The sequence below is a fragment of the Homo sapiens genome, chromosome 3, assembly GCF_000001405.40.
Source record: "Homo sapiens chromosome 3, GRCh38.p14 Primary Assembly".
Classification (NCBI taxonomy): domain Eukaryota; kingdom Metazoa; phylum Chordata; class Mammalia; order Primates; family Hominidae; genus Homo; species Homo sapiens.
The window spans coordinates 21,167,788-21,311,966 of record NC_000003.12 but is presented as its reverse complement, the minus strand read 5'-3'; the positions used below and the strand labels follow the sequence as shown (position 1 = coordinate 21,311,966).

The 144,179-nt window shown below is 37.4% G+C and overlaps 1 long non-coding RNA gene across 1 annotated transcript, besides 1 other annotated feature; it reads right to left on the bottom strand.

Moving 5' to 3' along the window:
- Nucleotides 1–90,402: 90,402 nt before the first annotated feature.
- On the bottom strand, nucleotides 90,403–142,889 carry LOC105376988 (uncharacterized). The gene is made up of 4 exons (XR_940646.3): nucleotides 142,465–142,889; nucleotides 140,348–140,466; nucleotides 100,916–100,969; nucleotides 90,403–90,733 (listed from the first exon to the last, which is right to left on the bottom strand). It is a non-coding gene; the product is annotated as an uncharacterized LOC105376988 (long non-coding RNA).
- Nucleotides 107,510–107,700: a silencer, noted in NCBI's record as "fragment chr3:21245759-21245949 (GRCh37/hg19 assembly coordinates)". NCBI's record gives its function as "represses an EF-1alpha promoter that drives an FKBP-Casp9 reporter gene in an ReSE screen in phorbol 12-myristate 13-acetate-treated (for megakaryocytic differentiation) K562 erythroleukemia cells {active_cell/tissue: K562(+PMA)}" and the evidence as "EXISTENCE:reporter gene assay evidence [ECO:0000049][PMID:32094911]".
- Nucleotides 142,890–144,179: the final 1,290 nt, after the last annotated feature.

Genomic DNA, 144,179 nt, shown 5'->3' with positions numbered 1-144,179 from the left:
ATGAATGGATTAATGAAATATGGTATATACATACAATGGAATATTTTTTGGCCATAAAAATAAATACAAATACAGTCTAGATTATGGATGAATCTTGAAAACATTATGCTGTGTGAAATCCAGTTATAAAAGACCATAGATTGTCTTTTATATGAAATGTTTTTACATGAAATGTTTAGGCAATCTATAACGAAAAAAAAATTAGTGTTTGTCTAGGGATGGAGGTGGGGAAGTGAATGAGGAGTGAATACTAACGGGCTTGGGGTTTTGTTTAAGGGGTACAAAGTATTCAAAATTTAGATGTGGTGAGAGTTGTACAACTCTGTGACTATACAAAAAATCATTGAACTGTCCACTTTGAGGAATGAAATGTATACTATGTATATTATATATCAATAAAAGCTGTCTAATAATTATATATTAAGTAGGTCTATGTTATTCTAACAGAGGACATTATTTTGAATACAATCACACCTAAAGAATCTTGATTTATAGTCTACCCCATTAAATAAGTCAATATATATTTTATCTACGTTTAAGAAATCTTAACATTGGAATAGGAAGTGTCGCATCCTAATCAAATTCACTTATAAATGTATTTTTTCATATTTCATTTCCTTTTTTTAAAAAAAAGCTTTTAGGTATAATTTATTTAAAGTAATATGTACTCATCTTAAGTGTATGGTTTGGTAAAGTTTGACTAATATATACACATGAATAATTTCCACTACAGTTGAGATGTTGAACATTTCCATCAACTCAAACAGATTCCTCATGTCGCTTTGGATTCAAACTCTCATCACCAGCCCCCAAGTAACTGCCAGTCTTCTTTCTGTAACCATAGATTGGAAGAAACATGAGTCATCAATAAACATCTGAAGAGATGCTCAATCAACATAATTAATCATCATGGAAAGACAAATTAAAGCCACAGTAAGATACCCCATAGACAACCATTATAAAGCTAGTACACACAGACACACACACACACACACACACACACACACACAGAGACACACACACTATCCCAATTGTTGACTAAATGAATATGAAACAACTGGACATACATGCTGTTGATGGGAATCAAAAATAGTACACTTTAGAAAACATTTTGGCAGTTTCTAGTTGAGTTAAACATATAATTACCATGTGAACTAGTAACTCTGTTTATAAGGATTTTATACAACAGAAGTGAAAACATATGTCTGCAAAAAGAATTAAACATGAATTTGTTTTATGTCTATTTTTATGCTAGTGCCACAGAGCTTTAATTATTTCAGTTTTGAAATATATTTTAAATATTAATAGGAAAGGCCTGTTTATCTTAATATTATTTTTTCTTCACCAAAATTTTCCACTATTAATTTAAGAACTACCATATATGTAATATTGAATCCTAATAAAAGCCAAGAAAAACCTTTCCATTTATTTGAATATTTTTTAATGTTCCTAAGTTAGGTTTTCGTAACTTTTATGCATGCTTTTTGATAATTGGTTTAAAAATAGTAGTAAGACGCAGGAATTCTTAGAGGAAATGAGTAAAAATATAAGTTAGGCAGATGAGTAAACAATATGAGTATTAGTATGAGTAATGGAGTGGGAAAAATGAAGAAGAAAACTGGCTTTTGTAGTGTATTCTACATGTGGATTTTGTCCTGTAGCCATATTATTATACATACTTAAATAGTGGATGTATCTGTACACATTGAAAGTATATTTTGGGGAGATATCTGTTGAGACAATAATGTGGTATAAAAATACTGACTCAGGAGTCAGAAACTCAGTATTATAGTTTGGCTCCACAAAGAAGTGTATTTCTCTGGGCAAGCCCTTTGCTCTCTCTGGATCTCACTCATCTCAGTCATATAAAATAAGGTTGGATTCAATAATTTCTAATTTTTCTACTAGCTGTAATATCATGTGATCCAGCCAATGGTTAATTCTAAATGATTGCCTTCTCTAAATTTCTGGGTTTTTTTTTTTTTTTGGCTAAATATTCAATTTATATGTCTCTGTTTTATGTTATTTTTATTTATATTTAAGTAAAAATAAAGTTGTATATTTTATGATGTACAATGTGATGTTGGAAAATGTATACGCTGTAAAATTATTGAATCAAGCTATCTATCTGTCACCTCACATACTTATTTTTTTGTGATAAGAACATTTAAAATCTACTCTCAGTAATTTTCAGGTATATAAAACATTATTATTTACTGTAATCACCATGCTGTCCCGTAGGTCTCTGGAACTTATTTTTCCTAACTGAAACTTGTATCCTTTGACTAATATATTCCCATGCTCTCAACACCCTTCTACCCCTGCCTCCCAGCCCCCAGGAACCACCATTCTACTCTGCTTCTATGAGTTCAACTTTTTTAGATTCCACATGTAAATAACATTGTGTAGCATTTGTTTTTCTGTGCCTGGCTTGTTACACTCAGCATAATGTCCTTCAGGTTTATTCTTGTTATTACAAATGATATAATTTTCTTTTTTTAATATATAAGGCTGAATAGTACTCCATTTTGTGTTAACATATGTGTCTATCACATTTCTTTATGTATTCATCCATCGATGGATGCTTAGGTTGATTCCATATCTTGACTATTGTGAGTGAAGCCGCAATAAACATGAGAGTGCAAATACCTCTCTGACATACTGATTTCCTTTCCTTTGGATACATATCCAGAGGTGAAATGACTGTATAAAATGGTAGTTCTATTTTTAATTTTTTGAGGAACAGCTGTACTGCTTCCATAATGTATTGAAATGCTACTAATTTTTGTACATTGTTTTTGTATCCTGAAACTTCACTTGATTATCAACTTCAGTTGATTATTAGTTCCAGGAGCCTTTTGATGACGTCTTCAGGATTTTCTAGGTATAAAATCATATTGTTCATGAAGAGAGATAGTTTGATTTCTTCTTTTCTTATTTGGGTGCCTTTTATTTCTTTCTCTTGCCTGATTGCTCCGGCCAGGACTTCTAGTAATATTTGAATAGGAGTGGTAAGAATGGGCATCCTTGTCTTTTTCTAGTTCTTAAGGAAAAATGCTTCCAATTTTTGCCCATTCAGTATGACGTTGGCCATGAATTTGCCATAGAGGGCTTTTATTATTTTGAGATGTGTTCTTTTGGTGCCTAGTTTCTTGAGGATTTTTATCACAAAGGGATATTGGATTTTTTTTTTTTAAGGGATTCTCGCTCTGTTGCCTAGCCTGGAGTTCAGTGGTGTGATCTTAGCTCACTGCAATCTCCACCTACCGAGTTCAAGTGATTCTTTTGCTTCAGCCTCCCGAGTAGCTGGGACTACAGGCACACGCCACCGCGCCTGGCTAATTTTTGTATTTTCAGTAGAGACAGGGTTTCACCATGTTGGCCAGGCTGGTCTTGAACTCCTGACCTCGTGATCTGCCTGCCTCGGCCTCCCAGAGTGCTGGGATTTCAGGCATGAGCCACCGCGCCTGGCTGGGAGGTTGGATTTTATTGAAAGCTTTTCCTTTGCCTATTGAGATGATCATATGCTTTTTGTTTTTAATTTTGTTTATGTGGAGAATCACATTTATTTATTTGTGTATGTTAACCAAGTTTTCATTCCAAGAATGAAGCCTACTTGATCATGGTGAATTACCTTTTTGATGTGTTGCTGGATTCATATTGCTAGGTTTTTTTTTCCAATAATTTTTGGGGAACCAGTGGTGTTTGGTTACATGGATAATTTCTTTGGTGGTGATTTCTGAGATTTTGGTGCACCCATCACCCAAGAAGGGTACACTGTACCCAATGTGTATTCTTTTATCCCTCACCTCACTCCCACCCTTTCCCCCAAGTCCCCAAAATCCATTGGATCATTCTTATGCCTTTGCATCCTCATAGTTTAGCTCCCACTAATAAATGAGAACATAAGATGTTTGGTTTTTCATTCCTGAGTTGCTTCACTCAGGAATGTGTGTGTGTGTGTGTGTGTGTGTGTGTGTGTGTATGCATAGGTGTATATACATAAATGTGTCTATATATAAATGTTACATATATAAATGTTATATATAAATGTTACATATATATAAATGTTTTATATATATATATATGTAACATTTTCTTAATCCACTTGTTGATTGATGGGCGTTTGGGCTGGTTCCATATTTTTGCAATTGTGAATCGTGCCCTATAAACATGCGTGTGCAAGTGTCTTTTTCATATAATAACTTATTTTCCTCTGGGTAGATACCCAGTAGTGGGATTGCTAGATCAAATGGTAGATCTGCTTTTAGTTCTTTAAGGAATCTCCACATTGTTTTCCATAGTTGTACTAGTTAAATTCCCACCAGCAGTGTAAAAGTGTTAAGTGTTCCCTTTTCACCACACTCACACAAATATCTGTTATTTTTTTATTTTTTTAATTATGACCATTCTTGCAGGAGTAAGGTGGTATCACACTATGTTTTGATTTGCATTTCTCTGATAATTAGTGGTGTTGAGCATTTTTTCATGTTTGTTGGCCATTTGTATCTTCTTTTGAGAATTGTCTATTCATGTCCTTAGCCCACTTTTTGATGGGATTGTTTGTTTTTTCTTCCTGATTTGTTTGAGTTCCGTGTAGATTCTGGATATTAGTCCTTTATCGGATGCATAGTTTGCAAAAAATTTTCTCCCACTATATGGGTAGTCTGTTTACTCTGCTGATTATTTCTTTAGCTGGGCAGAAGCTTTTTAGTTTAATTAGGTCCCATATATTTATTTATTTTTGTTGCATTTGCATTTGGGTTGTTAGTCATGAAGTCTCTGCCTAAGCCAATGTCCAGAAGAGTTTTTCCAATATTATCTTCTAGTTTTTTTTTTTTTTTTTTGAGATGAAGTTTCGCTGTTGTACCCCAGACTGGAGTGCAATGGCGCCATCTTGGCTCACTGCAACCTCCGCCTCCCAGGTTCAAGCAATTCTCCTGCCTCAGCCTCCCGAGTAGCTGGGATTATAGGCACCTGCCACCATGCCCGGCTAATTTTTGTATTTTTAGTAGAGACAGAGTTTCACCATGTTGGCCAGGCTGGTCTCAAACTCCTGACCTCAGGTGATCTGCCCGCTTTGGCCTCCCAAAGTGCTGGGATTACAGGCATGAGCCACTGCGCCCGGCCTATCTTCTAGAATTTTTACGGTTTTGTCATTTAGATTTAGGTTTCGATTCATTTTGAGTAGATTTTTGTATAAGGTGAGAGATGAGGATCCAGTTTTATTCTACATGTGGCATGCCAATTATTCCAACGCTATTTGTTGAATGGTGTCCTTTCCTCACTTTATGTTTTTGTTTACTTTGTCAAAGATCAGTTGGTTGTAAGTATTTGGGTTTATTTCTGGGTTCTCTATTTTGTTCCGTTGGTCTATGTGCCTATTTTTATACCAGTACAATGTCATTTTGGTGACTATAGCCTTGTAGTGTAGTTTGAAGTCAGGTAATGTGATGCCTCCAGATTTGTTCTTTTTGTTTAGTTATGTGAGCTCTTTTATGGTTCCATGCAAATTTTGGATTGTTTTTTCTAGTTATGTGAAGAAAGATGATGGTATTTTGGTGAGAATTGCATTGAATTTGTAGAGTGCATTTGGCAGTATGGTCATTTTCACAATATTGATTGTACCCATCCATGAGCATGGGATGTGGTTCCATTTGTTTGTGTTGTCTATGATTTCTTTTAGCAGTGTTTTGTGGTTTTCCTTGTAGAGTTCTTTCATTTTTTGGTTAGATGTATTCCTAAGTATTTTATTTTATTTTATTTTGTGCAGCTATTATAAAAGGTATGGAGTTCTTGATTTGATTCTCACCTTGGTCACTGTTGGTGTATAGCAGTGTTACTGACTTGTATACATTAATTTTGTATTCTAAAACATTACCGAATTCATTTATCAGATCTAGAAACTTTTATGATGAGTCTTTAGAGTTTTCTAGATACATGATTATATCATTGGGGAACAGAGACAGTTTGACTTCGTCTTTACTGATTTGGATACCCTTCATTTCTTTCTCTTATCTGATGGCTCTGGCTAGGACTTCCAGTATTATGTTGAATAGGAGTGGTGAAAGAGGGCATCCTTCTCTTGTTCCAGTTCTTAGAGGGAATGCTTTCAACTTTTCCCCATTCAGTATAATGTTGGCTGTAGGTTTGACATAGATGGCTTTTATTACCTTATGATATGTCTTTTTTATGCCAATTTTGCTGAGGGTTTTAATCATAAAGCGATGCTAGATTCTGTCAAATGCTTTTTCTGCATCTATTGATATGATCATATGATTTTTGTTTTTAATTTTATGTGATGTATCACATTTATTGACTTGCTTATGTTAAACTATCCCTGCATCCCTGCATACACTTGATCATGATAGATTATCTTTTCAAAATACTGTTAGATTCGGTTAGCTAATATTTTGTTGAGGATTTTTGCATGTATCTTCATGAGGAATATTGGTCTGTAGTTTTTTGTTGTTGTTGTTATGTCCTTCTTGGTTTTGGTAATGGGGTGATACTGGCTTCATAGAATGATTTTGGGAGGATTTCCTCTTTCTCTGTATTTTTGACTATTTTCAGTAGGATTGGTACCAATTCTTCTTTAAATGTCTGATAGAATTCAGATGTGAATCTATCTGGTACTGGACATGAATTTTGTTGGCAATTTTTTTTATTACCCTTTCAATCTTGCTGCTTGTTATTGATCTGTTCAGAGTTTCTATTTCTCTCCGGTTTAATCTATGTGCATAGTTGTATATATCCAGTAATTTATCTATCTCCTCAGCTTTTTCAGTTTGTGCATAAAGTTGTTCATAGTAGCCTTGAATGATCTTTCATATTTCTATGGTATCAGTTGTAATAATTCCCATTTCATTTTTAATTAAGTTTATTTGGATCTTCTTTCTTCATTTCTTTGTTAATCTCACTAATGATCTATCAACTTCATTTCATTTCATTTCAAAGAACTAGCCTTTTGTTTTATTTATCTTTTGTAATTTTTGTTCCAATTTTGTTTAGTTCTGCTCTGATCTTTGGTATTTCTTTTCTTCTGCTGGGTTTGAGTTTGGTTTGTTCTTGTTTCTCTAGTTCCTTGAGATGTGACCTTAGGTTGTTTATCTGTGCTCTTTCAGACTTTTTGATGTAGGCATTTAATGCTATGAACTTTCCTCTTAGCACCACTTTGGCTGTATCCCAGAGCTTTTGATAACTTATGTCACTATTATTGTTCAGTTCAGAGAATTTTTAAATTTCCATCTTGATTTCATTGTGGACCCAAAGATCATTCAGGAGTAGGAGATTATTTAATTTCCATATATTTGTATGGTTTTGAGAATTTCTTTTGGAGTTGGTTTCCAATTTTATTCCATGGTGGGCTGAGAGAGTACTTGCTATAATTTCAATTTTCTTAAATTTGTTGACATTTGTTTTGTGGACTATTATATGATCTATCTTGGAGAATGCTGCATGTGCTGATGAATAGAACGTAGATTCTGCAATTGTTGAGTAGAATGTTCTGTAAATATCTGTTAAATGCATTTGTTCTAGGGTATAGATTAAGCCCATTGTTTCTTTGTTGACTTTCTGTCTTGATGACCTCTCTAGTGATGTCAGTGGAGTATTGAAGTCCCCCTCTAGGATTGTGCTGCTGTCTTTCTCATTTCTTAGGTCTAGCAGTAATTCTTTTATAAATTTGGGAGCTTCAGTGTTAGGTGCATTTATATTTAAGATTATTATATCTTTCTGCTGGACTAGTTCTTTCATCATTATATAATGTCTCTCTTTGTCTTTTTTAACTGTTGTTGCTTTCAAGTCTGTTTTTTTTTTTTTCACTTTTGGTGTCGATTTGCATAAATTTCTTTTCCACCCCTTTAGCTTAAGTTTATATGACTCCTTATGTGTTAGGTGAGTCACTTGAAGATGGAAGACAATTGGTTGGTAAATTCTTTTCCATTCTGCCATTCTGTATCTTTTATGTGGAGCATTTAGGCCATTTACATTCAACATTAGTATTGAGATGTGAGGTGCTATTCTATTCATCATGCTATTTGTTGTCTGAATACCTTGTTGTTGTTGTTGCTGTTTTTCATTGTGTTATTGTTTTATAGGACCTGTGAGATTTATGCTTTAAGGAGGTTCTATTTTGGTTTACTTCAAGATTTTGTTTCAAGATTGAGAGTTCCTTTTAGCAGTTCTTGTAGTGCCCGCTTGGGATTGGAAAATTCTCACAGCATTTGTTTTTCTAAAAAATACTTTCTCTTTCCTTCATTTATGAATCTTAGTTTTGATGAATACAAAATTCTTGGCTGATAATTATTTTGTTTAAGGATGCTAAAGATAGGACCCCCATCTCTTCTACCTTGTAGAGTTTCTGCTGAGAAATCCGCTGTTAATCTGGTAGGTTTTTGTTTTTAGATTACCTGATGCTTTTGAGAGACAGGACTAACTGGATTTCCTAGGCCGACTAAGAATCCTTAAGCCTAGCTGGGAAGGTGACCACTTCCACCTTTAAACACAGGGCTTGCAACTTAGCTCACATCCAACCAATCAGATAGTAGAGAGAGATTACTAAAATGCTAATTAGGCAAAAACAGGAGGTAAAGAAATAGCCATTCATCTATTGCCTGAGAGCACAGCAGGAGGGACAATGATTGGGATATAAACCCAGGCATTCAAGCAGGCAACGGCTACCTCTTTGGGTCCCCTCCCTTTGTATGGGAGCTCTGTTTTCAGTCTATTAAATCTTGCAACTGCACTCTCTTCTGGTCCATGTTTGTTACGGCTCAAACTGAGCTTCGCTCACCATCCACTTTCCTCGCCATCCACCACTGCTGTTTTCCGCCGTCGCGGACCCGCCGCTGACTTCCATCCCTCCAGATCCGGCAGGGTGTCCACTGTGCTCCTGATCCAGCAAGGCGCCCATTGCTGCTCCTGATGGGGCTAAAGGCTCGCCATTGTTCCTGCATGGCTAAGTGCCTGGGTTTGTCCTAATCAAGCTGAACACTAGTCACTGGGTTCCACGGTTCTCTTCCATGACCCATGGCTTCTAATAGAGCTATAACACTCACTGCATGGCCCAAGATTCCATTCCTTGGAAACTGTGAGGCCAACAACCCCAGGTCAGAGAACACGAGGCTTGCCACCATCTTGGAAGTGGCCCGCCGCCATCTTGGGAGCTCTGGGAGCAAGGAACCCCTGGTAACACTTTTGCCTCACAGCTCTTAAGATTCATTCCTTCATCTTAACTTTAGAGGACCTGATGACTATGTGCCTAGGTGATGATATTTTTGCAATGAATTTCCTGGGTGTTCTTTGAGCTTCTTGTATTTAGATGTCCAGATCTCTAGCATGGCCATGGAAGTTTTCCTCAATTATTTCCTAAATAAGTTTTTCAACCTTTTAGATTTCTCTTCTTCCTCAGGAAGACCAATTATTCCTAGGTTTGGTCATTTAACATAATCCCAAACTTCATGGAGGCTTTGTTCATTTTTTAAAATTCTATTTTCTTTGTCTTTGTCAAATTTTGTTAATATGAAAGCCTTTTCTTTGAGCTCCGGAGTTCTTTCTTCTACTTGTTCGATTCTATTGTTGAAACTTTTCAGTGTATTTTGTATTTCTCTAAGTGTGTCTGTCATTTCCAGAAGTTTCAGTTTTTTTATCTATTACTCTGGAGATATTTTTGTCCATATACTGTATTTTTATTATTATTTTAAGTTATTTTTCACCTTTCTCTGGTGCCTCCTTGAGTAACTTAATAATCAACCTTCTGAATTCTTTTTTTTTTTTTTTTTTTTTTTTTTTTGGCAATTCAGAGATTCCTTCTTGGTTTGGATTCATTGCTGGTGAGCTAGTGTGATCTTTCAGGCTGTTATAGAACCTTGTTTTGTCATATTACCAGAATTATTTATCTGGTTCCTTCTCATTTGGGTAGACTGTGTCAGAGGAAAGATCTGGAACTCAAAGGCTGGTATTTAGGTTTTTTTGGTCCCATGGAGTGATCCCTTGATGTGGTGTTCTCTCCCTTTCCCTAGGGATGGGGCTTCCTGAGATCTGGACTGCAGTGATTGTTATTGCTTTTCTGGGTCTAGTCACCTGCCTGAGCTACTAGGCTCTGGGCTGGTACTAGGGAGTGTCTGCAGAGTCCTATGATTTGATCAGTCTTCAGGTCTCTCAGCCATGGATACCAGCACCTGCTTGAGTGGAATTAGCAGTGGAGTGAAGTGGATTCTGTGAGAGTCCTTGGTTGTAGTTTTGTTCAGTGCACTGGTTTTCTTGCATGCTGGTTATGCTACTAGTGAAGCTGTCATGTGGACAGACTCAGGATCACTGGTTAAACAGGATGTTAAAGGCAGTGGAATGAGCTGTTGTTTTCTCTTCTCTTAGAGCAGGGTTGTTCTGTTATGAGTTGCTGAAATGGCTTGAGTTTGTTGGCCTTCAACCAAGAGGTGATGCTTTCAAGAGAGCATCGGCTGTGGTAGTATAGGGGGCATACAAGCTTGCACTAAGGTCACCTGGGTAGGTATTTGGGTTTCTCAGGTGATGAGAGTGGCCATAGAGCTCCCACAGATTAGTCTTTTGTCTTTGGCTACCCATACGGGTACAGAAAGACCATCAGGTGAGGGCAGTGTTAGGAATGTCTGAGTTCAGACTCTTCTTGAGTAGGGCCTGCTGCAGCCACTGTGGGGATAGGTGGGTGGTTCTCAGGACAATGGAATTGTGTTACAAAGAGGATTATGGCTGCCTTCCCAGGTCACCAGGGAAGTGGGGGAAAGCCAGCAGTGACAGGTCTCACCCAGCTCCTACACAGCCAGCAAGGCCAGTCTCACTCTTGCTGTGCTCCCCCAACAGCCAACAGAGCTGAATTTATATCCAGGCCTCCAGTGCAAAGAGCTGAGATCTTGCCCCAGAATACAATCCTCCCCTACTCAGAAAGTAAGCAGGGCTTTTGGGCCTCTTCTCTACCTGCCTGCTGTGGCTTCTGTACTCATACCTGCACTTCCTGTTCACACCCACTCCCACCCTATAGATTCTGCCCAGAAAAAAAATATGCTCAGTTGAAATTATTACACAATTCAGCTGGAAGTCTCCTTCTCCCTATAGCCCTTCCCCAATTCTACTGGCTGCTCTCCCCAAGGACCTCTGTGAGACAAAGTCATAAATGGCTTACCTGGGCTTCCTTGGGGACTGGGAGTGCCTACAGGGCTCTTCCTGCTGCTTCTTTTACTTTTATATTTTGCTCAGCTCTCTAAATTTTTTTCAGCTCTAGGTAAGGTTAAATACTTCTCCCATGATCTGGATTTTCAGGTTCCCCAGTGAGGATGTGTGTTTGGAGGAGATATTTCTCCCTCTCACACTTTGGGCACTCACAGTTTTCACCTTTCTCATGGAGTATGCAGCGGCAAGCTGCTGCTTTCAAAGGGTCTGTGAATTTTTTTTGGTTTTCCTAGAATGTTTCTGAGGTGGTTCTTGGAGCAGAAGTTCACAATGTGGCCTCCACATGCTGTTCTGTCCATCTGAGTGGAAGTTTCAAGTTAGTCCTGCCTCCTGTTTTCCATTTTTTTCTCTCAAGGTTTGCTAGTATTTTGTTGAGGATTTTTGCACCTATGTTCCTCAGAAGTATTGGCCTGTAGTTTTATTTTTCATTTTGTCTTTTCCAGGTTTCAGTTATCAGAGAGGTACTGGCTTTATAGGCTGAGTTAGGAAGGAATCTGTCCCCTTCAATGTTTTGGAATAGTTTCAGCAGAATTGGCACTGGCTCCTCTTTTGCGTGTCTGGTTTAATTTGTCTGTCAATGCATCTAGTCTGGGACTTTTATTGGTTGGTAGATTTTTTTAAATTATGGATTCAATTTTGGAATTTGTTTTTGTTCTGTTCAGGGTTTTAAGTTATTTCTGATTCAATCTTGGGAGGTTGTATGTTTCTAGGAATTTACTAATTTCCTCTAGATTTTCCAATTTGTGTGCATAAAGGTGCTCATAACAGTCTCTGAGAATCTTTTATGTTTCTGTGAGATGGGTTGTAATGTCACCTTTGTTGTTCCTGATGGTTCTTATTTTCATCTTTTCTCTTTTTTTTCCTTTGTTAACCTTTTTATCACTTCAAATAACCAGTTTTTGGTTTCATTGATCCTATCAATTTTTGTGTCTCGATTTCATTTAGTTCTGCTCTGATTATAGTTATTTCTTTTCCTCTGATAGCTTTGGGGTTAGTTTGTTCTTTGTTTTCTAGTTCCTGTAGGTGTGATGTTACATTGTTCATTTGAGATCTTTCTAACTTTTTGAGGCAGATGTATATCACTATAAACCTCCTTTTTAATACTATTTTTGCTGCATTCTAAAGATTTTGATATGTTATATCTCTTCATTTGTTTTAAATATTTTTTAAATTTCTGTCTTAATATAATCATTTACCCAAATGTCTTCAGGAGCAAGATGTTTAATTTCCATGTAATTGTGTGATTTTTAGAGATGCTCTTGGTATTGATTTTTATTTTTATTTCATTAGGATCTGAGAGTATGGTGGGTATGATTTCAATTTTTTTGAGTTTAATGGGACTTGCTTTATGATTGAGCATGTGGTTGGTCTTAGAGTATGTTTCATGTGCAGGTGAGAAGAATGTATATGCTGTGGGTGATGAGTGGGGTATTCTGTCTGGTCTATTGGATGCAATAGACATCTTGGACTTGGGTCCCAAGACAGCCTTGATGATCTGTCCAATGCTGTCAGTGAAGTGTTGAAGTCCTCCACTATTATTGTGTGGATTTCTAAGTCTTTTTTTGTAGCTCTAAAAGTACTTGTTTTATGAATCTTGGTGCGCCAGTGTTGGGTTCATATATTTTTAGCATAGTTAAATCTTCTTATTCAATTAAACTCATTATAATACCCTTTTTTGTCTTTGTTTACTCTTGTGGGCTGAAAGTCTATTTTATCTTACATAAGATTAATGACCTGTGGTCTTTTTTGTTTTCCATTTGTATGAGAGATCTTTCTTCATGCCTTATGGGGTTGGAGCCCATGGATGTTGTTACATGTGAGATAGGTCTCTTGAAAACAGCAAACAGATGAGCCTTGTTTTTTTTTTTTGTTTTAATTCAGCTATGCCTTTTAAGTGGGGGCATTTAGACTATTTACATTCAAGGTTAATATTGACATGTAAAGTTTTGATCCTATTTTGAAGTTAGCTGGTTGTTTTGTAGTTTCTATTGTGTGCTTGCTTTATAGGGTTTATGGGCTATGTACTTAAGTGTGTTTTTGTGGTAGCATGAATTGTTCTTTTATTCCCAAGTTTAGTACTTTCTTAAGGATTTCTTGTAAGGCTGATTCAATGGTAACAAATTCCCTTATTGCTTGTTTGTCTGGAAACTATTTTATTTCTTCTTTGCTTAAGAAGCTTAGTTTGGCAAGACATGAAATTCTTGGTTGGAATTTCTTTTCTTAAACAATGATGAAAATAGGCCCCCGATTTCTCCTGACTTCTTAGGTTTCTGTTGAGAAGTCCATTTTCAGCCTGATGGGATTCCCTTTGTATATGATATAAACTTTTTCTCTAGCTGCCTTTAAAATTTATTTCTATATTTGACCTTGGACAATCTGGTGACTATATTCCCTGGTGTTGTTTATTTTGTATAGTTTTTCACAGATGTGGTCTAGATTTCTCATACCTGGATGTTTATCTCTCTGGCAAGATTAGGGAAATTTTTTTGAATTATTCTCTCAAATATATGTTCCAGATTGTTCACTTTTTCTCCTTCTTTCTTAGGAATGCCAATAATTTGTAGGTTTGGTCACTTTATCTAATCTCATATTTTTCAAAGACTGTTTATTTTCTTAAATTCTTTTTTTTCTTTATTTTTGTATGACAAGGTTACTTTGAAAGACTGGTCTTCATACTCTGAAATTCTTTCTTCAGCTTGGTTGAGTCTATTGAAAAATATTTCAATTGTATTTTCATATTCCTAAAGGAGTTTCTTAATTCCAAAAGCTCTGATTGGTTTCTTTTTAAGATGTTTTCTCTTTCTTTATATCCTAGATTGCTTTAGAAGTTTCTTTGTGTTGATTTTAAATCTTGTCTTTGATCTTGTTGAACTTTCTGTCAATCCATGCTTTGAATTCTTTGTTTGACATTTCTGAGCCTTCATTTTGGTTAGGGACCAATCCTGAAGAGTTAGTGTGAACCACTGGTATTGCCACTACACTTAGATTTTTCATAGGCCAGAATTCTTGTGCTGTTTCTTTCTCATCTGGAGATGCTGGCACTTCTAATTTTTATAATTATTTTTTGTATGGGTGGGATTTCTTTTTCTTTTCTTTCTTTTCATATAATATTATTGGTTTTTTTCCTTTACCTTTCCCCCATTCCCTAGGGGGTGTGACTAGAGAATGCTGGGTAGGGAGTTTTGGCTTTACTTCTGTAGCCTCAAGAACTTCTATAGACAGGCTTATATTGGCTGTGCAGTTTGACCTACAAGCCAGTGGATGGCGCTATGGGCAATAACTAGATGAGGCCAGCTTGGCTGTATACTTGATTTTTATTTACTGGGAGGAGCTCTCTGTTGCCTCAAAAAATGGAGTGATTTGTGGCATGCAGTGAGCTCCCTGCTTAGACCTGGGGTGTCTGGGGGGCAGTATGTGCCAAGTTGAACCAGATGAGCCCACCTACATGTCCCCTGTTGGCAGGTACAAGCACCAGTGCCAAGGGAGAATCCAGCGGGTGGCCCCCGCCACCAGGTGCCCAGAGGTGTGCCCAGGCATGGAGTTTGGAAACCTTCTTGGCCTTGGTTCCTTGTGTGGGGATGGGGGACAGCCTAAATTCCTGATCCAGGAAAGTGTGTGTTCCAGATTCCTAGAGATCTGCTTATGCATGTGATGTAGAGGGCCCTGCTGCACCACAATGTTTAACAGGGAGTGTGGGGCAGTTTGGGTTGCTAATGCATGTGAATGGGTACTCCAGATGCCTGGAGATATACCTGGGCATGTAGCAGAGAGGAACCGTACACAGAAGGGGCTAGGGGGCTCAGCCTGGTTCTGGGAAAGTAGTTGCTCTGAATGCCTGAAAATCTGCCTGGGTGTGGAGTGGAGGGGGCCCCCTGCACCAGAATTTATGCACAGGAAGGGTGGGGTGGCTTAGACTACTGTTCCAGGTGAGCAGGTACTTTGAATGTCTGGAGATCTTCCTGGGCATGGAGTTGAGTGGGCTCCACCACACCATAATCTATGCACAGTAAGTGTGGGACAGTTCAGGGTGCTAGAACAATGTGAATTTCTACTAAATTCACCAAACACAAGTTCAGTTCATACTAACATTTTCCAAAACATATTTCCATTATTTTAAATTCTTTCCATCATAGAAATAAATTCTCCAAAACATGTGATCATGTTTCTTGGCCTGAAAAGGTTTCTCTCAGTCGCTCAAAATATTGGCTTCCATTTTAATAGATGGAAATATTGAATATAAATATGGTGGTCAATGTGGGAAGCACAAAGTGTAGATTGATGGATTTGCCATTTGCACTAAGTCACTTTTAAAGTGTTGTGGAGTTTTTCCTTTTCCATTAATGATGGTACTATTTTGGGTCAAGAACTTTTATCACTTATCTATACGTGTGTATTAGCCTTCTAACTGGATCTCAAGCTGCTGTCACATTCTCCTCTAAATCATTTGATCGAATCAGTGTTCCTCCAAGCCCAAGTCATTTGTTATTATTCCTTAGTGAACTACAATAGCTACCAGATAAAGTCAAACATTTTATCTTATGTTTTCAAGCTCATTGCTCATGTAGCTTTATCATAGCTATTCACCTGTATCTTAGAGTACCCTCTATTTCTCATACTGTGTCCTTATGTATAATGTTCCTTCTTCAGTAAAGTGTATCCTACTTTTTATTTAAAATGTGTTTAATTTTTTATTAAAAACTTTCTATACTTGCTCCAGGGCATAACTGATTTCTCCTCCTGGCTACATATTCTCTATCTTTTCTCACTTTATATATATATGTACATATATATATGTACATATATATATACACACATATATATGTACATATGTATATATACACACATATATATATGTATATGCATATATATGATGTTTCTCTTGGCTTCTGTTTTTCTCTCTTTCTGTTCATACACACACACACACACACACACTATATTGATTCATAAGATTATTTATGAATGTATCTCTTTACAGATATAACTTAATTTTTTTACAAGAATGATTTTTGGATGATATTCATTAATTCAACAAATATTTACTGATAGTAAACTATACACTGAGAATATAATGGTGAAGGCCGGGCACAGTGGCTCATGTCTGTAATCCCAACTATTTGGGGGGCCAAGGCGGGTGGATCACCTGAGGTCAGGAGTTTGAGATCAGCCTGGCCAACATGGTGAAACCCTGTCTCTACTAAAAAAAAAAAAAATACAAAAATTAGCCAGGCCTGTTGGCAGGTACCTGTAATTCCAGCTACTCAGGAGGCTGAGGCAGGAGAATTGCTTGAACCCAGGAGGTGGAGGTTGCAGTGAGCCGAGATCACGCCATTGCACTACAGCCTGGGCAACAAGAGTGAAATGCCATCTCAAAATAATAATAATAATAATGGTGAAGAAAGCAGATGTGATCTCTACTCTAAAAGCATATAGACTAGTAGAACTTGAAAACAATTCTCTATCTTATAGAATGACCTCTTTATGACTCCTGTTATGAGTTTGTCACCCTGTGTCTGGCCCCATAACACTTCAATTTGTCCTAAATAGCTCTTCAAAAATAAAATTTATAAGGCACATTTCTGCATATCTAATTTCCTTCATTAACAATCTTCAGTAGCTTCTTATATCTTGATGATTTAAGAATAATCCTAACTTTTTCCTAACTGTTCTAGGCATATCTTAGTGGATAATGAGTTTTCAGCATATCTCATTCTACTGCAAGCACTTTGAGGATAAGAATTATATCACACCCTCATTCCTTTTTTTTCATAATACTTGACTGGTGACTAACTGCTTTCTATTTCTCTATATACTCTGATTCATAATCTAATAATGCTTCTTCTGATTGGAATGCCTTCTTTAGGAACTTAAAGTGTCAAGTCCTGTTTTAAATGCCATCTCCTCTAAACAATATGTGCTAATCCTACCTCCAACTAAAAGCAATATTTCTCTCATTTAAGGCCCCATAATAGTTCTGTATATTGTCTTTATGGAATTTGTCCTACTGTACTTTAATAGATTCTTTAAAAAATCTTATTGGATTACTTTCTTTAAAGTCTTTTTTAGAACATAAAATAGGCATTTTAGGTTAAAACGGCACATATTGGCAACTTCATATAATTCAGTCTAACAGTACAGAGAATGAGGACATTCATCTCTGATCTTCAGTTTCAGGTTCAAAGCTTTATACTCTGAGCATCTATAGACTAATTGGTCACAAAGAATAGCATAATAGTCCAAAGCTAATAAATATAATATTATTAGACAGAAATTGGCTAAAACAAACTCTATAAATGCTTTCTTATATGCTTGATAAAAATATTATTTTCCTGATCTTTGTAGCTATCTACAATTGAAACAGAACAAAAAATTATTGGTGATTCTGGGATAATTTGAGCCTAATTCTGAGGTGCATTATCAGGTCAAATTCTCCGTAGGTAATGTGACAGATTAGTATGAGTAAGAGCTTCAGAATCACTCTTATTAAAATGATTTATCAGAAAATGCTATGTAGGAATATTCCTCTATAGTGGCCCAAAAAAGGGCATTGTTGTAAATATGTCATAAATTATCTACATTAGAGGTTCCACTGGAGAGGCGAAAGAAAGCACATTCATTCACTTATTTATTTTTTCATTCACCATTAGCGTTAGTCCTTGTAAAGGAAGGTGAGGAAAATATAATCCTCAAGAACATCACAGCCCAGTAAAAACAACAAAGAGCTATGTTATGGAAAATTTTCATAATTCCTTTTGAAAGCATTTCCATACCTCGCCCCATGATTTATAATCCACAACCTATGCCATTTCAGCACTCCTAAAGAGCCCCATATGATAAACTTTTCAAACAGAATTATGATATGTTTATATGTATGTCACGCTTTCTAATACGTAATCTGTTTTCATGTCTTTATTCTTAGTATTTAGAACAAAGTTGGTCCTGATAAATGAAAAATGTTTTTGAATGTGTAAATAAATTGACAAAGGAGCAAAGAATAAAGATATATAGTTCAAGAAAATGAACAGAGAAGGAATTCACAGTAGTCTTGAGGGGGAAGGAGAACATCCCACGAAGGAGGATAATATCTTTTCAAAACCTCACAGAGAGTTCTCTTATAGTAGACCCTCCAAGCAGAAACAGAACCTTGGGAAAAGGATCAAATGACATGAGCTCCTTTTTAACGAAAAATTTTAACTTACAAATAAATCAAAGGGCATAAGTTCTAAATCTAGTCTTACCACCATGTTATAGGACTATCAGCTAAAAATCACTGACTATGAATATGCTATGCATATTCCTCCAGAGTTTGCATCTAGTTTATAAAGCGGAATTATTTTGTATATGTTTATAAAGCTAAAGTTATAAAGCAAATTCCTCCAGAGTTTGCATATAGTTTATAAAGCTAAATATGATTACAAAGAAAACATACTTGGAGAACAAAATTACTGTTGGAATGAATGAATTTATGAAATGCTCCAAGTCACACTGTGTCTTAAAATGTTTGGCTGTGGATAAAATGGGGGCCTGCATTTATACACATCGAAGGTAATAGCTTACTGGGCTAAAGAAATTCACTGCGAGTCTGAACTAGCTGGGTGAATTATTTCTTCCCTTGGCATCTATTATACACCTGGCTTTGAGTCATAGTTAAATACAGTTCCTCAAATAATTGAAATCTAACTGACCCTGAACTAAATCTCCTTCCCAAACTGAAGGTATTTTAGGACACATTATAAAGGACAAGAGATCTGTTATTTTTAAAATGCAGAAACAGGACATATTTTGAAGCAGTCATTACATCTTGAAGGAGGAAAATATTATCTTATCATTTAATTAAGAGCTCAGAGATGATTTTTCCCTTGGTCGTTCTTAAATAAACACTACCACTTCCATTATACACTTACCTCAGAATAACTGTCTCAAACAAAGTTAGCAAATTGATATAAAGAACTTTGTAAAAGAAGTTCTGTTTCACTTTGTGGTTTTTTTGTGTTTTTAATTTTCAGATAATTTTAGAATTGTAGAAGAATTGTAAAAATAGTACAGTGTTCCAGTATTCCCTTCCCCCAGGCTCTCCTAATATTAACACCTTGCATAATCATAGTACAATTATCAAACCTAAGAAATTTACATTGTTGCAGTGCTATTATTAACTAAACTATAGATGTTTTTTATATTTCACCAGTTTTTTCACTACTGCTTTTTTTCTGTTCCAGGATCTAATATAGAATCTAATATTGCGTTTAGTTATCACGTCTCCCTACTCTCCTCCAATCAGTGATAATTCCTGTCTTTCCTTGCCTTTCATAACTGCGAGACTCTTGAAAGGCACTAATGTAGAATGTCCTTTGTGGGCTTGTCTGATGTTTTCTTATGACTAGATTTTTGGTGTACATTATTGGTAAAAATACCACAGAGGTGATATGCCTTTCTCAGTGTATTGTGAAGTCAAACGTCTTATTACTGGTAATATTAACTTTTCTCCTGACAGAGTTTCTCCATTGTAAAGTATTATTTTTCCTTTTGCAATTAATAAATACTTAGAGTAGATGATTTGAAACTACACAAATATCTTCTTTCCTTAAATTTACATCCACCAGTTTTATCATCTACCAATGGTTCATGCTGGTAGTAACTGCTACCGTTGTGTTCTAACGATACCTTTCTATTTTCCTCATTGCCTCTACATTTATTCATTTATTTATACAAGCATGAATTCAAGGATATTTATTTTATTCTTAGGGTTATAACCCAATACTATCATTACTTATTTTCTTGCTCAAATTGTTTTAGCTATGATCATTAGTTGTCGATGTGGTTTTGCTCTGTGTCCCCACCTAAATCTCATCCCAAAATGTAATCCCCATGTGTTGGAGGAGGGACCTGGTGGGAGGTGATTATATCATGGAGTTGGATTTCCCCCAGACTGTTCTCATGATAATGAGTTCTCATGAGATTTGATGGTTTAAAAGCGTGGCACTTCGCTCTCTTCCTCTCTCCTGCTCCTGCCACCATTTAAGAAGTGTCTTGCTTTCCCTTCACCTTCCACCATGATTGTAAGTGTGCTGAGGCCTCCCCAGCCATGCAGAACTGTGAGTCAATTAAATCTCCCTTGTTTATAAATTACCCAGTCTCAGATAGTTCTTCATAGCAGACTAATATAGCTGTTTTTATTATTTTAAATAATTTTTTTTCTAGACTAGTTTTAAGATATACAGAAAAATTAAGAAAATAGTACATGGAATTCTTGTACACTCCCAGTTTCCTCTATAACTAACATCTTACATTACTATAATACATTTACTAATTTTGTTATAAATATCAAATTAATATTAATACATTATTATTAACAAATGTCCATAGTTTATTCAGCTGTCTTTAGTTTTTACCAGAGGTCCTTTTTCCATTCCAAGTTTCCCACTCAGGATAACACATTACATTTATTTGTCTTGTCTTCTTAGGATCCTCTTGCCTGTGACAGTTTCTCAGACTTTCTTTGGTTTTGATGAACTTGATATTTTTGAGGAGTACTTCTCAGGTACTTTGTAAGATTCTCTCTTATTGGTATTTACTTGATATGTTTCTCATATTGAGAGTATAGTTAAAAGATTTGGGGGCAGGTAAAGAGTACCTATCATCAACATAATTTATCAGTGTTGACGTTAATCTCAACTACCTGGATGAGGTAGTATTTGTCAGATTTCTCCATGGCAAATCTACTTATTTTTTCTTTCGTCCCATACTACAGTCTTTGGAAGGAAGTCACTATGTGCAACCCATGCTTAAGGAGTGGGAAGTTATTCTCCTTCTCTTTGAGGGCAGAGTAACTACATAAATTATTTGGAAGTCTTCTGTGTTGCACATTGATCTGTTTTATTCCCATTTATTTCTTCAAGTATTTATTAATATCATAATATAATTATGAATGTTTATTTTATATTTTGAGTTACATTACAATATGATATTATTCTGCGTTCAGGTTGTTCCATCTCTGGCCACTGGGGGCACTGAAAAATCAGAAACTGAAGGTTGGCACACATGTATGTCCCTTTCATATATTCCCTCATTGTGATTTTTTTTAATTTAGAAATTTGTTATTTTTTTGGCAATATAAGATACTCTACAATTATGTATTTTCAGCCCTAGTCCTAGAATTAGCCATTTTTCTAAAGAGCAGCTGGGGTTCTATTTATTAAAAACTATAATCTGGGTTAGGTGTGCTCATTACTACCAGGGAGTCATTGCTTTTAAGCTTTTTCATCTAATCGAGCAAAAAATACATCTGTGTATTAAGTTGTATATATGCCCATATCTATACATATTTTATACATGGCTATAATAGATATTTTAAGCTAAATATAAATTCATACTGCTGTCCCCAACTGTATTTTATTACTACATGGATTACTGTAGCCTCCTCCACTTGCTTATTGGTAACCTCACACTCTAATAGGAAGAAACCTGGCCCCAATAATCCTCCATCTATTTACTTAACTGTTCAATTCCAGAAAACATTAGAGTTGTTAACTTATATCCCTACTAAAAACAATGGTTTCAATTAGAGTTCAGTGTTTATGTACAGTTCTTTTTATTTTTATTGGCTCTAGGTTTATTGTAGATGCTCTCTACAAAATTGAGGACGTTCCCATTCAGGTGCTTTGAAAAATGAGCTCAGTATCATTCCTGAAAATAAACAACTATAGGAAGTTTCTCAGAAGAATATTAGTAGAAAGTTTCTCCATTCTTATGAAAAGAGAAAAAAGAGAAAAACCATTTCCAAGAAATATTTCTTTTTGAAATCTTAGCCCTCTACCCTCTTTCTTCATAAAAACTCTTTCTGAAACCATGAGCTGACTGGCTAATAGCTCCCCGTTTCTATCAGGTTGCATCTCAATTATATTCATTATAGGCAAATTTGGTCTTCACTTTTCTGGTAGCTCCATGAAAGAGGCTTTCTTTTTGCTTCTTTGTTCTCCCTACAGATGTCAATACCTTTATATAAAGTTGTGTAGGCCCAGTCCTATTTTATCCCCATGCTCCTTAAATATGCCTTACTTCCCTCCTTTTCTCCTGAGACTCTGGGTTCTGAAACTTTGTGAAAAATATTGGCTTAAAAAACTTGTTATAACACCTACCAGCTATGCAACTGGAACTATTTATTCTTTCTTATCTCTAGTTACCTAGGGGATAATAATTTTCTTTTTACCTTTTGGTAGTTTTGCATAGTAGAGATAAAACTAATATAAAATATCTAATACACAGTAGATTTTCACAAATGTTAGTTTTTTACCTTCTATTTTTAAGAATTTTAATATGCCTAAATGTAATCAACCAGAAGTGTCACGATGATAATGACAGATTTTGTGGCAACTTGGTGGAAGTAGTTATTTTTAAGATATCTCACCTATCATTGACAAATTTGCTTGAACAGAACTAGTATCTGTTATGCAAAAATATGATATTTATACTAAAATTGAGGGCATATGCTTGCTCTGAAAATATATACAGAAGCCACTACAATAGTTTGATAAATATATACTAGCGCAATGAGGCCAGTGAAGGTGGCAGGGAAGTTTTCATAGAAAGACAGAAAAAAAGAAAAATAGAACTGTCCTCTTTGAACTTTAAAATATGCATGTTGTAGATTAATGCATATGTCTGGAAAATCATCTTAAAGAGATTGGCTCCTGTGTCAGTGACACTAAACTGCAACGTGAGTGAAGGTGCAAAGATGTCTGAAGAGAGAACACATTGGCCAGCTATGAAAGTGAAGGGCATGAAAGCTCAGAGACGATGTTGGCAGAGCCCTGAGAACTCTGCCCATGGAGAGGATGTTAAACATCAGGATTTCCCCTGTGACTTTCTATTGTGAAGAAGGATAAATATGACTGAGCTGACATGGTGACAGTAAACTCATGAATGTCCTAATATGCTGTTTTAATCTCACACTACCTAAACTACCTTCTGATTATAAACTGACTCCCAAGGAATTCTGCCTATAGGAATAAAAATATGCTAATTTGGATAACTAACTTAGATGTTTCCTTCAAAGGAAAATAAAAAGATATAAAATTGGCATTCAAAGTTTATTCATTATCTCATGAGTTGTTTAATATGAAAATGTTAAAGAGATGGAGATGGGGCCAGGAGCAGTGGCTCACACCTGTAATCCAAACAATTTGGGAGGCTGAGGCAGGTGGATCACTCAAGGTCAGGAGTTCAAGACTAGCCTGGCCAACATGGCAAAACCCCTGTCTCTACTAATAATACAAAAATAAGCCAGGCGTGGTGGGATGCACCTGTTGTCCCAGCTACCTGGGAGGCTGAGGCAGGAAAATCGCTTGAATCAGGGAGGCGGAGGTCACACTGAGCCAAGATTTCACCACTACACTCCAGCCTGGGTGACAGAACTACGTTCCATCTCAGGAAACAAAAACAAAACAAAACAAAAACAAAACACCCAGATGGAGGTGGTCTTTGCATATCAATAAATGACAATTCTAGGCTCTCAAAGACTAATAAATTTTTATAAAAATTTATTAAGGCAAAATTATTCTTTGAGATCTTTTGGTTATTGTCTTGAAGAGGCAGATCAGGAGGAAATGGTTTTCATATAGAAGGAGGTAATGAGCATGATGAGATGTTCAGGGAGTGTTTGCATGACTGGGAAAGGAGTGTGAGAATTTAAGTGTACTGAGGTGGGATAAGAAAGGAGAAGTGAGGGGATGAAATATTGAAAGAAAATAAAGCTGGAAAGGTTAGTTGGGCCAGAGAATAAATGAACTTTCCTGTCAGGCAACGGACTATGGACAATATGAAGCTCTTCTAGTACAGCTAATAGTGAAGAATTATCCTACCAATACTTCAGTAGTTATCTATTTTGAGATGACATACAACATTGAGATTTGTTGGATTTAAACAACAATCATACATGCCTGGAGATGTGGTTTATTGGGAAAGTCTAGCATTATGATATATCTTCTGGTTTGGGAAGAAATGTGGTGGCAGAATGAAGAATGGACTAATGACTGATGAGAGAGAGACCTGAGAATTAGATACTAATTCTTTGGAGACCAAGACATGCATGCATAGGCAGGAATCTGCATAAAAATTCTAAATCTATGAATTAGTCATTTTCATGCTGCTGATAAAGACATACTCAAGACTGGGCAATTTACAAAAGAAAGAGGTTTAATGGACTTACAGTTCCATGTGGCTGGGGAGGCCTCACAATCATGGTGGAATGTAAAGAGGAGCAAGTCATGTCTTACATGGATGGCAGCAGGCAGAGAGAGTGCTTGTACAAATGAAACTCCCATTTTTAAAACCATCAGATCTCATAAGACTTATTTCACTATTACAAGAACAGCATGGGAAAGACTTGCCCCCATGTCAGTTATCTCCCACCCATCCCTCCCATAACACATGGGAATTATGGGAGCTACAGGTTGAGATTTGGGTGGGGACACTGCCAAACCATATAATTCCACCCCTTGCCCCTTCCAAATTTCATGTCCTCACATTGCAAAAACAATCATACCTTCCCAACAGTACCATAAAGTCATAACTCATTTCAGCATTAACTCAAAAAGTCCACAGTCCAAAGTCTCATTTGAGACAGGGCAAGTCCTTTTTGTCTAAGAGCCTGGAAAATCAAAAGCAAGTTAGTTACTGCCTAGATACACTGGGGATACACGCATTGGGTAAATACAGCCATTCCAAATGGAAGAAATTGGCCAAAACAAAGGGGCTATAGGCCTCATGGAAGTCCAAAATCCAGCAAGACAGTCAAATATTACAACTCCAAAATGATCTCCTTAGACTCATGTCTCACATCCAGGTCACGCTGATGCAATAGGTGGGTTCCCATGGTCATGGGCAGCTCTGCCTCTGTGGCTTTGCAGGACACAGCCTCCCTCCTGGCTGCCATCACAGGATGGTGTTGAGTGTCTGTGACTTTTCCAGGCACACAGTACAAGCTGTCAGTGGATCTACCATTCTGGGTTCTGGAGGATGGTGGCCTTCTTCTCACAGCTCCACTAGGCAGTGCCCAATAGGGACTCTGTGTGGTGGCTCCAACCCCACATTTCCTTTCTGCACTGACCTAACAGATGTTCTCCATGAGAGCCATGCCCCTGCAGTAAACTTCTGCTTGGATATCCAGGCATTTCTATACATCCTCTGAAATCCAGGCAGAGGTTCCCAAACCTCAGTTCTTGACTTCTGTGCACCTGCAGGGTCAACACCATGTGGAAGCTGCAAAGACTTGGGCTTGCACCCTCTGAAGCCATGGCCCGAGCTGTATCTTGGCCCCTTTTAGTTGCAGTTGGAGTGGCTGGGACACAGGGCACCAAGTCCCTAGGCTGCACACAGCATGGGTACCCTGGGCCCAGCCCATGAAACCATTTTCTCTTCCTAGGCCTCTGGGCCTATGATGGGAGAGGCTGCTGGGAAGACCTCTGACATGCCCCAGAGACATTTTTCCCGTTGTCTTGGGAATTAACATTTGGCTCCTCGTTACTTATGCAAATTTCCACAGCAGACTTGACTTTCTTCTCAGAAAATTGAATTTTCATTTCTATCACTTTGTCAGGTTGCAAATCTTCCAAACTTTTGTGCTCTGTTTCCCTTTTAAATCTGAATGCTTTTAACAGCAGCCAGGTCACATCTTGAATGCTTTGCTGTTTAGAAATTTCTTCTTCCAGATACTGTAAATCATCTCTCTGAAGTTCAAAGTTCCACAAATCTCTAGAGAAGAGGCAAAATGCCACCAATCCCTTTACTATAAGAAAACAAGAATCACCACTTTGTTCCAGTGCCCAACAAGTTCTTCATCTCCATCTGAGACCACTTCAGCCTGGATGTCATTGTCTGTATCATTATCAGCATTTCGGTCAAAGCCATTCAACAAGTCTATAAGGAGTTCCACACTTTCCCATATTTTCCTGTTCTCTTCTGAGCCCTCCACACTGTTTCAACCTCTACCTGTTACCTGGCTCCAAAGTTGCTTCCGCATTTTAGGGTATCTCTTCAGCAGCACCCCACTCTACTGGTACCAATTTGCTGTATTAGTCAATTTTCACAATGCTGATAAAGACATACCTGAGACTGGGCAGTTTACAAAAAGAAGAGATTTAATGGAATTACAGTTCCACATTGCTGGGGAGGCCTCACAATCATGGTGGGAGGAGCAAGTCATGTCTTAGATGGATGGCAGCAGGCAGAGAGAGCTTGTACAGGGAAACTCCCATTTTTAAAACCATCAGATCTCACAAGACTTATTCACTATCAAAAGAACAGCACAGGAGCTCTCTAGATTCCTATTCTCTGGGCAAGGATCCCTGAAAGAAAGGCAGCAGGCCCAGTCAGGGGCTCAGAGATAAAACTCCCATCTCTCTGGGACAGAGCACCTTGGGGAAGGGGCGGCTGTGGGCGCAACTTCAACAGACTTAAACGTTCCTGCCTGCCAGCTTTGAAGAGAGCAGTAGATCTCCCAGCACAGGGCTCGAGCTCTACTAAGGGAAAGACTGCCTCCTCAAGTGGGTCCCTGAACCCTGTGCCTCCTGACTGGGAGATACCTCCCAGCAGGGGCCGACAGACACCTCATGTAAGAGAGCTCCAGCTGGCGTCTGGCAGGTGACCCTCTGGGACAAAGCTTCCAGAGGAAGGAACAGGCAGCAATCCTTGCTGTTATGCAGCCTTCACTGGTGATACCCAGGCAAAGAGGGTATGGAGTGGACCTCTAGAAACTCCAGCAGACCTGCAGCAGAGGGGCCAGACTGTTGGGAGGAAAACTAGCAAACAGAAAGGAATACCATCAACATCAACAAAAAGGATGTCCACACAAAAACCCCATCCGAAGGTCACCAGTATTAAAGACCAAAGGTAGATCAATCCAGGAAGATGAGGAAAAACCAGCAGAAAAAGACTGAAAATTCCAAAAGCCAGAACACCTCTTCTCCAAAGGAGCACAACTCACCAGCAAGGGAACAAAACTAAACAGAGAATGAGTGTGATGAATGGACAGAAGTAGGCTTCAGAGGTGGGTAATAACAAACACTTCTGGGCTAAAGGAGCATGTTCTAACCCAATGCAAAGAAGCTAAGAACCTTGAAAAAAGGTTAGAGGAATTGCTAACTAAAATAACCAGTTTAGAGAAGAACAAAAATGACCTGATGGAGCTGAAAAACATAGCATGAGAAGTTTGGGAAGCATACACAAGTATCAATAGCTGAATTGATCAAGCAGAAGAAAGGATATCAGATATTGAAGATCAACTTCATGAAATAAAGCATGAAGACAAGATTACAGCAAAAAGAATGAAAAGGAATGAACAAATCCTCCAAGAAATATGGGACTATGTGAAAAGACAAAATCTACATAGATTGGTTTACCTGAAAGTGATGGGGAGAAGAGAACCAAGTTGGAAAACATTGTTTAGGATATTATCCAGGAGAACTTCCCCAACCTAGTAAGACAGGTCAACATTCAAATTCAGGAAATACAGAGAACATCACAAACATACCCCTTGAGAAGAACAATTCCAAGACATATAATCATCAGATTAACCAAGGTTGAAATGAAGGAAAAACTGTTAAGGGCAGCCAGAGAGAAAGGTCAGGTTACGCAAAAAGGGAAGCCCATCCAGACTAACAGCAGATCTCTCTGTAGAAACCCTACAAGCCAGAAGAGAGTGGGGGCCAATATTCAACAATCTTAAGGAAAAGAATTTTCCATCCAGAATTTCATATCCAGCCAAACTAAGCTTCATAAGCGAAGGAGAAATAAAATCCTTTACAGACAAGCAAATGCTGAGAGATGTTGTCACCACCAGGCCTGCCTTACAAGAGCTCCTGAAGGAAGCACTAAATATGAAAAGGAAAAACTGGTACTAGCCACTGCAAAAACATACCAAATTGTAAAGACCATCAACACTGTGAGGAAACTGCATTAACTAATGGGTGAAATAACCAGCTAGTATCATAATGACAAGATCAAATTCACACATAACAATATTAACCTTAAAGATAAATGGGCTAAATGCCCCCGTTAAAAGACACAGACTGGCAAATTGGACGGAGTCAAGACCCATCAGTGTACTGTATTCAGGAGACCCATCTCATGTGCAAACACACACATAGGCTCAAAATAAAGGGATGGAGGAATATTTACCAAGCAAATGGAAAGCAAAAAAAAAAGCAGGGGTTGCAATTCTAGTCTCTTGTAAAACAGACTTTAAACTAACAAAGATCAAAAAACACAAAGATGGGTATTACATAATGGTAAAGGGATCAATGCAACAAGAAGAGCTAACTATCCTAAATATATATGCACCCAATACAGGAGAACCCAGATTCACAAAGAAAGTTCTTAAAGACCTACAAAGAAACTTAGACTTCCACACAATAATAGTGGGAGACTTTAACACCCCACTGTCAATATTAGATAGATCAACAAGACAGAAAATTAACAAGGATATTCAGGACTTCAACTCAGCTCTGGACCAAGCAGACATAATAGACATGTACAGAACTCTCCACCCCAAATCAACAGAATATACATTCTTCTCAGCACCACATCGCACTTATTCTAAAATTGACCAAATAATTGGAAGTAAAACACTCCTCAGCTAATGCAAAAGAACGGAAATCATAACAAACAGTCTCTCAGACCACAGTGCAATCAAATTAGAACTCAGGATTAAGAAACTCACTCAAAACCATACAACTACATGGAAACTGAACAACCTGCTTCTGAATGACTACTGGATAAATAACAAAATTAAGGCAGAAATAAAGAAGTTCTTTGAAACCAATGAGAACAAAGACATAGTGTACCACAATCTCTGGAACACAGCTAAAGCAGCATTTAGAGAGAAATTTATAGCACTAAATGCCCACAGGAGAAAGTGGGAAAGATCTAAAATCAACACCCTAACATCACAATTCAAAGAACCAGAGAAGCAATAGCAAACAAATTCAAAAGCTAACAGAAGACAAGAAATAACTAAGATGAGAGCAAAACTGAAGGAAATAGAGACAAGAAAAACCCTTCAAAAAATCAGTGAATCCAGGAGCTGATTTTTTTGAAAAGATTAACAAATTAGATAGACCGCTAGCCAGACTAATAAAGAAGAAAAAAGAGAAGAATCAAATAGACGTGATAAAAAATGACAAATGGGATATCACCAGTGATCCCACCGAAATAGAAACTACCATCAGAGAATACAATAAACACCTCTATGCAGATAAACTAGAAAATCTAGAAGAGATGGATAAATTCCTGGACACATACACCATCCCAAGACTAAACCAGGAAGAAGTCAAATCACTGAATAGATCAATAACAAGTTCAGAAATTGAGGCAGTAATTAATAGCCCACCAACCAAAAAAAGCCCAGGATCAGGCGGATTCACAGCCAAATTCTGCCAGAGGCACAAAGAGGAGCTAGTACCATTCCTTCTGAAACTATTCCAAACAATAGAAAAAAAGGGACTCCTCCCTAACTCATTTTATGAGGCCAGCACCATTCTGATACCAAAACCTCACAGAGACACAAAGAGAAAAGAAAATTTCAGGCCAATACCCCTGATGAACATCGTGTGAAAATGTTCAAATATTGGCAAAACGAATCCAGCAGCACATCGAAAAGCTTATCCACCACAATCAAGTTGGTTTCATCTCTAGGTTGCAAGGCTGGTTCAACATATGCAAATCAATAAATGTAATCCATCACATAAACAGTACCAATGACAAAAACCACATGAGTATCTCAATAGATGCAGAAAAGGCCTTCGATAGAATTTAACACCTCTTCATGCTAAAAACTCAATAAACTTTGTATTGATGGAACGTATCTCAAAATAATAAGAGCTACTTATGACAAACCCACAGCCAATATCATACTGAATGGGCAAAAGCTGGAAATATTTTCTTTGCAATCCATCACGAGACAAGGATGCCCTCTGTCATTACTCCTATTCAGCAGAGTATTGGAAGTTCTGGCCAGGGCAATCAGGCAAGAGAAAGAAATAAAGTGTGTTCAAATAGGAAGAGAGGAAGTGAAATTGTCTCTGCTTGCAGATAATATGATTGTATTTAGAAAACCCCATCGTCTCAACCCAAAATCTCCTTAAACTGATGAGCAACTTTAGCAAAGTCTCAGGATACAAAATCAATGTGCAAAAATCACAAGCATTCCTATACACCAATAATAGAAAAACAGAGATCTAAATCAAGAGTGAACTCCTATTCACAATTGCTACAAAGAGAATAAAATACCTAAGAATACAACTTACAAGGGATATGAAGGATCTCTTCAAGGAGAACTACAAACCACTGCTTAAAGAAATAAGAGAGAACACAAACAAATGGAAAATCATTCCATGCTCACGGATAGGAAGAATCAATATTGTGAAAATGGCAATACTGCCCAAAGTAATTTATAGATTCAATGGTATCCCCATCAAGCTACCATTGACTTTCTTCACAGACTTAGAAAAAGCTACTTTAAATTTCATGTGGAACAAAAAAAGAGCCTGTATAGCTAAGACAGTCCTAAGAAAAAAGAACAAAGCTGGAGGCATTTTGCTACCTGACTTCAAACTACACTACAAGTCTACAGTAACAAAAACAGCATGATACTGGTACCAAAATAGATATATAGACCAATGGAACAGAACAGAGGCCTCAGAAATAATGCCACATATCTCCAACCATCTGATCTTTGACAAACCTCACAAAAACAAGCAATGGGGAATGGATTCCCTATTCAATAAATGGTGCTGGGAAAACTGGCTAGCCATATGCAGACAACTGAAACTGGACTCCTTCCTTACACCTTATACAAAAATTAACTCACGATGGATTAAAGACTGAAATGTAAGACCTAAAACCATAAAAACCCCAGAATAAAACCTAGGCAATACCATTCAGGACATAGGCATGGGCAAAGTCTTCATGACTAAAACAGCAAAAGCCATTGCAACAAAAGCCAAAGTTGACAAATGGGATCCAATTAAACTAAAGAGCTTCTGCACAGCAAAAGAAACTATCATCAGAATGAACAGGCAACCTACAGAATGGGAGAAAATTTTTGCAATCTATCCATCTGACAAAGGGCTAATATCCAGAATCTACGAGGAACTTAAACAAATTTGCAAGAAAAAAATCAAACAACCCCATCAAAAAGTGGGCAAAGGATATGAACAGACACTTCTCAAAAGAAGACACTTATGCAGCCAACAAAGATATGAAAAAAAAAGCTCATCATCACTGGTCATTAGAGAAATGCAAATCAAAACCACAATGAGATACCATCTCATACCAGTTAGAATGGTGATCATTAAAAAGTCAGGAAGCAACAGATGCTGGAGAGAGGGTGTGGAGAATTAGGAACACTTTTATATTGTTGGTGGGAGCATAAATTTGTTCAACCATTGTGGAAGACACTGTGGCAATTCCTCAAGGATCTAGAAGCAGAAATACCGTTTGACCCAGCAATCCCTTTACTCGGTATATACCCAAAGGATTATAATCATTCTACTATAAAGACCTATAAAGATACATGCACACGTATGTTTATTGCGGCACTATTCACATTAGCAAAGACTTGGAACCAACCCAAATGCCCTTCAATGATAGACTGGATAAAGAAAATGTGACACATATATACCATGGAATACTATGTAGCCATAAAAAAGGATGAGTTCCTGTCATTTACAGGGACATGGATAAAGCTGGAAACCATCAATCTCAGCAAACTAACATGGGAACAGATGACCAAACACTGCATGTTCTCACTCATAAGTGAGAGTTGAACAATGAAAACACATGGACACAGGGAGGGGAACATCACACACCGGCACCTGTCAGGGGTGGGGATCTAGGGGAGTGATAGCTTTAGGAGAAATTCCTAATGTAAATGTCGGGTTGATGGGTGCAGCAAACCACCATGGCACGTTTATACCTATGTAACAAACGGCATGTTCTGCACACGTATCTCAGGACTTAAAGTATAAGTTTTAAAAAGTTTTTAAAAAAACCAGCATGGGAAAGACCTGCCCCCATGTGATTCAATTATCTCCCACCAGGTACCTCCCATAACAGATGGGAATTACGGGAGCTACAGGATGAGATTTGGTTTGGGACACAGAGACAAAACATATCAACCTAGATTGACAGCTATAGTCCTAAGACAATCCTATAAGGACAGCAATAATAGGAGTGTATTTATTTTGCCCCATAGTAACCAAGTCATCTCCCCTTTTCTATACCTTAAAAGTACAGGAAATCAGGATTGCAAAGATAACTGAATAAAACTGGAAAACATATTTTACATATTAAATCTTAAAATTTTTCCAAAATATCATTGGCTTTATTTGTTGTTTGATAGCTTTTTACTTTGCTTGACCTTTGCTGCATTTTTGTTCCTCTCCCTTGTCTCACCCACTAGGTTGCCCCTTCTCACTCCTTCCGGAGCCAAGGAAGTATATATTTATTTCTGGTCTGAGAAACTTTTTAAATGTAGACAGGTCATTTGAAGAATAATCACAATGGTATTTTCTTTAATACTTTGACAGCCAGTGTAATCTGTGAATTTTCCTAAGTAATCAATCACTAGCTTAGGTTAAAAGGAATTTATAAAGCTTTACATAAAAGTTCTCCTAAGCCATGAGAGTGAGCATAAAGTGCTCAGGATTGAACAAATTCAAATTCAATTCTGCTAATAAGTATCATGGTGATTTGTGGCCAGTTACATAACCTGTCTGGCTAAATCATTGCTTTCTTCTTCTACAGAATGAATGGATTGGACTTGATATTTAAAACCTCTTCCAGGTTTTATATTATATCTTGTATAAGCATTGGCCCTCCTTGGAAACTTAAGTAATGTCTTTCCCATGTGTTCATTTCAGGTATTTTGATTCACTTCCTTTCTAAAATAAGGTACTTGTTTTGTTGGTATTAGAATAAATAAAATCCAGATTTCACAGGTTAATGGGGCCAGAAACCAGAAATCAGGAAGAATAAAAAATCTCAGATGATGCTCAGATTAATGTCAAAGATGCTGTGGTTACCCACAGTCATGGAAGGCTTTGGATGAACACCCAAAGGGCCAGTACTTACAGGATTTGGAATTCCTGCTATTATTCCAAATACGTTTTCCATAATAAATTTGTTATGTCAGGGAATGATTATACTTCACATTTGTATTACATGTAGCACTTTACAAATGTTACTTGTTTTAGAAGTTTAAAATTCATGTCCTTCGCCCACTTTTTGATGGGGTTGTTTGTTTTTTCCTTGTAAATTTGTTTGAGTTCATTGTAGATTCTGGATATTAGCCCTTTGTCAGATGAGTAGGTTGCGAAAATTTTCTCCCATTTTGTGGGTTGCCTGTTCACTCTGATGGTAGTTTCTTTTGCTGTGCAGAAGCTCTTTAGTTTAATTAGATCCCATTTGTCAATTTTGGCTTTTGTTGCCATTGCTTTTGGTGTTTTAGACATGAAGTCCTTGCCCGTGCCTATGTCCTGAATGGTAATGCCTAGGTTTTCTTCTAGGGTTTTTATGGTTTTAGGTCTAACGTTTAAGTCTTTAATCCATCTTGAATTAATTTTTGTATAAGGTATAAGGAAGGGATCCAGTTTCAGCTTTCTACATATGGCTAGCCAGTTTTCCCAGCACCATTGATTAAATAGGGAATCCTTTCCCCATTGCTTGTTTTTTTCAGGTTTGTCAAAGATCAGATAGTTGTAGATATGCGGCATTATTTCTGAGGGCTCTGTTCCGTTCCATTGACCTATATCTCTGTTTTGGTACCAGTACCATGCTGTTTTGGTTACTGTAGCCTTGTAGTATAGTTTGAAGTCAGGTAGTGTGATGCCTCCAGCTTTGTTCTTTTGGCTTAGGATTGACTTGGCAATGCGGGCTCTTTTTTGGTTCCATATGAACTTTAAAGTAGTTTTTTCCAATTCTGTGAAGAAAGGCATTGGTAGCTTGATGGGGATGGCATTGAATCTATAAATTACCTTGGGCAGTATGGCCATTTTCACAATATTGATTCTTCCTACCCATAAGCATGGAATGTTCTTCCATTTGTTTATATTCTCTTTTATTTCATTGAGCAGTGGTTTGTAGTTCTCCTTGAAGAGGTCCTTCACGTCCCTTGTAAGTTCGGTTCCTAGCTATTTTATTCTCTTTGAAGCAATTGTGAATGGGAGTTCACTCATGATTTGGCTCTCTGTTTGTCTGTTATTGGTGTATAAGAATGCTTGTGATTTTTGTACATTGATTTTGTATCCTGAGACTTTGCTGAAGTTGCTTATCAGCTTAAGGAGATTTTGGGCTGAGACAATGGGGTTTTCTAGATATACAATCATGTCGTCTGCAAACAGGGACAATTTGGCTTCCTCTTTTCCTAATTGAATACCCTTTATTTCCTTCTCCTGCCTAATTGCCCTGGCCAGAACTTCCAACACTATGTTGAATAGGAGTGGTGAGAGAGGGGATCCCTGTCTTGTGCCAGTTTTCAAAGGGAATGCTTCCAGTTTTTGCCCATTCAGTATGATATTGGCTGTGGGTTTGTCATAGATAGCTCTTATTATTTTCAGATACGTCCCATCAATACCTAATTAACAGACACTTCTCAAAAGAAGACATTTATGCAGCCAAAAAACACATGAAAAAATGCTCACCATCACTGGCCATCAGAGAAATGCAAATCAAAACCACAATGAGATACCATCTCACACCAGTTAGAATGGCAATCATTAAAAAGTCAGGAAACAACAGGTGCTGGAGAGGATGTGGAGAAATAGGAACACTTTTACACTGTTGGTGGGACTGTAAACTAGTTCAACCATTGTGGAAGTCAGTGTGGCGATTCCTCAGGGATCTAAAACTAGAAATACCATTTGACCCAGCCATCCCATTACTGGGTGTATACCCAAAAGACTATAAATCATGCTGCTGTAAAGACACATGCATACGTATGTTTATTGCGGCACTATTCACAATAGCAAACAAAGACTGGGAACCAACCCAAATGTCCAACAATGATAGACTGGATTAAGAAAATGTGGCACATATACACCATGGAATACTATGCAGCCATAAAAAATGATGAGTTCATGTCCTTTGTAGGGACATGGATGAAGTTGGAAATCATCATTCTCAGTAAACTATCTCAAGAACAAAAAACCAAACACCGCATATTCTCACTCATAGGTGGGAATTGAACAATGAGAACACATGGACACAGGAAGGGGAACATCACACTCTGGGGACTGTTGTGGGGTGGGGGGAGGGGGGAGGGATAGCATTGGGAGATATACCTAATGCTAGATGACGAGTTAGTGGGTGCAGCGCACCAGCATGTCACATGTATACGTACGTAACTAACCTGCACATTGTGCACATGTACCCTAAAACTTAAAGTATAATAATAATAATTAAAAAAAGAAGTTTAAAATTTATTTATATTTATATATGCTGGGAAAGACAATCATAAGGAGTCTCAATATAGGTGTAGATAAAATCAAAGTTTAATATGAATCAAATATAATGCATGTGATAAAGAATTTGCATATTCATATATTTATTCATTTATGCACCACATTTCTTGTATGTTTCTATGTGCCAAGCAGTGTGCTAACTGTTATACAGAGAAAAATAACTGAGTTCCTGCCTCGAAGTAATAGTCTAAGAGTGGATATAGCAATTACAAAATAATAATGGCATAAGTATGACAGAAACTAAGGTGCACCTAGAGGTAACACCTAATTGGGACCTGGAATGTTAAGAGAGCTGTCAGGAGAAGCTAGATCTTGGCTGGGGCAAATTGGTGGGTAATAGAGTGTTCCAGGCAGAGAAGAGGTCATACAAAAGGTCAGAGACCCAGGAGGTGATGTTAGGAAACACGAAAGATTTCAGCCGAAGCTGAATATAGAGTACAATGTTGGGAATGATGTAGGGTAGAAGATGTCAACAAGGAAGACCAAGAAAGATATGGTTAGCTACAAGAAGGATTTTTAATTCCATTCCAAAGGCACTGAAAGGCCATTGGATTTATTTGTGTGGTCACTGACATGATTTAAAATGTTTACTGTGTTTGAAGCGTAGAGTATTGAATAGAAATAGGACAATACTTGAAAGGTCACAGGTGACATACTAAAAAGGGAAGGAAGTCGAGGTGGTTCTATATAAGGTTCTGACAAGTGGCATTCAAGAGAAGTGGAAAAATCTGAACACTCAAATCAACAGGTCTTGGTGATGGATTTGATGTGGAGGATAAGAGAATGTTATTAGGTTTGATGCCTAGTTTTCTATCTTAAGCATCTGGATTGGTGGTGATGTTTCTCGTTAAGCTATGGGTTCTACAAGAAAGAGCATCCTGGTAGATGAGAACAGGAGTTCACTTTTAGAAGTATTACTTTCTTGGAATTTGCATGATCTCTGAGTGGAAATGTGAGGTAGAGAGTTAGATGTGGTAGCTATAGGATTGAAGAGTAAAGTTTGAGCTGAAGGAATAGATTGGTGAGGCATCGACATAAAGGCAGTAATCATAAGGACACCAAATGCTTATTGAGAACTTACTATATTCTAGTTATTTTTCTAAGTGCTTTACACTATCACTCCATAAATCCTCATAATAATTCTTTGATGTAGATTAAATTTTTCTATTTTGTAAATAAGTAAACAAAGGCACAAAGAGCTTAGTAAGTGGCAGAGCTAGGATTGAACCCAGGCACCCTTAGTCCAGAGTCCATGCTCTTAACCATCAAGGTAATTTACGTTATAGAATAAATAATATGTGACAAAAAGAGAATACCGGCAATGACGATAAACGTAGCCATGCAACACCATTATTTCAGATATTGGAAGAAAAAGAAAAACAGACAAAAGAAGAAGAGGATGAAGCGGCCCAAGGAAAAGGATGTCTGTGTTGTCTGAATACAAACAGGAAGCATTTTCTAAGTCAGAAGTAGTCAGTCCTATCAAATTCTGTTCAGAAGTCATTGAAGATCAGTCCTAATATGTGCTCAGTGGGCTTGAAATGTATAATGAGCCCAACTGTGAAAAGTTTTATACGTCACGCTGAAGGGTTTGACTCTTGTTCTATGACCCAGTGATTGTCTGCCTGAGTTCTGCACATCAGAATCCTCTGGATGAGTTTTGGATAGGCAGATGTGTGTATCCTCAACCCAGACCCAATGACCTAGAAACTCTTGGGATGGAGAGGAGCATATACACACTTTAACAGCTCTGCAGAAGGTTTTGACGCTCATCCAACATTCATAATCAGCACTTTTAGTTGCTAGGGTGTCACTGATCACATCCGGCAGCAACACTGTCACAGCCATGTTTAAGACCAATGTCTCTGATGGTTGTATACCAGCATGAGGGGGAAATAGAGGCCAAAAAACAGCTAAAAGATTAAGAGAGTTCAATATTGAATACCTAAATTTGGACTGAGAGTTATACCTATGCTTTAATTTTGCATATTTTTCACTTTCTTGAGAAAGATTGTTCCTTGAATTCCTAGTCCCTGAGTCACTGTTGTATTTGCAACATGAAAAAAGCTTTTCATTGTGGCTTTATAAAATGACTTAGTTTGGCAGTTATGAAGTTCAATAAGAAATTGTAGCAAGTCTGGGATACAGTTGAAAATAAAGAACTTCCTTACACTATTTGTTTAGTTGGAAATGAGCTTTCTTTCCTAGTGCTTAGAAATGATATTTTAATACATCTATAATTCCAAAAGCACTGAGGGAGGTGTTCCAATTGAAAGTGTTGGGTTTATTTATTTATTTATTTATTACAAAGAATTACAAAGAACAGAGGGGAAAATACATTGTTTTCTTTCTTTTCTGCTGTTTTTCAAAAGGCCTTAATTGAGCACAGCTGTGATATGGCACAGACCTAAAACAGGAAATGAGTGTTTCGATAATGCTACATTTCCAAAGCACTTAAACATCATGGTGAAAATACCAACAATACCTTTTGAGATTAACTGTGAAGGGTTGGGTTTAATTCACTAAATTATTTCAGGAGATCCTATTTTCAGGAAAATGCTGAAAAAGATCCTTTGTCTCAAACCTGTCAGGATACAGCAAAAATAAAAATTTAAGTAAAAAGTGAGAGAAAAGGAGAAAAAAAATGAGTGTACAAAATATAGGGAAAGGCTGCTGCTCCAAGCAGAATTTTTCTTTCCTGTGCTGCAGCTGCCAAGCACACGTTCACATTTTTTTATTTAAGAGCAATCTTTTCGGGATCACTTCTTCAGCGGGAGTGTAGCCAGTGATGAAGTGCCTGGGCTCTTGGACAAGGTTCTTAAACACTTTGCAATGCTTCAGTTTGGGGAAAGAATTTTTTTCTAAGACTTCCAGTGTCAACAAATGTTAAAGCTAATAGCAGCCCTATGTCACATACACTCCTTCCCACCACCACCCCTAGTTCATCTCAGGATTTTTTCACATTACTGACAGATAATTCTGACCCAGACACCTTGTTCCTTGCAACATAAGAAAACCACTGCTTTAGATCATTTGACTATAATGTTCTTGATCACAGACTTCTGGGTTTGGGTGAGCTGAAAAGTGTGCTCAAAATAGTAATGTCTGTGTTTCCTATTTTTCAAACAGCCTCTATTGAAGAGAACAAAAAATATATGTATCAGGACTATTTTAACCCTATGTTATTTCTTAGAAAATTGATCAGTCATTTAGTTCAGTTTGAAAGCTTTATTAAGCACATAAAGAGTTCCAAGCACCGTGCTATATGTTGACAAAACAAAGGTCTACCCCAAATAAATAATAGTTTAGTGCAGGAGTCTGCAAACTTTTTCTGTATAGGCACCAGATATAAATATTTTAGGCTTAGTGGGTCACAAAATATCTCTGCCGCATTTTTCTCTTATCATTTTACAAATATCTGAGGTGTAAAAACCATTCTTGGTGTATGGGTCGTATCAAAGCAGACTCGTGGTTTAATATAAAAATAAATTACTTATAAAAAGCAATTTTATTTGTAAATGGTAAAACAATAGTTTCAGCTATATGAAATTGCCAATAGTTGATCAATTTTATGGTAATTTCATATGATCCAACCTATGTAGTAAGTCCTAACTAAAACAAATTATGCACAATTGCATACTCACTATAATGCTAGATATAAATGCATGAGTGAAGAAATTAATCAATGATACTTAGGAGTATCTCATCAGAAGGATTTTGGTAAGTAGATTGAGAAGAGTGGGAAGAAGATGGAGAGAATCTAACTGAGTAAAACACTGAGAGTTGTGGCACCAAATCTCCAAAGTGGGGCTGAAACCAGGATGTGTATGAAAGACATTATGCATAGAGTTGAGCAGAGTCTTGTACAACTTGCTAAAGAGTTTAGATTATATTCTACAAACGACATAACAGGTAGAAAACTTAACCAGAAAAACTCAGAGTCAATCTATATTCTAGAAATCCAACTTTATTTAGGCCCAGCCACCCTATGTGGCACCTATGAGCAAATTAGTAAGTGATATTTCTTTCTAAAGTCATTTTCCCTCCTTACATTGAAAAAAATTGTATTAATATACTAGTGAGAGGTGACAACATGCTAGCAGCCCTCGCTCGCTCTCAGCACCTCCTCAGCCTCGGCGTCCACTCTGGCTGCACTTGAGCCCTTCAGACTGCCACTGCACTGTGGGAGCCCCTCTCTGGGCTGGCCAAGGCCAGAGCCAGCTGCCTTTGTTTGCGGGAAGATGTGGAGGGAGAGGCACGGGCAGGAACCAGGGCTGCATGCAGTGCTCATAAGCCAGTGCAAGTTCTGGGTGGGCGTGGTCTCGGTGGCCCCGCACTCGGAGCAGCTGGCCGGCGCCACTGGCCCCGGGCAGTGAGGGGCTTAGCACCTGGGCCAGCAGCTGTGGAGGGTGTGCTGGGTCCCCCAGCACTGCTGGCCCACCCGCAGCACGCTCGAATTCTTGCCAGGCTTCAGTTGCCTCCCCGCGGGGCAGGGCGTGGGACCTGCAGCCCACCATGCCTGAGCCCCCTGCCCCAACCGGTGGGCTCCCGCACAGCCCAAGCCTCTCCAACGGGCACTGCCCCCTGCTCCGCGGCACCTGGTCCCAGCTACCAGTGTGGAGTGTGGACATTTGGCATGGGACTGGAGGGCAGCTCCGCCCGCAGCCCTGGCGTGAGATCCCTTAGATGGAGCCAGCTGGGCTCCTCAGTCAGGTGGGGACTTGGAGAAATTTTATGTCTAGCTAAAGGACTGTAAATGCACCAATCAGCACTGTGTCTAGCTCAAGGTTTGTAAATGCACCAATCAGCACCCTGTCAAAATGGACCAATCACCTCTCTGTTAAATGGGCCAATCAGCTCTCTGTAAAATGGATCAGTCAGCAGGATGTGGGTGGGGTCAGATAAGGGAATAAAAGCAGGCTGCCGGAGCCAGTAGCAGCAACCCGCTGGGGTCCCCTTCCACACTGTGGAAGCTTTGTTCTTTTGCTCTTTGCAATAAATCTTGCTGCTCACTCTTTGGGTCTACACTGCCTTTTTGAGCTATAACACTCACAGCAAAGGTCCACAGCTTCACTCCTGAAGCCAGCGAGACCATGAACCTACTGGGAGGAATGAACAACTCCAGATGTGCCGCCTTTATGAGCTGTAACACTCACCGCGAAGGTCTGCAACTTCACTCCTGAAGGCAGTGAGACCAGGAAACCACCAGAAGGAAGAAACTCCGGACATGTCCAAACATCAGAAGGCACAAACTCCGGACACACCATCTTTAAGAACTGTAACACTCACCGTGAGGGTCCACGGCTTCATTCTTGAAGTCAGCGAGACCAGGAACCCACCAATTCCAGACACACTAGTTTTGTTAGGATAAAGGACCATACTGTCATCTGCTGAAAATTTGCCATAATAAAATATAAAAATCTGTAATGTCTGCCATATGAATGGTGCTTGTGAGATGTGGCATCTTTTGTACTAATTATATATATGGAAACAATATAAGGTTAATAGCAATCTGGAAACAATATAAGGTTAATAGCAATGAAGAGGATAGTAACATGGAACTAAATTAGGAAGCTTTTAAAATAATTCTGGGTCTAGGCAAAGAGAAGTTGGAGCCCGGGGAAGTAAAAGTGATGGATGTTACAAACATATATGCTCTAGGAGACATAGAATGTTAAGACTAAGGGGGAGAAGTAGGATTGATACACAACTCTTAAGAATTGTATCTGCAATAATTGTGTGGAGATTATTGCCTTTAGCTGAGAGAAGAGGCATGAGGAATGGCAGATTTAGAAAGAATTTGGAGAATTTTGGAAATTTGAAGTAAATGTGAAACATATAAGACAACTGTCAGTAGAAAACAAGAGTGGGATCAATGGCATTCATGTGCTTGCTCAGAGTATAAAAATAGCAGAAACTTTGAAAGCCAAGGAGAAAATGTAGAAAGGAAATATAAACAAGCAGTGAACAAAATATACAAAGTTTGAGTAAAAATTCTGGAGAAAAACCAGGTGGCAGTGATATTATAGATTCAAACAGGAACAGAAACATTCCAGGAGGAGTAAATATAAACATAGTATTCACCCTTTCCAGGGTATATCTGATATCCAAGGAGTTACAAGGTCAGTGGTTAGCTTTGCAAGAGTATTTTCAAGGGTGTGGTCAAGACAGAATTCAGATTTCTAGATGCTGAGGAGAGATGACAAATGAGGATTAGAAGGGATTAGAAATAAGTATAAAATACTTTATACTTCAGTCTGACTGCAGAGTAAAGGAGACATAAATAACAGTGTGAAAGGAAAGTTTTGCTTTGTGTTGTTTTGGGTAAAGATTAGAAAGAAATGACAAAAAGAAGATTGAATTTGCAATAAATAATCACGTGCATGCATAATTATGAAAGATTAGTAAATAATAAAGAAAAAACACAGTAAACTAACTTTAAAGGTTTAAAGATCAACAGAAGAATGTGTGAAGTTACATAGCAGTTCATGACTAATTGCCAAATGATTAGCCTGGATGAGAAGTGTTATGAAGTTAGGTATTATTAGAACTTGCCACTGCTTCTCCACCTGAGAATCTCTTGCTCCTTTACCAGGCTGTAGGAATTTGGAAAGACAGAGGAAAGGAATATGAGATAACATGTTCCATAGGGCTTGGCGATAATTGAAGGAGATTGAACCAATAGCCTGCTACAATTTGATCTGTCTGAAGCTACCTCCATAAGAAAAGAAAAAATACCTCTGCTTCCTTTCAACTACCTTATTTTGAGTCTTACAATTTAAACACCTAAAAATAAAAGCATTCGTCTAACATGTAAAAGTTATTTCTCCACACATGAATTCTGGACCTCAAAGCGGTGTGTTAAAGTTTAATGTCTTGAAAATTATTGTTGGTTCTTTTCCTCTCCCCCTCTCCACTTTCCTTATTAACACTTAAGCATGGGGATTAATTCAGTATGTTTGAATTTTCCAAGGCAGTGGATTTGTTCTAAGGACAGGGTGGTGTGTAAGCACATTTCTCTTCTGTGATTAAGTGGAACCAGCACTCCTTCTGACGCCCAAGAACACAAGCTTTCCACTTCTAAGATGGATCGATAGGAATAATCTTATGTATTGAGTGTCACTCCTGGCACCTCCTCATTTGTGCACAGACAACAATCTCCCTCTGAATCTCAAAGTGGATAACGCCATACATTATTTCCAGCAAATAGAGAAAGCAGAATCATTTTGAGCTCATCTGGGCTGTGATTAAACACAATGATACATTCGGAAGGAACACACCAGAGACTAGATGGCATCTATCATCCTAGGCCTATTGAGTACACCTTTAATACTAAATGATGTACTCTCTGAATCTTACTAGACCATTGACATATTCTTTGTCCTTTTCTGTTGGTAAAAAACCTGGCAGAAATATACAAGAACTCAACATATTTAGAGTAGAAAATTGTGAAATTTAATCAGACAGGCAGGACAAAAAAAAGTGCAAGTGTTGTTTTATTTTAGGGATAAGACATGAAAGCTTGAAACTATAGCTTGAAATTTCCAAAATCCATTTACCTGGTAGAAGTTTGGAGAGGGGTTTTCCTGGAATTTATCAATAGATATATGGTCTATAGATCATGAACAGGAGAGTCAGGAAATGCCTCAATGCATAATTATAATGTGACCTCAAAAAGAAAGACTCTGAACATCAAGAATGAGTAGTTTTGGGAAGTAAACTGTAACATGCTCTAGATGTTTGAAGGAACAAAGATGATGAACTTGTAGATTTCAGTCAATGTGTTTTTGTCTTAGAAATTCTTAACCACTTTCTTAAAACTGCAAATTTCTCACAAAGCTAAATGTTTTGTGACTTTTTCACTCCCAGCACGGTGGGTGTATCTGATATTGTGAAAATGTACTTGCATGGCTCTCTAGTTAGAAGGGATTGAGGATGTCATGTTCAGAGTCTGGAATAGTTGCTCATGCTATTGAGAAAAAGTTTGTGAAATGTGAATTAGTATAAAATCTCTGCTCTTATATTTTTTAACCCATTGCAAATACTTCTATCTTTTAGAAACAAATTAACAACCGAATGTTTTAAATGTACTGCAGGCTCAGATTGCCTATATATGCTGACAAGTCTTCCTCCTACACCTGATTTATATTTTACCTATGTGTCCTCAAGTACTGAAGTGTCTGTGGATGTGTGGAAGGGCCTATGGTTTTCATGCTTTGACATTTCAAATTTTTAGAGAGCAATTCTTCTGTCTGGGGCTTCCCAGGCTGCCTCAAGCCCCTCCTCCTTTCTGCTTTAGCTTCAGTTAAAAAATGGGTGCTCAATTGTATTCTTGTAAGAAGTGCAAGAGAAAGAAAAATAAAATCAAGCTCTCCTTACGCCACATGACATCACATCTGGAACAAAGTATAGAATTTGGAAATGTTCCATCAAGCTGAGTGCCAAAGTTTATGTTTGAATTTCATCTTGTATCATGTGAAATGATGATTGTCTTATTGAGTTGTCTGTCTTATTGAGGTCTGTCTTATTGACGATTGTCTGTCTCATTGAGTCGTCTGTCTTATCAAGATAAAAGAGATATACTTGAACAAGGTCCTTTATAGTCCCGAAAGGACAGGTAAGTGGCCTTACTTTATGGATGGATATGATTCAAATTAAGACTGCCAACTGAAAAACCATGTGATCCAGTTGCTAATAAGATGACTGTGAAAAAAGAAAGATGAAAAGTAAATGTGTCAAGAATTGTGATTTTTGACCTGCAAGATTTACTGATGGATTTTGAGGGGTAGCAATACAGATAAAGACAAAAATGTATTTTAGAAAGTGGCTTAAATGATTTGAGAGGTCATTCTCTGAAGCAAGGTTTCAAAATAGTATCATTTAAAAAAAATCAAAATGGGAGAAAAAATTGAATAATGAAACTACAGAAAAGATGCCGTTTTGGCAATGAACATTAATATCCTCCAGCTGACTTCAATTTGATTGTGCCAAATCAGTAATGCTTGTGAATTAATGTAAATTATTTATTGGAATTCTCATGCCATGCCTTCAGCCATCCCTTCTCAGAGAAGAATGGATCTGTCTAGAACTCTACCCTGAGCTTTCTGTTAGGAACATTTTAAATGACTCACATAATGATGCTTATACATCTCATAGTAGGAACAACTGGAGCCTCAAAAGCCCCACAGTGAATAAATGCCACGTGTTCATCTCTTCCTCCGATAGGCACTCCCTCTGATTGATTAATGGACCGTTACCCAGGAAAGCAGAGAGAAAGCCACTTGGGATTGAAAGTATATATTTCTTGCTGTTTAAATGTACAACAGGCTCAGATCACCTATATATGCTAACAAGTCTTCCTACTACACCTAATTTCTATTTTACCTATGCCTCCTCAAGCATTGAGCTTATTAATTTTCCTTTCACTCTCATTCTCTCTCTCACTCTTGCTATTGCCCTCAAATTAGAGTTTTATGTCAGAGGTGAACATCGTGACTAACTGATTTTCTCAATGTATCACTATCATTGATGTTTTAAGCAAACTGAGAAGCTCTTCCTAATTATTTTATTACTTGTTTTCATCAACAACTAGACGATGCTACTATTTGCTACATCATGGAGGAGTTTATGCATTGAAAGATTAAATAAAAGAAATTAAGGGCCAGGTGCAGTGGCTCATGCCTGTAATCCCAGGACTTTGGGAGGCTGAGGCAGGTGGATCACGAGGTCAAGAGATCCAGACTATCCTGGTCAACATGCTGAAAACCCATCTCTACTAAAAATACAAAAATTAGCGGGGCTTGGTGGCGTGCGCCTGTAGTCCCAGCTACTCAGAAGGCTGAGGCAGGAGAATCGCTTCAACCCGGGAGGTGGAGGTTGCAGTGAGCTGGGATCCGCCACTGCACTCCAGCCTGGGGACAGAGCAAGACTCCGTCTCAAAAAAAAAAAGAAAAAAGAAATTAAGGAAAACAAAGATCGATACTTTGAAATTACTCACTAATCTTTTAAATACAAATACTCATATTTCAAGTTATGAAAATAATTTGTAAAATTTACCTTAAAAATCTATATTGCAAGATCCAAACAGAACAAAGAACAAAATAAGCAACAAAAAAATAAGAAATTCCAAGACATAATTAATAACACATTGGTACTTCTATCCATTAGTTCAGTAAATCCTACTCTAGTTGCAAGTAAATTCTTTTTTCAAACCTGTGGTTCCATTTATCAGTTTAATCTCAGGTCTTAAATTGTCAATCTCAGTTTTAATTGCCATGTTAAATTTGTTTTTCTAAATTTCTAGAAGAAATATCACATTCGCTCTTAAGTATGTTTTCTTGGTCAGGGTTGTTGTCTTAGTTAAGGTTATTTAGCTTACATGCCTTTTGCTGAAAGGCCCCAATACATCCTGGGACAACCTTACCTTTGATGTTATTCTGCCTTTATAGTAGAAGTGGATGAGGGCACTGTGTCTGTTCCAGATGCTTCTCATTGCTTCCTGTTGATTTGTTGCTGAGTCTATGACATCTTGACTCCACAACTTGACTTTTCAGAAACAGGTTAATTTTGAAACAATCGATACTCACAGTGTTGTATACTATAACCATAGGTTTCTTGCTTGAGGAAGTGAAAACCAAATGGAAATAAATATTTTGAGATAGTTTCTCTCTATCTCTCTCTCTCCCTCTCCTTTCAAATTTTGTTGATGTCAGAAATAAGGAATCTAGAACAAGGAAAATGTTGAAAACAGATAGGCAGCATGAATAATATTATTTACTTCACATTTGTTAGAGACAAAAAGTGAGGATTCTGAAAAATTAATGAATTAATATACTTAAGGAGTTAAATGCATTGCTATATTATATATATAATGTACAACTATGTTTAAATGGAGTTTAAGTAACATTTTCAGTTTTAGATGAAAGAAATTGAATAGACCTTTGAGTCAGATAAAAAATTTTAAAATCACAGGTCTAGTATTAACTTGGTTTAGTGTTGTTTCATAACTTTGAAAGACAGTTTGCTCCCTTGAGTTTCAGCGTCTTTATATCCAAACAGAGATAAAAAATAATCCGTTAAAACAGAGTTGTTAGAATCCTCATATGAGAGTAACACAAGCAGCAGCTGGCACATAATAATTCTCAATAAACATTATTGAGTCAAAACTTCAGAAATATATTGTGAAACATTTTCTGAAAAATGCTTTTAAGTGATAAAATATATTTTAATATGTGATAAATTTCTATCAGTCTTCTTTCCCAGGGACCTCCAGTTGCCCTTGTCATCAGTAATGGGCAGGTAGAGAGAATTTTAAAAGGTAGTTTGTATTGAGGAGTTAAAAAAATGAAAAAAAATGATCTAGTGTCTACTATCATATCATCTCAAGTAATCTTTTTCAATATTCTGTATATTATTTCAGTTGCTTCTCATATCAATTCCAAGAAAGTGTGCATTGTCTTTATAAGCAGAAAGAGAAACTCTTAAGACAACTCTGTTTTAAGAAAAGCTTTATTTCCATTCAAGATCTGGTATGCTCCTTAGGTATTTATATTTGATAGTGAGAATAATTGAACTGATTGGGATTCTTTTTCCTCATTTAAGAAATATGTAGAATGAGAATCTTCCTGTACAAAACCTGGCTTACTGGATTCAGGTGGAAGTTGATGATGATAATGATAAACCTGCTATCAAACCTCAACTTATCATTCTGCTGTGGCCTGAAGATATCATTGAATTACTCTGATGATTCTAGGTAGATAGCAATACTAGGCATTCATGTCTGAAGACTTGTTTCTTTGCAGCAATGAATTTCAGAAGAGTTTCATGTCTTCTTGGCAGCATAAGTATATAAAGTTAAGCATTTACCAAAAACTGCAGGTCATATTTTAAAAATTATTATTCTCTGTGAAGTAAATTTGTTTGGTTATAATACATATATAAGCTTCACATTCCTGCTTAAATAATTGAAAATACGTTACCTTCCTCACTACATCGCCAGTAGAACTGGACTGCAGAACACCAAGTAAAACATGTCCAAAAGACAGACCCAATATTCTCACTATTTCTGTGTGTTTGTCAGTGAGTTTAAAACTGGAGATGTCTGATCTTCTGTTTCTTTATTACCACTTTAAATGAAGAGCTCCTCCATTTCCAGGTTGGAAGAATCATTGAATTTTCCTTCATCTTCTCCATGCTGCTGCCCACTTCTTCTCGTAGAAGCTGGAAGACCAGCCCTTAGATTGGCTTAACTGTTGACTGCTCTGTGAGAGGCCTCCTGGAGGGCTGGTCACAGACGCAAATAGGAATCCATCTACTGCCATGTGCAAGAAAAGAAAACTACCTTTTAATATGCTCAAATGCTAATGCAGAGGAATAGAGAGGGAAAATGGAAGAAAGTTTGTTTTAAAATTACTATGAATAGATATAAACCTGACTGGCTGGTGTGAACCAGCCACATTCAAGCAGTGTTCTAAATAAGGAGGGAAATGGTACAACATCTAATATTCTGGAAGGCCATGTTTAAATCTAGTGTACAGATATTTCAAGCTCTCATGTCCTTCTATGCCTATCTATTTGGATATGAAAAAGAAATGAATTGACATAATTTATTTTTGCCTACTGCTTTTTATTGGAGTATGTTTTTTAAAATTATAATAATTGAAAGCTAAGCAAATTTATATAATTGTGAAGTGCAATTTTTTTTTTTTTTTTGAGACGGAGTCTTGCTCTGTTGCCCAGGCTGGAGTGCAGTGGCGGATCTCAGCTCACTACAACCTCCGCCTCCCAGATTCAGGTGATTCTCCTGCCTCAGCCTCCCGAGTAGCTGAGATTACAAGCACCTACCACCGTGCCTGGCTAATTTTTTGTATTTTTAGTAGAGATGGGGTTTCACCATGTTGGCCAAGCTGGTCTCGAACTCCTGACCTTGTGATCCGCCCGCCTCGGTCTCCCAAGAGGTGTAATATTTTTAAAAGGGATGGAAAGATGTCATGTAGGACACCAACATATTCTAAAAAGATTGAGAAACAAATAAAGGAATGATCAAGCTACCTAAGGCAAGCCTGCAACATTGGTCTTAGAATAGGGAAGATCACAAGAAATGAGTTGATTCCTACCTTGTCGCTGTCTAGCTGTAAGCATTTGATCAAGTCATTTAACTTTCTAGATCATCACTGTCCAATCAAATGTAATTCAAGTCACAAATGTCTTTTTGGATTTTTAGCACCTCCATTAAAAATGGGTAAAGTTAATTTAAAAATATATTTTACTTAACCCGAAATATGCAAAATATTATCATGTTGACTTACAATCAATTTAAAAATTATTCATGAGATATTTTACATTTTTCATATTAAATTTTCAAAACCCAGTGAGTATTTTACACTTACAGCACATCTTTATTTGAACTAGCTACATTTCAAGTGCTCAGTAGCCACATGTAGCTCATGACCACTGCAATGGACAATGCCATTTTAGACTCTCAGTTCTGCACCTGTAAAATCATGGAGTTGAATAGACTGTCTCCATGCCTAAAAAGATTTAATTCTGTGGTGCTGCTCTTGCATAAAATTGACTTATATGCAGTAACTTCAAGCAGGGACCAGATGCATCTGTCTTCTAATATAAAACTAAATATGTTGTGTAAACATGCCAAGATGCACTTTCCACATGGAAAATAATTTAATCCCTTTCTCAAAAAATTTCCATTAAGACAAGTGAAATTGCATATATCAAAGCACCTAACATGATAAATGCTCTCTATGTATATATATGATATATATGATATATATATTATGCTCTATGTATATATAATATATATGTTATATATTATATATTATATATGTTATATATTATATATGTTATATATTATATATGTTATATATTATATATATGTTATATATAATATATACATAGAGAGATACAGATATAAATAGATATATAGTACATATATAGACACATATGTGTATATGTATATTTGTGTGTGTGTATATATATGTGTGTGTGTATTCCATTTACATTAAAACATACTAAGTATGAAGGCCAAGCAAAGGGAGATGTCTTTGTGGTGGGGCAAATCTATAAATATAGAACATGGCATTTATTAAACCTGTCAGTTCACAAAAACTGATATCTATCATTGGTTGCCCTGCCCTCTTTTTCTGGTAGCAGAGAAAACCTGAATTTATCTTTCTCAAATGGTAATCTAGGTATCGTATCTGACTTTCCCTGAACAAGGAGTGCTACATGATCCAGTCTTGACCACCTATATCTAGAATTTGAGTTTGAGACAGAGAGGTCCCAGGAAAGAGCTTGGTTGGAGGGAACTCATCCCAATGGGCCATTCCAGAAGAGACTGTGTATTTCCTCTCATTGCTCATTTATTTGGACCATAACAGGATGCTGTCCTTCTGAGATCTTGTTACTCAGCTTTTCCTTTGATTCTGCAAGATTCTCTGTAGCTTTAATGTAAATTCCCCCATAATACTGACACAGTCAGTTTCTGCCAAACACCCTGATTGGGCCATGTCAAAAAAATTGTACTTCCAGTCTCCATGAACCATCCTCATCTGACCACATCTCCAGTCCTAATATCTCTGCCAACATTTTGGACAGGTTCTTTCCATCTAAATGTGAGATTAAAAAGTAACTCACATTTAATTTAGTTTAATTTATGCAGACAGGTTTTCTGATCTTCTACATTACAGTGTACAATACACTAGCCACTAGGCATATGTATCTATTTAAATTAAAATAAACTAAAATTAAATCAGTTTCTTATTTGCATTAGCCAAATTTCAAGCGCTCGATAGCTACATGTGGCTAGTGTATATTGTATTGGACAACACAGAAAAAGAACATTTCCATCATCTTCAGAAGTTCTATTTGACAGCAGTAGTCTAAGGAATTTCCAGACACTTCTTCAAAACACTCATTAAAATTTGAGGTAATTCCTGACAAAAGTTACTGAGTAAAAGTGAAATGAACAATGAAGGGTACCAGTAAGAAAAAGAATTGTAATTTGAAGGATGGAGGGTAAATACATCTTCCACAAGAATAAAACTAACAAAGAAACTGAGTTAAAGAAATAATTACATGGAAGACAACTATAGTACTTTGGAAAAGAGTGTATGTAGAAATTAGCAGACATTCAGTATCTTAATTTTTCCTTTGGGGATTAAGAGCTCCTTTTCTAAAATCCTGTTCCTTTTAAGACATTGAGTTATTAAAATTCAGATCTTAGTTCTCTAAGTAATGTAACGACTCCAGTCATTCTCACACATTTTACAGATAAGAGAGTTTTCTGGAGAGCATATGTCACTTACCGGGTTACACAGATCAATTATCTGCAGAAACAACACCAGAACAACACATGCTCCTTAAGTCTCAATCTAAACAGTTCTTCTCGATTGGACAAGGTATACTCAGGACAGTTCCCTAAGAATAATTTCTGTAGCATTATCTTAACTAAAGATATTCAGATTAGAGCTTTTATTAACTCAGTCTTTCTCACTTCCTATGAAACAGGCAATTACGCAACTTCCATGTCACCTGTACTAGGACTGAACATGGATATATCTGGTTTTTTCTAAGGGCCAGGAAAAGGGAAATCATTCCTCTGGATTCATATCACTATAACTGACACGCTCGCCTGTCTAAATCTCATCCTCTGAAACTTGCAAATCCTCATTTTCTTTCCCAAGTAGCTTGGAAAATTAAGTCATCCTCTGCACGTGTGTTTAATTTAGGTCAGGGTCTTCAGAGCAGAAATAATGTGCGTTGTATAGAAGGAAAATAAATGTATTTGTAAAATTTTGTGTGGTATAGATCACCAGCCTGAACCAGAGAGAACATTCCTACTATTAAATGAAAGGTATATGTGAGGAAAGCAAAATTATCTCGCATATAAACTTGCATTAAATTAGGTCAGTTTTCAGAGAATCATATTCACGCATATGTAAAAAAAATCTGCATACTTTTGTCCTTGGGGTCCAAATGTGCCAAGTCTTGAGTTTGGGGCTTACTCAGGAGAGTCTTAGGTTGTGCATTTCTGAAAACAGTTTAGTATTAACTCAGTCAAAGGCTTCCTGCCTGCCTGCCAAGTCTCCCTGTCTGTCGTACATGTGATGGCTTCCTGCTGGAGGCTGCTGACTTCTGTCGTTTGACAAATAAATTAGCAGCAGGCCATCATCAGAGTGATTCTTAGATAATTAACATACATACATTTGACATTTCGTTGAGTTTGTTCATCAAAAGACATTTGTTTTTAATGTATACTTCTATCTTCAGCTTTGCTTGAAATGTTTTTCAGCTGCTCTTTATAACCCATTTGGAATAATGATAATGTTTTCACTCCCAACCTAAATCAAATTCCATGTACTTTGCTTTCCTCCATTCACCCTTCTTTGTCTCCCTTCTTGATGGTCCCATTGATTCTAAAATTGACCATCAGTGTCCTTTAAGTAACCCACTCAATCTAATACATCGTTTTACTTTCCTCTGGCTAGGTTAAGCTGGGACTCTGCACTGGGATGGTCAGCAGTGTGATGCAGTGGGAGTTATTCCCTGCAGGAGACGGGAGACCTGAACTTTAGGAGAGAATCTTATTACAGGGTTAATTCACTTTCTGAAGGCTGATAGAACCAAACTTAATTCTATTATTTTCATTTAGGTCTGCTGATTCTATGTATTATCTCTTCAGAATAGAAGTCAAGAAAAATGACTATTAAAGTCATCCTAAAAAAAAAACCCCAAATAAAAACTTATGCATTTCCATACCTATTTCTTTTATTCGCCTGTAAGCATTTTTTTCCTCCAACAAGTACAGATATCTATATTCCTAGGCCACAAAAATAGGTTTTGAGGTATCTCATAATAACCTACCTTAACGTCTGTTATGTAGTCTGACATATCAATCTCTCCATTTTGTAAAAATGAAACTTCGGCAAGTCTTTGAAATACACTTGAGATCTCAGAGTGGTAGAGAGTGGTGGTTCAAAGTCCAGAATAATGGTTCGGATTGTTTGGATTCTAATACTAATTGTTACTTAGCCTCTCTGCTTTAGCTTCCTCATGTGTAAAATAGAAATAATGTTAGTACATGCCTTATAGAGATGTTGCAAGGTTTGAAAAAGAAAACATAGAGATCAAGCTTTGCAAAGTTAATTGAATATTTTTCATTATAAAACAATGATTTATTGTGATAAGTGACAAGTCTTATCATGCTTTGTTAGCTTTGTCCAGTTGCCTAATTAATGAAAATCTTTTCTTTTTGTCTTCCTAGAATCAACGGAGGTAGAAGCAAGCAGAGCCACGCTAATATTGAATCTGGGAAGCCCGGACAGCTGGGAGTTAATTTACAATTAATGTTTTACCTTGCTAAATACAAGAAGGTGAATCACGCACTCACCAAGGATTGTTCCTAGGAGTTCAAGCTCATATGACTGAACCGAATTCAATCCTTATCTGAATATTACTTAGGATCCTAGCTAAGCAGCCAAATCAAATGCCCAGATAAAGGTGGTTTAAAAGACAGATGTTTATTCCTTTTTCCCACAGTATTTCAATCCTAAGTAGTCCAGGTAGGACATGGTAACACTATTCAGCTCTCACTATCACAAACACATACTAACAAACACATACTAACTGCCAAGAAGATGAGAAAAAGACAAGGGAAGATACAGCCATCCTCCTTCAAGTCATAAACTGAACATTGAATTTGTTCTATCTATTCAGATACCACTGACCTGAACTTATGTGGCCACACCTATCTGCCAATGAGATTGGGAAATGTCTTTAACTGGGTGGTCATGCTAAACCCACCACATTCTAGCTAAAATTTAGGGGTTCTGTTACTAAAGGTGGAAAAATTGAAGAAGAATGTGTAGGTATGGACAATTAGCAGTATCTTATATAGTCCACACTTCTTGTATATATTTGCAGTTTTTTTCATAGGTAGAACCACTCACTCCTCCCTAAAAGAGTCAAAATTCTATGTAGTTGTGACCTTCAGCTCAACACCCAAGGTCTTTGGCTTGTATGAAGTACTTTTCTTTAGTTCTCCGTGTGTTCCTTCATTATCTTGCAACCCATAAACTAAAATGTAAGTGTTTTTGCTTCTCTCTCAACCCTCATCACACTCCATATACAATGGTGGAGAGAAGAGTGTGTGCACAGAATATCTGCAATAAAAACTGCTTTTTGGAGAAGGTAGGAATGGGAAATACACAGTTGTTACGCTTCTTAACAACTTATTAAATCTTGCTGTGAAAATATTGTGAACATTTGTAGTCTTGTCCATGAATTAAGTTGCTGGATTAATGTATCTAGTAATGGTTAGTTTGCTTTTGGGTTTGTTTTCTTTTATGGTCGAGGACTTTTCCTCTTGGAGTTTCTCCCTTGTATTTTATCCTCCATGGCCACTTCTGAAATGGGCACTGAAAAGAATTACCTTTTTGAGGGTTGTGCAGCTCTGGGTTGCTTTAAGTGTCAAACAGCCACAGGCTTTGAAGCTCATGCTTGTGATGCCTGGAACAGTAAAATACTCTTAATAATCTGTTAGACCTCTTGTCTAGTTACTTTCAGTCAATCATTATGTGCCAGAAACAATAGCAAAAGATATAATGTAAATATACATTTATTTTATACTTGATAATTTTGCTCCTTTATTTCCTAGCCTAAATGATCTGTCCATTTCTCTGTTTTTCAACTTAGTAAAGGATCAATGGAATCCTATTAAAATAATGAGCTTGGATGATGTCTCTGATGGAATTCCCAGGATGCAGAACCAAAGATAAGTATTCATGTGAAAGTGCTTCATTAGCACATGTTATCAAGGAAAAGCAACAAAGGAGTGGAAAAGTGGACTAAGATGTTAAGAAAGTCAAGAAAGCTAGTGAAAGTTAACATCGCCTCAAACACCCAGGGGAGCTTTGGAGATGATATAGTGGTATAAACCACATTTTTAATGTTGTTTTAATCAAGTCACAAGGAAGCTGGAGTATTTATACTCCTATATCTACTGGTCATTGTTTAGGGGCTGCCCCAGGATAAATAAAGACATTTATCTTTGCCAGTAATTCTGGCTTTCCCAGTTTGAGGCAAAGCGGTGCCAGTAGATCAAGGGCAGTCTGCCAAAAAAGAGATGCAGGTGTTGGCTGCAGGAAGAGAAAGCAGTCTGGAAGTTGATGTGAACTGAAATTGTAAAGAGATTACAGTGAACAGTGGCAGAGTACTGACAGAGTCTGCTTGGGATGGGGAGACAAAATTGTTAACTTGATAATTTTTAATGGGAGGTACTGGATAGGGGCACAGGCTCATACACTCGTTGGACTGCCTCTCCAGAGGCACCTCTTATCCTTAGCATGTGTTAAACTCTTGTCTCTTTATCAATTTAATTTTTCAAAATAGAAACTACAAAAATTAGATAACTAATACCATCATTTTGAGTTTTCCAACTCATTTCACTAGAGATACAAAATTTGTCTGAGTTCCAAGACATCACAGATGACAATTTGACCAAAAAATTAATAATGAAATCACAAGGTCACAGCTTTCCAGACAGCAATGATCTGTCAACACTGTCCATCAACCAGCTACTAAGCCAAAGCCATTTAAGTTCTCTCGTAGCAGCACGTCACCTCTAAATATCAAATTCTAGACTATTTCTGAAATAAGATCATACGCAGAAATGAAGGCCAAATTAACAGTGGTTTAAAAAGATGGATAAATGAAGGATTTTTCTTAAACTAACACAACCTTTTTTTATTGCATTGAATTAGGGTTCATAAAAGCTAGATGTGATATATGGGCCTGAATTCAGTACTAGTCTTAATTAGCAAACTGTAAAAAACATTTTTGGAATAATTGGGAATACTTGAATACAGTTGATTAAATGAAACTAAAATTTTCTTAAATTAAGGAATGGAGATGATTTCTGACAAAATCAGATTGCAAAGGCATGTTAAAATGTATTTATATGAGAAAAAATCTGGAAATATATGAAACATTACTTTATAGTGGTTATCCTAAGTTGTGAAAGTATGTCATTTCTAGTTTTTATTGTCTGTAAGCCCAAACTTTCTACATTATACTTACTTTGTTTATAGATACAATGAGTTACTTTTTAAGGATTTCTGTTATTTACAGATAAACACAAAATTTAGGAAATACTGTGCCATAAATTTGACAAAAGTTTACTGTAATTATTATTTTCAAGTGATTGGAAATCAACATGAAAGCAAATAATCTTATTTTTAAATAGACAATGAAAAATATTCAATAGTACAATTCAAAAAAGATTTAACCTTTCCTCCCTCCTACAAAACGATATTTATCTCTTTAAAGATACTTAAAATTTTCATATCCTTTGACATAGCAATTCCACTTTGAGATATTTGCTTTGAGAAAGTTATCAAAGGTGAACTGGAAAACTTTTACGTAAGGATAATTACAGCAGTGATATTTACAACAGCATTATGTTAATAAAAACCTAATTTGTGGGGGAGGAGCCAAGATGGCCAAATAGGAACAGCTGCGGTCTACAGCTCCCAGCGTGAGCAACACAGAAGACGGTGATATCTGCATTTCCATCTGAGGTACCGGGTTCATCTCACTAGGGAGTGCCAGACAGTGGGCGCAGGTCAGTGGGTGCGCGCACCATGTGCGAGCGGAAGCAGGGCGAGGCATTGCCTTACTTGGGAAGCACAAGGGGTCAGGGAGTTCCCTTTCCGAGTCAAAGAAAGGGGTGATGGTCGGCACCTGGAAAATCGGGTCACTCCCACCCGAATACTGCGCTTTTCCGGCGGGCTTAAAAAACGGCACACCAGGAGATTATATCCCGCACCTGGCTCGGAGGGTCCTACGCCCACGGAGTCTTGCTGATTGCTAGCACAGCAGTCTGAGATCAAACTGCAAGGTGGCAGCGAGGCAGGGGGAGGGGCGCCCGCCATTGCCCAGGCTCACTTAGGTAAACAAAGCAGCGGGGAAGCTCGAACTGGGTGGAGCCCACCACAGCTCAAGGAGGCCTGCCTGCCTCTGTAGGCTCCACCTCTGGGGGCAGGGCACAGACAAACAAAAAGACAGCAGTAACCTCTGCAGACTTAAATGTCCCTGTCTGACAGCTTTGAAGAGAGCAGTGGTTCTCCCAGCACGCAGCTGGAGATTTGAGAACGGGCAGACTGCCTCCTCAAGTGGGTCCCTGACCCCTGAACCCCGAGCAGCCTAACCGGGAGGCACCCCCCAGCAGGGGCACACTGACACCTCACACGGCAGGGTATTCCAACAGACCTGCAGCTGAGGGTCCTGTCTATTAGAAGGAAAACTAACAAACAGAAAGGACATCCTTACCAAAAACCCATCTGTACATCACCATCATCAAAGACCAAAAATAGATAAAACCACAAAGATGGGGAAAAAACAGAACAGAAAAACTAGAAACTCTAAAAAGCAGAGTGCCTCTCCTCCTCCAAAGGAACGCAGCTCCTCACCACCAATGGAACAAAGCTGGATGGAGAATGACTTTGACGAGGTGAGAGAAGAAGGCTTCAGAAGATCAAATTACTCTGAGCTACGGGAGGACATTCAAACCAAAGGCAAAGAAGTTGAAAACTTTGAAAAAAATTTAGAAGAATGTATAACTAGAATAACCACTACAGAGAAGTGCTTAAAGGAGCTGATGGAGCTGAAAATCAAGGCTTGAGAACTACGTGAAGAATGCAGAAGCCTCAGGAGCCGATGCGATCAACTGGAAGAAAGGGTATCAGCGATGGAAGATGAAATGAATGAAACGAAGCAAGAAGGGAAGTTTAGAGAAAAAAGAATAAAAAGAAATGAGCAAAGCCTCCAAGAAATATGGGACTATGTGAAAAGACCAAATCTACGTCTGATTGGTGTACCTGAAAGTGATGGGGAGAATGAAACCAAGTTGGAAAACACTCTGCAGGATATTATCCAGGAGAACTTCCCCAATCTAGCAAGGCAGGGCAACGTTTAGATTCAGGAAATACAGAGAACGCCACAAAGATACTCCTCGAGAAGAGCAACTCCAAGACACATAATTGTCAGATTCACCAAAGTTGAAATGAAGGAAAAAATGTTAAGGGCAGCCAGAGAGAAAGGTCGGGTTACCCTCAAAGGGAAGCCCATCAGACTAACAGCGGATCTCTCGGCAGAAACCCTACAAGCCAGAAGAGAGTGGGGGCCAATATTCAACATTCTTAAACAAAAGAATTTTCAATCCAGAATTTCATATCCAGTCAAACTAAGCTTCATAAGCAAAGGAGAAATAAAATACTTTACAGACAAGCAAATGCTGAGAGATTTTGTCACCACCAGGGCTGCCCTAGAAGAGCTCCTGAAGGAAGTGCTAAACATGGAAAGGAACAACCGGTACCAGCCGCTGCAAAATCATGCCAAAATGTAAAGACCATCAAGACTAGGAAGAAACTGCATCAACTAACGAGCAAAATCACCAGCTAACATCATAATGACAGGATCAAATTCACACATAACAATATTAACTTTAAATGTAAATGGACTAAATGCTCCAATTAAAAGACACAGACTGGCAAATTGGATAAAGAGTCAAGACCCATCAGTGTGCTGTATTCAGGAAACCCATCTCACGTGCAGAGACACACATAGGCTCAAAATAAAAGGATGGAGGAAGATCTACCAAGCAAATGGAAAACAAAAAAAGGCAGGGGTTGCAATCCTAGTCTCTGATAAAACAGACCTTAAACCAACAAAAATCAAAAGAGACAAAGAAGGCCATTACATAATGGTAAAGGGATCAATTCAACAAGAAGAGCTAACTATCCTAAATATATATGCATCCAATACAGGAGCACCCAGATTCATAAAGCAAGTCCTGAGTGACCTACAAAGAGACTTAGACTCCCACACATTAATAATGGGAGACTTTAACACCCCACTGTCAATATTAGACAGATCAATGAGACTGAAAGTCAACAAGGATACCCAGGAATTGAACTCAGCTCTGCCTCAAGCGGACCTGATAGACATCTACAGAACTCTCCACCCCAAATCAACAGAATATACATTTTTTTCAGCACCACACCACACCTATTCCAAAATTGACCACATACTTGGAAGTAAAGCTCTCCTCAGCAAATGTAAAAGAACAGAAATTATAACAAACTATCTCTCAGACCACAGTGCAATCAAACTAGAACTCAGGATTAAGAATCTCACTCAAAACCACTCAACTACATGGAAACTGAACAACCTGCTCCTCAATGACTACTGGGTACATAACGAAATGAAGGCAGAAATAAAGATGTTCTTTGAAACCAACGAGAACAAAGACACAACATACCAGAATCTCTGGGACGCATTCAAAGCAGTGTGTAGAGGGAAATTTATAGCACTAAATGCCCACAAGAGAAAGCAGGAAAGATCCAAAATTGACACCCTAACATCACAATTAAAAGAATTAGAAAAGCAAGAGCAAACACATTCAAAAGCTAGCAGAAGGCAAGAAATAACTAAAATCAGAGCAGAACTGAAGGAAATAGAGACACAAAAAACCCTTCAAAAAATTAATGAATCCAGGAGCTGGTTTTTTGAAAGGATCAACAAAATTGATAGACCGCTAGCAAGACTAATAAAGAAAAAAAGAGAGAAGAAATAGATGCAATAAAAAATGATAAAGGGGATATCACCACTGATCCCACAGAAATACAAACTACCATCAGAGAATACTACAAACACCTCTACGCAAATAAACTAGAAAATCTAGAAGAAATGGATAAATTCCTCGACACATACACTCTCCCAAGACTAAACCAGGAAGAAGTTGAATCTCTGAATAGACCAATAACAGGAGCTGAAACTGTGGCAATAATCAATAGTTTACCAACCAAAAAGAGTCCAGGACCAGATGGATTCACAGCCGAATTCTACCAGAGGTACAAGGAGGAACTGGTACCATTCCTTCTGAAACTATTCCAATCAATAGAAAAAGAGGGAATCCTCCCTAACTCATTTTATGAGGCCAGCATCATTCTGATACCAAAGCCAGGCAGAGACACAACCAAAAAAGAGAATTTTAGACCAATGTCCTTGATGAACATTGATGCAAAAATCCTCAATAAAATACTGGCAAACCGAATCCAGCAGCACATCAAAAAGATTATCCACCATGATCAAGTGGGCTTCATCCCTGGGATGCAAGGCTGGTTCAATATACGCAAATCAATAAATGTAATCCAGCATATAAACAGAGCCAAAGACAAAAACCACATGATTATCTCAATAGATGCAGAAAAATCCTCTGACAAAATTCAACAACGCTTCATGCTAAAAACTCTCAATAAATTAGGTATTGATGGGACGTATCTCAAAATAATAAGAGCTATCTATGACAAACCCACAGCCAATATCATACTGAATGGGCAAAACCTGGAAGCATTCCCTTTGAAAACTGGCACAAGACAGGGATGCCCTCTCTCACCACTCCTATTCAACATAGTGTTGGAAATTCTGGCCAGGGCAATTAGGCAGGAGAAGGAAATAAAGGGTATTCAATTAGGAAAAGAGGAAGCCAAATTGTCCCTGTTTGCAGATGACATGATTGTATATCTAGAAAACCCCATTGTCTCAGCCCAAAATCTCCTTAAGCTGATAAGCAACTTCAGCAAAGTCTCAGGATACAAAATCAATGTACAAAAATCACAAGCATCCTTATACACCAACAACAGAAAAACAGAGAGCCAAATCATGAGTGAACTCCCATTCACAATTGCTTCAAAGAGAATAAAATACCTAGGAATCCAACTTACAAGGGATGTGAAGGACCTCTTCAAGGAGAACTACAAACCACTGCTCAATGAAATAAAAGAGGATACAAACAAATGGAAGAACATTCCATGCTCATGGGTAGGAAGAATCAATATTGTGAAAATGGCCATACTGCCCAAGGTAATTTATAGATTCAATGCCATCCCCATCAAGCTACCAATGTCTTTCTTCACAGAATTGGAAAAAACTACTTTAAAGTTCATGTGGAACCAAAAAAGAGCCCACATCGCCAAGTCAGTCCTAAGCCAAAAGAACAAAGCTGGAGGCATCACACTACCTGACTTCTAACTATACTACAAGGCTACAGTAACCAAAACAGCATGGTACTGGTACCAAAACAGAGATATAGATCAATGGAACAGAACAGAGCCCTCAGAAATAACACCACATATCTACAACTATCTGATCTTTGACAAACCTGAGAAAAACAAGCAATGGGGAAAGGATTCCCTATTTAATAAATGGTGCTGGGAAAACTGGCTAGCCATATGTAGAAAGCTGAAACTGGATCCCTTCCTTACACCTTATACAAAAATCAATTCAAGATGGATTAAAGACTTAAACGTTAGACCTAAAACCATAAAAACCCTAGAAGAAAACCTAGGCATTACCATTCAGGACATAGGCATGGGCAAGGACTTCATGTCTAAAACACCAAAAGCAATGGCAACAAAAGCCAAAATTGACAAATGGGATCTAATTAAACTAAAGAGCTTCTGCACAGCAAAAGAAACTACCATCAGAGTGAACAGGCAACCTACAAAATGGGAGAAAATTTTCGCAACCTACTCATCTGACAAAGGGCTAATATCCAGAATCTACAATGAACTCAAACAAATTTACAAGAAAAAAACAAACAACCCCATCAAAAAGTGGGTGAAGGACATGAACAGACACTTCTCAAAAGAAGACATTTATGCAGCCAAAAAACACATGAAAAAATGCTCATCATCACTGGCCATCAGAGAAATGCAAATCAAAACCACAATGAGATACCATCTCACACCAGTTAGAATGGCAATCATTAAAAAGTCAGGAAACGACAGGTGCTGGAGAGGATGTGGAGAAATAGGAACACTTTGACACTGTTGGTGGGACTGTAAACTAGTTCAACCATTGTGGAAGTCAGTGTGGTGATTCCTCAGGGATCTAGAACTGGAAATACCATTTGACCCAGCCATCCCATTACTGGGTATATACCCAAAGGACTATAAATCATGCTGCTATAAAGACACATGCACATGTATGTTTATTGCGGCATTATTCACAATAGCAAAGACTTGGAACCAACCCAAATGTCCAACCAACAATGATAGACTGGATGAAGAAAATGTGGCACATATACACCATGGAATACTATGCAGCCATAAAAAATGATGAGTTCATGTCCTTTGTAGGGACAAGGATGAAATTCAAATCATCATTCTCAGTAAACTATCGCAAGAACAAAAAACCAAACACCGCATATCCTCATTCATAGGTGGGAATTGAACAATGAGATCACATGGACACAGGAAGGGGAATATCACACTCTGCGGACTGTTGTGGGGTGGGGGGAGGGGGGAGGGATAGCATTAGGAGATATCCCTAATGCTAGATGACGAGTTAGTGGGTGCAGTGCACCAGCATGGCACATGTATACATATGTAACTAACCTGCACAAGGTGCACATGTACCCTAAAACTTAAAGTATAATTAAAAAAAGAAAAAAAAATCTAATTTGCTACTACATGGGTTTTGTTAGATAAATGTATCCCTGTAGTATGCAAATATTAATTTTTTAAGAAAGTTTTTATTTTTAATTTGCAAATTAAATGTTTATATTTATGTGTTCCTCGAATTATTAAAATATAATACAGTGTAAAGGTTCCCACTTGCCCCATCCCCTGTAAGCCCAGATCCCAAACACCTTGCACCCCCCAACCCCAAGCCTACAGCTATACTTTTCTTCCAGAGTTTTTGGAATGCATATTCAAACACACAAGCACAGATTTCTATTTTTCTTCTTTTTATACACAATATGTGGCATACTATTAACATTATTTTACCCTGTGCTTTTATTGCTTAATAATATATCTTTAAGTTTTTTCCACATTGTGTGTAATGAGTCCTTTTTTTTTTTATCATTTTACAGATCATAATTCCATTGTATATTTACCCAGACTTGTATTAATACACATTTAGATTATTTTTATCTTTTAACATTACATCTGCCTAAATAAACTTGCATATACACAATTTTGTACCTGGGTAAATCTATCTGTAGAATAACTCACTAGAAATGGGATTGTTGGATAAAGACAATAAGCCTTTGAAATGTTAGTTGATATTGCCAAGTTGCCTTCTACAGGGATTGTATCAACTTACACTCCCATCAGCAGCGTATGAGAGTGTTTTTTCTCCATAGAGTCACTACCAGAGTGTACTGTGAAACTCCTGGATTTCTACCAATTCTGTAAGTGAAAATGATATCTCAGTGTATCGATTATCTATTGCTAGATGACAATAGCCCCTCTCAAAGTACTGACTTAAAATAACCATGATTTATTTTTTCTTACCATTCTGTGTGTTGGTCGAGCTGTTCTGCTGGTTTTCCCTAGATTTACTCATTTGGCGACATGAGGTTGGTGGGATAACTGGGAAAGCTGGTCGTGTCTCTTCAGGCAGTCTTCCATCTTCAAGGCCACACTGGGCATTCTCACAGGGTAGCAGCAGAATTCCAGGAGGCAAACCCCAGCATGTAGCCTTGCATCACATTTTCTGATTTCCCAGTGGCAGGGCAAATCACAGGACCCAGCCCAGAGTCAAAGTGGAGGGGACTTCAGAGGAGCATTACTCCCTGGAGGCGTGATTCCCTTGGGGTCATTTTGATAACTGTAAACCACATTCAATGCAGGCTTGATTTGCATTTCTTTCATTATTAATGAGTTTGAGAAATTTGAACATCTCCCATGTTTAGTAGCATTTGGCGTTTTGTTTTTTATGAAATGTCTATTATGTCTTTAGTCAATTCTAATTAATTCTTTATAGTTTTACTGATCATTGTCTTCTAGACTTTCAGCAATTCTCTCTATATTAGGGATATTGTCCACTTTTGTATGACATTAATTACAGATATTTTAACTTTTCCATAGACACAATGGCTTCTTTTTTTTTTTTTTTTTTTTTTTTTTTGAGATGGAGTTTCACTCTGTCGCCCAGGCTGGAGCGCAGTGGTGCAATCTAGGCTCACTGCAAACTCTGCCTCCCGGTTTCACGCCATTCTCCTGCCCCAGCTTCCCAAGTAGCTGGGATCACAGGCGCCCGCCACCACGCCCGGCTAATTTTTTGTATTTTTAGTAGAGACGGGGTTTCACCATGTTAGCCAGATGGTTTCGATCTCCTGACCTCGTGATCCACCGGCCTCAGCCTCCCAAAGTGCTGGGATTACAGGCGTGAGCCACCGCACCTGGCCAATGGCTTCTTTTTAATAAAAATTCTAGCCTAAGATGATACATACACACACACACACACACACACACACACACACATCTCCTCTGTGTGTATATATAAATATATAACATATGTAACATACATATAAATATATATATAATAAATTCATGTACTACATAATGATGTTTTGGTCAAGGATAAACTGCATATACAGTGATGTTTGCATAAAATTATAATACCATATTTTTACTACACCTTTGCCATATTTCTATATGTTTAGATAAACAAATACCATTGTGTCACAATTGCCTACAGTATTCAGTATAGTAACATGGCTGTATAAGTTTTTAGTCTAGGAGCAATAGGTTATGCCATATAACCTGTGTGTAGTAGGCCTTACCATCTAGGTTTGTGTAAGTACACTCTGATGTTCACACAATGGAAAAATCACCTAATGACACATTTCTCAGAACGCATCCCCATCATTAAGCAACACATGAATATATATGCTTATATATGTGAAATGAATGACACCAATTCTGTAAGGGATGGGAGAGAAAAATTAGAATTCTTTTATTATAAGAAAGTCATATTACCTGTGAAGTGGTATAACGTTATTTGAAAATTGACTTGGATTAGTTGTAAATGTATATTGCAAACTAAAGCAACACTAAAAAAGTAAAAAAAAACAAAGTACGACTCATATACTAAGAAAGGAGAGAAAATAGTAACATATATAATGCTTAATTGAAACCACAAAAGGCATAAAAAGAGCAAAAGACAAAAATAGGAACAGAAAAAGGGGAAGAAAATAGTAACAAACATGGAAGATATAAATCTTAATATAACAGTAATCACTTTGAACACCAGTTCTCTAAATGTACCAACTCTAGAAATGTTGAGTGGATCAAAAAACAAGACTCAATTATATGATGCCTGCAAAAAAAAAACCCACTGAATATATAAAGACATAGAAATGAAAAGTAAATGAATAGAGGTAGGTATATGATGCTAACACTAATCAAAGAAAAGCAGGAGTAGCTATGCTAATTTCAGAGATGGCAGACTTCAGAGTAAGGAAGTTATCAGGGATAAAGAATATTACTTAATTATAAAAGGATTAATTCTTCAAAAAGACAGCAAGTGTCAATGAGTATGTGACTAACAACAGAACATCAAAATATATGAGGCAAAAACTGATAGGACTACAAGGAAAATTGGATGAGTCTGCTATTATAGTTGGAGACTTTAATACCCAGTTAACAGAAATGGACAGATCCAGAGGGCAGAAAAGCAGTAAGGACTTAGTTGAACTCAATACCATCAATCAACTGGATATAATGGATAGCTATAGAGTGCTTCTTCCAATAACAGCAGAATAAACAATCTTCTCAAGCTCACATGGAACATTCACCAGGAAAGATTACATTTTGGAATATAAAACACACCTTAACAAATTTAAAAGAATAGAAGCTATACAGTGTCTTCTCTCAGACCTTGATGAAATTAAGCTAGAAATCAGTAACAGAAAGATAGCTGAAAAATCCCAAAATACTTGAAGATTTAACAACACACTTTTAAAAAATACATTGATCAAAGAAGACATCTCAGGAGAAATTTTAAAAAATTTAACCAAATAAAAATGAAAACCTAACATCAAAATTTGGGAAATTCAGTGAATGCAGTAATTAGTGGGGAATTTATAATATTGACTTCATATAGTAGTCCTCCCTTATCTGCAGTTTTGCTTTCTACAGTTTCAGTTACATGCAGTTAACTAGGGTTGGAAAATATTAAATGAGCAATTTCAGGAATAAACAATTCATAAGTTTTAAATTGTACACTATTCTGATTAGTGGGATGAAATATTGAGCCATCCTGCTCTGTCGTACCTGGAACATGAATTATTTCTTTGCCCAGCATACCCAGGCTGTATATACTACTTGCCTGTTAGTCACATAGTATCTTGGTTATCACATCAACTTCCACGGTACCACAGGGCTTGTGTTCAACTAACACTTATCTTACTTAATAATGTCCCCAAAGCACAAGAGTAGTAAAGCTGGCAATTTGAATATGCCAAGGAGAAGCCTTAAAGTGACCCTCTTAAGTGAAAAGGTGAAAACTCTTGACTGAATAAAGAAAAAAAAAATTGTATGCTGAGGTTGCTGAGATTTACAGTAAAAACACATCTTTTATCTGTGAAATTGTGAAGTAGGAAAAAGAAATTTGTGCATATTATATACAGGTTGAGGATCTCTTATCTGAAACACTTGGGACAGAAGTTTTTTGGATTTCAATTTTTTTTTTTTTTAGAATATTTGCAGAATAGATACTGGTTGAGCATCCCTAGTCCAAATATCTGAAATCCAAAATGCTCCAATAGTCATTTCCTTTCATGTCAGTGCTCAAAAATTTTCATATTTTGGAGCATTCTGGATTTATTTTTAGATTAGGGACACTCAGCCTATGTAGAGTTTGGCAATTTTCATGGTTTCATGCATCCTCTCAAGGTTTTGGCATGCATCCTCTGCAGATTAGGTGGGACTACTGAAAGTCTCAGGATACAAAATCAATGTGCAAAAATCACAAGCATTCCTATACACCAATAATAGACAGACAGCCAAATCATGAGTGAACTCCCATTCACAATTGCTACAAAGAGAATAAAATACCTAGGAATACAATTTACAAGGGATGTGAAGGACGTCTTCAAGGAGAACTACAAACCACTGCTCAAGGAAAAAGAGAGAACACAAACAAATGGAAAATCATTCCATGCTCATGGATAGGAAGATTCAATATCGTGAAAATGGCCATGCTGCCCAAAGTAATTTATAGATTCAATGCTATGCCCATGAAGCTACCATTGACTTTCTTCACAGAATTAGAAAAAGCTACTTTAAATTTCATATGGAAACAAAAAAGAGCCCATATAGCCAAGACAATTCTAAGCAAAAAGAACAAAGTTGGAGGCATCAAGCTACATGACTTCAAACTATACTACAAGGCTACAGTAACAAAAACAGCATGGTACTGGTACCAAAACAGATATATAGACCAATGGAACAGAACAGAGGCCTCAAAAATAATGCCACACATCTGCAACCATCTGATCTTTGACAAAGCTGACAAAAACAAGCAATGAGGAAAGGATTCCCTATTTAATAAATGGTGTTGGGAAAACTGGCTAGCCATATGCAGAAAGCTGAAACTCGACCCTTTCTTTACATGTTATACAAAAATTAACTCAAGATGGATTAAAGACTTAAACCTAAAACCATAACAATCCTAGAAGAAAACCTAGGCAATACCATTCAGGACGTAGGCATGGGCAAAGACTTCATGAGTGAAACGCCAAAAGCAATGGCAATAAAAGCCAAAATAGACAAATAGGATCTAATTAAACTAGAGTTTTTGCAAAGCAAAAGAAACTATCATCAGCATGAACAGTCAACCTACAGAATGGGAGAAAATTTTTGCAATCTATCCATCTGACAAAGGGCTAATATGCAGAATCTACAAGGAACTTAAACAAATTTACAAGAAAATAAACAACCCCATCTAAAACGGGGCGAAGGATATGAACGGACACTTCTCAAAAGAAGACATTTATGCAGCCAACAAACATATGAAAAAAAGCTTATCATCACTGGTCATTAGAGAAATGCAAATCAAAACCACAATGGGATACCATCTCATACCAGTTAGAATGGCGATCATTAAAAAGTCAGGAAACAACAGATGCTGGAGAGGATGTGGAGAAATAGGAAGGCTTTTACATTGTTGGTGGGAGTGTAAATTAGTTTAACCATTGTGGAAAACAGTGTGGCGATTCCTCAAGGATCTAGAAGCAGAAATACCATTTGACCCAGCAATCCCATTGCTGGGTATATACCCAAAGGATTATAAATCATTGTACTATAAAGACACGTGCACACATATGTTTATTGCAGCACTGCTCACAATAGCAAAGACTTGGAACCAACCCAAATGCCCATCAATGATAGACTGGATAAATAAAATGTGGAACATATACACCATAGAATACTATGCAGCCATAAAAAAGGATGAGTTTATGTTATTTGCAGGGAGATGGATGAAACTGGAAACCATCATTTTCAGCAAACTAGCATGGGAACAGAAAACCAAACATCACATGTTCTCACTCATAAGTGGGAGTTCAACAATGAGAACACATGGAGACAGGGAGGGGAACATCTTACAGTGGAGCCTGTGGGGGGTGGGTGGGGTGGCGAGCTAGGGGAGGGATAGCATTAGGAGAAATAGCTAATGTATACGACAGGTTGGTGAGTAGAGCAAACCACCATGGCATGTGTATATCTATGTAACAAACCTGCACATTCTGCACATGTATCCCAGGACTTAAAGTATAATTAAAAAAAGAAAGAAAGAAAGAAAGAAAGGAGAAAGATCTAAAATCAATCATCTAAGTTTCCATCTTAGGACACTAGAAAAATGGAGTCAATGAAATACAAGGTAAGTAGAATAAAAGAAATAAAAGCAATTTTGAAAACAGGAAATCAGTAGGAATAATTAGTGGAAGTAAAAGCTGGTTCTTTAAAATAAGCAATAAAATTGATAAGCTATTAAACAGGCTAAGAAAAAAAAGAAGAGAAAGCAAATGACTAATATCAGAAATGAAAGAGAAAACATCACTACAGATCCCATGAACATTAAAAGGATAAATAAGGAATACGATGAGCAACTCTTGCACATTAATTTGGTAACGTATATGAAATGAACAAATTACTTAAAAGACACAATCTGCCAAAACTCACACAAGAAGAAATAGACAATCTGAATGGACCTATATCTACTTAAAAAGTTGAATCAATAGTTAACAGCCTTCTAACACAGAAAACGCCCAAATTGGAGGGCTCACTGGTGAATTCTACCAAACATTTAAGGAAGAAATTATACCAATTCTCTACAATATCTCTCAGAATATAGGAGCAGAAGACCTGCTTGTAACTCATTCTATAAGGCCAGCATCACCCTAATATCATGCCAGACAAAAACATTATAAGAAAAGAATGTTACAGACCAATGTCTCCCATAAACATAGATGTAAAAGTCCTCAACCAAATATTAGCAAGCTTAATTCAACAATGTATAGAAGGAATTATATACCACAACCAAGTAGTATTTATCCTGGGTTTTCTAGGCTAGTTCAAGATTTGAAAATCAATTAACATATTTCATCATATCACTGCTTTGTAAATTTCCCATACTGTGATTATATTTCTTTTAGTTTTCTTTTTAAAACTAGAATTCAAACACATACACACAAGCAATTTTCTTTCAATGCATTTTTCTTTAACAGTTTCTGTTTAATGTCCATTTATTTTAATTGAGTTCTGTATTTGTGAAAATTATGGAAAAATAATTTGCTCATTTTTAGTAAAAATACTTCTATAATTTATGTCTACTTTTTAGTACACAGAGCCATAATCAAGCTACTTAAAAGGAAACTCAGAAATCTTTACAATTGTGATTGTGGATAAAATATAAACAAAAACTCTAGTAGAGTCTTTCAAACAATTAAATTGCGCACTCAAAAATGTAATAAAACACACTGTATGTAAACTATATAGATAGTAAAGGTAGTTTCCTTCATGCGTATAACCTTGAATTTATTCCAATCTGTTTTTTTAAAAGTTTGCAATGTATGCATATACGAATCAACTTCACTTTGGGTGATAGTGTTCCCCAAGTGGACAACATTCTTAGTCAATTAATGCAAAAGAGATAAAGTCTGGACCAAGGTCAGAAGTATATGAATCTCTTTAGAGCAACCTAGGTGTAGGTAGCTGAGGAATTAATTATATTTGAATTTGAGAAGAAGACGAAGGTCAATCACTATTTTAGTTATTTAACCTCAGAGAATTATCTCCATCTCAGATAATTCTAGAAACTCATTAAAAGACCTAGTGGATTAGTTTCTTCTCTGAAACACAGGGTAAAAATAATGGACTAATAAGCAGAAGCTATGACATGGCAAACCCAAATTAAAGAAATTGTTTCTATGACGGGAACTAGAGAACTGATTTTGAAATTGCTTGGTTTTGTTAAACATAAGGAGGTGAAGGGTTTTATTTTCCTAACTGAAGAACTAGCAGATAATATTCTGGGAAGCCTTTCATGTCTTTAACAGGAGTGGATGCTGGAATCAAAACAGAACTTTCCTTTTGTGAAATCTATGAACTTGAAAGGAAACGGAACATGTAGTGCTTCTTATTAAGGACACTTTTAAATTGAAACCTCAATATAATTTTATGCATATAATATATAAAAAAAATTTGATTAGGTATAGTTTCCTTAATAGTCCCTATTCAAAAAGTAGAAACAGTGATATAAGAACTCCAGGATTAAACTCACTTTTTAATACAGAAATAAAGCAGAAGTCTAAAAACTTTCCATAATTTTTCCAAGACAAAATTTTAAATATTTGCATAATATAGAATCAAAATCACTTCTGGTTGTAGCCCTCCCATCACATAATCTTGCTTACTGACATCTCTCTCCCCCATTACATACATTTTGGCATTTGTTATGAAATCTATCTGGTAATAACAATGCCTCATTAAGAACATGTTCTATGGAATAGACACCAAGTATACGATAACTATAAGCCTCCTTAGTGTTATTGACAATGTCTAGCTGTAAATTTGCGACAAAAATCTGAGTGTTCCAATTGAACCAATGTCTAATTTCTCGTTTCTTTGGCGATGACCAAGGGAGCAGGGTGAAGCAGTGTAGACATGGTTTCTGGGCACCAGGGGTCATTCCTAGCACATGGGGCTCTGTAATAGAGACATTCATGCCGAGAGTTGCTGACTTCAGTCTTGGAAGTCAAGAAAGTAAAAATGAAGATATCATGAAATGAGCAGGGGATGAAATACATGGGCAGTGTTTATGAGGAAGCAAAAAGAACATATTAGTGAACAGACAATAAAAGGTAAAACTGTACATTTGTGTTTAGGTGCAATAATTGGAAAAGTAGGAAGGACTTTGGATGTTCTTTCTCTCTTTTTATCTTAGTGACTGCTATATGATTCTTTTTCTTCTTTCCAGTATTTGATACATATTTTCCTGTTTCCTATCTAACATCTTCTCTCTCTGGTTTCAACCTATGTAACAACTAATATTAGATTCATCATTTTTAAAAACTACAGTGATATTATCATGTCAGGCTTAGCCCATTCGTATTCAAGATCTCATCATTTATTGTCAAGAACAACTAAATATATCTTGTTGGTCATACTTTCTTAATTTGTTTTCTCTTCTCCTTTACCTTTAATACCTCATATCTAGCAAGGAGAACATGAAGAAATAGTCTCTTCTCCAGAAGACTTCAAAATTCTGGGGTTCCTGTGCTTTCTGCCAGGAATTGAGAGGTAGCTGCTACCTGGCCTTGAAACAGCCCAGGGCCAGAAAACTCCAGCTTCTGCTAAATAAGCACTGATTTCTCAATATGTGAGTTTCAGTCCTCCTTGTGTAGACAGTCTCGACACCTGAATATGCACTGGTTTTCCATTATTAATTATAATCCTGGCTGTGTGTACTACTGAATCCTTGGGTTGTGGGGTTGGGGGAAGATAAGCTATGATGAGGGTTAGGGGCAAAGGTAGGAAAAGTCACTTAACACATAATATTTGCACTGGGATTAATGCAATAATGCTTTTCCATTTTTTTTTTTTTTTTGAGATAGGGTCTCACTATTGTCCTGGGCTCACGCAATCCTCCTGCCTCAGCCTCCTGAGAGGATGTAATTACAGGCACATGTCACCATGCCTGGCTATAGTGCTTTTTGAACAGAACAACCAAAGTTATGGTGAAACTCTCATCCTGTTAAATGGTAGTTAGCCCTTAATCTTCTTTTCTGACTCAGTCATCTCTGAGACTAGCAGAAGCACAGAGTGATGAAGCTAGGCTCGTGTATTTAAGGAAGTATCGCCTGGGCCAGTCTGTCACTTTAAAGGTGAGAAAGCTAAGCTCTAGACTTACTTAAAAAATACTCTTTGTTGCTTTCATTATTCTCAAAAGGTTATCCCATATACTAACTACTGGTGTTGGTTGTATCCTTTTGTGTAAAAATGGACAAAAAAAAGAGCATATGCTCAGAACTATGCATTGTCTATTCCCATCATATCTGTACAAATTTACACAAAGGTATCGTCAATTTTTAAAATTCTTCTCAGTCAAGTAGTCATCATCTATAGAATATGAGTTCAATTATCTAGTGGCTATGGAAACAAAACAGTCAACATGATTTTGGAGAGTGTTTTTTAATGTATTCAGTAAAGAGGAATATATCTTCACCTGTGAAGACATCTGAAATCAAATATTTTGGAGGTCAAAATGTTGAGTAGCATTTTATGAAAGGATTAGGTTCTAAAATCCACTCTAGATTATAATTAAATATAGTTAAATTCACTTTGTAAATATTGTGCAAAACCCTATGGAGTGTAGCGAACACAATGTTATGCATACGTTTTTAATGCAGAGTAATGTATGGAACTCATTAAATTAGTCCCAAGGAAGATGCAACAACAAAGGCACCATGCCTCTGTCTGCACGTTGAAACCATTCTGACTTTAAGATAATAATTGGGCTTACTCAATTCTGTTTAATGTTAAAATTCTATTACCTTAATACATTTTCATAAAAAAACGGACTGTCTTTGCTCTACAATCTTCCAGATGTGCATAAAGCAACAGAGAAGCATTTCTTCTTCCATGGCTTTACATTGAATAAGTTCTCCCCCAGCCCACTCATTTTTCAGTTAAAACCTTATGGTCATCTCAAATTATGGATGCAAAATGTGGATGGTCATTAGAAACACTTGAAAAGCATATTTGAAAATGTAGATTATTGATACCCATCCCGAGAAATTCCTATTCACTAAAGTTCAAAGTGGAGGTTGAGACCACACACATTTTAAAAAAGAAAGTTTCCCCAATGAATCAAATCATCAGCCAGATTGGAATAGCACTAATGTAGGAGATCCAGGAAATAAACGACAGGACAAATAATGCCAGATGCCTATTTGTTAAGGCTCCCAGCCTCTTAAACAGTCCCTTCTACCAAAGAGCCCTGTCAGCAGGCCTCCCCTTATGCTACCACCAAACTTCCAGGTTGTCAAAACTTGATGGGAAGAGACACATGCCTAATTAGTCCTTGCCTATCTTCCAGGGCAGAAGATGACCACAATCCCAGCTCTGAACAGTAGGCTATGTGCTCATTTTATTCATCTAGTGTGTAACTAAGACACCGCATTTCTATGGGGGAGAGGTGGGAAATGAAAAATTGGCAGAAAACTATAAAATTAATTCTCTTTGAGCTGTGCAGCTCCCTGCCTGGAATATTTTACCATTCATCAGCCAACTGAAATTATTTCGATACTTCCTTTTTGGCAATGAAAACCTAGAGGAAAGGAAAGTTTTCCCTTTCCTTTTACCCATACTTCCCTTTGACTAATTTTTGTTCTATCAGGGAAGGGTAAACTGTCCTGACCACACAAAAAAGCGGTTCTCCCAAGTTTACTGCCAGCTGTGTGCAATTTTAGGATGTTCTAATCTCTAGAAATGTAACATTTACTGGTTCTACTGTCAGATAAGTCCCTCTGGAATGTTCAGGATGTATGTATACACCCTCTGCAGTTGGGCCTTGAACCAGATGTAAGAAATAATGTACCATTCCTTTACAATACAGAGAGCAGGCTCAGTCTCAGGCCAAACACAAAATCAGAAATAGTTTTCTTTAGGTGCCTTTTTCTACTGTCCCAATTAGCCTAGGTCCCGTGCTGTACCCACAGTACCCACCAACCCTCCAATTCCTTCCTGGTTACTAGCACCTTAGCAGGAGACCTTTATCAACCACTCAGAAATTACACCTACAGACATCAAGTTCTATTCTATGAAGATAATGCTTGACTATGATCTACTGTGATCAATGCACTCTGAAAAAAAATCAACTTATGTTAGGTATTGTTAGTTCCTGGTGGGTTTATGCTTTAGCTCTTGTGGCTCAGCACAAGGCTCAGAGAAGGCATCCAATAAGTGTGCACTGAATGAAGGAAGAAGCATGTTTTCCTTCAAATGGAAGTCCTCTGGAAACAGTGCTTTACTTCAGTGGAATAACTGGTAATTCTTGAGGTTTTCATCTGGCTCTAACTCAAATATGACTTCTCATACCTCTTATGCATGAGTGGCTTCAAGAAAGAACTAGAACTGGAAGAGAAACAATGAATTTTCAGTAAAGTGGCAGGATACAGTCATATTTTATCTCAATACGCTATAATCTACATTAGAGAAAGTCTTTCAAAAGCAATTTCAAAGGAATTTTAGAGTAATTATTCCCAAATAATAGCTTTTAGCATTCAGCTACTTAAGAATCTATTCTTCCCTTCTTGTGAACAGGCCCAAAATACCTACCCAACTCTGTTTCCATGACTTACTAACAAAGTTCTCTATAGATTACTGTTCTCTGCTCACTCTAGGCCCAATTTTATTTGACAGTACACTACTTCATTTATTAACTCTCTCGCTTCCTGTCTCTGCTTATTGAAAGTGCCTTCATTTTTCCACATGCCAGCCCTATTCTCTTTCTAAATAAAACCCTTCCAATGGCTCTGGCCATTTCTCTGTTTTTTTTTTTAATCTGGTTTTGTGCTCTTCCTGTCTTCAGCATGACCATCTCATATTGTTTTTAACTATTTCAATTGCATTTTAAATTATCTAGGAAGTTGAAAAAGATTCTGTCTTAAATATTCTATATATAATGAAAGAAATTAATTGTTTAATAAACACTTGTTGAATTAAATGGCATCAAATTAATGATTTCAACTCACCAATCTCATAGCTAAAAAAGATCATTACAAAATACACTGTTTAGGGTCACTTAGGGAGAATGGCAGAAGATCATCTATTTTTACAGTCTCTGCCACCAGGCCTGTGTGACTGGATCTTTTCCTGAGATTCCAGAAGCTCCAGAGGACAACTGTGGACCCGCATCAGGACACAGAATACGTTTTCCAAGTCTATATAGTTTATAGCTAAGGTGACTATTAGACCAAACCGACTTACTCAAGGTTTTATTGATGAAGAGGAATTTGTCTATTTTGGACATTTAGAAATCCTTTGAGAGGCCTTTTGTGAACAAATAAAAGTGTGTCCAATTATTCAATCAATGTGGCCAAATATTACATAATGGCCTATTTTTGCTAGAAGATATTATCTCTTTGAAATGGACAACACACATCATTTTGGTTATTATCCTCTAGAATTACTCACTCAGATGTTGGCTAATAAAAGATATCTGATCCATGAACTATTTCTATTTATTAGAAAATGAAGAGTGTTTGAGATCTGAATATTTTACACAAAACATACAAGCTCCTGTGCCAAAGATAAGCCCCCGTACTTGTACTCAGTAGAAATCGTCCATGGTTTCCATTTTCTTGAAATGGTTGTAACCTTGGGTGATAGAAACCTTGATGACCACCAAGGCTTTTCTGACAAAGGGAGAGTACTTTGCATCTTCTTCCAATCTATCACAATTAGAGTGGATGAATTAAAAATATCCAGTGTGCACTAGATGGGGGTTCTGTGTGACTGCAGGCTGGGAAACACTCACAGTAGCTGCTCCACTGCATTGGTCCCATTAGCTGCACTTCATGAGGGGACACATTCACCTTCTTAGGAGAGTTCAGGGCTCCATGTCTCTGCCGTAGAAGCCTGGCTACATTGCACAGCATTGTTTGACACTTCCCTGGAATTGAGATGTCCCTCCCAGGATGTCTTAGTTCATTCTGGCTGCTATAAAAATAATACCATAAAATAGGCAGCTTAAAAACAATAGAAATTTATTTCTCATAGTTTCCGTAGGCTGAGAAATCCAAGATCAAGGTGCTAGTAGATTTGGTGTTTGGTAAGCATCAGTTTCCTGATTCATATATGGGACTTCTAGCTGTGTCATCACATGGTGAAAAGGGCAAAGGAGCTCCTTTGGACCTCTTTTATAATGGCACTAGTCCCATTCATGAGGGCTGAGCTCTCATGACCTAATCAACTCCCCAAATGCCCAACCTCTTAATAACATTACCTTGCGAATTAGGTTTCAGCATAGGCATTTGCGGGGACACAAGCATTCAAACCATAGCACAAGAACCAGCATTTTTACTCAGAAAGCTGGATGCAAACAGGGCCTCAAAGAGAGTTTTCAGTTTGCATTTTTCCTTTGCCAGCCAGCGTGCAGATGGAGGGGTGGGTTGGGAGTATGGTGGGTGTTTTCATGTGAGTATTTTGGATGGCAGTAAATGGGGATGCTAATAAACACATTTATTCCTGCCTTCACTGCAGTTTGTGGCTGTCCAACTGACACTTTAGCATCTGGTGGAGCACTGTGTAGGTCAACCGCAGATACCATGCACAGCAGTCCTTACAGAAAAATTGGATAGAAATAGGAAGAGCTGGAAAATACACAGCCTCTTCACTGGGCACTGTTTTGCAGTATGACCACCTGAAAATTTACTATCCTAGGTCAGTTCATTCACATTGTTTCATTTTTTTTTTCCAAAGCAATCACCTAGTTTCAAGGTGAATTTTGTTTGTGCATGTGTCATTTGTGTGTTTGTTTGTTTCCTCAGTAGGCAATCAGGGAAAAGGCTAAATAGAATCATCATGAAATGCATCACTGTAATTTGAAAATCTAGAGATAAGGAGACAAGGTAGCTCTCACAGTTTGTTTTACACACTATTTTTAGTTTATTCTGCTTCACTTCAACCTCATAACTAAAAGTAGTGCTCAGCATCCACCTAGTGTATGCCAATAAATCTTGGCAGAAATTTATGTTGAAGTCAGCCTTTGTATGAATAATTACATTTGTAATTATGCTACAACTCCCAAACCCAAATGCTACAATACTTAGCTAATTTCAAATACATAAAAAGTTCTCAGTGTAGAATAGTTATTGCTCTCATTTTATTCATGGAAACTTAAATTGGAGTCCCAGTAATCGAAAGAATTGTGTGGTTTTGAGAAAGTCGCCTGGCTTTTCTGGGCTCCAATTTGCTTACCTATAATATAAATCCATAGGGTTGTGGGGGTGGATCAAATAGGAGAAATTTCAAGGCCCCTTTCTATGTTCACATTTTATGGTTTATGGGAAGAGACATCTTAAGGAATGCCTACTTGTATCTTATGATAGTCCCAAATCAAGTTTAAAAAGTGGAATACATGTTAGAAGTAGAGTGCTTTCACAGATTCTTTTTTTTCCTGGTTAATTTGTTTGGTTTAAGCATCCAAGCTGTGAGAACTTAATAGTTTGGTGAACTCATGAACATTTGCAAAGAATCATTGGTTTTTCAGGGCAATTGCACAAGCTCAGTGCTCTCATGCTTTCATGGAGCAATTGCAACAATTCCCAAACCCAATGACCTGCTTTCTCGGGTTGATATTGGTCTTACTTCCTTTAAGAAAGTGATTCTTGAACAAAATTTACATCCAAGTATTATTTATTAGAACACAAATTTTCATTGATTATGTGTTCCCTTATTATTTCATTCACCAAACAGTAATGGGGTACAACTATGTCCTGGGCAATTTGGGAACTGCAAATATAAATAAACTCTTAATGATGTCAAGAACTACACATAGGGAGACCGAGTTTTCAACAGTCATAACACCCTCCCCAACTGACCATTTATATAATTTCTCAATTGATCTCTGGAGAAAAGGAATACCGAGAAAATAAGTTAAAGTGAATATACCCTTTTGTAATTCATGTGTTGTATCCAAGAAGATAGAGTGGACTAAAATATGATGAACAATCTCTGTTGAAGCAATATTTCAGGGTGAAAAAGGTAAAGGTATTAATGGATGCTGGGAAATTGTCCATGTTTTCATCCAGCTACATGTCTTCATTCAACTATTTATTCATTCATTGATTTAAAAATATTTATTGAATGCCTAGTATGTGCCAAGTATTATGCCAGGGAAAAGAACTGACAGTTTCTCCCTCCCTCCAAGAGCTGACATTTTAGATTGGGATGATGAGAGCAGGTACCTAAGGCATAAAATGCCTTCTGTTATGATATATCAAGATTTTTGAAGTACCAGGAGTCAAGGATGTCTTCTTGGACGAAGAAAAAGATATCTTGAGATCTACAAAATTAGTAGGAGTATTCAGGTAAGGTGCAAGGTGAGGACTGAAGCAAAGAAGAGGAGGAGGAGTGTGTGCCATGCAAAAGAAAGGAACAGCATGCACCAAGGTCAAGGGAGGAGAGAAAGCAGGAAATGAAATTAATTCCATTTTATCAATGTGTTGACCTCGAAAGAGGGCAGGGAATGGCATAAAATGGGGTTGGTAATATAAGGAGAGAGAAATGTTGCAGGGCCTAGTAGGGGTTGTAGGCAAAAAATGATGTGTTTAGGTCTGGATATGAGAGTAATCACTCAAATTTCAGTGTGAATTGAACACGGTGAGAGCAGTTAGGAGACTGATACAGGAACCTAATTGTTACTACAACTTGTTATTACTGAGGTGGTAACCTAATTGTTACTACAAAGGAGATAATGACTTGAAGTAGAAAAACATCAGTGTGTTCTGGAAAAAGGAAGCAATATTTTAAAAAGTTATTAAAGACAAAATTTTGCTATGCTTCCCAGGCTGCATTCAAATTCCTAGGCTCAAGCAATCTTCCTGTCTCAGCCTCCCGAGTAGCTGGGACTACAGGCACATACCACTGTGGCTGGCTAAGAGGAGGCAATTTTGAAAAATCATTAGTAAATGGAGGGTAGATATGACTTTTTGATTAGATGTAGGAATTAAAGAAAACTTTTACTGGGTTTCTGCCTGGATTATGATGTCATTCATTGGCCAAGGTGGAATAACTGATGAAGGATGAAGTGTATTATTGAGAGGGGAGAAGATGACTTCTATTTCCAAAATTCTGAATTTTATATGCATATGGTATATCCAAGTGCAGTTTGCCAGTGGGCAGTTTCTTTGGCTTAGATTCACAACTCAGGGAAGATAGGAGAATTTGAGCTTGGGGAATCATCATTATAGAAAACATAATTGGAAACAGGGGGATCAAGATGGAGTGTATGAAATCACCCACTGAGTAGAACAGAAGAGAGTAGAGTACAAGACTTTAAATAATATTAATATGTAATATATGTAATAATCTTCATAATATTTAATAATTAACATTTAAGAGAAAGAGTATTCTAGCAAGGAGATTGAAGGGAGTGATCAGAGATGTTGGAGGAAAAAGCATTTTTGTACCAAATGTCACTAGAATGTTCAGCTTGACATTTATCTATTTGTGCTTAACTTATTTCCTTTCTTCTGAGCTCATCTGTGTACTGCAGAGAATTAGACCAATTAAAACTACATTTTCCAGATTCCTTTGTGAATTTGGTTTCAGCAATGAGAAGTGCTGTCTGGATATTAAAAGATGTAAAGAAGAGACAAGCTACTCATCTTTTACGGTCATTCTTTTTGGTGATCCCTCCAGCAGCAGTGACAAGGTCCACCAGGCACTATGGGCTCCCCCAATGTCAGAAATTTCCACACAGAGGTTTCACCAGCAGCAGCACTTTTTTTCCACCAGTGTCAGCTGTAAGCGCACTCCTGAGTGGTGGTGAAGCTACCTATTGCCTTTTTTGTCCTATCATAGACATAGTAAAAGTTTCCTGAAGTTACTTCCTGTGGTAACTTGATTTCTGCTCTTGTTTCTTCAGCCTTTCAAACACCCCAAATTCCTAAAAATGACTTGCAAGATACTGCATGATCATGCCCTGGATAATTTTTCTTAATAATTCGTGTTGTTCTATTCTCTCATTTAAAATGAACACTCCAATAGACTTGAGGTTATTTTAATTCTTCCATTTTTGTAAATAGTTTCCTTCTCTTCCATCTGAAACATCTGGCATGGTTCTTGTGTTCTTGGTTGGAACTATACTTATTTAGAGCTCCTGCTGAAAAGAGGATTGGCATTGAATGTGACAAGGAAGTTGCTGAGCATTTTGACAAGAACTATTTCAGTGTAAAAGTGGGATAAAAATCAGACTGCTGGGGGTTCAGGAGATTGAATGGTGAGTAAGTCCAGAAAGCAAGGCAGATGCTTTCTGGAAGTTCAGTCATGAAAGGGAGGAGAGAAAGAGAAGGCAGATAGGACAAAGCATTCTAGCCTTGCAATATTGAACATAGTAGGCTATAGTCATGTGTCATGAATTGTGATTAATCTAAATTGAAATGTGCTATAAGTATAAAGTTAATTTACTGGATTCCAAAGACTTAGCATGAATAAAGCAAATGTCTCAACAATTGTATAGGATTATATGTTGAAATGAAAATATATTAGATACATTAGGTCCAATAAAATAGTATTAAAGTGAATGTAATATATTTCTTTTTACTTTTGTTTAATGTAATATCTTCATATATTCAAGCTGCTATCACAAATTACCATAAACTGGGTAACAACAAAAGTTCATTTCTTATCATTCTGGAACCTGGAAAGTTCAAGATCCAAATCCTGGCAGATTTAGTGTTTGGTGAGGGCCTGCTTCCTGATTCACAGACAGTTGTCTTCCCTTGTGTCCTTGCTTGGAAGAATGGTTGAGGGAGCTCTTTGGGGTCTCCTTTTTAAGATTTCAAATCTCATTCCTGAGAGCTCTGCCCTCATGACTCATCACCTCCCCAAACCCCACTTCCTAATACCATTACACTGGAGGGTAAGATTGCAACATAGGAATTTGGGGGATCATACAAATTCTGTCTATAGAATTCATAGTTACTAGAAAACTTAAAATTGCAGATGTAGCTTTCACATTGCTGTTCTAGACTGATTGGAACCACCAATAGTGTCATACTCTGTCTTTATGTGTTATGGCCTACATGGTACCTGGTTTAAATAGTTAAGACCTAAAACATCATATGCATGTAAAGCAATCTTGCATCAGAGCAAGCATAGATAAAATGCAAAAAAAAAAAAAATGCTACTTAACCCTGATCCTATAATTAGAAAAATAAATAACTAATTTTCTGTTCTCAGAAGACTCTTGAGAACAGTTGGAGTTTGGTAGCTGACATGATCAAGATTTACACTAGGAAAGTAATTATCATGGAAGAGTTGTAAGGTAGAATTGGGAAAGGAGAGACTGAAGGCAAAGAAACTACTTAGAGAGCTTTAATTAGAGTGCCTGGGAGAGGTGATGGAGGCCCAAATAAAGGCGGTGTACATGGAATCAAAAGGAGAGGGTAGTACAGTTGATATGGAAATATAATTATCAGTATTAGAATAATGATTACATGTAGAGGTTTTGGGAAGAGCCATCCTATCTAGCAGCTGTGCAATACACTGTTGATTTAGATCTGGCACTCAGGTTTCTGGTGGGTTTGTTTGGAAAGAGAAAATGTCACCATCTTTAAAGAAAAGTTTATTTATATTGCTGGTTTACCAAGGACCAGTGACATCACTGCATGCTCTGATGGTGCAGCGAAACCTCCTTATCCCAAATATTCTGAAATCTACAAATAGTAGGTTTAGTGGTAATGATATCGGATACAACTCCCCCAGCTCTCACCACCAATTAAGCACTTAATCAGAACATCAGCTGATTACTAATATGACATCACTCTTTAATGATGTTGAATAGCTATATGGAGTTGAAACTACCCTAGAGGTGGGGCAGCAGGTAAAGGCTCAAGGTCTGTCATCAGCAAAACCAACTATAAAAGTGACTTTATCAAGCAGAATCTCAATTTATTCAGCCATAAAATAAAAACAAAAATATCTGTCACCATATTAAAGTTACACCAGATCATGTAAGTGAATCAACTTTTAAACAAAGAAGCTTTATGTAACTATGCATAGCGTGGATTTTTTATGGCTTCTGTTTGAATTTTACACACAGATTTTTCCCCCAGTAGAGATGTAAATATTTCCAGACGTGAACTTTTAATGAGTAACCTCCTACACTATTACTTTATCTGCATTGTGAGGAAAAGCAGCTCTGAGCTAAAGGATCCATTAATAGGGCTTCCGACATGTAGCCACCCCCAAAGTAAATATGCGTGTTTGTGTTGCCTGCCTGTGTGTGGGAAGGGTAGGTGTGTATGTGTATTTCAGAGTTGAGGTGTAGAAAGAAAGGCCCACAGCTTGAACAAGCTACACTTGACTGTTTTGCAAAAACAGTTTCTACAATTAACCCTGCTGTTCTGTTTATAAAACCAAAATAGTGTAAACACACACAGTTGCTCTCATTAATTTTTGATAAGCAATAACACTTACAAATATTTTACCTCCAAGCATATGTTATCTGCATTTGGCTTCAGCAGCAGGCATATGCTTTGACATATGATGCTCCATCCTGCACCAAATGCACATGACTTGCATCTAAAACAATGGCTTATCTACATATGGGCAACTCATTGGCTGAGTGTTTGGGTCATTTATATTTTGGGAACACACAAATACCTAAACATGGAGCACTTCAAATTTATGAATATGTGTTATTCTATCCTTTGTTAAAATACTAATGGAAAGTAGTGGATTGAACATCTATGTAGTGTTTCCATGCCAGATTTTTGGGTGAGGGAGAATTTTTCTGAGCTCAAGTTATCTAGAGTCTTGTTCATAAGAAATCTGAGTGATAGAGAACATGAACATTAATGAGCAGACATTGAAAAGCCATGCCAGTTCCAATTAGACACCGGTGGGGAATGAGACCAGATTAACCTATTCAGGGAGGATTCAAGAAAAGAAAACGACTAGAGTTAGGGAGACAAAACAGAGTGTATTTCAGTAATTCAAGTGTGTGGTAATGAGTGTGTGGACTAAGGTGATAACATAACATAAAAAGTGAATGAAATAAAGAATCCCACCATTCATACTAGCAAAGGTGGCCATTGTCACTGACTTCTCTAGTTATTTATTTATTTTTAAGAAACAGGGTCTACATTGCCCAGGCTGGTCACGAACTACTAGCCTCAAGAGATCCTCCTGTGTCACTGGGATTCCAGGTGTGAGCCACCACACCCAGCACTGACTCCTCTTCTTCCTCAACAGCTGCTACTTCCAATTCTCTTCATCTTTTCTTACTTTACTCCAATAATTGAGCACTTACTCTATGTCAGGCACTGTGCCAAACTTTTTGTATGTATTGCCTCTTGGTCTGCACAACAATTTTAGACGTTTTTTATGCCTGTTGTTTAGATGAGTAAACTAGAGCTTAGAGAGGTGGAGTGCTTGGACCCAGTCACCCAGGTACAGTCAGAATACAATCCATGTCTGTATAACACTGAAGTCCAAGTGCATAACTAATGAACCATCAGCAGATCTACTGCCCCGTATTATCACAGGGTGTGCAGTCTATCTGTGATTATTTCTATCTTCTGTTTTCCTTTATTTTATTTTTAAAATCTTTTAAAATTTAAATTTAGGCTGGGAGCGGTGGCTCATGCCTGTAATCCCAGCACTTTGGGAGGCTGAGGCAGGCGGATCATGAGGTCAGGAGATCGAGATCATCCTGGCTAACATGGTGAAACCCCATCTCTACTGAAAATACAAAAAATTAGCTGGGCTTGGTGGCAGGTGCCTGTAGTCCCAGCTACTTGGGAGGCTGAGGCAGGAGAATCGCTTGAACCTGGGAGGCGGAGGTTGCAATGAGTTGAGATCGTGCCACTGCACTCCAACCTGGGTGACAGAGCAAGACCCTATCTCAAAATAAATAAATAAATAAATAAATAAATAAATAAATAAATAAATAAATAAATACATACATTTAAAAGTAAAATATGCACATTAAAAAAACCCTCAAGCATTACAGAAGTACACAGAGTACAAAGTTAATGTCCTTACTCACCACTGGACTCCTCCCCACCAGCAATGTCTATCCCCTCCGTGGAGGCAACTGATAATGGTTCAGAGTGTGGCTTTTCATATCTTTGTCAAGGATGAAAGCAATCTTTGCTCCATTAAGAATTTACCTTGTTTTGGATACATTTTGGTATATGAGTCACATCTTATCTTCTCATCCTCCTTGGTGTTGGTAGAGAAGATGGGGCAGAGGAACAGGATACTCAAAAAATATGTTCTATATAGTAGCATAAGTAATGATTTTAATTTCATCTTCTCACAAAGTTTAAGAAATATAATGAAATAACAGTTCTACCCTGTACATTTACATTTCAACAAATATTTAGAGCCTATAATGATCCCAGTAGTTACATTACAAATTCTTATTAAACAAACTCTCGGCCGGGTGTGGTGGCTCACGCCTGTAATCCCAGCACTTTGGGAGGCTGAGGTGGGTGGATCACGAGGTCAGGAGATTGAGACCATCTTGGCTAACACGGTGAAACCCCATCTCTACTAAAAATACAAAAAATTAGCTGGGCGTGGTGGTGGGCGCCTGTAATCCCAGCTACTCAGGAGGCTGAGGCAGGAGAATGGTGTGAACCCGGGAGGTGGAGCTTGCCGTGAGCCGAGATAGCGCCACTGCACTCCAGCCTGGGTGACAGAGCAAGACTCCGTCTCAAAAAAAAAAAAAAAAAAAAAAAAAAAAAAAAAAGAAACCCTCAATTTTTAAGATGTTCATAGTCTTGCAAAGGGGACAAACATACAAAGAAATGAAACCAACAAAAAGAACGTACACAAGCACTAGTAAAGGTTCTTTGAAACCAGATACATATTATCCTGGTAATCTATTGCTGCATAAGAAACAACCTCAAATCTCAGTGGCTTTAAATAATTTCTCATCGTCTCTCATGGTTTTATGGTTTGGCTATGTTCAGCTGGTGGTTTTTGCTTAAAGCCTTCTATTTGTTGCAGACAGAAAACAGCTGGAACCGGAGTCATTGAAGACCCAGCTGGGCTGGATATCAAAAATGGCTTCCTCACTCATGGGTCTGACACCTCAGAGCCCTTCTATGTGGTGTCTCTGGCTCCCAAAGTAACCTGGACTTTTTTAATGGATATTCAAAGCTGTGAGAGGCAGGAAGCTAAACTGCTAGGCCAGTTAAGGCCTGTGCCTGTAGTAATTATAGCATCATTTCTGCTGTAACTTATTGGCAAAAACAGTCACAGGGCCTGACCAGATTCAGGGGAGTGGAGCAATAAATTTCACTTTTTGATAGAATCATGACAATGGCACTATCCAAATGCAGAAGAGCATATGGTGAGAGATATTTTTGAGCTGTCTTTAGAAAATACAATCTGTTACAAGTAGTAAAAGTAAAAAAAAAAAAAAAAAAAAAAAAAAAAAAGAATAATTAAGTGTTTTGAGAAGATGGAGCACCATAACCATAAGAAAAGCAATAGCTGAACCAAGTTTTGAATAAGCAGTTCCCAAGGCGGAACGGATGAGAATCAGGTAAGGAGAAGCATATTCCAGATACAGTAGGGATGTCCATGTATCTAGAGGGCTGAAATTGAAGCAGGATATTTCCCTGACCCCTTCGCGGAACTCGTGACAGGGGTGCCCGGTTTACTCAGTGTATCGTTCTCAACTCCTTGTGGGGAGGCAGTGCGTGAGCAAATGAGGCAGGAACTGGAGTGCATGAGTGCTGGAACCAGCGGCTGCTTCGGTGCTGGCAGGAGCAAACTCTGCGCAGGCCCCGTGGCAGCATCCAGATGGGGGTGCCTGTGACTCCTGAAGCCCCAGAGGGCGTGTTACAGTGCTCTTTTAGCTCTGCCATTTGTGGATGGTTTAGGTGTTAACAGCTCAGTGGGCCCTTTGCCTCGTCGCATGGGGTGGCTGCCCTCCGCCAGCAAGGGCAAAGGGCCAATGTGACAGCCTTTTGTTATCTGCACTTGTAGTTCCAAAGCTCTTGTCTGCTGTCCAGGAAAAATGAGGTCGCACGAACCAATTGAAGGATGGTAAATGTGGGGGATTTTATTGCCAATAAAAGCAGCTCTCAATGGGAAGGGGAGCTGAAAAGAGGATGAGGCTGATAGTTAATTTTCCCCTGAAGTACGGCCATTTCCGGCCAGATTCTTCTCCGAAATTATACCTCAAGCTGTCCCTCTGAAGTCAGGCCACTTCTCTCCGACGTCCAGCCATAGTCCTGTCGTCCGGCTGCTTCTACTCTCTGCCGGCTGAGTCTGGGGGGTCTTTATGGGCACCGAATGGGGTAGAGTGGGGTGGATCATGGGTAGTTTAAGAAAAGGCAGTATTCGAGGGGGAAAACAGGGATGATATATCTCACTTTGGGCTGTGGTTTCAGGCTTTTCGGCTTGAGGGCGGGATTTTGCCGGGAACCCACCCTTTTCTGTCTACAATTTCTCTGCCCCCTGATTATATATATATGATTATATATTTATATATATAATCATATGATTATAAAACACAAAATCAGAACTTTGACAAATGAGACTGGAGAGTTAGACACAGATGGAATAATGAAGGGCTTTGTTAATTATAACCATGTGAGCTTACTATGTACCTGCCATAGTATTTCATTTAATATTTTTAACAACCCAGCGAGGTAGGCACCATTTTCAGCCCATTTGACAGATGAGGACATAGAGAGGGACTACATAACTCCTAAGGTCAACCATTTGCAGCGGGGACCAAATGTGAAGAGGAGAGAATGAAATTTTGAACATTTAGTAGCAGAATCAGAATTTTTCTTTTTAGCTTATTCATATTTTAAAGAGAGGATATATTTGTATATATGTAATATCTAGGGAACCAAAACATTTCTTTACAGTGAAAATGATTATTGTTTAAAAACCTTGTCTCTCAACCTAATTACTTTAACTTTTCTGTGAGTACAAGGCTCACAGTTTGTTTCAAATTAAATTTATTCAGAACTACAAGTCATCATTTGCATAGACAGAGAGACCAATTAGAGTTCTTATCTGATAGCTGACAAATCAGCTTTGCAGGAAGCATCACACCTTCTCTTTGTTGTCAGCCCCACAAAACGCTTCTGTGATTCTGCCTAGTAGCTTCACCTATTCAACCTACTCTGATATGCGGACAACCTATTTAGGCCTCCAAGCATATGCAGCCTAGAGGAGATAAATCTGAATGCGCAGACTTGGGTGCAAAAGTAATAGTAGACTTGAGAGTATGAGTTCGTACAAAGCAATGCATTATTGTTTTTTTCTCTCTTTCTTTAGCTGTTATTTTTTATCCTGTTGTGATAACAGAAGGCACTTTGGTCATAGCAGGAATAAAGCTTCAGGAGACATATCTACTGAAAAAAAAATAAAGAAAGACGGAAAGAATGAAAGAAAAAAGATCTGGGCTAACAACCAGTGTTCATGAGGTAAATACTTCTCTTTCTCTCTGAGACATGTTGTGTGGGACAAATTGAATTGACATGATCAAAAACCTTTCATACTCACAACAGGAAGCCCTAGGCTAGAGGGGCAATTCTTGTGAACTCCTTGGGCAGATACTGTTTGAAGGGTCCCCTTAAATGCTTTGTCACTTCTCAGTGAACTTACATCCATTATCTGCTGGGGAGGAAATCTGTGGGAAACTTGATGTGTTCTTTTCACTTGACCTCCAACCAACTGTTTCATGAGCACTTTTATTTGATAGAGACTGCACCCGTAAGAGTTAGCTAGAAGGCTGGTTTTCATTCAAAACAACTTGGAAACTATGGGAATAAAACTGGCTAAAAATTCCTCACTTGATTGAAAGGATTTAAAGAAAGAAACCTTCCTTTTTCATTCTCCCCTTTTTCCACTGGTTTTATTCTAATCAGATGGATTCAGTGCCCAGAACACAACAAACTATGAAGTAAAATTGTAGTTTTTGTTTAATAATGGGAAGTTTATTGTGGGAGATCTGGAGGAAGAGAATTTACTCAGATCTAACATTTGGGGTTCTAACTCCCTCCTTGGGAGAAAACAGCCTTAACTTAATTAGCAACTGCCTTCTGAGCAAGGTGGAGGGCTACATGAGGGAGGAAATACAAAACATTTTCTTTGGCTACATTCTCTTTCCTTAAAGACCTTGGTTTTGCATAAATAATTTATGTAGGCCAAACAAAGGAAACAAAATCCTCCTCCTTCCCTGAGGTCAGGAAAATTGAATTACTTTAAGATTACTTAGCATTATTATTATCATTTCTGGGTCACTAAAGCCACCAACCTACATTTTTAGCAGTGAGATATAATTCCCAGTTTTACTCTGTTTTTACACTGTGTTGAAGAAGCCATGCAAAATATTGGGATCTGTTTCTTAGAGGTTGGAGTGGAGCAGATGCAGGAGCCAGAAGCCAAAATAGCTGCAGAAGAGATGTGAGAACTAACTTGAGTGCAATTCATGGTCATTTTCTAGCAGTTCTGGGCATCTTGTTTGTAGTGTTTCTCTCATGTCAAGGTCTTATGAAAGAGTTAATTATCTATATTGATACAAGAGATAGCAATGTGTGGCATAGACCCAAGGCAGCGGAAAGAACTGGTAGAAAAAAAGGCAAGGGAGAGAAGATCTCATGTGTGAGCTCAGATACAGACCTAAGGGGAAATTGGAGAGGACAGTACAATCTAGAGCAGAATAAAGCTAGCTAACCATACCAAGTGAAGCTTAAATAAAGAAGCTCTATGTCTGGTGTTTATCTTGTGCTCAGGGGTAGGTGTAATCACTTGGCACACTGTGTAAAGAAAATAGGCTTTCCCAAAACCTCGCTATAGAGTAGGGAGGTTCCACCAGACATCTCACAGTCTTAGAGCTCAGAGTAGCTAAACATGCAAGTGGTCAGTGTAGGCAAAAAGCGACAGACAGACGTTCACAAGATCACAGTGAAAGTTCTGTCTAAATACTAGGTTAAGGGATAGTTATCAATCCCTAGTTATAATGTTAGTAGACACATTTGGAGCAGGGGACCTATTTCACAGCCAAAAGTATAACTTTCTTCTTACAAACCCCAGTTTTATTCTATTGAGTAGAGATCAAAGGATAAACAGTTGAATTTTTCCACCTAGGTTTTTGATCAAGTGGATTTGACAACCACTCTAAATATAAGAAAAATAAAAATAAATAAACTTTGAGAACTTAGTTGGATATATTCTCACAGGGAATTCTGTAACCAACTCAAGTCTGGCTGCTCACCAGTCAGAGACCAAAAGCAAGAGGCAAGGTGTGGTGAAAGGAAAGAAAAGTTTTATTACTCGAACACTAGCAGTTGGGAAATGACCAGGCTCATGCCCTTAAAAGGCCATTCCCACCCTTTGGGCTGAGTGAAGGGGTTTAAAAAGGAAACATGCAGGAGTGGTTTAGGAGGGTGCAGGTAGCGTGTCTTGGCCTTATGGCTATCTTGAATAATCTCTCCTCTGGAGGTCTGGTTGGAATCACCTTGACTTTTGTCCAGATTGTGGTGGACTAATAGTTTGTGACTCCCACTAAGTGGGAGGATTCTGCAGCTGGGTCTCTGTTCCTGGTTTGTTTCAAAATTAGCCCCTGGAATTTCTAAGCAAGCACATAGTTAGATAAGTGAGCACTTTGCATAGGAGTACTTGGTGAGGGAAACAAACAGTTCTAAAAAATACAAGGCTAAATTCTGAGATTAAGAAGGAAAGGAAAAAAGTTTCAAAATGCATTTTGAAGCTAAGCTCCTCAGTAACAATTCCAGTAAGTATAAAAGCAATGAGAAAGAATGGTGCCTCTGATGAATGGTGCTCCAGGTCAAGAACATCCTCCACAATAAAGCTGTCTGCTGAAGTCAGAGGGAACTGAAAGCATCCACAAGGCCAACCAGAGACCCCATCAGATTGGCAGTCATTGGAGAAACACTCAAGCACTCAAGATTGCTGATTTTCACAGCTTTGAAGGTGACTTAGCTTCTCATATGTAATAAGCCTAAACGAATAGGCCCTCTTGTGACCAGTCTGTGTGGGTTGGTGGAGTGTCAGAGTGTCAGAGACACTCCGTAACAAAGAACTGAAAGGAAGTCACCACAGGCTTAAGGAGTACAGAAAATGCTTTTCAGCCCCTGGGAAGCTTATAATTGGAGCTTGAAAAACAGAAGCTTTGTGATGACCAGGCTGGGATATAATTCCTAGAAATGGGAAGTCTTTTGGAAGCAAGGGCTTCAAAAGAAGGTAAAGAGGCCATGTGATAGATGATATTAATCATGACAAATGGCCTTTGTCACAAGGGAATAAAGGACTCGACAACTATCTGCACATGTGTCTCTAAAGTCACATGAAGCTTATATGTGTCATTTCTAAATACCTTTTTATTCATTTTTTCAAAAGATATTTATTGAGAAGTTATAATAAACCTAGTTAAAGTACTGAAAACTATGAGAGATATAAAGTAATCAAGGTCAACTTCAGAAGAAATAAAACCTTCTTTTCCTAATGTTTGACAGAATCCTAACGTATGCCTTAACTTTGTTCTTGAAAGAAGTATCACAAATAAAATTTAAACTTGACTGGGACAAAATGTAGGCTTTCAATTATGTATTTTGGCGGAGAATATTACCTTTACTTCAATTACCCCAAGAAATATTTGCGCCCTCCCAAAAGTTAGTTATAAACTGGAAAATTTAAACATGATGTGAATTATTTTTTCAATAAAAAAAAAATTTCCTGAATTTTTCTGACCTTGCTTCTCTCTGATTCTGAACAAACTTTTTTCGAAAACATTTAACTGAGTACCTAGTACATACCTGGTGAAAATAATGAAAACTGTGTGAGATGCAGAGTGATGTAATCTCTACTCCAGAAGCGAAACATAATTTGTATTTTTAAGGCCTTGATTTCTTCTCCCTTATATTTAGAAAGCACTATTATAGCTTAAAATGCTTTAATGCATAATCATCATTATTATATTATCATTTATGAGGACTTAGTATATACCAGACCCTGTCCTAATGAATTTATGTACATTACTTTTCTAAATACACACAACCATTCCTTCAGTAGTTACTATTATTATCCCCAATTTTCTGATACAATGTTTTTAAAAGCTGAGATCCAGAAAAGGATTAAAGCAGCACAACACTGTAGGCAAGAGAGGTAATGCAGTCCTGTTTTCATCCTATCTCAGCTTCCAGGAATTACTGATGTATTTAGCCAGTTAAGATAAATCATGAAATTGATGCTTGTTCACTTGGGAACTTTTCCAGTCCTTAAAGGCTAAAAGAGGTCCTGTCTGGCTAAGAGTAAGCTTTTATTAACATGAAAACATGTATTAAAGATGAAAATCACTGCTTAACTATTGGCTTAACTATCGTGGTTGCCAGCCATTGGTTTTGTGAGCTCACTCAGGACATTCTAGTCACTCATCTAATACTTAGTGGAGGATTACTCATTCATTTATACAGATAGCCCATAGAATCAAATATATTTAAGCCATAACCTTCTTGAGATCTAAACTATGTTAGCTTCTAGGTACACAAACTCAAGTCACTTATGATTCATTTCTACATATATTTAAACAACTAAAATTGTGCTCACTCTTTCGATAAATATTGAATTATTGCTTTGTACCACGCAGTCTACTATGTGTTGGGACTTTAGTGATAAATTAGATAAAATTTCTCTTCAAGAAGAGAGAATTTTAGAAAATGAAAACAGGAAAGCCAAAGACCCTGAAGCAGAAATAAGCTTTATGTGAAACAAAACAAAACAAAAAGGATGTGAACGTGGAAGCAGGGAGATGAGTTAGGAGGTGGTTATAGTTAATACAGAGAAACACTTAGTGGCTTCAACTGTAGCGAGAGAAATAGTGAGATTTGAACATATTTTTCTTCCTTTTTTTTTTTTTTTTTTTTTTTTTTGAGATGGAGTCTTGCTCTGTCGCCCAGGCTGGAGTGCAGTGGCGCGGATCTCGGCTCACTGCAAGCTCCGCCTCCTGGGTTCATGCCATTCTCCTGCCCCAGCCTCCTGAGTAGCTGGGGCTACAGGCGCCCGCCACCACGCCTGGCTAATTTTTTGTATTTTTAGTAGAGACGGGGTTTCACCATGTTAGCCAGGATGGTCTCGATCTCCTGACCTCGTGATCCACCCACCTCGGCCTCCCAAAGTGCTGGGATTACAGGCGTGAGCCACCGCGCCCGGCCTTGAACATATTTTTCAAATTTAAAACTAATGTGATTGGCTGATGATATGAATGTAAAGGTAACTCCTGGGTTTTTAGGAGCTTGGCAGAAGCTGTTGTCATTTGTTAATAGAAGAAACAGGCTTCCTATGGGATAAAATAAATCAATAGTTCTCTGTGAGCCATATTAAGTATGAGATGCCCGTGACAGTAGAAATGTCACACAGGCTGTTGGATATATTAGCCTAGTGCTCAAGAATCAAGTCAGGGCTGAAATGTGCTACATGCTGAAGACACAGCATAAGTATGGTCTCTGATCTCAAGGGCCCTCCAATCCAATGTGCTTTGTTGGAAATGATCTTGGCTGTTGGAAACCAAGATCTTGTTTCTTTCTCCACTAGTTACTTATCTTTATAAGGGCAGGGATCTTATTTTACACATCTCTGAAGCTCCATTGTTTAACATAGAAGATGCTTATTATATTTTTGTTAAGGTGGGCTGCATATAATCAATCCAAATAGAGAACCACTGGACTGAGACATTAATAAATGTATAGACAGGAAAAACATGATATGAGGTATGGCTTCTTCTCTTCAGGAGCTTAAACTTGAGATGATTCAGTAGAATACTGGAATTTGAGAGATTATATAATGAATGCCAAATATATATAAATAAAAGACTTCTAGGAGATAAGTGGAGAGGAAGATATTTGAAGTCTGTAGAGGTCAGGAAAAGCTTCATGGAGTCATAAGTCTAGATTTGATTTTGGGGGGATAGGTAGGAATCAGAGGATTGTTGAGAAATTTGCATGATGACATGTACCAAATCATATTCTCACAAAGGTAGACAGTGTAGGATATCAATTTGAATAAAAAAATTGGAACTGGTTGAGCAAGGCTATACAATATTAAATAAATATTTAGAATTTATCATGTATAGACCACTTGGTTGGGGGCTTTTCAAGGTTTGTGCAATGAGAACTAAGAATATACCAACTCATTATCTCAACTTTCATAGAAGAAACCTTAATGATGAAATAGAAGAGTAGAAGTTGTCAAAATGCCAGGAATCAAGTCGCCTTACAAAATGATCCTCACACTCAAAGAGCTCTACTGTAGGTATATCACTTCCCTCACTGCCAGAAAGACCATCATTAAAGGATCATTCCTGCAAGCCTAGAGAGCACATTTGTCTTTCATCTAGAATCTATACTCTAATGTATTTTGCTCTAATACTTTATGGGATATATACTGATGGTTGTAAAATATTCAGCTTAAGATGGCTAAGTAGAATTCTAAGTTTGAGAAGAAACTTAAAAAAGGTCACCAAGAAACTACACAGCTCCATTTTGCTCCAGGATCAATTTATTGTCCTTCCCTCTGAGTTTTATAAACATGTTCTCTCACAATCAAAGAGCAAATTTCCTTTTGAAAATACTATATACTATCTGAATAGTGTTCACATTATATTTTAAAAAGAAACCTTTTTTATCACTTCATTTGTTTCTAAAGTATTTGTTAAAAGAGTGGAAAACAAATAATAGATTTCTTCCTGAAGCATAAAAAAACCTAACTGTCCCTGAACAGTGACCATCCATATCAGAATACTGGATGCTGTTCCTTTTCCCTTGACTAAGAATTCTGTCTATTTTCCTGTCACTGTCTGGCTTTTGCTTCCACATCTCCCTCCCTAGTGTCTTGCAGCATCATTTTAAAATATTCACTAAGGGAACTTGCTGACTCTGCTCTTCACACCTGAAATGTCAGAGCTAAAACAGAGAGCTTTTGAAATGCAACTGGAGGCACAAGACAAATTGAGTGCTGGCCACCTCTTGTCCTCTAAAGCCATCCATTCTACATGTCCCACAGCCTCCACACTATTAACTCCTCAAGTTCTAGACTGGTGTCAAAAATGCCTAGCTGGCTAATCAAGAGCTCACTTAAAAAGGATAAAGATTTGGGGAGTTGGTGAGCTAAGTAAGGAGCCCCATCTAATGAGAACAATGGAAGAAGTATCAATTTTCACTGGTTGCTTTCACTGAGGCTTGGCAAGTTCACAGACTATTTTAGCTGTGCTGGGTTATGTTATGGGGTTGCTGACCACCTTTGGAACATTGGTACAAGTATAGTCTTTCTTCCATTCAATTTAGCAAAGATAGACATTTGTTATGTGATTTTTTTTCTTATTTATAGTACAAGTCCCACTTTTATTTTCCCCTAGTACTCTGCAATCAAGCCTTTCTGAGTGTTGTCACACTAGATTTTAGGTGTTTGTTCATATGCTTGTATTCTTTACTAGACTAGAAACTCCATAAGGGCAGGAACTGGGTTGTGTTTGCTTACCATTTGTACCTAGCAATAAATATATGGGCTAACATGCATTCAGTGAAAGTAGTCATTGCTGGAAGCATGAAAGAATGAACGTCAACGTCATCACAACCACAAAGGTGAATAAGGGCCCATCTCTGTTTCTACATGGCATTTAGTCTAGTTGAGCAGACAGCCACTCAAAAACATATTCTGACATTTTATTAGAAGCTTTTACCCTCCTTCCATTTTTTGAGTTTGGAGTTTTGATTTTAACTAAGGGATCCCTATGCAAGTATACATATTTTCTTACACAGCTGCCTTTCCTGGTCATTAATGTATTTTCTTGCTTAAAAATTACTTGCTTTCAAGTGATGACAGCGAGATGGCTGAAAGGAAGCCCTAAGCCCATGTTACCCTGTGGAGACACTGACTTAATATACAGACCAAATTGCCTTTATGAAAACTCCAGAAACCAGTTAAGAGGTTGCAGCCGCCGAGAAGAGGACAAAGCCACAAAGAACTGCAAAGAAATGGGCATGAAAGTTTGTTGCATTTGCTTACCCTACCCCCTTTCCTCTACGCCCCCACCCCCACTACAGCATAGTACAATCTAGACAAAACTCCTAAGTCCTAGCTTCTCTCTTGGAAGTGAAAAAGAAGAGTAGAACATGTGCTAAACATTCTGGTTTTTCAAGGGGCATCCTGAAAGATTGTTTCCTGTATTGCTGGACTTGGAGCACTGAATGAAACAGTGCTGTACATTGGATGCCAAGTTGGGGACTGCTGAACACAAAGGTGAGCACTGTGTCTTGTAATGGTACCAGAGAGACTACAGTACTGCAGAGAGACACCAGGAGGAGCAAGAGATTACAGAGTGTTTAGAAGAGACCGAGACAAACCTTTTTTTAACTGGGAAAGCTATACTCAAACAATCCTAGAGAAAATGTGTCTCTAGAAAAGTCTCCAGAACCTGTAGCCAGGCTGGTTGGTGAATGCCTTCTCCTTACAAACCCATTCCTTAATGATTGAGAGAGTTGGCTATTTTTTCAAATGCCCAAATCTCAACTAAATATAACAAGGCATACAAAGAAACAGAAAAACATAGTGCAATCAAAGGGGCAAAGTACATCTTCAAAAAGGAACCCTAAAGACATAAAGACTATAAATTTCCTAACAAAGAATTCAAAATAACCATTTTAAAGATGCTCAATGAGCTAAAAGAGAATAAAGATGGACAATATACATCTGGAAAATTATTCACAAATAAAATGAGAAATCAACAAATAAGTAGAAACTATAAAAATAAGTGAATAGACATTCTGGAGCTGGAGAATATCATAAATGAATTAAAACATATACTAAAAGGATTTGACAGCAGACTTCATTAAGCAGAAGAATCATCCATCTTGAAGACAGGTCATTTGAAATTATCAAGTCAGAGGGAAAAAAAGTTAATAATAATTTTATAAAGTAAAAAGAACCTAACAGACTTATGGATCACTGTCAAACAGACCAAATATGCATTATAGGAATTCCAGGAGGAGAGAGAAAGGAACAAAGATTGGTGTGAAGAAACAATAGGCAAAAGCTTCTTGAATGTAAGAAAGAAAATGGATATACAAATTAAAGAAACTCAATAAACTCCAACTAAGAGATGCAAAGAAACCTACACTGCAACACATAATAATCAAATTGTCAACAGTCATAGGCAAAGATAGAATCTTTAAAACAGTAAGAGAAAAGAGGCTCATTATACATGGGAGCTCCTATAAGACTGTCAGAGGATTCTCAGCAAGAACTTCACAGATTAGAAGACAGTGGGATGATATATTTATATCGGGAAGTGCTGAAAGAAAAAGCTGCCAATCAAAAATACTATATTTATTAAAACTGTCGTTAAAAAATAAAAATAAAACTTTTCTAAAGAAAAGCTGAGGGAGTTCATCACCACTGGGCTTTCCCTAAAAATGTTTAAGAGAGTCCTTCATGTTTAAATGAAAAGATGCTATACGACAACATAAAAACATAGAAAAATGTATACCTCTCTGGTAAAGGTAAATATATAGACAAATACACAGTCCTATAGTCTTATAGTGGTGATTTAGAAATTATTTAAGTTATGGTATAGAATTTAAAAGCTGGAAGCATTCCCCTTGAAAATCAGCACAAGACAAATTTATCCTCTCACACCACTCCTATTTATCCTAGTGTTGGAAGTTCTGGCCAGCACAATCAGGCAAGAGAAAGAAATAAAGGGTATTTAAGTAGGAAGAGAGAAAGTCAAACTATCTTTGTTTGCAGATGACATGAATCTATATCTAGAAAAGCCCATCCTCTCAGCCCAAAAGATTCTTAAGCAACTTCAGCAAAGTCTCAGGATACAAAATCAATGTGCAAAAATCGCTAACATTCCTATACAGCAACAACAGGCAAGCAGAGAGCCAAATCATGAATGAACTCCCATTCACAATTACTACAAAGAGAATAAAATACCTAGGAATACAGCTAACAAGGGCAGTGAAGGACCTCTTCAAGAACAACTACAAACCACTGCTCAAATAAATCAGAGATGACACATACAAATGAAAAAACATTCTACGTTCATGGATAGAAAGAATCAACATCATGAAAATGGTCATAATGCCCAAAGCAATTTGTAGATTCAGTGCTATTCCCATTAAATTACCATTAACATTCTTCACGGAATTGGAAATTATTTTTAAATTCATATAGGACCAAAAAGAGCCCGAATAGACAAGGCAATCCTAAGAAAAAGGGAAAAAAGCTGGAGACATCATGGTATCTGACTTCAAACTATACTACAGGGCCACGGTAACCAAAACAGCATGGTACTGGTGTAAGAACAGACACACAGACTGATGGAACAGAATAGAGAACCCAGAAATAAGACTGCCCACCTACAACCATCTGCTCTTTGACAAACTTGACACATATAAGCAATGGGGAAAGGATTTATTATTTTATAAATGGTGCTGGTTGGCTGGGTGAGGTAGCTCATGCCTGTAATCCCAGCACTTTGGGAGGCTGAGGTGGGTGGATCATGAGGTCAGGAGTTCGAGACCAGCCTGGCCAACATGGTGAAACCCTGTCTCTACTAAAAATACAAAAATTATCTGGGCGTGATGGCTTGTGCCTATAATCCCAGCTACTCTGGAGGCTGAGGCAGGAGAATCTCTTGAACTTCGGAGGCGGAGGTTGCAGTGAGCCTAGACAGCACCATTGCACTCCAGTCTGGGCAACAGAGCAAGACTCCATCTCAAAATAAATAAATAAATAAATAAAATAAAAATGGTGCTGGGAGAACCGGCTAGCCATATACAGAAAATGAAAACTGGAGTCCTTCCTTACACTATACAAAAATCAACTCAAGATGGATTAAAGATTTAAATGTAAAACCCCAAACTATAAAAACCCTAGAAGAAAAGCTAGGCAATACCATTCAGGACATAGGCAAGGGCAAAGATTTTATGAAAAAGATGCCAAAAGCAATTGCAACAAAAGCAAAAATTGACAAACGTGATCTAATTAAACTAAAGAGCTTCTGCACAGCAAAAAAACTCCAAACAAACAAACAAAAAAAACTATCAACAGAGAAAACAGACAATCCCCAGAATAGAAGAAAAAAAAATTGCAATCTATATGTCTGGCAAAATTCTAATACCCAGCATCTACAAAGAACTTAAATTTTCAAGAAAAAAACAACCCCATTAAAAAGTGGGCAAAGTACATGAACAGACACTTTTCTTTTTTTTTTTTTGAGACGAAGTCTCACTTTTGTCCCTTAGGCTGGAGTGCAATGGCACAATCTTGGCTCACTGCAAGCTCTGTTTCCCGGGTTCAAGCAATTCTCCTGCCTCAGCCTCCTGAGTAGCTGGGATTACAGGCACTTGCCATCACACCTGGTTAATTTTTGCATTTTTAGTAGAGACAAGGTTTCACCATGTTGGCCAGGCTGGTCTCGAACTCCTGATCTCAGGTGATTCACCCACCTTAGCCTTCCAAAGTGCTGGGATTATAGGCATGAGCCACCGTGCCTGGCCCACTTCTTTTTTTTTAATTATACTTTAAGTTCTGGGGTACATGTGCAGAATGTGCAGGTTTGTTACACAGGTATACACGTGCCATGGTGATTTGCTGCACCCATCAACCCATCATTAGGTATTTCTCCTAATGCTATCCCACCCCTAAGCCCCCACCCCCCAACAGGCCCTGGTGTATGATGTTTCCCTCCCTGTGTCCATGTGTTCTCATGAACAGACACTTCTCAAAAGAAGACATACATGCGGCAAACAATCATATGAAAAAAAAGCTCAACATCAATGATCATTAGAGAAATGCAAATCAAAACCACAATGATATACTATCTCACACCAGTCAGAATGGCTACTATAAAAAGTAAAAACAAACAAACAAATAAAAAATACTGGCAAGGTTGTGGAGAGAAAAGAACACTTTTACATTGTTGGTGGGAGTGTAAAGTAGTTCAACCATTGTGGAAGACAGTGTGGAAATTCCCCCAAAGACCTAGAGGCAGAAATACCATTTGACCCAATAATCCCATTACTGGGTATATACTCAAAGGAATATAAATAATTCTACTATAAAGACACATGCACATGTATGTTCATTGCAGGACTATTCACAATAGCAAAGATATGAAATCAACCTAAAATGCCCATCAATGATAGACTGGATTAAAAAAAGTGATAGATATACACCATGGAATACCATGCAGCCATAAACAGGAACAAGATCATGTCCTTTGCAGGGTCATGGTTGGAACTGGAGTCCATTATCCTTAGTAAATTAACACTGGAACAGAAAACCAAATGGAGCTAAGTGATGAGAATATATGGACACATGGCTGGGGGAGCAACACACACTGTGGCCTGTCAGAGACTAGGGGGTAGAAGAGAGAGCATCAGGAAGAATAGCCAGTGGATGCTGGGCTTAATACCTGACTGATGGGCTGATCTGTGTAGCAAACCACCATGGCACATGTTTACCTATGTAATATACCTGCATATCCTGCACATGTACCCCTGAACTTAAAAGTTGGAAATGTTTAAAAAAGAGAAAAGCACAAAATATAACTAAATCTATGTTCATTGATACACAATATAAAAAGGTGCAATATTTGACATCAGTAACATAACTTTGGGGGGAGTAGAAATGTAAAGGAATAGAGTTTTTGCATATGATTGGATTTAAGTTCTTGTCAGTTTAAAATAGATTGATATAACTTTAAGATGTTTTATGTAATCCTCATGGTGACCAAAGGCAAAATACCTGTGGAAGATATACACAAAAAAGTGAAAGGAATCAAATATGTTGCTACAAAAAAAAAAAAAAAAAAAAAAAAATCAGCGAAACACAGATGAAGGCAATAACAGAAAAAAAAGAGAAACAAAATATCTATGAGACATACAAAAAATATGACAATAGTAAGTTCTAACTGTAAATGGATTAAACTCCCCAATCAAAAGACATAGATTGACTGAATGAATAAGGAAACCAGATCTAACTATATTCTGTCTACAAGAGACTCACTTTAGATATAAGGGCATACGTGAGCTGAAAGATATAGAATAAAAATATATTTTGTGTAACAAAAGAAATCAGGGGCAGTTATACTATATTAGACAAAATATACTTGAAGCAAAAAATTGTCACAAGAGACAAATAAAGACATTATATAATCATAAAATGGTCAATTCATTAGGAAGACGTAATAATTATAAATGCATATGATGTACCTAACATAAGAGCTCCCAAATATATGAAACAAACATTGACAAAACAGAAGGTAGAAATAGACAGCAACACAATAACAGTAGGAGACTTCAATATCTGACTTTTAATAATAGATAGAACAAGTAGATAGAAAACCTATGAGGAAACAGCAGACTTGGATAACACTATATACAAATTGGAACATACATACACACACATACACAGACACACACACACACAGAATACTGCAACCAACAAAAGCAGTAAACACATTCTTCTGAAGCACAGATTAAACTTTCTTCAGGATAGATTATATTAGGTCACAAAACAAATCTGAAATTTTAGAAGATTAAAATCATACAAGGTATCTACTCTGACCACAATGGAATGAAACTAAAAAGTTATAACAGGAGTAAAACAAACGAACAAAAAATCCACATATATGTGGAAATTAAACAACATGATCTTAAACAAACAATTGGTCAAAGAAAAATCACAAGAGAAATTAGAAACCATCTCAAGAAAAATGAAAAAAACACAACATAATAAAATAAGTGGGATGCAGCAAAAGTAGGACAAGTTGAGCATCCTTAATCTGAAAATCCAAAATTTAAAATGTGCTAAAATCAGAACGTTTTGAATGCTGGCATGACACTCAAAAGAAATGCTCTTTGGAATATTTCATATTTCAGAATGTCAGATTAGAGATGCTCAACCAGCAAGCATAATACGAATATTCCAAAATCTGAAAAAAATCCAAAATTTGAAACTCTTCTGGTCCTAAGCATTTTAGATAAGGGATACTCAACCTGTACCAAAAAGGAAGTTTATGGTAGCAAATCTTACCTTCAAATAGAAGAAAGGTTGCAAATCAGCAACTCAATTTTATACCACGAGGAACTACAACAAGAGAAAACGAAACCAACAATTAGCAAAAGGAAGGAAATAATAAAAGGTTAGAACAGAAATAAATGAAATAGAAAGTAAAAAACAGAACAAATTTAAAAAACTAAGAGTTCTTTTTTAAAAAGGAGCAACAAAATTTACAAACCCTTAGATTAACTGAGAAAAAAACAAAAAGGACAACCCAAATAACTAAAATTAGAAATGAAAAAGGAGACATTACATCTGATGCCACAGAAATAAAAAGGATTGTAAGAGACTACTATGAACAATTATGCATTAACAAATTATATAACTAGAAGAAATGGATAAATTCCTAGAAATACACAACCTACCAAGGGAAATATGAAGAAACAAAAAATCTGAACAAACCTATAACTAGTGAGGAGGTTAAACAGTAATCAAAATCATCCCAACAAAGAAAAGCCCAGTACCAAATGGCTTCACTGCTGTTAGTCTACCAAACATTTAAATAAGAATTAATGCTAATCTTCCTCAAACTCTTCCAAAGCTTGAGGAAGAGGGAACACCTCCAAACTCAATGTATGAGGGCAGCATTATCCTGATACCAAAGCTAAAGATACTGCAAAAAAAAGAAAACTACAGAGTAATATCCCCAATGAATATTAATGCAAAAATCCTCAACAAAATGCTAGCAAAAAAAAAATTCAACATCACATTAAAAGGATCATACACTCTGACCAAGTGGGATTTATCCCTGAGATGCAAGGAAGGTTCAACATACAAAAATCAATGTAATATATCATGTTAATAGAATGAAGGACAAAAAAAATCACATCATTGTCTGAATTGATGCATAAAAAGTGTTTAAAACAATTTAATATTTTTTCATGATTAAAGCTGTCAACAAACTAGGGAAAAAAGGAAATTAACTCAACATAATAAATGCCATATATGAAAAGCCCACACTTAACATCATATTCAATGGTGAAAGACTAAAAGCATTCCAGACTTTGGTGCTACATATATTTCAATTTAAGGAGCAATTTACTGTCAGTCCGCTATATTATTTTTTGTGTTACTATAGAAGCAGAGAACCTACTTTTAAAAGGGCTGCATATGATAAATTCTAGAGAATTTTAAGGTAAATAACTATATTCCCTGTATGACAAAGCTGATATTGACTCACACTCCAGTCTTTCCTTACGCAGGTGAATTTGAAGAGTTTTTTCATTGTTGTTGCTTTCAGGTTATGAGGGATAGCTGCCAAAATTCTAGAACTGTTACTTATTTCTCTAATTAGTTCCTAATTGGGGATGCTATTATGTTGCTCCTTAAAATGCAAAGAAGTCAGTTGCAGCTGCAGAGGTCTGTGTTCACCATTCAAAACCTTTCTGGCCTGAAAGGATGATAAACTCCTTAGTGCTTTCCCTGAGCAATGTGATTGGTTTCGTGTTTGTAGCCTATTGTGCTGTTGGTAACTCCTAGGCTTTTCTTGTATACATATATGTCAGAATAGGAAGAATTTGCTTCTGGTTCAATCAGTATTTCTCCTGGAAGGTGGAAGGGGACCTGGGAGAGCTGTTAATCCAGTCTGCTGGGTAGTGTATGGCAGAAGTGAAGAAGCAGGCTACTAAAACAATAGCCACGAGTGGTGGGACTTGATGATATATAGACTTCACCTGCTCTGGAACCAAAGCCGATAATAAAGTTTACAGTTTATAAAACACAGTCTTAAAATATTTATGTGGCTCTGTAGGTGAATTGGATCTGTTTTTCAACTCTGCATGCAATCATGCTGTACCAAAAGCACTGACCTTTATAAAGGAAAAATAGACGTTGTACTAAGCTGTTCAATGAATTTGATGTTCTACTTGAATAGGGATTTTGTGTTTGGTAGAGAAATTGGAGGAAGTAGGGAAATGATAAGAAAGGTGCTTAGCTACCTTAGTATTATATATAGAAAGCAATGGAACTTCTGCATTTCCATAAAATGTTAACTATCCTGAAAGCACACTATCCAACAGAAATTTCTGCAATAATGAAAACATTTTCTACACTGTCCCATATGATAGCTAACTAACCATATGTGGCTACCAAGCACTTGAAATGCGACTAATGTGACAAAGAAACTGAATTTTTTATTTTATTAGTTTTAAATCAATTAAATTTAAGTAGCCACACGTGGCCAGTGATGACCATATTAAGCAGTACAGCCTTAAGCATTGATTTTAATCTGTTTGGACTTACTGAATTTTTTTTTTTTTTTTGAGACTGATCTTGCTCTGTCCCCCAGGCTGGAGTGCAGTGGCACGATCTCGACTCACTGCAAACTCCTCCTCCCAAGTTCAAGTGATTCTTGTGCCTCAGCCTCCTAAGTAGCTGGGATTACAGGTGTGCACCACCACACCTGGCTAATTTTTGTACTTTTAGTAGAGTTGGGGTTTTGCCATGTTGGCCATTCTGGTCTCAAACTCCTGGCATCAAGTGATCCTCCCACCTCAGCCTCCCAAAGTGTGGGGAATATAGGCATCAGCCATCGCGCTCAGCCTGAACTTATTGAATTCTTTATAAATACGTTAAAAATTATGTACCCCTTCTACCTAGAAAAATACTCAATACAAACACATACTCTCCAGGTGTTCCCAGATGCTCTGAGTCATGTCTGTGGATCTGTAGTTGCTATATTCCCTGAGAACTTATATTCTGGACCGAGATACTTAGTAACAACAAATTGTGAATATGTGAGGATGTAACGAAAGAGAAAGTGAGGAGATCAGAGAAATAACTGATCTAACCATGTTGACATGAAGCACTGGTATGTGTGTACAAGTTACAGTTGACAGGAAATTCTAGACAAATAGCCCCTGGATATCTAAGTGGGCCCCTGAAGAGAGTACTCATGGGGAGGCCCATAGTTACTGCCCCTTCTGAAGAAGCTGGTGCCTATGTATGACTGCTACTTCTAAGGCACTTGTAGTCAGGTGCATGGTTGTGGGCTTAGGGTTACTGCTGGTTGACATACCAGCAACTATGAACTCAGAATGGGAGAAGAGTTAAGATAAACTGGAGTTCAGTGGACTATTGGACACTTCTGGCCTGCTATCCTAGTGTCTGACTATAAAGTTTTTTCCAAGAGTAATGACTCCACATTTATTTCTGCCTCCCAAATCTTACACAAGTTTCTTTCTTGACCGAAACTATTCTGAACCCACACAGGGAAGGGGAGTTTGAGAAATATAGTTTCCATTCTTACCCAAATTGACAAAACACATTCAAGCATATGGTCCAGCCTTCTTATATCATAAATGATTTTATGATTTATAAATGACAGTGCTTTTAATGTCATTTATAAATCATTGGGCATATCTAATCTATATTTCTTATTTTATAAGTGATTTTCAGAATGCTTTATAATTGATTGGCACAAGAATACCCAATGGGAGATCATAATTCAAACAGAAGTTGTCTAATCTTTAGTACATGGAAGGCTCTTTTTACTTCTACACAAGCTGGCAAACATGCCCCAAAGCTTTTATAGCTCATACTCTTATACTGATGAGAGAGGATAAAGGGCTGAATAATATTTAAGGACAGTTCCCATTTCCATTCAGAGACAGTGACTCAGGTGGAACCAGCCAAATGATCACTGGAGCACACAGAAAAAGCTCAGGGCTGAATTACTTATAGGGCTTTTTATGTCTCTGTGGATCATTGGCCTTTGGCTAAAATTCAGGTATATCTTTATAAAATAAAAGATTAATATTATCTTCCTTGCAAGCCGACTGAAGGAATGCAGTGGTGCTCACATTTACCCACTGTGCCAGCTAAGAAGATAAATCGATCACCATTCTTTTTGTGACAAACTTTTAGAAATAATGGTGTATAAGCAAATGAAATGCAAGGGAATTATTTATGTAATGGAGATATTTGTTCTCATAAATTGTCAAATTATAAATAGCTACTGACCTGTTAGATTTTCCTAAGGCTGTGCTCTTTGCTTTTATCAACTTTATATATGATTTATGAAGGCAGATGCCTTCTATTGAAAAAAATGAAAGAAAATCTGACTTGCTTATAAAAGGAATTCAGAAGTAAGTTTTTTGAGTTTTAAAATACACTGAATCAGGAGTGATAATATAAAATGTATATATATTCACCAAAAAAATCAAAACTGCCATGTAAAATACCTCATACTTTATAATTCATCACAAAACATTTATGAAGTTGATATTACAATGCCCATATTATATAATAAAATTTGAGATACATGGAAATGTGAAACTTGTTTATATTGTTATCGATGTCAATAGTAAAGATAACATGAGTTTGCCTTGGTCCTAGTCTATAAATACACTTTATCTTAAGATAGTCTAAAAATATATCTAGCCTTAAACTAAATGTGGAAATCAAAGTCATGTACTCCAAGACCCATGTTTTGTTTCTGTATAAAATTTGAGGAAAGCTTATTAAAAGGAGCTATTTTGTTATTTTATTACAATGAAATTGGCTGAAGACAGAAAAGTCCAGTCAAGGACCACATTGATGACATTTTGAATATATCATCTAAGAGAGAACAATGGAATTCAACAGAGAAGTGATGGGAAGCTCTGGCAGCTAAGGAGAGGGAAGGATGGTGTACTGTTCTGTTTTCATGCTGCTGATAAAGACATACCCAATTTTACTGGGCAACTTACAAAAGAAAGAGGTTTAATGTACTGAGGAGGCTTCACAGGTTTAACATGGAGGAAGGCAAGGAGGAGCAAGTTACATCTTACATGGATGGCAGCAAGTAAAGAGAGAGAGCTAATGCAGAGAAACTCCCATTTTTAAAACCATCATGTCTTGTGAGACTTGTTCACTATCATGAGAATAGAACGGGAAAGACCCATCCCTATGATTCAATTACCTATCACTGGGTTCCTCCCATGACACATGGGAATTGCAGGAGTTACAATTCAAGATGAGATTTGGGTGGGGACACAGTCAAACCATATCATTTCACCCATGGTCCCTCCCAAATCTCAAAACCAATCATGGCTTCCCAACAGTCCCACAAAGTCTTAACTCATTTCAGCATTAACTCAAAAGTCCACAGTTTAAAGTCTCATCGGAGACAAGGCAAGTCCCTTCTGCCTATGAGCCTATAAAATCACAAGCAAGTTAATTACTTCCTAGATACAATGGGGTTATAGGAATTGGGTAAATACAGCCATTCCAAATGGGAGAAATTGGCCAAAATGAAGGGGCTACAGGTGCCATGCAAGTTCAAAATCCAGCAGGGCAGTCAAGTCTTAAAGCTCCCAAATGATCTCCTTTGACTCCATGTCTCACATCCAGGTCACATTGATACAAGAGGTGGGCTCCCACAGCTTTGGGCATCTCCAGCCCTGTGGCTTTGCAGGGTACAGCCCCCCCGCCCCCCTTGGCTGCTTTCATGGGTTGGTGTTAAGTGCCTGCAGCTTTTCCAGGCAACAGCACAAGCTGTCATTGGATCTACCATTCTGGGGTCTGGAGGACGGTGGTCCTCTTCTCAAAGCTCCACTAGGTAGTGCACCAGTAGGAACTCTGTGTGGGGGCTCCAACCCCACATTTCCTTTCCACACTGCCCCCACCATGAGGGACCCGAACCTGCAGCAAACTTCTGCCTGGGCATCTAGGCATTTCCATACATCCTCTGAAATATAGGCAGAGATTCTCAAAACTCAATTCTTGACTTCTGTGCACCCACAGGCTCAACACCATGTGGAAGCTGCCAAGGCTTGAGGCTTTGATCCTCTGAATCAACAGCCTGAACTGTACCTTGGCCCATTTTACTCATGGCTGGAGTGGCTGTGACACAGGGCACCAAGTCCCTAGACCGCACACAGCAGAAGGACCCTGGGCCTGGCCCACAAAACCACTTTTTCTCTTAAACTGCCCGGCCTGTGATGGGTGGGGCTGCTGCAAATGTCTCTAACATGCCCTGGAGATATTTCCCCCATTGTCTTGGTGATTAACATTCGTCTCCTTGTTATGTATGCAAATTTCTGTGGCCAGCTTGAATTTCTTCTCAGTAAATGGGATTTTCTTTTCTATTGCATTGTCAGGCTACAAATTTTCCAAACGTTTATGCTCTATGTCCCTTTTAAAACTGAATGCCTTTAACGGCACCAAAGTCACCTCTTGAATGTTTTGCTGCTTAGAAATTTCTTCCGCCAGATACCCTAAATCATCTCTCTCAAGTTCAAGGTTCCACAAATCTCTAGGGCAGGGGCAAAATGCCACTAGTCTCTGTCCAAAAATATAACAGGAGTCACTTTTGCTTCAGTTCCCGACAAGCTCATCTCCATCTGAGACCACCTCAGCCTGGATTTCATTGTCCATATCATTATCAGCATTTTAGTCAAAGTAATTCACAAGTCTCTAGGAAGTTCCAAACTTTCCCACATTTTCCTGTCTTCTTCTGAGCCCTCCAAACTGTTCCAACCTCTGCCTGTTACCCAGTTCCAAATTTGCTTCCACATTTTGAGGTATCTTTTTAGCTGCCCCTCACTCTACTGGTACCAATATACTGTATTAGTCCGTTTTCATGCTTCTGATAAAGACATATCTGAGACTGGGCAATTTACAAAAGAAAGAGGTTTAATGGACTTATAGTTCCATGTGTCTGTGGAGGCTTCACAGGCTCAACATGGCAGAAGGCAAGGAGGAGCAAGTCATGTCTTACATGGATGGCAGCAGGCAAAGAGAGAGCTTGTGCAGGGAAATTCCCATTTTTAAAACCATCACATCTTGTAAAACTTATTCACTATCATGAGAACAGCATGGTAAATTCCTGCCCCTATGATTCAATTACCTGTCACCGGGTTCTCCCCATGACATATGGGAATTGTGGGAGTTACAATTCGAGATGAGATTTGGGTGGGGACACAGCCAAACCATATCACATGGCATCCTGCTTAGCTGAGAATAGTTGGGAGCTAGGAGAAACTCCCAGACATGAATAAAGGGTAAGTAAGCAGCCCCCAGGGCTCCACATTCCTGTCATGGACTTCTACAATTCTAGCTACAGGAGAGTCCCTCAACCTACAGGGGCCTCAAGGATAACAAGAGAGCTGCCTAGAGATGCACAGAGGCATTGCTTCAGGGAAGGAACTCATGCTGAGTCCCACAGGCATTTGAGCCATGAGCAGCTTCAGCATGGCACCATTCTGAGAGCCAAGCCCCTAAAGGACTGCATCCTACCCTGAAACTGATGCCACCACTGCTGATAAGGATGAGGGGGGAGGCCAGGCACCTTCATGCACCCTGAGGACAATCCCCCCTCTGCAGCTATGGGCTGCCGTGGGACCAAGATGCAAGCAAACTACACTCCCAACATCTACCTACCCATGCTGCTTCCACTGAGACTGGCTCCACCCTCCCCATTGACAGGACCACAGCCTGTGCCATTCTGAGACCTCAGTCTCTGAAGATCTATTTTGCCCTGGGACCAGAACTGCCACTGCCACTACCACCACAGGCCCAAGGACAGAGAGGTGAGACTGGGCACTTTCACACATCCCAGAGACAAATCCCACTGTTGCTACTGCAGGCCACTGTGGGATCAAAGTATGGGGAAACTTCACATCCCACAGCTACCTGATTATCCTGCTTCTGCTGAGAGGGGCTCTGCCCTTTGCATTGGTTGGCTCACAGTGCAGCTGCCACTGAATATACATGAGTATTATGCTGGAAAATTGGGGATAATGCTGTCACTGCCTATCACAGCCAGTGCCTGAACACATGACCATGGGGACTGAAACAAGTCCACTGGCCCAGTCCTACATGCCCCAACCCCCCTATATTCAAGCATATGATCCAGGGACCTGGTGATTGCCCCTACCAGTTGACCACTGTTGGCATCTGAACACTTCTCCCAGGGTCTGTGGTCAGGACAACACTACCTGCTGATATTAACACAGTTAGCACCCATCTTCATGCACTCCTAGAGGGCCAGGGGACTGGTCTACTCAACCCATCACAGCCAACACCACCACCAGCAAAGACCAGGGGGTTCCTCCAACTACTTCTTCTGCCATCATCCATATCATGTCTGCTGTCCAGGGACACAAGAACCTGCCCATAATCCTGGCCTACCATTGCCACTACCAGCATCTGAACAAGCCACCTGGAAACCCAAAAATCAGCAACCATGGACTCATTAATTATGATGCCAGTGTATGCCACACTGGGGCTCAAAGACAGACATACTTAGCCTACTGCTGCCACCACTGGGGCCTGAAGACTGGCCCACCTGGCTTCCTAGTCCTCAGCAAAACTTCACCAAGCCTCCACTAATAAACACCTCCTAAGCCACAAAGAAAATCCTGGATACCACTGACACTATTTACAGCTAAAAAATCATACAAAGATTATATACTACACACACACACACACACACACACACACACACAGAGTTTCAGGAAAAATTCCTTTCCTATAGAAGCAAATTCAACAATTGGAAGAAGTGACTCTTACATTAGATACATTTATATTAATGTAAGTACACAGAAAACATGGAGAAGCAAGGAAATATGATATCTCCAAAAATAAATCTACAGCAACATATCCTAATCAAAAAGAAATTTACAAAATCCCAGAAAAAGAATTCAGAATTCTAATTTTAAAGAAACTCAGCAACATACATAAGAATTTGAAATAGCAATACAGAGAAAACATAAGAACAATTCAGGATATTAATGAGAAGTTTACCAAAGAGATATATATTAAAACAAAAGAACAGAAACTCTAGAATTAAATAATTCATTGATTGAAATATAAAATACATTTGAAAGTTTCAACAATATATTAGATCAATCAGAAGAAAGAATCTCAGAATTTGAGGATAGGTCTTTTGAAATAATCCAATTCAATAAAAACAAAGAAAAAAGAAAAAATGAGCAAAGTCTTCATGACATTGGCAACAATAGAAAACAAGTGAATATTTGAATTATTGGTGTCCTTAAGGACATAGAATAAAAAGGTTAGAAAATATATTTAATGAAATAGTAGATGAAAACTTCCTAATTCTAGCAAGAAACTTAGACATCCAGATGCAAGAAATTCGAAGATCCCCAAACAAATGTAATACAAAAAGGTTTTCTCCTTCACACATTGTATTATTCCATTTCCACACTACTATGAAGAAATATCCAAGATTGGGTAATTTATAAAGGAAAAAGTTTTCATTGACTCACAGTTCAGCATGGCTGGGGAAGCCTCAGGAAACTTACAATCATGGCGGAAGGCAAAAGAGAAGCAGACACCTTCTTCACAGGAGAGAGTGACTGCAAGCAGGGGACATGCTAGATATTTAAAAACCGTCAGAGCTCAAGAGACTCACTCATTGTCATGAGAGCAGCATGGAGGAAACCACCCTCATGATCCAATTACCTCCATCAGGTAATCCCGCCCTTGACATTGGGGAATTATGGGGATCACAATTCCAAGATGAGAATTTGGGTGGGGACACAGCCAAACCATATCACACATTATAGTCAAACTGTCTCAAGTCAAAGCAAAATAAAGGATAATAGAAAGAGCAAGAGAAAAGCACCTAGGTACCCCCATCAGAATAACAGTGGATTTCTTAGCAGAAACCTTACAAGCAGGAAGAGAATGGGATGACATATTCAAAGTGCTAAAAGAAAACAAAAAACTTTCACCCAAGAATATTATGTCCAACAAAATTATCCTTCATAAATGAAGAAGAAATTGAGTCTTTTCCAGATAAGCAAATGCTGAAGGAATTCATCACCCTGAAACTAGCCTTCTAAGAAAAATTCAAGGGAGTTCAAAATGTTAAAGCTAAAGGATGAATTATAGTCATAAAAACACATGAAAGGATAAAAGTCAGTGATAAACCAAATACACAAATGAGGGACATAAAGGACTTAAATGGTACTACTAAAGTAAAACACCAACCTACAATGGCAAACAATGAGAGAAAAAGAAAGGAAAAAAGAATATACAAAACAACCAGAAAACAATTAACAATATGATACTTAAAAAACCTCTTATATCAATATTAACCTTGAATATGAATGGATTAAATTCTTCACTTGAAAGACAGAGAAAAATGAATAAAGAAAAATGATCCAACTATCCTAGAACAAACATATTTAACTTGAAAATACACATATAGATTCCAAATAAAGGGATAGAAAAAGATATTCCATGCAAGTGGAAACCAAAAGCTAACAGAATTAGCTATAATTTTATCAGGTAAAATAGATTATAAATCAAAAACAGTTTAAAAAAAGACAAAGACGGTCACTATATGATGTAAAAATTGATCAATCTAGCAACATGATATAGCAATTCTAAATATATATGTACCCAACATTGGAACACTCAGATTCATAACACAAATATTACTAGATATAAAAAGAGAGATAGATCTACTACAACTATAGTGAGGGATATCAACACCCCACTGTCAGTATTAGATAGACAATTTAGACAGAAAATCAATAAAGAAGGATTGGATTTAAAATGGACTCTAGTCCAAATGGATATTATAGACATTTACAGAAAATTTTCAATCAATTGCAGAATATACATTATTCTAATTAGCACATTGAACATTCTCTAGGAGAGACCATATAATAGGCCACAAAACAAATATCAACAAATTTTTAAAAACTTAAAATTATATCAAGTATCTTCTGAGACCACAATGGAATAAAAATAAAAATCAACACTAAGAGGAACTTTGGAAAATATACAAATACATGGAAATTATATAACATGCTCCTGAATGACCATTGAGTTAATGAAGAATTAAGATGAAAATAAAAAAATTTTTGAAACAAATGAAAATGAAAACACAATATGCCAATATCTATAGAAACCAGCAAAAAAAGTGAAAAAAAAGTTTATAGTAATAAATGCATACATCAAAAAAGTAGAAATATTTCAAATTAACAACCTAATAATGTACTTCAAGGAACTAGAAAAGCTAAGAAAAAAACCAAAATTACTAGAAGTAAAGAAATAATAAACATCTCAGCAGAACTAAATAAGAGAGACTTTAAAAATACAAAGGATAAACCAAATAAAATATTGGGTCTCTGGATAGATAAACAAAATTTATAAACCTCTAGCCACACTAACAAAGAAAAGAAGAGAGAAGACCCAAATAAAAGAAATCAGAAATGAAAAATGAGACATTACAATTGATATCAGAGAAATATTTAAAAAGATTATGAGAGTCTATTATGAGCAACTACATGCCAATAAACAGGAGAACCTAGAGGAAATTAATACATTCCTTGAAACATAAAGTCTACGAAGACTGAATCAGGAGGAAACAGAAAACGTGAACAGACCAATAACAAGTAGTGAGATTGAATCATATACTAAAAGTCTTCCAACAAAAAGTAGCCCAGAACTGGATGGATTAATGGCCGAATTCTACCAAACATGTTTAAAAAATACCAATGCCCCTAAAACTATTTCAAAAAATTGAAGAGGCAACTCTCCATAACTCATTCTATGAGGCCAACAAAAACTAGGCAAGAACACAACAAAAAGAAAACCATAGGCCAACACAGATGCAAAAAGTCCTTAACAAAATACTAACAAACAGAATTCAAGAGCACACCAAAAAGATAATACACCACAACCAACTTGGATTTATACTGGGGATGCAAGGATTATTCAACATATACAAATTAGTAAACAAGATATATCACATCAACAAAATAATATGATCATCTCAAAAGATGCAGAAAAAGCATTTGATAAAATTCAACATCACTTAAAAATGATATACATTCTCAACAAACTAGGAACAGAAGGAATATGCCTCAAAATAATAAAGGCCATATGTGACAAAATCCTACTAAATGGGGAAAAACTGAAAGTATTTCCTCTAAGAACTGGAACAAGTTAAAGATGCCCACTTTCACCACTGCTATTTGACATAGTCCTGGAAGTCCTAGTAAGAGCAATCAGTCAAGAGAAAGAAACAAAAGCCATCCAAAGTGAAAAATAGGAAGTCATATTGTTCCTCTTTCCTAATGACATAATCAGATATCTAGAAAAAACTAAAAACTCCACCAAAAGCCTTGTAGATTTAATCAATAAATTCAGTAAAGTTGCATAATATAAAACCAACATAAAAAGTCAATACACTACACACTAATAATGAGCTAGATGATAAAGAAATCAGGAAAGTAACCCCATTTATAACAGCTCCCAAAAATAAAATACTTAGGAATAAATTTAAGGAGGTGAAAAATATCTTCAAGGAAAACTGCAAAACACTAATGAAAAAAATTGAAGAGTGCACAAACAAATGGAAATACATCTCATGCTTATGGATCAAAAGAATAAATATTGTTAAAATGACCATAGTGCACAAAGCAATATACAGATTCAATGCAATCCCTACATATTTTCTATTTTCACAGAAATTTTAAAAAATTCTAAAATTTGTATGAAAACAAAAAGGGGCTCAAATAGCCAAAGGAAACCTGAACAAAAAAGAACAAAGCTGGAGGGATCACCCTGCCTGACTTCAAAATACATTACAAGTCTATTGTAACCCAAACAGCATGGTATTGGTATAAAAATAGACACATAGACAAATGGAACAGAATAGAGAGTCCGGAAATAAATCCATGCATTTACAAGCAACTTTTTTTTTTTTTAAATATAAAGTTGCCAAGAACACACAAGGGGGAAAGGACATTCTTTGCAAAAAGTGGTGGCAGGAAAATTGGATATCCATATGCAGAAGAATGACTTAAATATAATACCCAAAACTATAAAACTACTAGGGAAAAACAGGGAAAATGCTTTAAGACATTGGCATTGGCAAATATTTCATGGCTAATACTGCAAAAGCGCAGACAGCTATAACAAAAATAGACAAATAGGACTATATTAAACTAAAAGCCTTCTTCACAGCAAAGGAAAAAATGCACAGAGTAAAGAAACAACCTGTTGAATGGGAGAAACTTCTACGAACTATTTATCTGACAAGGGACGAATTAATATCCAGAATATACAAGGAACTAAAGCAACTCAACCACCAATATCAAATAATCCCATTAAAAAGTGTGTTAAGGACATGAATACAATTTTTAATAAGACATACAAATGGCTATCAGGTATATGAAAAAATACTCAACATCACTAATCATTAGGGAAATGCAAATCAAAACCACAATGCAATACCATTTTATCCCAGTTAGAATGGCTATTACTTAAAAAACAAGCAACAAAAAAGCACAGGTACTGTCAAGGATGAGTAGAAAAGGGAACTCTTGTACACTGTTGGGAATGTAATTTAGTACAACCACTATGGAAAGCAGTATGGAGTTTTCTAAAAAAAAAAAAAAAAATTAATACTATGTTATTATCCAGCAATTCCACTATTGGATATTTATCCAAAGGAAAAGAAATCTGTATACCCAAAGGGTATTGCAACACTCTTTACAATAGCAAAGATATGGAATCAACCCAAGTGTCATTGGTGGATTAATAAATTTAAAAATGTGGTATATATATATGCAACAAAATACTATTGGGCTATCGAAATGAATAAAATCATGTTATTTGCAGCAATATGGGTGGAACTTGAAGGTTATTATGTTAATTTAAATAAGTCAGATGACTTATTTAATTATTTAAATGACACCAAAAGACAGATGCCACATTTTCTTACTCATATGTGAAAGCTAAAATATTGATTTTCTAGAATTAGAAAGTAGAATGATATATACCAGAGGTTGGGAAAGGGGAAAGGGGAGATAAAGAAAGGTGGATTAGTGAATATAAACATATAGTTACATAGAAAAAATCACCCCATTATTTGATAGTAGAGTAGGGTGATTATAGTCAGCAATATTGTATAGTATATTTCCAAGTAGCTAGAAGAAGGGACTTGAAATGTTACCAACACATAGAAATGGTAAATACTTAAGGTTATGGATATCCCAAACACCCCCTCACTTGATCAATACATTTTCTTTTTCTCTTTTTTTGAGACTGAGTCTCACTCTGTCACCCAGGCTGGAGTACAATGGCACAATCTTGGCTCACCGCACCCTCTGCCTCCCAGGTTCAAGCTATTCTCCCGCCTCAGCTCCAAGTAGCTGGGATTACAGGCCTGCACCACCATGCCCAGCTAATTTTGTATTTTTTAGTAGAGATGAGGTTTCTCCATGTTGGTCAGGCTAATCTCGAACTCCAGACCTCAGGTGACCCGCCCTTCTCAGCCTCCCAAAGTGTGGGATTACAGGCATGAGCCATTGCGCCCAGCTTACACTTTCTATACATGTAACAAATACTAACATGTATTCCATAAATATGTAAAATATTTTATATCAAGAAAACACACTCCATCAGCAGTACACACCACCAGACAAGAGATATGACAAAGGGGAAGAGTGGAGAGAGATGGTTGAAGTAATTTGGAAACACTGGATACAGGTTATCCAGGAAAGCTAGAGGCTGTAAGGACTTGAAGCAAGGAAGTGATAATGATGCGAAGGAAATATCCAATAAGAGAAAATAAAATGATAAACTTACAGACTGAATGTAGTGCATAAAAAAGGAATAAAGATACACATTTATTGAATTTTAAACACTCAATATATAAACTCTCATTTAATCCTCACAAGAATCCTGGAATGCATTAAAATGCACTATTATATTCTCATTTTACATATGAGAAACTGAGGCACCGAGAGGCAAAGTTATTCAAAGTCATGAAAAGTTGAAGTCAAACCTAGGCTATCCAAGGCTTTGCTATACTAAACCACGTTCCAGATTTCTAGTTTGGGTTACGGGGTAGCTGGGGATGGATTAATTCAGATGAGGACTATAAGAAAATAATGCTTTGCTATCCCTCCCCTAGCCCCCAAACGCCTGACAGGCCCCGCTGTGTGATGTTCCCTTCCCTGTGTCCATGTGTTTTCATTGTTCAACTCCCACTTATGAGTGAGAACACGTGGTGTTTTGGTTTTCTATTCCTGTGTTAGTAACTTTTTAATCTGTAAATACACACACACACAGAAAGAGAGAGAGGGGAAAACGCTTTAAAAAGTAAACACTTTCCCTTACCAATCTTCTCAATAAATTAGTTATATTATTCCTGATACTCCTGGTATAGGCCAGGGTTTATTTACACACATAGACACACATTTGCTGCTGGTCAGAATCTGCAGGCCAACAAGGACAACACAAGAGTGTCATTGGCAAGGCTGAAAGACAAACTCACAGTGTATCTAGCAGCAAATTAGATTAATTAATGAACTCTAAGAACTAGTTCCATCCAGCAGCTCAGGGCATACCCTGAGCCACTTGCTATTGAGATTACAAGAAAAAAAAAAGTATTTATATTATCTTTTGAGATTCTTAGGCTTTTCTACCTATCCAGCCTGTCCTGGACTCACTGGGTCACCAAGATATCTATTGGATATTACTCTATTTCCCTTAATTATTTTGGTTTCTTTTAAATCCACCTTTCTTTTGAGCTAATTAACTTTCATTTTTTTCATGGTGTCTTTCTTATGAAAATGGCTCAATATGAGGCCCAGAAATAGCATTTTTTCCCAGGAATGTCATTTGTATTAGGTTGGTGCAGAAGTAATTGCGGTTTTTGCTATAAAAGTATGGCATAAACCACAATTACTTCTGCACCAACCTAATATTTCTAGTGTCTATTCTTGACAATTAGTTAGGCTGCTTACTAACATATGCAAAGACATATAGCAACATCCAGACCACACCAAAAAGATGTCACATATCTACGTACATTTGAAGGAGCCAGCCTCCTAGTGATTGCTTTCTTATGTTCAGATTGCAAAAAAGTATCAGATTTAAAAGTGTTAGTAACAATTGTTTTTGACTGCTTCTTCATGCAGAATGATTTATAATATGGCAAAAAAGAACATTCAGCCCTCATAGCCTTGGGAACATAAAGTGTTCCCAAGTCCCCTTTCACTCCAATGTATAACATTGATATATAAATAATACATGTACCCCCTGTAAATATTAAATGTTAAGAGTATTTCAATTTAAAGTTTTCATTATATGTGTGTCCTAAGCAAGTACAGTATTTACCCAAAGGTATGGTAGTGCCAAAGGATGCACTTGTTACTCAGGGTAAGAAGAAGAAAGGGAATTTTATCTGATTCTTACTCTGAGCCAGGTACTCTGCGTTTCTTGTTTAGTCTATGCAATAATCCTTTACGCAATAGGTACTATTATCACTGTGTTATATATAAAAAACCTGAGGGCTTAATACTTTAAGTATCTTGCTTAGGGTCTGAAATTGAGAACCAAGAAAAGTTGACTTCAAAAATTATTTTCTTTCTACCTTTATCAAAATAGGTTCTGTTCAATAGGACATTATAGGCTAATGAATAAAAGAAAAAATACACATGAAACAATTAATGAAAGGTAGTACAAAACAAGATTCATTTATGTAGTACCAACAATATAGACGAAAAACTTGCTAAGAGAAATCTATGAATATTGGAAAGAAGTTTATTCACAGATCTGGCACAAATGTGGTATGAATGAGGAAGTCCGCCTAATTCAGAGTTATTTACCTGTGAATTTGACTACAGTGTTGCATTAGTTTTTTATGGCTGCTGCAACAAATTAACACAAATGTGGTGGCTTAAGATAAGACCAATTTATTATTTCACTATATGGGTGAAAGTGTTTGTAGGGCCACGCCCCTGGAGGTTTTAGGGGAGAATTCATTCCTTGCTCCTTCTAGCTCCTGGAGGCTGCCAGCATTTTTGGTTTGCCACAGCATCCCTCCAATCTCTGCCTCTGTAATTCTCAGGCCTCTGAGCCCCAGCTAAGCCATGATATCCCCTGTGACCTGCACGTACACATCCAGATGGCCAGTTCCTGCCTTAACTGATGACATTCCACCACAAAAGAAGTGAAAATGGCCTGTTCCTGCCTTAACTGATGACACTGTCTTGTGAAATTCCTTCTCCTGGCTCATCCTGGTTCAAAAGCTCCCCTGCTGACCACCCTGTGACCCCCACTCCTGCCCGCCAGAGAACAACCCCCTTTTTCCTTTACCTACCCAAATCCTATAAAACGGCCCCACCCCTATCTCCCTTCGCTGACCCTCTTTTCGGACTCAGCCCGCCTGCACCCAGGTGAAATAAACAGCTTTATTGCTCACACAAAGCGTGTTTGGTGGTCTCTTCACATGGATGCCCATGAAATTTGGTGCCGTGACTTGGATGGGGGGACATCCCTTGAGAGATCAATCCCCTCTCCTCTTGCTCTTTGCTCCATGAGAAAGATCCACCTCTCTTTTCTCTGTGCTTGCCTCCTTCACTATGGGCAAGCTTCCACCTTCCATTCCTCCTTCTTCTCCCTTAGCCTGTGTTCTTAAGAACTTAAAACCTCTTCAACTCTCACCTGACCTAAAATCTAAGCATCTTATTTTCTTCTGCAATGCCGCTTGACCCCAATACAAACAACAGTAGTTCCAAATAGCCGGAAAACGGCACTTCCAATTTTTCCATTCTACAAGATCTAAATAATTCTTGACGTAAAATAGGCTAACGGTCAGAGGTGCCTGACGTCCAGGCATTCTTTTACACATCGGTCCCTCTCTAGTCTCTGTTTCCAGTGCAACTCATCCCAAATCTTCCTTCTTTCCCTCCCACCTGTCCCCTCAGTTCCAAACCCAAGTGTCACTGAATCTTTCTAATCTTCCTTTTCTACAGACCCATCTGACCTCTCCCCTCCTTGCCAGGCCGAGCTAGGTCTCAATTCTTCCTCAGCCTCTGTTCCTCCACCCTATAATCCTTTTATCCTCTCCCCTCCTCACACCCGGTCCGCTTACAGTTTCGTTCCGCAACTAGTCCTCCCCCACCTGCCCAGCAATTTACTCTTAAAAAGGTGGCTGGAGCTAAAGGCATAGTCAAGGTTAATGCTCCTTTTTCTTTATCCCAAATCAGATAGCGTTTAGGCTCTTCTTCATCAAATATAAAAACCCAGCCCAGTTCATGGCTTGTTTGGCAGCAACCCTGAGATGCTTTACAGCCCTGGACCCTAAAAGGTCAAAAGGCCGTCTTATTCTCAATATACATTTTATTACCCAATCCGCTCCCGACATTAAATAAAACTCCAAAAATTAAATTCCGGCCCTCAAACCCCACAACAGCACTTAATTAACCTCACCTTCAAGGTGTACAATAATAGAGTAGAGGCAGCCAAGTAGCAACATATTTCTGAGTCGCAATTCCTTGCCTCCACTGTGAGACAAACCCCAGCCACATCTCCAGGACACAAGAACTTCCAAACGCCTAAACCGCAGTGGCCAGGCATTTCCCCAGAACCGACTCCCCCAGGAGCTTGCTACAAGTGTCAGAAATCTGGCCACAAGCCAATGAATGCCCGCAGCCTGGGATTCCTCCTAAGCTGCATCCCATCTGTGTGGGACCCCACTGGAAATCGGACTGTTCAACTCACCTGGCAGCCACTCCCAGAGCCCCTGGAACGCTGGCCCAAGGTTCTCTGACTGACTCCTTCCCAGATCTTCACGGCTTAGCAGCTGAAGACTGACACTGCCCGATCGATTGCCTCAGAAGCCTACAGGACCATCACAGATGCTCTAGGTAACTCTCACAGTGGAGGGTAAGTCCGTCCCCCTCTTAATCAATACGGAGGCTACCCACTCCACATTACCTTCTTTTCAAGGACCTGTTTCCCTTGCCTCCATAACTGTTGTGGGTATTGACAGCCAGGCTTCTAAACCTCTTAAAACTCCCCATCTCTGGTGCCAACTTAGACAATACTCTTTTAAGCAATCCTTTTAGTTATCCCCACCTGGCCAGTTCCCTTATTAGGCCGAGACACTTTAACTAAATTATCTGCTTCCCTGACTATTCCTGGACTACAGCTACATCTCATTACCGACCTTCTTCCCAATCCAAAGCCTCCTTTGCATCCTCCTCTTGTATCCCCCTACCTTAACCCACAAGTATAAGATACCTCTACTCCCTCCTTGGCTACCGATCATGCACCCCTTACCATCTCATTAAAACCTAATCACCTTACCCTGCTCAATGCCAATATCCCATCCCACAGCATGCTTTGAAAGGATTAAAGCCTGTTATCACTCGCCTGCTACAGCATGGCCTTTTAAAGCCTATAAACTCTCCTTACAATTCCCCCATTTTACCTGTCCTAAAACCAGACAAGCCTTACAAGTTAGTTCAGGATCTATGCCTTATTAACCAAATTGTTTTGCCTATCCACCCCATGGTGCCAAACCCATATACTCTCCTATCCTCAATACCTCTCTCCACAATCCATTATTGTGTTCTGGATCTCAAACATGCTTTCTTTACTATTCCTTTACACCCTTCATCCCAGCCTCTCTTTGCTTTCACTTGGACTGACCCTGACACCCATCAGGCTCAGCAAATTACCTAGGCTGTCCTGCCACAAGGCTTCACAGACAGCTCCCATTACTTCAGTCAAGCCCAAATTTCTTCCTCATCTGTTACCTGTCTCAGCATAATTCTCATAAAAACACACGTGCTCTCCCTGCCAATCATCTCCGACTAATCTCTCAAACCCCAACCCCTTCTACAAAACAACAACTCCTTTCCTTCCTGGGCATGGTTGGATACTTTTACCTTTAGATACCTGGTTTTGCCATCCTAACAAACCCATTATATAAACTCACAAAAGGAAACCTAGCTGACCCCATAGATCCTAAATCCTTTCCCCACTCCTCTTTCCATTCCTTGAAGATGGCTTTAAAGACTGCCCCCACCCTAGCTCTCCCTGACTCATCCCAACCCTTTTCATTACACACAGCCGAAGTGCAGGGTTGTGCAGTCGAAATTTTTACAAAAGGAACAGGATCGCGTCCTGTAGCCTTTTTGTCCAAACAACTTGACCTTGCTGTTTTAGGGTGGCCATTGTGTCTCCGTGCAGCAGCTGCTGCCACCCTAATACTTTTAGAGGCCCTTAAAATCAAAAACTATGCTCAACTCACTCTCTACAGCTCTCATAATTTCCAAAATCTAGTTTCTTCCTCACACCTGATGCATATACTTTCTGCTCCCCAGCTCCTTCAGCTATACTCACTCTTTGTTGAGTCCTCCACAATTACCATTGTTCCTGGCCGGGACTTCAATCAGGCCTCCCACATTATTCCGGATACCACACCTGACCCTCATGACTGCATCTCTCTGATCCACCTGATGTTCACCCCATTTCCCTATATGTCTTTCTTTCCTGTTCCTCACCCTGATGACGCTTGATTTATTGATGGCGGTTCCACCAGGCCTAATCACCACACACCAGCAAAGGCAGGCTATGCTATAGTACAAGCCACTAGCCTGCCTCTTAAAACCTCTCATTTCCTTTCCTTCGTGGAAATCTATCCTCAAGGAAATAACTTCTCAGTGTTCCATCTGCTATTCTACTACTGCTCAAGGATTATTCAGGCCCCCTCCCTTCCCTACACATCAAGCTCGGGGATTTGCCCCTGCCCAGGACTGGCAAATTGGCTTTACTCAACATGCCCTGAGTCAGGAAACTAAAATACCTCTTAGTCTAGGTAGACACTTTCACTGGATAGATAGAGGCCTTTCCTACAGGGTCTGAGAAGGCCACCACTGTCATTTCTTCCTTTCTGTCAGACATAATTCCTCAGTTTGGACTTCCCACCTCTATACAGTCTGATAGCAGACTGGCCTTTATTAGTCAAATCAGCCAAGCATTTTTTCAGGCTCTTAGTATTCAGTGAAACCTTTATATCCCTTACAGTCCTCAGTCTTCAGGAAAGGTAGAACAGACTAATGGTCTTTTAAAAACACACCTCACCAAGCTCAGCCACCAACTTAAAAAAGACTAGACAATACTTTTACCACTTTCCCTTCTCAGAATGCAGGACTGTCCTCAGAATGCTGCAAGGTACAGCCCATTTGAGCTCCTGTATAGACGCTCCTTTTTATTAAGCCCCAGTCTCATTCCAGACACCAGACCAACTTGGACTGTGCCCCAAAAAACTTGTCATCCCTACTATTTTCTGTCTAGTCATACTCCTATTCACCGTTCTCAACTACTCATACATGCCCTGCTCTTGTTTACACTGCCGGTTTACACTGTTTCTCCAAGCCATAACAGCTGATATTGGTGCTATCCCCAAACGGCCACTCTTAACTCTTAAAGAAAATAAATAATCTTTTCTGGCAGGACTATGCTGAATTTCCTTAGGCACTCTCTAATTAGATGTCCTGGGTCCTCCCAATTCTTAGTCTTTTAATACCTGTATTTCTCCTTCTCTTATTCCATTTAGTTTTTCAATCCATACAAAACCGTATCCAGGTCATCACCAATAATTCTACACGACAAATGTTTCTTCTAACAACCCCACAATATCACCCCTTACCACAAAATCTTCCTTCAGCTTAATCTCTCCCACTCTAGGTTCCCATGCCACCCCTAATCCCACTCGAAGCAGCCCTGAGAAACATCGCCCATTATCTCTCCATACCATCCCCCAAATTTTCACCGTCCCAACACTTTACCACTATTTCATTTTATTTTTCTTATTAATATAAGAAGACAGGAATGTCAGGCCTCTGAGCCCAAGCTAAGCCATAATATCCCCTGTGACCTGCACGTACACATGCAGATATCTGGTTCCTGCCTTAACTGGTGACATTCCACCACAAAAGAAGTGAAAATGGCCTGTTCCTACCTTAACTGATGACATTGTCTTGTGAAATTCCTTCTCCTGGCTCATCCTGGCTCAAAAGCTCCCCTACTGAGCACGTTGTGACCCCCCCACTCCTGCCTGCCAGAGAACAACCCCCCTTTTGCCTTTACTTACCCAAATCCTATAAAACAGCCCCACCCCTATCTCCCTTTGCTGACTCTCTTTTCGGACTCAGCCCGCCTGCACCCAGGTAAAATAAACAGCCATGTTGCTCACACAAAGCCTGTTTGGTGGTCTCTTCACATGGATGCTAATGAAAGTAATCATATCACCTTTTCTGTGTCTTTTGTGTAAAATCTCCTTCAACCTCCTTTTTATAAGTATACATGAGATTGCACTGTGGATCCACTTGCAACATCCAGGCTAATCTCCCCATCCGAATATTCTTAATCACATCTGCAAAGACTGTTTTCTTAATCATATTAGATAAAATTCCCAGATTCTGGGCAATTAATTTTTTTTTAAGGAGAAAGGAAATTTTTTTTATGCCTACCTCAGGTGTCTTTTTGAAAAAGAAACTGAAGAACTCTTTGACAGAATAAAAGTTTCATGCTGCAGTGCATTCTATTGGTTCCACACTCAGAGTCCTTACCAGGCCAGTGAACCACCACCAGCTGCTGTGAGGGTTAGTTGCTAACTGCTCACAGAGGGCTTCTCCTGTGAAGAATTATCTTCTCCTAATGGGATGCCTCACTCCCAGCCTGAGCCAATGACTGATTCAGGAGAACAAAGGCCAGCTCTGCTGCCCAAATAGGAAAAACTAAAAATGCCAACTTAAATATATCATTCTATTGTAGCAAAATTTTTTATGTAGGAACCAAAATCTGCATCTAGCCAACAGAAATATTATACTCCTAAACACAAAATCTCAAAGGGTACATACTGAATTATAGAATCAAAGTAACACACCTTCTGTTTCTTTGTCTTTGCTACCACTATGCTATGATTGTTTACTTCAAATACGTGGTTCCAGTGAAGGACTACATAGTCCCACAGTGATAGAAACTTTGCCCAAATTTTGTATGACAATTCTATCCTTTACCAACGAACTCTCCAAATTAACACATGTAGTTGATTCTGTATATCTTGGGAGTCACTATCTAAATGGGAATATCTCAAACTAACTTCCATGTAGAATATAATACTTATTAAAGGATAATTTTAAAAAATGGTCAAAATGGAAGCTCATACACATATCACACAGACTCAACAGAAACAAAAACAATTATCTAAATTTAGAACTCAGATCAACCAGAGATTTTTGGGGTGAGAATTATAGATGTATAGCAATAATAAAACTGTTCTTTAGTTTGCCTATATTACCACTTTTAAATTTTTTCAGACAATGCATTCCTTATTGTCTGCCCCCAGAGAAGAACAGTTTTTCCCATCTCCAATCCTATCCTTGATATTAACTGATAGATAATTTTGTTCAAGAAAAAAATGAATCCTAATGACTCTTTTTTTTAGATGGTGTTTCACTCTTGTTGCCCAGGCTGGAGTGCAATGGCGCGATCTCTGCTCACCACAACCTCCGCCTCCTGGGTTCAAGTGATTCTCATGCCTCAGCCTCCCGAGTAACTGGGATTATAGGCATGCACTACCACGCCCGGCTAATTTTGTATTTTTTTTTAGTAGAGATGGGGTTTCTCCATGTTGATCAGGCTAGTCTCGAACTCCTGACCTCAGGTGATCCACCCACCTTGGCCTCCCAAAGTGCTGGGATTACAGGCGTGAGCCACTGCACCTGGCCCCTAATAACTTTTTAATTAAAATACTATGAAAAAACTGTTAGAAGAACATGAAGTAAAACACAATTAAATTTTTTTTACTGCTATAGAATTTCTTAGATCTTTACCATGCAAAAATACATTATAACACTGTAATGAAAACTTTCACAAATTTTTTTTTTAAACACAAAATATTTTCTTGCAGAGCACCTGGAAAGACTAATACTTCAAAGATAACACTTTGGAAAACACAGCTGTAATGAAATTTTCTCCAGTTTAGAAATAATTTTATAAATTTGCTAGTGGCATTAGTATTTAACATTTTTTGAAAGTTATAGTCTAAGTAAAACTAGAAGAAAAGAGAACAAGTAATGAGTTAAACCTAGTGGAAAGAATAATACAAAATTATTACAATGATGTCATCATATTTGTTTTTTAAAGCTTCCAGATGATTAACTATAATAGAATTAACAACAAAGCCTAGTAAAATACCTAATTAAGAAGGTACCTGGCTTCCTATATATCACTAAAGTCCCATTAGAACTTGCAATGTATTGAAATTTCCTAAAATAAAAACCAAGTATATTATATATATATTATAGAAATAACCTATTTTAATGGGGAATGATAACTGGAATTTACATAAACAAAGCCACAACATTTCTATGAGCTATGAAAATTTAAATAAAGAAACAGCATTTTCCTGGATGGAAACACTGAATTTTTAAAAAGATTTTACTTATGCTTAAAATAATTTTGCATTGGCTGCCATCGTATTAAAGACACCAACAAAAAGTTATTTGGATTTTGACAAAATAATTTTAAGTTACTTGGAAGAAATCAGATAAACCATTTTGAAAAGGGGAAATAAAACACTCGCACAGTCACATTATTCTAAAATGTATCATTTTAAAAAGTATAGCAAATAAATGAATGATTTATAGTTATAGCAGATCAGTGAGCTAACATAAGTAGTTCTGATATAGACCAGAGACTATATAAGAATATAATGCATAATATATATGTGATATGATACAAAAAGCATTACAAAACAACACAGCTAAGGAATGGAGATATTCTAATAAAGGCTAGAACACACACTGTCCTGTAAATTCTGATCATCAGACAGATATGTATATAGTTATACGGTAATTTTTATGCACTTGTGCATAGTATAGTTTCTATATATAAGAGAGAGGCTACAGTCAGATTGTTGCAAATATCTTGAGATGGTGGTAAAGGAAAGTGCTAATTTATTAAAGCATATATAATATAGCTATCAGTTTATAGATTTATATATAAATCTATATATCCTTTTACATATCCTCTCTTTCCAAAAACTTTGGAAGATACAACACACACAAACAAACAAACAGTCAGGCCTCTGAGCCAGAACTACGCCATTGTAACCCCTGTGACCTGCACGTATACATCCAGATGGCCTGCAGGAGCCAAGAAATTTGGAGCAGCTGAAGAACCAAAAACGACGTGAAACAGCCAGTTTCTGCCGTAACTGATTAACCAACCTTATGACATTCCACCATTATGACTTGTTCCTGCCCTACCTTAACTGACCAATCGACCTTATGACATTCTTCTCCTGGACAATGGATCTCTTGATCTCCCCACCATGCACCTGGTGACCCCCTCCCCTGCTGACAAAAGATAACCACCTTCAACTGTAACTTTCCACTGCCTACCCAAGTCCTATAAAGCTGCCCCTCTCCTGTCTCTCTTCACTGATTCTCTTTTCGGACTCAGCCCACTTGCACCCAAGTGAATAGACAGCCTTGTTGCTTATACAAAGCCTGTTTAGGTGGTCTTCTATATGGACACGTGTGGCCCAAACAACTTAGATCTTTTCTCCCCATAGCTTTATTGAGGTAGAACTGATAAATTAAAAATATATACATTTAAGGTATACAATGTGATGTTTTTATATGTGTACATATTGTGAAATACTTACCAAATCAAGCTAATTAACAGATCCATTATCTCTCATAGTTACCTTTTTGTTGCTGTTGCAAGAATACTTAAGATCTAGTCTCTAAGCAAATTTCACGTATACATTATTATTAACTATAGCCATCATGCTATACATAATGCTATACATAAGATCTCAGAACTTATCTTTGTTTTTTTTTTAGATGGAGTCTCTCTCTTTCTCACTTAGGCTGGGGTGCAATGGCGTCATCTTGGCTCACTGCAACCTCTGCCTCCTGGGCTCAAGCGATTCTCCTGCCTCAGCCTCCCAAGTAGCTGGGATTACAGGCTCCCACCACTACGCCCAGCTAATTTTTGTATTTTTAGTAGAGATAGAGTTTTGTCATTTTGGCCAGGCTGGTCTCGAACTCCTGAACTCAGGTGATCCAACTGCCTTGGCCTCCCAAAGTGCTAGGATTACAGGCATGAGCCACCGTGCCCAGCCAGAACTTATCTGTCTTATAAGTGAAAGTTAGTGTCCTTCAACCAACATCTCCCCATTTCCCCCACCCCCACAACCTCTGGTAACCACTCCTATTTTCCACTTTTACAGATCCCACACATAAGTGATATCATACAGTATTTGTCTTCCTGTGTCTCATTTATTTCACTTAACATAATTTCTACCAGGTTCATCCATGTTGTCCCAAATAGCATGATTTATATATTTAAAACTAAATAATTTTATATTTTATTTTTTCATTTTATATTTCCTTTATTCATTCATTTGTGGATTAACATGTAGGTTGATTCAACATTTGGCAATTGTCAATAATGCTGCAATGAACATGGAAGCATAGAAATCTATTTGACATACTGATTTCATTTCCTTTGAATATAACACAGAAGTGGGATTGTTGAATGATATGGTAGTTCTTTTTAAAATATTTTGATAAACCTCTATACTGTTTTCCATAATGGTTGTGCCAATTGATGTTTCTACCAACAATGTACAGGGTTTCCATTTTCTCCACATCCTTGCCAATATTTATTTTTTATTTTTCATTATAGCCATCATAGGAAATCTGATAAGATATTTGATTTGCAATGCAAGTACTCTCTCCCTTTCCATAGATTGCCTTTTCATTTTGTAGAATGTTTCCTTTGTTGTGCAGAAATTTTTTAATTCAATGGGGATGCCCTTATGTATTTTTACTTCAATTTCCTGTGATTTTGGAGCTAAGTCCAAAAAATCATTTCCAGGATTAATGTCAAGGAAGATTTTCCTTGTGTTTTCTTCAAGGAGTTTTATGGTTTTAGGTCTCAATTTAAATTTTTAATCTATTTTGTGTTGATTTTTTGTGTATGGTAGAAGATAGGAATCCAGTTTTGTTGTTTTGCATGTGGATAGGCAGTTTTTTCAATACCTTTTATTAAGGAGATTGTCTTTTCCTTATTGTGTATTCTTCATGCTTCTGTTGAAGATTAGTTGATCATATATGTGTAGGTTTATTTTTGGATTTTCTATTCTGTTCCATTAATCTATGTGTCTGCATTTAATGCCAATACCATTCTGTTTTGGTTATCATAGCTTTAAAGTATATTTTGAAGTCAGATAGTGTGATGGTTTCAGCTTTGTTCTTTTTGTTCAAAATTAGCTTGGCTATGTGGGGTCTTTTGTGGATCCACATGCATTTAGGTTTTTTTCTATTTCTGTGAAAAATGATATTGGAATTTTGATAATGATTGCACTGAAATTGTAGATCACTTTGTGTAGTATGGACATTTTGACAATATTTATTCTTCCAATCCATGAACACAAGATATCTTCCAATTTCTTTTACTGATGTTTTATACTTTTCAGTGTATAGAGTTTTCACCTACTTAAATTTATTTCTAAGTAGTATATTCTTTTTGATGTTATTGTAAATAGGATTGTTTTATTAATTTCTTTTTTAGATAGTTCGTTGTTTGTTAGTGTATAGAAATGAAACTGATTTTGTGTGCTCAGTTTATATCCTGCAGCTTTATTGAATTACAACTGAAATTTTGATCTAGCAAAACATACCAAAATAAATCTATAAATTTTTTTTTAATTATTATTATACTTTAAGTTTTGGGGTACATGTGCACAGTGTGCAAGTTAGTTACATATGTATACATGTGCCATGCTGGTGTGCTGCACCCATTAACTCGTCATTTAGCATTAGGTATATCTCCTAAAGCTATCCCTCCCCCCTCTCCCCACCCCACAACAGTCCCCAGAGTGTGATGTTCCCCTTCCTGTGTCCATGTGTTCTCATGGTTCAGTTCCCACCTAAGAGTTAGAACATGTGGTTTTTGGTTTTTTGTCCTTTCAACAGTTTACTGAGAATGATGATTTCCAATTTCATCCATGTCCCTACAAAGGACATGAACTCATCATTTTTTATGGCTGCATAGTATTCCATGGTGTATATGTGCCACATTTTCTTAATCCAGTCTATCATTGTTGGACATTTGGGTTGGTTCCAAGTCTTTGTTTGCTATTGTGAATAGTGCCACAATAAACATACGTGTGCATGTGTCTTTATAGCAGCATGATTTATAGTCCTTTGGGTATATACCCAGTAATGGGATGGCTGGGTCAAATGGTATTTCTAGTTCTAGATCCCTGAGGAATTGCTACACTGACTTCCACAATGGTTGAACTAGTTTACAGTCCCACCAACAGTGTAAAAGTGTTCCTATTTCTCCACATCCTCTCCAACTCCTGCTGTTTCCTGACTTTTTAATGATTGCCATTCTAACTGGTGTGAGATGGTATCTCATTGTGGTTTTGATTTGCATTTCTCTGATGGCCAGTGATGATGAGCATTTTTTCATGTGTTTTTTGGCTGCATAAATGTCTTCAAAATAATAAGAGCTATCTATGACAAACCCACAGCCAAAATCATACTGAGTGGGCAAAAACTGGAAGCATTCCCTTTGAAAACTGGCACAAGACAGGGATGCCCTCTCTCACCACTCCTATTCAACATAGTGTTGGAAGTTCTGGCCAGGGCAATTCGGCAGGAGAAGGAAATAAAGGGTATTCAATTAGGAAAAGAGGAAGTCAAATTTCCCTGTTTCCAGATGACATGATTGTATATCTAGAAAACCCCATTGTCTCAGCCCAAAATCTCTTTAAGCTGATAAGCAACTTCAGCAAAGTCTCAGGATACAAAATCAATGTACAAAAATCACAAGCATTCTTATACACCAATAACAGACAGAGAGCCAAATCATGAGTGAACTCCCATTCACAATTGCTTCAAAGAGAATAAAATAGCTAGGAATCCAACTTACAAGGGACGTGAAGGACCTCTTCAAGGAGAACTACAAACCACTGCTCAATGAAATAAAAGAGGATACAAACAAATGGAAGAACATTCCATGCTCATGGGTAGGAAGAATCAATATCATCAAAATGGCCATACTGCCCAAGGTAATTTATAGATTCAATGCCATCCCCATCAAGGTACCAATGACTTTCTTCACAGAACTGGAAAAAACTACTTTAAAGTTCATATGGAACCAAAAAAGAGCCCGCATTGCCAAGTCAATCCTAAGCCAAAAGAACAAAGCTGGAGGCATCACGCTACCTGACTTCAAACTATACTACAAGGCTACAGTAACCAAAACAGCATGGTACTGGTACCAAAACAGAGATATAGATCAATGGAACAGAACAGAGCCCTCAGAAATAATGCCACGTATCTACAACTATCTGATCTTTGACAAACCTGAGAAAAACAAGCAATGGGGAAAGGATTCTGTATTCAATAAATGGTGCTGGGAAAACTGGCTAGCCATATGTAGAAAGCTGAAACTGGATCCCTTCATTACACAAAAATTAATTCAAGATGGATTAAAGACTTAAACGTTAGACCTAAAACCATAAAAACCCTAGAAGAAAACCTAGGCATTACCATTCAGGACATAGGCATAGGCAAGGACTTCATGTCTAAAACACCAAAACCAATGGCAACAAAAGCCAAAATTGACAAATGGGATCTAATTACACTAAAGAGCTTCTGCACAGCAAAAGAAACTACCATCAGAGTGAACAGGCAACCTACAAAATGGGAGAAAATTTTCGCAACCTACTCATCTGACAAAGGGCTAATATCCAGAATCTACAATGAACTCAAACAAATTTACAAGAAAAAAACAAACAACCCCATCAAAAAGAGGGCGAAGGACATGAACAGACACTTCTCAAAAGAAGACATTTATGCAGCCAAAATCTATAAATTAAAAGATTAACTATAAAATATATTAAAAAGAACTTAAAAATACAAGTAACTAGTAAATGATTATGTCATGGATGAATTTTAAAGATGAAATGAATAAAGAATTTATCTGTAGAATAATTTAAAGATATGTACAAAAGTAAAAAATCGAGTTTAGAAAAAAATATTTTAGAATATACACTGTTAAAAACATATTGTGTTAAATCAGTATCATGAAAACAATAATATGCAAAGGTTTAGAAAGTCAGTTAAAGGAGAAAAGAATATAAATGACTAACAAAAAACTTATTTCCACTTGTAGACAGAGAAATGGAAAAACATAGGAAATACAATGAGATCTCATTTTTCAGCTATCAAATTGACACAGGTTAGAAACAGTAATGATAATCAAAGCTCACTAGGCCCAGTTAAGAATAGCCAACGATGAGAGTGTAAATTGCTAGAGGCGACCTAGAGGGCATTTCAGCAATATATATCAAGAGCTTTCAAAAAGGTTTATGCACATTGATGTAGTAATTTTACTTCAAGGAATCTTTGCTATGAAAATAATATGTGCAGATATAGAAACATCATATGGAAATTTATCCAAGTGGAGGTTTTTTATTCCTTTGTGCGTGTGTGTGTGTGTTTTAGAATAGCAAAATTGTGGAAATATTCCATATTTTCAGAAAGAAAATAATTATGTAAAAGTATATGTTCATCTATGAGATAGATCATTATGCAGCTACTAAAATTATGTAAATGAATATTATTGATATTAGAATATATGAAGAAACATTGCAAGAAAAAGCACACCACGTTTATTTATGCATAAAGAAAAAAGAAAGACACATTATTTTTAAATATTTTAATATTCTTTTACTTTTCTATAATTTCTAAGCTCTGTAGACTGAGCACATAAAAACTTTATTATCAGAAAACAAAAAAAAATATTTTAAGAATAAATAAAAAATTTTCTGTAGTCATATAAAGGAATTTGAAAACCTCAATTTCGAATCAATTCCTTGGATGGTATATTATATTTTCTATCACTAGTCATAGAAAATATAGTCATGTCACCAACATTGGGAAATTGGAAGCTTCTGACTCTCCCTCCACACACAGATACACCAAATAAACATCTATCCATAAATCAACACCCTCTGAGAGAAAATCAGAGAGCAACTGAAGGAATCCTACCCATCGATCCACTGAGCAAACATGCACATTGAGTAGGTAGGAGAAGCCAAGGCACACTTGTGTGGACCCCACCTTGGGCACTGCACCATAAAATTGGGAAATAACTCTCCAACACCTAGTTTCCCTCTGTGGTGAAGGGAGTCTGGGTCTCATACATAGGGCCTAAAGCCCAAGTTTCTCCATGGTTTGACTTTTAACTCACCAACTGTGTGAGCAGAGGGGAGTAGACACATTCATGTCTCTCAAGACTGTAGGAAACGAAGTGGTGTTATTTTTAAGGACATGCAAGGACTTCCAGGGACTTTATTCACCATGGAGTAGTGCAGAGAAGGGATGTATAAAAGACACAACCCTTTGTTTCCCCCAGAAGGGGTTTGTGAAATACCCCTGCAGTGGCTGCAGGTAGCCTGACTTCTAACCAACTTGTATCAGGTAGTTAAAAGAGGTAGTCAACTATTAACCTGGGGCCAGCCAAAGAAAAGTTTACAACCACACCAAACACCCCAACTCTATTAACATCTACCTAACTGACTGAATCATAAATCTCCTAGCTCTGGGAGCAGAAAGGACTGGCATACTCCTGTGTCTCTCTAAACCACAGGTGAAAAAAAAAAAAAAAAGCAGTTACCATCGCTTTGTACAAGTGTGTGTGCTCTTTAAGGTACTACATCCCCTAGGATTGGTGCAAAGAAGAGGCCTAAAAACAACAACAAATAAACAACTCCCTGCTTCTCCCTAGAAGAGATCCAGAACACACTCTGAAGGCCCAGTTGTTAAAGTTGCCTCCTAAACGACTTCCATTCTAAACCTAGTTGCTCTGGGCACAGAGGGACTAGGCATATGTGAATCTCCCTTGATCCCAGAAAAAAGAGGTGGTCTTAAATGGACATCTCCTAACTCTGGGAGCAGAAAGGGCTGGCATATACATGTGTCTCTCTAAACCACAGGTTAAAAAAAAAAGCAGTGACCATGTGGCCATGGCTTTTGTACAAGCATGTAGGCTCTTTAAGGTATTACATCCCCTAGGATTAGGGCAAAGAAGAGGCCTAAAAAACAGCAACAACAAATAACTCCCTGTTTCTCCCTAGAAGAGATCCAGAACACACATGAGAAGCCCCAGTTGTTAAAGCTGCCTCCTAAAACACTCCATTCTAAACCTAGTAGCTCTGGCCTAGGCATATGTGAATCTCCCTTGATCCCAGAACAAAGAGGTGGTCTTAAATGGACATCCAAACACTTCCAGGGCCTATACCCTCTTGAAGTATGCAGAAAAGGGGGTAGGAACATGAAGCTCTCACGTTCTTTCTGGAAGTGGCTCATGACACACATTCTCAGTGGCTAATTGATGGCCTGCGCTCTAACGAACTTGCATCAAGGAGCTAACAGGGAATACAATCAAACAAATAACCAATCTAACTACAGTAGCCAGAGCCAGAGCTTGACACTTCATAAAACCTACCTTCCCCAGCTCACCCAAGAGATAAATCCAGGCATATCCAGTCTTTCTGAAAGGAGTTTGGCCATGCAATAAGCACCACAACTTCCATAGTTTCACCTAAGGAACTGTCTCCTTAATGAAGTATTTCTAGACTTCAAGGGAATATTGCAATCCTGAGTGACCCAAGACCACAGAAAACAAACAGAAGAACATATAACAAGCTCACTTCCAGCATCTATCCTTTCAGAATCAGAAGGTGTAGCCTGAATATGAATACAAGCATTAGCCACAGGTCCTCTTCCCTGGCTTAGTCCAGATAAAGTAGGGAAAAAATGCCCTCATTCATCCTCACTATGAAAATAGAAGTTACTGGAACTCACATCCAACATTCCCAATCTTTCCAGGTACATCTAAAATATGTGACTCCTCTTATATCATTTTAGGGTATGAACAAGATGGGACATATTCTAAGCCCCAGGTAGGCACCAAAAACAAAGATAACAGTCCAGGCCAAAAAAAAAAAAAGAAAGAAATGAAAAAGAAAAAAGATTAAAGAGGCACCTTAAAATCTCTGGAAGGAAAGATTGGTAAAAAACCTTCTTCTAAATAATGCTAGTTTAACAAGATTGAGATAAATTGTTTTCTTATCTAATATATAGAAACCAACACAAAGAAGTGAGTAAAATAAAAAAAGGGAATGTATTTCAAAAAGAAAAAGATAACTCTCTGAAACTGACCTGGAAAACAGAGTTTTGTGATTTACTCAAAAGGAATTCAAAATAATTGTCATAAAGATGCTTACAGAGGTCAAGACAGCATTGCAAGAACAAGTTGAGATCTCAAATGGGAGATAATAAATATTTTTAAATACCAAATAGAAATCATACATCTCAATAATGCTATAAACAAACTGAACAATTTAATAGAGGAGTTCAACAACAGGCTAGATCAAGCAGAAAAAAAGGATCATTAAATGTGAGGACAGACCACTGGAAATCATCGAATTTGAGGAGTTTAAAAAAAGTATAAAAAGGAGTGAAAATGGCTTATGAGACTTATGGGACACTATCAAGCAGAACAATTTATGAATAATTGGCATGCCAGAAATAGGAAAAGGGACAGAAAACAAATTCAAAGAAGTGATTGTAGACAACTTTCCAACTCAGAGGAAAGAATTACAATGCACAATTCAACAAGCCCATGGGACACTAAATAAAATGAACTAAAAGAGATCCTTGGCCAGGAGTGGTGGCTCATGTGTATAATCTCAACACTTTGGGAGGCTGAGGCGGTTGGATCACTTGAGGTCAGAAGTTCTAGACCAGCCTGTCCAACATGGTGAAACCTTGTCTGTACTAAAAATTAAAAAATTAGCCAGGTATGGTGGCAAGAGCCACCTCCACTGGGGAGGCTGAGGCAGGAGAATCGCTTGAGCCGGGGAGGCTGAGGTTGCAGTGAACTGAGATTGCATCACAGCACTCCAGCCTGGGCCACAGAGCGAGACTCAGTATCCAAAAAAAAAAAAAAGAGAGAGATTCTTACCATGACATATCTTCGTCAAATTGTGAAAAATTAAAGACAAAGAGTGTTGAAAGAATCAAGGGAAAAGCGAATCATCATGTAGAGGGAAACCCCCTGTAAGATTATCAGTAGACTTCTCAGAAGAAACCTTGTAAACCAGAAGAATGTGGGTTAATATATTCAAAATCCTGAAAAAAGGAAACTTCCAACCAAGAATAGTATACCCAGCAATTCTGTCTTTCAAAACTGAAGGGACTTATGTTTAGAAGAACAAAAGTTGAGAGAGATTATCACCAGTAGACCTACATTATAAAAACGTTAAAGTAAGTTCTTCAGGCTGTAGGAAGAAAGCACTAATTAATTACATAAAATCATATGAAAATACCAAACTCATTGGTAAAAATTGATACATCATCAAATCCTAAACACTAATACTGTAAGAGCAGTAGTCAAACAATTATATCTCTAGTACAAAGGTCGAAGGGTAAAACTATTAAAATAATGGTACAATAATCTCCTAAGAGATTCATATTATTAAAAGATGTAAAATATGACATTACAAACATAAAACTTCGGAAAAGTGGGCAAAAGTGGGTAGTTTATGTATGCAATCAAAATTAAGCTTTTAATACCTTTATAACATATTATAGGTATAAGATGTTTTATGTAAGCCTCAATGTAACCACAAAGCATAACCTTGTAATATACACAAAAGAGTAAAAAGAAAAAGAACCAAAACACACCCCTATAGAAAGACATCAAACCACAAAGGAAGAAAGCAAGAGAAGAAGAAAGCAGGACAGATCTACAAAACAACCAGTAAAAAATTTTTAAAGTGGCAGAAGTAAGCCAATTCCCATCAATAAAAACCTTGAATAAAAATGAATTAAGTTATCCAATTAAAAGAGTGGCTGAATGAATAAAAAGCTAAGAGCCATCTCTAAGCTGCTCACAGGAGACTCATCTAACATGTAAGAAAAACAGACTGAAAATGAAGAGATAGCAAAAGATATTCCATGCAAATCAAATCCAAAAGAGAGTAAGAGTGGCCATACTTACATCAGATAAAATAGACTTTAAGTCAAAAACTATAAAAAGAGAGAAAGCAGGTGATTATAAAATAATTAAGGAGTCAATTCAGCAAGACTATATAATTGTAAATATATATGCACCCAATTCTAGAATAACCAAATATGTATAGCAAATATTAGTATATCTAAAAGGAGAGATAGACTGCAATGCAATCATAGTTGTGAACTTCAACATCCCACTTTCAGCAATGGACAGATCAACCAGACAGAAAATCAACAAAGAAACATTGGAGTTAAACTATAATCTAGACTGAATGGACCTAAGCAACATGTACACGACATTTTATCTGATAGATGCAAAATACACATTATTTTTATAAGCATGTAGAACATTCTTCAGGATAGAAGACAAAATGTCACATGATAGGTCACAAGAAAGTCTCAACAAATTTTAAAAATTGGAAACATATCAAGCATCTTTCCAGATCACAGTAGAATAAAACTAGAAGTCAATAAAATAAGCTTTAGAAACTATAAAAATATATGGAAATTAAGCAACATGCTTCTGAATGACCAATGTGTCAATGAAGAAATTAAGAAGGAAATTTTTTAAAAATTGAAGCAAATGAAAATGGAAACATAACATACCAAAATCTAAAGGAAGTACTAAGAACAGTACTAAGGAGGAAGTTTATAGCAATAAATGCCTAAATCAAAAAGGTAAAATGATTTCAAATGAACAACTGAACATGGCACCCCAAGGAACTAGAAAAGGAAGAAAAAACAAAAAGTCATAGAAGGAAAGACAAAGATCAGAAATAAATAAAATTGAGACATAAATGCAAAATATCAATGAAATAAAAAGGTTTTTTTTAAAAACAAACAAACAAACAAACAAACAAAATCCAGAAACCTTTAGCTAGAGTAACTAAGAAAAATAGAAGAGCCAAATAAATAAAATCAGAGAGAAAAAAGGAAACTTTAAAACTGATGCTACAGAAATACAAAGGATCATTAGAGCAACCTTACACCAACAAATGGGAAAACACAGAAGAAACTGATAAAATCCTGGACACACACAACCTACCAAGAGTGAACCATGAAGAGATAGAAAACCTAAACAGACAAATAACAAGAAATAAGATTAAATCGGTAATTTTAAAAACTCCCCAAAAGAAAAACCTAGGAACAGATGCCTTTGTAACTGAATTCTGCCAAGCTTTTAAAGAATTAACACTAATTCTTCTCAAACTGTTCCAAAAAATTGAAGGAAAAGTAATTCTTCCAAATGCATTCTATGAGGCCAGCATTATTCTGATACAAAAGCCAGACAAGGACACAAGAAAAAACAAAAACAATGAAAAAAAACTACGGGTCAATATTTCTAATAAAAAAGATGCAAAAATGTTCAACAAAATACTAGCATACTGAATCCAACAGTACATCCAAAAGATTAGTCACTGTGATTAAGTAAAATTTAATCCCAGGAATGACGTTATTCACAGAAACAAAAGATAGTTAAAATGTGCATGAAACCACAGCAGACTTCAAATAATCAAAGCAATTCTGAGCAAAGAGAACAAAGCTGAAGGCGTCACATTATCTGGCTTCAAAATATATTACAAAGCTGTAGTAAAAAAAAAAAAAACAGTACCATATTGGCATGAAAACAGAATAGAGAACCCAGAAGTAAATCCACATATTTACTGCCAACTGATTTTCACTAAATGTGCCAAGATCACACATTTGGGAAAGAACAGTCCTTCCAATAAATGTTAATGGAAAAACTGGATATCCGTATGCAGAAAAATTGAATGAGACCCCTATCTTTCATGATAACAAAAATCAAAGCAAAATTTATTAAAGACTTAAATATAAAACCAAAAACAATAAAACTATTAGAAAAAAGTCATATGGAAAATGTTTCAGGACATTAGTCTGGGCAAAGGATTTTTGGGTAGGAACTCAGAAACAGACAAGAAAAGCTAAAATAGACAAATGGGATTACATCAAACTAAAAAACTTCTGCACAGCAAAGGAAACAATCAAAAGAGTGAAGAATCAACTGAAAGAATGGGAGAAAATATTTGCAAGCTATCCATCTGACAAGGATAAACATCCAGTATATATAAAGAACTCAAGCAACTCAACAGCAAAACAACAAATAATCTCATATAAAAATAGGCACATGATCTGAATAGACATTTCTCAAAATAAGACATACAAATGGCCAAGTATATGAAAAAATGCTCAACATCACTAATCATTAAAGAAATGTAAATCAAAACCACAATGAGATATTATCTCACCAGTTAAAATAATTATTATCAAAAGGACAAAAATGCTGGTGAGAGTGTGAAAAAGCAGAACACTTATATGCTATTAATGGGAATGTAAATTAGTACAGCCATTATGGAAAACAGTATGAAGTTTTCTCAAAAAACTAAACATAGAACTACTATATGATCCAGCAATCTCACTACTGGGTACATATCCAAAGGAAAAGAAATCAGTATATCAAAGAGTTATCTGCATTGCCATGTTTATCACAATAGTATTCACAATATCTATGAAATAGAGTGAACCTAAGTGTCCGTTGTCAGAAGAATGGATTAAGAAAATGTAGTATATATAAACAATGGAATATTATTCAGCCGTAAAAATAATAAAATCCTGCCTTTTGCAGCACCATGGATTAGCCTGGAGGACATTATGTCATGTAATATAAGCCAGGCACAGAAAGACAAATATCACACATTCTCACCCATATGTGGGAACTATAAAAGTAGATCTCATAGAAGTAGAGATTAGAATAGTAGTTACCAGATGTTGGGAAGGGAAGGAGGAAGTATGGATATTGGGTACAAAATTACAGTTAGATAGGAATAATAAGTAACAGTGTTCTACAGCACAGGCAGGTAACCACAGTTTACAATAATTTATTGTATATTTCAAAGTATCTAGAAGAGAGGGTTTTGTATGTTCCCAACACAAAGAAATGATAAATGTTTCAGGTGATGGATGTAACTGACCTAATTTGATTATTACATATTGTACACATGTATCATAATATCACATATACCCCATAAATACATACAATTATAGTGTATCAGCTTAACATTTTTAAAAGGACAAAACAACCCCCCCAAAGCAAACAGAAAACAGACAACTAATAAACAACATAAAATCCAAAAAGTAAACAGAAATCTTCATTATATAAAAGTGATTTTTAAGAAACAGAATTATAATCAATTTATACATAAAACATTTAACCAAACTATATTCTGGCTTAATGATTGAAACATTGCCTCAGAGATCTAGTGTCATATTAGGGCATTATTTTACAAATAGAAGCTTTGAGTTTTGCCAATCTGAATTTAAAATGTCATCTTCATTAACATCACCTACAAACGTCATTTATCCCTGCCAAGGTTGGTAATGATACGCTAAATACTGATTGAGAAATATGATTGACGTCTTTTTGTTGCTATAATCCAAAATTAGTTCAAGGAAGCTAAGTGTATATATAAGGCTTTTTTTCATATTTTAGCAATTACCTTTTTTCAATATATCTTACAATTGTAAGATATTTCCTGACTAGAGCATTAGGTTATATGGAAACAAAAAAGGCAAGAACTTGACAAATTCCAAGAGGCACACTGTTTCATTGCTTGAAACACACTCCTGATTTATTTGCATTGCAATAGCTAAACCCATCTTTACCCATAACCTTAATTACCACAGTCATTCATTCTATAACGGCTCTTATTTCCCTGAGTTCTTTTCTCCTTCCAGATTCCAATTTGTAATGTTACCTCCATAAGGATTCATTATCTGGCATTCTGCACCCTGGCAGAGGGAATTTCTCTCTTCAAACTCCACTCTTCGTGCATTTATAAGTCTCTAGGCACTCTTGCCTGAAATATATCATGGCAGTCCTGTCTTTATGAGGTGGGTAGCTTCCACACACACACACACACAAAATCGTTTTCTATGAAGAAGAGTTAAGCCAAAGGTATTCTTTTTTACAGTGAATGTAGATTTCCCATTAAAAGATAATCTTTCATTTCAAATGTTTTAATATGATGGTCCTGAATACAGTCATCACTGATAATTACATTTTAGGTGCTCCAAAACTAATATGTGTTTACCATAAATTTCATTATTCATTGGATACTTTCATATTAATTTTTAAAAATTTTCCTTTCATATTTCAAAACCTGGGGGCTATCTAGACTTATCCCTAATTAAGCTTGGAGCAGTTACTGAAGGATGGAGTATCCAAATGGCACCCAAAGCTATCCTTTCTCTTTCTGCTATAGAAGTTCTGATACAGATCCTGTCCTTCTAGTGGTTTATTGAAGCCTCCCAATCACATGATCTTCCTGCCCACACTAATAGCAGCATTTTTCAAAAATATACACCTGATTACATCATATTCATATGAAAAAAGTCCTTTAATAGTTGCTATGTTAATCAGAAGAAAGCCCACTAGCTGCAGTAACAAAGAAAATTTTTTAAAAAAGTCAATAGTATCACAGAATAAAAGTTGATTTCTCACTTGTATGTTCATCTAATGTAGGTGTTCTTGGTTTCCAGGCTGGAGGTTCTGATGCCCAGTAATTCAGTAACTCAGGTTGCTGGAGACTCTGACATCTACATATGTCTTCCAAGGTTGCCCTGGATGTCATTATTCAAACAGGAGATAAGAAGCAATGGAGAAGACTAATTGTTTTTTACCACCTTGATCTGGGAATGACACATAATTCAGCTGCTTGCATTCAATAAGTGAACACCAGTTATCATCTAGATTTGCTAGAAACTGGAGTATGTAATCCCTGGCTGGGAAGAAATCTTTGGTGGGACCCCAAATCTTTGGTGGTCAATTTGTTTTCTTTGATATAATTCCCACGGCTAAATTTCTCAGTAAGGAATGCAAGGTCCTGATCTACCCCTTTGCTAATATTCCAGCCTCAATGCTCAATGCTTCCTCTTTGCAGACCATACAGTTTAGCACCCCCTAAAGGTGCAGTTCCAGGATTTCAGTGTTAAGCCCACAAAGCTATTTCCTTGCCTGCATTTCTCTGTTATTGATAGTTTTCTGAATCCCAAAGGCAGCTCTCAAACTGGGAAGTTCTCAAACTCATTTTTGTGTAGTAACTAATATGTATAACATATTTGATACTTAGCTGTTGCATGTCTGAGTCTCCTACTCCATAGTGACCTCCTTAAGATCAGGGATCACTTATGTTATTGAGCTTTAGAGCAAAGAAATGCTCATTTGACTAACACATGTATTTAAAATGTCTAACATATGTCTGAGTATATAATATATGTTTATTAAATATTTGTGGAATAAATGAATATACAAAGTTTGGATTACTGACACCTATCAGTGATGACAATAGATTCAAAGAATATATGTGGAAAGAAGAGAGCAAAAGGTAGAAGAAAACAAAGGAAGGGAGGGGAGGGAAACATGCTGGGTTGTTCAACAGAACGTCTCTATTTCAAAGGTCATATTTAGTAATATTTTGGTTTGAAGTCATAACTAATACCATTATTTAAGTAAAATAGCAAATAAGCCCACATCACAGTCAGAGACTTCTCTATGATTAGGGAGGGCAATGATTTTCTTAATGTAGGTTGTTAGAGAGACTTCTCATTTACATTCAGCCCTAGCTAACTTTGAAATTCTAAGCCTCAGTAAATATTATCTAGGGGAAAATTAAGAGAATGCTATGATTTAATGGTACCGGGAAGACATGACAAGTTAAAACTTAGAAATGTCCTAAATCTCAGACTGAAATAACTCAAAGAAAGCAGGAAAATTTTATGGCTACAGTTTGTGAAACAAAGATAGTGTGTTAAATTAGGTACGCAAATTCACTGGGGAGAGCTAAGAGCTCATAGAGAGCTCATAGTTACAGAGCTATCTAGAAAGTACCTGAATGTCGAAATAAAACTCCCTATAGAAATCTATTTAAGGTTCTTTTAAATATTTGGAAACGCTTCCTGAAATGGTTCCAAAAGTGTTATTAATATGAAAAAAAATTGTTTTCCTCTTGGCTCCATGCTCACTGTCCATAATTGTGTTTAGCCAAGGGGCTCTCAGGAGGTTCAGTGAGTGGCTTTATTATGTATATTGGGTAATGAGCTTAAGTGTTCTTCACTAGGAGCATTTGCAAGAAAAATTTCTTTCCTTGCTCAAAACTCTTTTCCTGTAGAAAATTTAATGCCTTTGCTCCAGTAGTTATCCAACAATTGAAGATTCAAAGGCAAAAAATAGACTTTCCTCTGGGACCTTTATTTAATTATCAAACACTGAAGATTATAGAGAAAAATGTTCCTTCCTTTTTTTCAGACATTCACTTAAATTCATATCCTTGATTTCTAATTAATGTATTCAAGATCTGAATCTAATTATCTCTATTATGAGTAAAATTCCCTCATTTTATCTCATGTTCTCTAAGACAAGGGCCATCTTAAATCCTGTAAACTCAATCTCTTTTATTAAACCTATCATCTAAATTCAACTGTTATTTTCATTTATTTAAGCCATTCAGGAAGTGTGTATTCAAAATGGGGATACAAAATACATTAGTGCAGAATTAACTCTATATTCTCCATAAAATAATGGCAAATCAGAGATCTAGAATCAGGACAATTGGTTTTTACCAGGAAGTAGACTCTGAGATGGAGTTCAGTGTGCAGGAAGTTTGCTAGGGACTGTTCTTGAGATACAACCTATGGAAGGAAAAAGAATAAGGCAGGATTGGGCAAAATGAGAAACTGACCTGCAACACAGTCCCAGTGGTATTCATGAGATCCTGCAGGAAGTTGTGAAGCTGAGATACACCGTCTAAGTTTTCCAACTTGAGGGTTAGACAGCTGGGCCTTTGGACCTTTGATTAGTCATTGGCTATGGGCTATCCCAGAAAGGTGACATGACTTTGAGTAAGTCGGGTCTCTGTATCTAAGGCAGTACCTGAAAGGGGCTAAAAGCTGAGGCTCCAGTAGCTGGGAGATTAAATCCTTTATTACTGAAGGATAATGTTGGTACTAAATCACAACATGTATCACAGTGTTTTTTTCTGTTTTGTTTTGTTTTGTTTTGTTGTTTGTTTGTTTTTTGAGACAAGGTCTTGCTTTATCACTCAAGCTGGAGTGCAGGAGCACAATTATGGCTGAGTGTAGCCTCAACCTCCCAGGCTCAAGCAATCCACCCACCTCAGCCTCCATAGTAGCTGGGACTACAGGTATGCACCACCACACCCTGCTATATTTTTTTATTTTTTGTAGAGAAGGGGTTTTGCCATGTTGCCCAGGCTTGTCTCAAACTCCTGAGCTCAAGCAATCTGCTTGTCTCAGCCTCCCAAAGTGCTGGGATTACAGATGTGAACCACCATGCCCAGCCACAGGCTTCTTATTATACTTGGGTAGAGTATTCCTGAGAGCTTAAAAGCCACAGAGGTAAGATGCAAATAAGTAGTTGTAATTTGTGTTAAGAGCAGTAATGGAGAGTGGTTGATGTGAAGCAATCATCAGGGAAATGCAGTCATTATCCCTTCCTGGGAAACTCTAGAAATAACTAGAAAATGCACAATACGTATCTGCACTTCTGTTTTTTCACTTGGAAAGTTGAAATGTTAATACATTCTTCACAATCAACGTTACTGGAAACATGATTGAAATCCTTCCTTTGGCCAATTAAACGTTTCTTCAATAATCTCAAGCACTGAGGAAAAAGGAGAGAAAGTTCTTCTCAACCAACAGAATAGGAACTTTCCTCAGAGGCTTCCCAGCAAGGCAGTTGCTATCTCAAGCTGATCTGATTAACAACCTATTGATATTATTTTTCCCTAGCTTCTATGCCACATTTTTCAATGAAAACACTGGCTACACCAACTACTGGAAACTTGCTAGACTCCAAGTCACCAGAGCAATAAGGTTTCTCTTCTCTAAATGGCAGATGACCAAGAGGGCATTTAACCTGCTCATGGGAAGATTAGATTCTACATATTTTAATAGGCCTTTATCTCATCATCCTTTTTATAATTATTCTTCTGTGAAGGAAGCAGAATTGCCCATTACATCCTTACCCTTGTTTAAACTTAGAAATGTTTGACAAACTGGTATGGTGATCTGACCAAATGAAATCCCAGCCCATACATCTTGTGGCATATTAACCTGCCCACTGCTTCTTGATATTCAAATCCAGAGACCATGGAAATTATATTTTATATAAATAAAATAAGGTTAAATAAATGGATGTAAATATACTATAAAAAGTCACTTGCAGAACAAAGCGCGTACAAGAGTGCCAGATAGAATGTAAGTATTGTATCATTAAAATTGTGCTGTGAATGACTTTAAGAATAATAAAAATTCAC